The following is a 144,179-nucleotide window of genomic DNA, read 5'->3' as shown; positions in this document are numbered from 1 at the left end:
ACTTGTCATGATAGTCAAATCCACCACCATCAGGCGAATTGCATGTACAAAACCTCCAAAACACAATCTTCCTCCCTCGGACAAATCCACAACTTCTCTGATCTGCCTCCTCTCGCAAATTGTCAAACGAAGATGAGCATTCCCACAGATCCCCTTCTACTCAGAAAATTAAAAAATCATCTGAGTCCGAGCCAGGTGTTCTGCAGTCCACCTGCTCAATTGAGCACAAAGCTCTCGTGTACACCCGGCCACAAAGGCACCTCAAGCCACAGAGGCAATTCTGCCACAAAGGCAAGCTGGTCACAAAGGCGCCTCAGCCACAAAAAACTCTATAGATGGTTTCTGGCTCACCACCAACCCTCACTTTACAATGACAAAAGATGGTTTCAGGCTGACCATAAACCATTACAAAGTGGTTTTAAGATCACCACGAACTTTCAGATGCCTTTAAAAAACTTACATTTCATTCCACATTTTGGAGTTTCTGGGTACATACAATGACCATTACAACAACTGGACTTGTTTATAACATGCTAGGGAGTCTATTCCACAAACCACACTAACTCAAACAAACATCTACTTTGTTGTCCACCATAAACATTGTTGCTGCTCCTTTATCCCATCTTTTCATAGTTCACATCTTGGGCATCTTTGTCAAATAAATTCTTGGAACTCCATGCTTAACCTGTCATTCGTTAGAGTCGCGAATTCTAACAAAATGACTTCATATTGAGGTCGCGAATCTCAATATGTATACAAATTTCCAAGACTAATTTGCCTTTACACATACCCAAAAAAAAATACACTACCTCAATCAACGATTCACCATCCGCTGCAGGCTACCCGGCTGAAGCCCCTTATCAAAATCAACTGATTTGACATAATATGGCACTCCGTAGTCCTTAGTAACTTTGCGGAATTGATAAGGATGAGCCTTTTGCAGCGAGTAGAGGGGTTCTGAATAAGGCAAATAAGTAACCAAAAAACATAATCAAGATGGGTAAAATTTGCAGAACCATAGGAGGCACTGCCTCCACCAAATGCTGAAGTGTTGGTAGCACCAAATGACACACTGCGTCCACCAAATGTTGGAGCTCCATTTTCCAATAGAACCAATGACTGGTAGTTATTTGATGCACTGTTGTTCCAGACGTCCCTATTATTCCCATCCATGATCTCCAACCCGTTGTTCGAAAGCTGCAGTATGCAAGGATTGGTAGTTGTTATGGTTTCGCAGGGGGACTCCCACACGCTTTGCTGAGCCGCAGTATTGATGACGTCGATGTAACAGAAATCGGTACCCAGCCCTCCGACGGCCGCATTCGTCTGCTGTCTTATGAGCATCGCACTGAAAGTGCCGGATTGAGATGTCATTAACACCTACGTTGCTGTCAACGGTGTGCGTAAAGGACCCGCCGTGGTGGAGATGCCAACCCCTGAGTTTACAGAGGGAGTACTGAGCGCCGCTAGCACTTGGTGTATCTGGGTTCACTGAATGCTGCCCGCAGCAGCTACACCACCAAAAAAAACTAGATCCAACAATTAAATACATTGTTGACCAGAGGATCACGCTCGCAGTGGTAACAAAAATGCCATTGATCTCCCATCTACCCATCCAGAGAGATTGTTTGCTGCAAACAATGAGATCTCTTCCGTGGTAGCAGCTTATGTACCATCTTCACCAGAGATGAGTAAATAAAGCTCACCCATTTTCTTGCCAATCTTGGCATCCTTGGAAGCTTTTCAAATCACCAGAGAGCTACAGAAAACTCCAGATCTGCTGCAAGAGATCGTCAATCTACACCGATTTCGCCTTTGTTCTACGCTCAACCGTGCAAGGGAGCGCCCTTCACTTCATTATGACGATCTTCGATCTCACCACTTTTTGATCTCACGATCTTGCAGATCCCGTGATTGGTGCCACACTTCTAGACCTCCGGCTCAATGAACCTCGGAGCACCTCTGCAACCTTCGTTCTAAGTCGAGTTGTCGCCCTATCTCCACACTCATCGGCCACAACCGCGGCTCTTCCTCAGCTCCAACCATCAAAAACAGGTTAGATGCTCAGAATTTAACTAGTAAATCAGATCTCGGCCTCAACTCACAGGTCGTGCATACTTAGATCTGATGATAATAAACCCACCAAATACGTCCTCACACCAAAACACAATTCATTGCCGACTTAAGATTGCCAGCCTTATAGCCAGTGCGCACTACTCGATGTCGATAGACAATATGAACACCTTTCTATTGCCATTTTTGAACTTCTGCCACAATCAGAAATTGCACCTCCACGTCGTACGAATCATCAAGAACTTGCACAAGCATATGGTCTTTTGGCCAATCCAGATTACAGACTGCAGCAATAGATTGTTGATAAACCTCTCTTTCGTTGCACATCGGCATCTGGACAAGGACCATCGGATAAGCTGCATTGTCTCCCTGCTCCAAATCAGCTGCATCTCCCAACTCACATTTGGGAACTGGCTTGATCTTCTTCAGTTTAATCCAAAAACAACCAACGCATAACAGGGCTCGATCCGCCGACTGGATAAGGAACAATATGATGCACACATTGGCCAAATACTGAAGAGGAGGAGCTAGATAATTCGCTCGGGTATAAAGCCATCCTGAATATATAGATTGCAGAAGGCCATTTATGCTTAGAGATGGGGGAATATGCAGATTTGGCCGGCTGAAATGCCACCCCTTCCAATAAGCCAATAGCTCAAACCCTAACAAGAAAATGGAAGCTATAAGAAAACACCTGATAACTCTGTAAAGCTTGCTTTTCTGAGAAGACTTCCCTCATTCATCAGAAGGTGCAGTGAAACGTCTTCTGACTGAAGCAAAAAGTGCCCAAACTCCATTGGCAAGCCAAGCCAGGCATCTCTCTCCCGACTGGCAGACACACCACGGCTACGAGATCCATCGATATGCAGGATCCACGCACCAGCAGATCCATCAGTGCTGCCACCTCGACTATGCTACACCCCCGGAATGAAAAATGGACAAACAAATCAAACGTAAATTGAGGAACAAAAAATAATCAAACTCTTTATTTTCCCTCAGCCCAGGAGGGGCCAAGCCCAGGAGGGGCCAGGCCCTCACAGGCTCTGATACCAAGATAAAATTGCAGACACTCAAAAAAATATTCTATTATCTTCTGAATGAGAAAATTACACACATTTATACAAGCAGTAGTCTCAAGATAGGAATTCTATCTTAGATGCACAGTAGTGTGGTTGAGAGATTCTCTCAACCACACACTAAACTAGGAGAAACTAAATTCCTATTATGTAGGAACAAACTCCTGAAATGGAGAATTACCACCATAGAAAAGTAGGAATTAATTATTTCTAACTGATTGTAGGTTGTAGAAGGATCGTCAGACTTCTAGAAGTGCCTGGGGTGTGTGAAGATTGAAGACGTTGTTTTGTGCCTGCTGACAGTTAGATTGGTCTATTGTGGTGAATAACTAAAGACTGCCTCCTAGTGTTTTGCTTGTTCTAGTATTTTGTTTATTCTAGTGTTGTGTATCGAATAGCTATGAGAGAACCCACTATCTTAGTTGTTTAAGATTTGTGTGGAGATCCTGCTATGCAGAGAGCATGAGACAACGTGAAGTTTCTTGTTGTGTTGATTGTGCTCAGAGAGTGAGCTCTTATTGTTGTGGAAAAGAAGCATAATCACATTGAGCTGTGTGAAGTAGTGAGAGCTGGTTAAAGGGAGCCACGAACTCTCAACCTTAGCAGAGAGCCACTGCTATTCTCTTTACCAAGATATCGTGGAGATCTTGCAAGAGAGAGTACATGCTATTGTGTTAGGTGTTTTCCTCTTTAGAGGGTTGCAGTAGTAAAGAGAGCATGTAGTTGTGAAAAGTGTTTGGAGATGGTATGGCTTTCAGGGAGTGTGTTGCTGTTAAGGAGCCACTGCAAATATTGCAAGTGTTGTTGTGATTGTTCAGGCTTTTATTCTTCTGAAGCTCGTGTGTTTCTTCAGCGACTGGCGAGGCATGAGAAAGACCTGTCCAAAATCTTGTGAGATATCACCAGTGTCGTGAAGGATAAATCTGCAAGCGTCTTGTGTTTAGCATTCTACTAGGAGTCTGTGCTATTAGTGTGATGAAATTTTCTTGTTTGAATTGAACACTACAACCAGATCTGTAAGTGGGAGATATTGACATGCCTATTGTAAGTGGATCTGAGTGTCGATAATCACTGGGTGTTGTTTCTAGTATTTTTCATGTTGCAAGTCTATAGTGACTATCGTATGTCTTAACCCGAGCATTTAGAGGTGCCTCTAAACGAAGCATTGAGATGTGCCTCCAACTGACTAGTGCATTGGATCAAAGAATTTTTATCGAGCTTGAAAATCGTGGAAGTGATTTGAGTTAAAAGGTTTCAACATTTTCAAGTATTTTAAAACAAAGCAAATCAAAGTTTGGTTTGTTATTTTTGGAGACATAAGTTTTTTAAAATATTTGATTTTATTTTTAAGTGGTGAGAGGTTTATTAATTAAAAAAAAAAACTGTGAAGTTTATGACTCGAAAGTTTTATTTATGGAAATTGTGCTGTAAAGTTTATGTTATTCCTTAAAAAAAATATAATAGATTTGTTTACTTTGAATGCTTCATGGTTTAAAATGAGAATATGTAGGCATGATTGTTGTTCGGGCTACTAGTGCTATGTGGTGAGCTTGAATTCATTATTATGGTTGTTGAGTATGCTCACAAAGGTATAGTGGGTTTAGCTTTGGGCAGGAGTTCATTTTTTGTTGTAAATTTGGTTCTGTGATAGAGTGATGGGTCAACAAAAGAGACTCAAAAAATCACAGAGAAAATTAAAATACTTTAGGAGAAAGAATGAAATGGAAGAAGTTGCATAAGGATTTGAAATGTTTCTTGTTATTAAATTCATGCTTAATGAAGACATGAATCAACATGAAGAATTTGAAGACACCGATGAAATATTGAAATGATTAATATCAGTTTTGCCTATTTTCTCAAGTAAAAATTTTAAGCTTTGGGCAATTAAAATGGAAGGATTGTTTGGTTCAGTAGATTTACGGAAATTTGTCCAAGAAATTTCTATGAATTCTGATGATAAGTGTAGAAGTGCAGTAGCATTACTTCTCATTATATCAGCTCTAGATGAAAATATTTTGTCTAGTATTTTGCATGAATTTGGTGAAATACATAATGCAAAAATATTTTGGGATGTTCTTGAAATGAAGTACAATATGGAGGGGAGTGAGAAAGTTGAAGATGATGAAAGTGGTGTTGTTAAAAATGGTGATTGTGTTGAAAGCATCATAATTGGGATCAAGATTGAAAGTATGTCTGTAGTTGACAATAGAGTAGCATGTGATAGTGAGGAAACTCCTTGTGATGCAGAGACGTATGAAGTGAAATTTGATGAGAATTATGTATCTCATGAAGAGTGGTTCAATCTCATGCAAGAAAAGCATCTTATTGATGAGTTTTTGTTTGGTGAGAAGAGTTATCTACCTCCATACACAAATCAAATGCAAGACAACATGTTTGCAACAACAAAGTTGATTAAAGAGGTTGAAGACATGAATCAACCAACTATGTCAACAAAGAAAGATGAAAGAAGCAAAGCTCTCTTAAAAGAGCAGAATGACAATGGTTCTTTTTATGATCTTTTATATAAATCTAACATTGTTTTTAAGTGTGCAGATATTGACAGCCAAGAAGAAACAATAACTGAAGAAATTGCAAGCATTAAGGATAACTATAAGTCCCAAGAACCTGCAAAAATATTGAATACAAAGAATGTTAACCCGCAATCAAGAAAGGAGAAGCTCCATCACTATTTTATGGCAAGAAAGGTGAAGATGAAATTGCATCAACAAATGAACAAGCATGGACCCTTTAGCAAGAAGGAAAAAATGAAAGATGTGTTATAAAATTGTGTGTTATAGAAAATCCAAACTATGTTGTAAGCCTAGCTGAGACTTACACCAGCAGGCATGACTATGTTTATAGTGTCTTATGTATTGTGCTATAGTATATTTGTCATATGGTTGGAATTAAGGGGGGTGTTGGAAAACATTATTAATTCCAACCAGCGTATGCATTTAATGCACTTTCTAGTTTCTTCTCGAGAGTTTAGGAGATGGCCTCCAGTCTTTTGGAGACCTTGGATGGCATCTTGAAGAAGCCACCAACAACCAGAATCGAGAAACTTCCCCACTGTGTATAAAAATCCATGTTCTTCTCCACTGTGTATAAAAATCCATGTTTGATAATGGAATGGACAAACTGTGTGTATTTTGTGTTCAGTTCTTAGTTCTCTCATAGTTGTAACAATAACCAATAAAAATACCATAATACATAATAACAACCTTCCATTTTCTTATATTCCAATAGTTTTTTGAAAGACTAAAATCACAATTATAATTGATTTAGTAATAAATGAATATTTCACTACCTCTAAATTCAGTCTCCAATCATATATTACATAATGTTTAACTTTTTGAAATATTCATTTTCCCTACAAACCTAAAATCCCTAAAATCTTCCAATAGGATAATCACCCTAATTTACCTAAAATCTTCCAATAACATTATCACACAGATTTCTACGTGCCGTAGTGTGGCAAGATGCATGCATCAACCTATAAGGGATTGATATGTACAGCCTTTAAAGTAACTCCATGGCTGCCACTATCGCCCGGATGCGCATTTTAGTCATAGTCCTCGTTTCATGTTCAATAGATTAATCATATTCTAAATCGTTTTGAACTTTACATGTCATTTTATAACTACGTTGTGCTTTCTTTTTACTGAGTTGTTTAAAACATTTACCAACAATTTCTGAATATTTTCATTAGAAAATCCGGCTTCTACCATCGTGTCCCGCGATTTGATATTATATTGCAAATTGAAGCAGTGGTCGAAATGACCCTGCGCCGGATACGACGGCCAGAACGTGAAAATTGCGGACTCTAACGACTGGGCAAGAGATGATTCACTGAAAGGTTCTTGAACTTTAATTTATATATATTCGCTATCGAGTCGAAGCATAGCTCGATAACTTTCGTGAAGGCGGGCCGCACATTCCGCATACAACAAACACAACGCTGTAATGTGTCGCTTAAGCAGAGAGCCATCTTTATCGGCATTGTATTTTTATTTTGATGGTCCATTTTCAGAATATTTAGGAATCAAAAGAAAAGAAGTGACATAAAGTTTTAAACTCACCTGTGTCCGTCCCATTCAATAATATTCCTGCAAATCAGCAATCCAGCTAAGCTCACACAGATCCTAGTGAAATTTGAAATTGCTGAACCAGGTATGCAAAGTCTCACGTGGGCTACTCCACCCTAAGCGATTGGATAGAAATAATTTAGAGTCAAACGACAAATAATATTACGAAAGCGCTTACGTAATAGCACCATACCGCCCCAACAAAGTTTGAAACTTTTGGTCAAAGCAATCTCTATCCTGTTCATGGCATCCGAGTTCAGCTTTAAACCTTTAACTCAGCCCCTACGAGAGACAGTGGATAATGAAGATATATATGATATTCAGCACCAGTCATACTGAAGAGACAAAGATCAGGTCAATGGATTGTGCGTAAATACAAAGAAATGATTTTCTCTTTCTTAGTTCTCGAAAAGAACGTTATCAAATTCGCAACTTATTTTTAAATACTCGTAAGATTCGCTTGGGATCTCTAAGGTACAGAGTATCTTCTTGTTCAACTCAACCAAATTATTAGTAGAAGTATAGTTGTTGATTTATAGGTTAATGATATAATTTCAATGTAATTTAATTTAATTTTATATGTTTTTTAATGTGTATATTTGTTTTTTTAACAAAGTATTGAAATAATAAAATGCTAAGCTATTATAAGAAATATTCATTATGGCATCTTATTAGTAAAAATTGAATGATGAAAAAATTAAAACTTTCTTTATTTAAATTAAATAAATTTTACGATACTAAAATTAAAATTTAATTATATATTATTTAATAATAACAAAATTTATGTTAATCATTCACACTAAATCCGATTAACCACATTAAAAAATTGATTTTAAAGAATCAAAAAATCCATACAAGTAAACACTATTTTAATGTTACATAACCCTCCTACAATAATGTTGGATAAACCTCTTACTATCATCATTAACAATAATCTTCCTAAGTCATGGTAGTGCTCATTGGCAAGTGGTTGATTATTAAGCACAATAATCTTCCTAAGTCATGGTAGTGCTCATTGGCAAGTGGTTGAGACATGGGTTGCACATATAATGTGTTAGAAACCTTTATGTGGTTGCGAGAAAGATAAAGGACTACGATCGCATTAGCCTTGCATGGCTTTCTTGCTAGCTAAAGAGTAAGGTATGTAAAATAGGACTTTAACATTAACGTGGCTCTTCTCTCATAAGGGGTTGCGTTCATTAATTGAGGGCACTAAAATCTAGCTAAAGAACAAGGTAGGTAAAGTAGGAGTTTAACATTAACGTGGCTCTCCTCTTATAAGATTTACGTTTATTAATTGAAGGCACTAAAAACAAACTTTAAAAATAGGATTTGAGATTTAGAAGGTGTGATCGGTGGAATAATTAATGAAGATTTCATAACGATATTAAAAAGCAGAATAATTAACGAAGATTTGACAACGATATTAAAAAGCAGGTAAATAAAAAAGTAAAAACTTATTGGGAAAGAAAAAGGAAAATAAAATGTTAGTTTTTTTGGGTAGATAAAGATGCAAAAGAAATTTGTTATGACAAAGTCTATTTTAGGGATAAATTTATCTTAAAGTCAAAGACAAAGGCTTATATTAAATATAAACCTCTGTAAATATTGAATTATTATAATTATAATAGTACTTATAGTCCCGCCTATATGTATATGTGTGTTAGAGAGGGTGTAAGTGAGAGATACACATAATTTTAGTATCATTTTATTTGTAGATTAAGTATATTATAAAACAAAGTTTTATAATTATGTAGACTTATTTTTCATTCTTTTATTTATTTCTCAAAGTGTCTATTTTCAATTTCTAATATTTGATATCAAAGACATTGATCTTAGGGGTTCTCTCATTCAATCAAGACATATTTGAAGTTGAGCTTTCTTCATGGGAGTCTTTAAATGATGAATTTTTGAGAAAGCTAAGGAAAAATGTGGACATCCATTTGCAAAAAAAAAATTATATTCTATTCCATTACATTTTTTAGATATAGCATTTAGAAGCCAAACTTTCTCACTGGTCCCAAAATAGGTTCAAACTTTGTCACTGTCCCCAAAATAGTTTTAAATGAATGGTTTTAAAATTTTCACTTTAAGTACATTTTAAAAAAAATCCACTCTAAAACTTTAGTATTATTAGAAAATATATCAAGTAAATTTAAGAAAAATAATAAATGTTTTAAATCATTATAGTTTATGACATATAATATAGAGGTTAGAGTTTCCTAATAGTCCTAAAACTATTGTCGAAAAGTTCACCTAGCACAATTACTCTACAAAGCCTCTATGAGTATATAGAGTCTTTAGAGGAACATAGAGAAGAAAGAGAAGTCAAGCTACAAATAGAGTTAGCAGCCATGTTGGAAAATAAATTCACATCTCTTGAAGACAAGATCGAAAAACAAATAGAAAATAAACTAGAACTATTGGAGAATAAGATGCAGGGAATGGAGACTAGGTTGCAGGTTATAGAAAAGAAAAACCAAGATATGAACCAAACATCCCAGCAAGTAGATGTTGATACTTTAAAGAGTCTTAAAATGAAGGACATGATTACAGAGCTAGAAGGAAAAGTTAATAGTCACCTCACCCTAAATAGTGTGGCAAGTAAATTAGATATCAAACCAATTGAAGGTGAAATGAAAAAATTGATAGAATTAGACCATGAGTGTAACAAAAGGGCCTTGAAGGATGCTTTAGCCATAGCCCAGACAGAATTACATAACAGATTACAAATTGAAACAACGTGTCTCACAAAAGAAACAAGGTTGGGGAAACTAACTAAGAATAAAGGAAGGCTGATTCGAACAAAGGTGATCTCTATTGACCATAATTATTACATACTTAGTAAAACCTCAAGTCTAAAAAGAACAAGAATATTTATAAATGAAGATCTCATTCCAGAAGATCAAGCAGAATTGAGAAAGGAGGTTCAAAAGGTAAAGGAAGCTAGGAAGGAAGGAAAATGGGAAATAATTAGAAATCGAAAGCTGTTATTCGAGATAGAAACCAAAAAGATAATAATAAATAGCAATTAAACATGCTCCAGATTCTTTCTTGGAACAGTTGGGGCTTTCAATGGAGCAAAGGCCCTAAGCTAAGTTGGATCTCGAATGATGTTGATATTATTTTGCTTGTTGAAACTTGGGAGCACGAAGAATCTAAGGTCCCTAACATAGATGGCTTTACATTATGGTCTACCTGGAATAAGCAATCCTCCCATAGAGGCATTGGGGGTATAGCTTATTACATTAAGAAGAACATCTCTCCCCATGCTAGGATTTATAAAAATCACCCTTACGACCAATATAGTTGGATAGAAATTACTAACATTTATGATAAAAAGACCTGCATAGCAATCTGTTATTCCCCCCCATCAATTCTAACTTCTATAAGAAAAAGAATCTAGATAAAAATAGTCCTTACAATGGTTTAGGGAATGATATTTCTAGCCTAAGGAATGAAGGAAATATCCTTTTAATGGGTGACTTTAATGCTCGAACTTCAAGCAACCAATCTATTCTTCTAAGTAATCATTCGAACCCTACTCCTCTTTGGTTAGACACAAACCTTCCTTTGGCTAGCCGATACAAAAGGTGCTCTAATGACCTCGGGGAGAATTTGTTTGGGTCAGAGCTAGTCAAGCTCTGTAGTGCTTAGGATCTCATAATTTGCAATGGTCTAAAGAATTGGCCCAATTCTAGCCAGATGACCTGCATCCATGGGCTTGGTAGCAGCATGGTAGACTATTTTCTCCCCGATCTCCCTCTATACAATGAAATAACAAATTTTGACATCTTAAACAACCACGAGCCTGAATCTGATCATAGGCCTTTACATATAACTCTCAATTTTTTCATGCATAGAGATCCCATAGAAGATAATCCTTATAGTCAAAAGAAGTTAATCTTTGATAGAAATAAAAAGATCTCTTTCTAAATGAATTAAAAACTAATTTTCTTCCTTTATCTAGTATAGAAAACATAGAAGATCTATATCATAATTTTACTACAACCACCTCATATTCTATTAACAAGTTCTCAATTTAAGTTTCAAGTAATAAAAGAAATAGCAAAACCAACCCATTGTATGACAAAGATTGTAAAAGTGCGAGGAGAGCAATTAAGGAAGTTGTTGATGAATCTCTTAGAATTGGCAAGATAAAAATATACAAAGCCCTAACTAAAAGGAAAAAAAGGCAATATCTTCATAAAAGATAAGACAATCTCTTACACCTCTCTAAGGTAGCTCCTAAGAAATTCTAGAGGAAGATTCTAACTAGGAAAACTAAATTTAATAATAAAATTGCTTTACACTACTGGAATTCCTATCTTAAAAAGCTTTATGAATCTCCAAATATCATTGATAACTTTGAAACCCTGCTCACAACGAAATAAGTTTTCTCATTAGAAGACATTGATTTTGGGGTTAATTGCTTGGCTAATGGGAAAGCTAAGGACATTAAAGGTTACCAAGTGGAACTCTTAAAAATTGGAGGTCCTATCCTCATCCCCCACATTCACAAGCTTTTCAATCAAGCGATCAAGCAAGGATTCCCTAAACCATGGACTCCAAGCCTCATTATCCCTATTTTTAAAAGTGGGGATACAAATAACCCCTCTAATTATCGAACAATTATGATCAACCCTCTCCTAGCCAAGTTATATGGTATTATTTTGGAAAGGAAGTTGAGCATATGGCTAGAAAGTGAAGGTAAGCAGGCTAAAGACCAAGTGGGTTTTAGAAAGTAGCACTCAACAATAGAACACCTCGTTACGCTCAGGATCATCGTGGAGGAATGCTGCAATGATAAATCCAAACTCTTTTGTTGCTTCGTGGACTTTATAAAGGCTTTCAATACGGTTCCTAGAAACAACCTTTGGAATAGATTATAAGAGTTAAAGGTTCCTTTTGAGTTGAGAGCTACCACTATAAGGTTATACGAGAATGTAATTGCCAAGTTAAAGAGCAATGAGGGGTGGTCGAAAGATATTAAGTTTAATATCGGAGTTAAACAAGGGTGCCCCCTCTCCCCTACCCTATTTGGCATTTACATCAACAAGCTAGAAGGTTGTTTAGAGGAAGTAGGATGTGCTCACATGATCTTAGATTGGATAGTCATCATCCTTCTTCTCTATACTAGCGATATTATTCTTCTCTCTGATCTTGATAAGCAACTTATACTTCTTAAGGATTTCTGCTCTACCATGGGTATGATTGATAACACTAACAAAACAAAAGTTATTATTATCAAATCCAAGAAGGACACTTACGCTAATTTTATGTATGACAATAGTAACTTGGAGGAAGTGCCTCCCTACAAGTACCTAGGAATTGATATTCATCACAACCTCAACTAGAACTATAACATTGAGAAAAGGATTAATGGGGGATGGAAAGCTTATTTCGGTCTTGAAAATAATTGTAAAATGACAAACCTCGTAATGTGGGATAGAAAGAAGTTCCTATTTGATAGTTTAGTCACTCCGGTTTTCTTATATGGATGTGAGGTTTGGGGTTGTAGCATCTCTAGAGAGTCCTGGAGAAAGATTGAGCAAATCCAGAGGCGTTTTATAATGTATAACCTCAAAATTAAAAGAAACACACGCTATCTTATTCTCCTTATAGAAGTGGGTCTTTCCCCTATCGAGAGCCTAGATATGAGTAGGCTTCTATTGTACAAGCACAAACTCAATAACATAGGAGACCATAGACTTCCTAAGCTAGCTTTAAATTCCAGCGAAAACCACCTAAGGCTCAAACGAAGCTGGTATAAAGACACCAGGGCCTGGTTAAACCATTGGGAGATCGACGAGAATGTTGTATTGCAAAACATTAATAACATTAAAAATATTGTTACTTCTAAGTTCAAATAAAAAATGTGGTGTGAGAAAGATTTAGCAGCTAAAAGAAAATTAAGATATTATAAGGAGGTCATCAACTCCACCCTAGAAGATCAAAAGTATCTCTTTGTTTTAACTAGCTACATAAAATTAATATAGCCAATATTAGAACGAACTCTCATGAGCTCCATAGTGAAACCGGTCGTTGGGCAGTTCCTAAAACACCATGGATGGAAAGGTTCTGCCATCTCTATGAGAATATGAACATCGAGGATGAAAATAACTTCCTCTTAGAATGTCATGCGTACAACCACATTATATCTCAGTTTAAAAATCTTTGTTGCAATACTAACCTTCCTAGCCTTTTATGTTGTCAAAATTACAGTGAGCTCGGGAGGCTTCTCTCCAAGCTTTTTGAGCATAGGAATAAAATCTTAAATAAAACTAAATAATTCGTTTCTTTAGGTCTGATAGACCAAAGTTTGGTCTCAGTGGACGTTAAACAACATCATCATCATCATCATCATCATCATCATCATCATCATCATCATCATCATCATCATGTATATATGCTTTTTAAAGTTTTAATAAAAATATTAAAATAGCTATAGTATAAATTTTAGGTTTTTAAATGTTATAATTCTTAAAAAAACATATCATTGAAATTAGGATTTTTTATTATTCCAAAGGCTACTCAGAGACATATTTTAGAACTATCATATATATATATATATATATATATATATATATATATATATATATATATATATTTTTATATATATATATATATATATATATATATATATATATATATATATATATATATATATATATATATTCTTTTTAAAGTTTGAATAAAAATATTAAAATAGCTATAGAGATTTTAGGTTTTTAAACGTTATAATTCTTATAAAACCATATCATTGAAATTAGGGTTTTTTATTATTCCAAAAACTACTGAGAAACATTTGTTAGAGCTATCATATTTGAAGCTTGGATAGTCCAAATATAATTAGATAATTTCATTTGGAAGAAGGTAAATAATGTTGTTTTAAATTCAAATTTTAAAATATGTTTGAGTATTTAACACAATGAATTCTATGCGCATCCACTATGTGCAAAAAGGAAAAAATCAACAATTTCTTAGAAGTTGTCATATTTTCACTTGTAAGATCAAATTTTGGTTAGACCTATGGCATGTTAGAGAAGATATACCATATTACTATGGGAAAAAAATTCTAACTTTGAAAGATTGAAATTCAACTTTATAGCAATCTCCAAATAACTCTTTTAAATATATGTAACTTACCATGAAAGTGAATTTTGATTGAAGTATTTACTTTTTATCATTTAAAATTGTGTTAAAAGAGAAAAAAATCATAGAAGTATTATTCATTTTTTAGATGGTAACAGGTTCTACAAAATATTACTACTCTTAGTAAAATTTGAGAAAGATGAACCATGACTCAAGAAGAAAGAGAAGATATTTACCACCAAATGTCCAAATTGGAGAACCAATTTGATAAATTGGTTAATAAGTCAATAATAATTAATTATTTGAATCATAATTTGGAATACATTGAAAAGAAGATTGTTGAAGATAGGGAAAAAATGGAAAATATGATGAATGAAAATAATGAATAGATGGAAAATAAAATGGATGAAAATAAGGAACATATAGAAAATAATATGAAATAATTGGAAAATTTAATTCCTTCCATGTTCTTACACTAAATGGTAAAATCCTTAAAGTGGATATAAAAATGCAAGCAAATAATGAAAACGTGGAGGAAATAAAGATTAAGTCATAGAATCATGATCGCTCATCATCTCCACATCTACATCAATGAGAATTCCACTTAGCACGAAGGAACTACTTAATTCTAAAGATCGATATGAGGTAATTTGATGATAAAAATCCCATAACATGAATATCTTAGATTGAGAAATTCTTTGACCTACATCGAATGCCAACTTTACAAAAGGTAAGTCTTAGAGCATTGTATTTATAATATGATCAATTTGTTTGGTACCAATGTTTTGAATAAATGAGTTTTGATTGGATCATTTGTCTTTTATCATTTAAAATTTTGTTAAAAGCGAAAAAAAAAGAATATAAGTGTTGTGGTAATAGGTTCTACAAAATATCACTACTCTTGAAAAAACTTGGAAGAGGTCATCCATGACTCAAGAAGAAAGGAAGATATTTTTCACCAAATGTCCAAATTGGAGAACCAATTTGATGAATTCATTGATAATTCAATAATAACTAATGAATTTAATCATCATATGGAATAGAATGAAAAGAAAATTGATGAAAATCGGGAACAAATGCAAGAGAATATAGATGAAAATAGGAACAGGTGGAAAAGAGGATGAATGAAAATAAGGAAAAAATAGAAAAGAAAATGAATGAAAATAAGGAACATATAGAAAATAATATGGAATAATTGTAAAACCCAATATCTTCCATATTCCTACAGTAAACGACAAAATCCTTAAAGGAGATATAAGCATGCAAGAAAATCATGAAAATATGGAGGAAATAAAGATTATGTCCTAGAATCATGATCACTCATCTTTTGCACATCTACATCAATGAGGGTTCCATTTACCACTAAGGAACTACTTAATTCCCAAGATTGATATCTTAACATGGATATCTTAGATTGAGCAATTCTTTGATCTATATCAACATCAACTCTACAAAAGGTAAGTCTTAGAGCATTTATTTAGTGTTGGAGAAGGCAACTAGTTCTGGTCTTCATAATTGTCAATGTACTCAAATCATTATGTAAACTTTATGTTACAAGAAAAATATTAATATATGTTATCTTCAGCATGAGCTTAATGCTCCATTTTTATGGTCATCTAGGGTAAGCATGTTATTCATGCTTCTAGGATTTTTTTATGTAAAAAGAATATTTTTCTTGAGTCAAAAGAGTCTTTATCATTTATATAAGACCCTATCGGGAAAGATGTAACATGTAAAGGTTATTTATTTTGAGTCTAGAAAGTTCTAGAAAACTCCAAGAACAAGTCAGCCCAGGAAATGACAATTCATCCCAAAAAAGAATTTGAACCTCGTTTTGTATAAATAGAAGCAACATCAACCTAATTTAGCAACTATTCAATCTCTCTCATCAAGAAGTCTGATCTCAAGCTAACAACCTTAAGGAAGCAATGGGAAAGGTCTAGAAGGAAAGAATATCTGAAGAAGAATGAAGGAATTTTATTTTTGGGCTTTATTCTCTCACACATGTGAAGGTTAGGGTTTTTGCATCTTTAAGGGAGGCTAAAAATTGTAGGTATGAATTACATGAGTCTGAATTGCAGATACTAGTTGCAAGAGAGCCAACTACTATAATTTCATCTAGTTTAAATTTGGATAGATTGGCTTCCTTGAGGGATGTATTATGAAAGTGTGGACATGTGCCAGAATCAAGGTTTTTGTAGATACTACGTGGCCAAAGTTGTAGGTTGAAGTTGCAAGTCGAAGTTGGGGGCCAAAGTTGAAGTAGGATTGACTATTGTTATCTTGGTTTATCTTTGACCTAATTGAAAGGGTTTATTAGAGTGTTGAATTTGTGCTTGGAGGAGGACTTGGTTTAGGGTTTAGGTCTTTCTTTTCTCATTTGTAGTGGATTCTATAAGAAGAGAAGATATTTTTTGGGTTTTCCTCTTGGAGGGGCTTTTCTCTTACTTGAAGACTAATTTTTGTGTCCATTGTCTTTATTATTTTTGCACTTGATATTTTTTTTTATGAATGATATATAATAAATAAACACAATAAGATAAATAAAGTTCACAAGAAATAATTAAGGTTAAGGATAAATTGAATTAATAGCTACCCCATTGCATTCTCCAACATGGTACCAGAGCTAAGGTGAAAAAGAGAAGGTAGCTGGAAGGACACAAAGAATGGTTTTCATGTCAAAAGGAATCATTTTCATAAGGATGGAAGGAAAGAAGAATAAGACATATTGATCTAGAAGGAGGGTTTCCACATCAAGGTTTTGTTGAAGAAGGCCTCATCATCAAGCTCTCATTAAAGGAAGGAAGGACAAGTATTTGTTGAAGATTATCTAGTGTGTCATCTTAAAGAAGAGGAAGCATCAGAGGATCTTGATATCATCATTCACTGTTTGAATCTATTTGAAGACATCATTGTTGAAGGCATCCTAGAATACATCTTTATAGGACATCTTTGAAGTCTCCTTGTAGGTCTTGAAATAAATAAAGATAGTTGGAGACATCATCAAGAAGGAGCAGTCTTGATTGTAAAGTAAGTATTATATTTATTTCTATGTCTCAATATACAAATAACATGGCTACATTCTGCAAGGAAAGAAACGAACTCATTGGATTAACACGCTTCCTAGAATGGAAGAAGAGGATTGACTTAGAACTCAGAGAAAATGAATTCTTGGAATATGTCTTGGGAGACGTAGTTGTACCAGACAAAGAGAAGACTTAGGAGTTAGAAAAGTACAAGAAGGGAGAAGTAAGGGAACAAAGGATTATTTTTTAATCCATTAAATCTCATCTTATTCCCTTATTTGTTGATTTGAAGACATCAAAGGCTATGTATGAAAACTTGGTTAACTTCTATTCCATAAGTACACAAGGTCAAAAGATTTCCTTTAGGAATCAACTACATAAAATATGGGAATGAGAATATGAAGAAATGGCCACCTATATGATATCTCGCAAATAAGAGACTAGTTGAAAGGGCTCAAGGATATTGTTACAGATTATGAGATGACTAGCTATGTATTAAATGTTTTACCATGTAATTGGAGTAGTTTTGCAACCAGCATCTACTTAAAGAAATGTACTACACCATTCGATGAGTTATGGGCTCGGTGTATCTTGGAAAAATATAGGATAAAGGCAGAGGATGATACTAAATCAAATGAAATATTTCAAGCCTTCATTGCAAAAACCAAGAAATTAAGGAAAGGAAAGTTTGGAAAGGCCAAGAAGAAGACATGCATGTCCAAGCTTCAATGTTTTGGATGTAGTGAGTAGGGAAACGTTAAAAGGTATTGTCTAAAAAATAAAGTGAACAAAAAAAGTAAGGAAATAACTGAAGCTCACATAGATGAGGAAAAAGGAGAACCTGAGAAGAAGATGAAAGGAGAAGATCCCAAGGAGATTCTATTATTGACTAAAGTCTCATCTCTGTCAGGTTCTCTATGGAATTTTGTCTTTATTTTATAAAGTATAAAGTAGAGTAGCATGTATTATTACTCTAGAAAAGTCTTGGTTTTGTAAAAAGAATGGCATCATAGATAGAAGCACAGGATAGTACAAATATTAGAATCTACTTGTTTTGCTTTGGGAAAGATCATATAGTTTAAAGAGAATTAGAATTTTGGAACCATAATGCACATTATAATTCATCCAATCATTTTTTAACATCATATTGGAGGTAGTCATTTTGCAAAGAAGGATCATCAAGATCCTATAGGAATCATCATTATGGAATATTCTTGGAAGGAACATTATGATTGGTATATATTCCATCTAGTATGGAAACAATATTTCTAGAGCATTGAGGAATGCTAAATTATGGTCAAGTAGTAATATCAAAGGCATAATGAAAGTCCTTCTCTTCTTAGAAAGGAAAACTATCTTTAACAGGTATAAGAAGAAAGCTCAATGAAAGAATTTCTAGATGATTATATGAAAGAAAAGGTATGCATATTCTTCCCTAGAGCATGTTTCATATCTACAAGAATCATGAAGGAAGAGTTAGTTAGGAATGTGCTTGGTAAGTATTCCCTATGGCTGCATAATGCTTGAATAAATTTTACATACTTTGGAATGAATGGAGAACAAGACTCTCTCACAAAATTACATGGAATATAACATTGTTTATGAACATCACTTATAGTCTTCAGAAGAATGCAAGGGGTTAACAATGGCGACTATGAGGAAGATAGTGTAGCTTTGTAATCAGGTTTGATCCATGGGCACTTTGATTAAAAATAAATGAATGGAATGATTCTTATATAATGTGGATATGGATTATATAAAATCATGTTGATATCAATGAAAATATTGTGATCAAAGGGGCCATCATGATAAGGTAAGTTTGATATTTATATCTTGATATTAGTTATTTTACCACCTAGAAGGATACCACAAGAATAGATTATGAAAGTTGAGGTAAGTTCAACTGGTGGAGATGAGATTGATTTAAAGAAAATATGAATTGAGTAAATAGTTTTGGAAATCCTTGGAAATTCATGTACTTAAGGTGTTCACATCATCACCTTGAGATTGAAAGGTATCAGTGAAAGAAGATAACCTAATATAAAATCGTGTTGATATCAATGCAAATATTGTCATCAAAGGGGCCATCATTATAAGGTAAGTTTGATATTTATATCTTGATATTGGTTATCTGGATAATATAGTTATTTTACCACCTAGAAGGATACCGCAAGAATAGATGATGAAAGTTGAGGTAAGTTCAATTGGTGGAGATGAGATTGATTTAAAGAAAACATGAATTGAGTAAATAGTTTTGTAAATCCTTGGAAATTCATGTAGTTAAGGTGTTCACATCATCACCTTGAGATTGAAAGGTATCAATGAAAGAAGATAACCTAATGTTCATAAAAAAATATCACTTCAATGTTTAAGAGGGAGCTATGACTAGCTTGAAGTTTGGAAAGGCTCAATATAATGTGTTCATTAATGAATACTAGATGAAAGTGATATCAAATATTGATGGCCTATACCCTGTCACAAGATGGAAGAAAGAAGATGGCTCCATGACAACCAGGAAGGAAGGAAGCTCAATATAATGAGATACAAAGGATGGAGAGAGCCATGCAACTATCTCCGTGAAGAACCGATAGATGATACATTTATGAAGACAAGCTATATAGTTTATTGCAATGACTTCCTAAATTGGAATGAAGTCAAGAATCTCCTCTATATTTGAAAGGGAGTAAAGGGGTCTCCTAGAATAGGAGCAAGGATCTACTCCCAAATCAAGAGGGAATAGGGATGTCCTCTTTGGTTGCGAAGGAGTAATGATGGACATCACATTTGTATTTTCTTCTTCACATGTCATGCACTTGACCAGGACTAACAACCATATGTATAAGTGAAGGCCTTGGAGAGAGGATAGGGGATGGAGGATTAGATAAGAATTATTATTTCCTTGAGCATATAAAATCAAAGATAGGAAATGTATCATCATTCTTTGAGGATTCGACAAATATCCAAGACAAGAGTGATCGAAGAGGACCACTCTTCTTTAAGGATTGGGAATCGAAGATAAGAATAGTCCTAAAATGACATGCCTAATGAACATCTAAATGGGATATGTGCCTTGTAGAGGTACTTAGGTATATCGTGTAAAGCCTCATAGATTTATGATAATAAATAAGAAAGAGCTTGTCAAGTTAGGGACTTACTATGATGGCAATGTTGGTCAAGATTTTGATGCTTAAAGATGGCTTACCAATTTGAATCTTCTTATGAAAACTCTTGAGTTTGAGAATAACCTTGTACCAGGTGTACAATTACGAATACCTCCCTAGTTAAGGAGTGTTGTAAAATGTAACTAGTTTAGTTCTTCAAAATTTTCAAATTACTCAAATAATTCTGTATATTTTATGTTAGAAGAAAAAGAAGAAAGAAAAATATTATGTTGAGCATCAGTTTAACTCTCCATTTTCATGGTCATCTATGTCAAGCATGTTCTTGAGTTAAAAGAGATTATCATTATATAAGACCCTATCAGGAAATATGTAACATGTAAAATATTTTGAATTTGAGTCTAGAAAGTCCTAGAAACCTCCAAGCACAAGTCAGCCTAAAGGAAGGAATTTGAACCCCACAAATGTGGATAAATAGGAGCAACATTGACCAAGAATTTCATTTTGAAGTTGAAAAGATCAAGGAGGTAAGTGTGAAGGTCTAGAAGGTAATAATATCTCAAGAAGAATAAAGAATTTTTTTTTGGGGATTTATTCTCTCACATGTGTGAATGTCAAGGCTTCTATAGCTTCAAGACAGGCCGAAAATTGTAGGTCTGAATTGCAGGAGGCCAAATTACAGATCTGATTTGCAAGAGAGACACCTACCTTGTTTTCATCAAGTTTTATTTTGGATACCTTGGGTTATTTCAAGGAAGTCTTCTTGAAGAGGCGACACATGGTAGAATCAAGGTTTCTGTAACTACTACAGGGTCGAAGTTGCAAGTCAAAGTTGGGGGCTGATGTTGAAGGAGGATTGACTATTGTTACCTTGGTTGACCTCTGACTTAATTGAAATGGCTTCTTGGATGGTTGACTTGGTGCTTAGAGGATGACTTGGTCAAGGGTTTGGGTCTTGATTTTCTCATTTGAAGCAGATTCTATAAGAAGAAAAGAGATTTTCTCGATTTTCCCCTTAGAGGGATTTTTCCCTAGCTTAGAGCCTAATTTTTATGTCCATTGTCTTTATTGTTTTTGAACTTGATAATTGTTTGATGAAAAATATATAATAAAGAAACATAAGAAGATAAATAAATCTCACAAGTAATTATTAAGGTTAATGGAAAATTTAATTAATAGCTTCCCCATTGCATTCTCCAACATTTAGAATATGATCAATTTGTTTGGTACCAATGGATTTTGAACAGAAAAAGGACTCCACCAATAAATTCCTTAATTCCAAACTAGAAAAACTTCTTAATTGATTTATATATCCAATAGTTGACTATAAAGTAATGATTATAGATGGAGGTACCATAAATTTCTTGAGGAACTACCACATTATTAAGCTCACTATTGGAGAGAAGTTATTGGAAAATCTCATGGTTTCCATTGGAATGGGTGGCATTGATGTTATATTAGGAATTTAATCTCTATAATCATTGGGAACAAGGCTCTTAAGTTTTAATAATATTTCATGAGATTTTCCTTAGAAGTGAATGAATTGTAGCTAAGATTTTTCCAAGGGAAACATTCTAAAGTGATAAGCCCTATTAACATGAAATTACATAGAAATAGATTTCATCGTCTAATTGTCAATTTTTGTTCACTAGGTGTTAAAACATGTAGACTCTATTATATAAGGAATCTCCAAAAATATACTAAAAATAATTAAAACGTATTGGAAGGGATGCATGAGGGTCTCACACTTCTCAAGACTATGGCCATAGTATTCTTCTATAACCAGGAAATGCATCACTTGAGATTAGGTTTTACATGTATACATATGTACAAAAGAGTGAAATTGAGTGTATATTTCAAAAAATGTTAAAAGGATAGCATCATTCAACCAATCTAGTGTTCTTTCTCTACAACAGTGTTGATGGTTCAAAAGAAGGAAGGTTCATGGTGTATGTTTCTAGATTATAGAAGATTCAACAAAATCACCACAAATTACATGTATCCTATTCCATCCATTTACAAGGAAAATTTTAAGGGGTAATATTAACAGGTGGGCTAATTTTTCATGATTTTTCCAACAACGAAAAAAATCCAATTTCCTTTTTCTTATGAAAATGATTCACCCAAATTTTATAACATAAAATGATTTTAGCTCTAAAATAGAAATATTTTCTAGAGACTATATATAAAATAAATAGAAATTTAAATATTTTTACAACGATATCAACAGATATTTTATAGTTTTATATTATGGGCTAATTGGATTCACCAAGGTTTTTACAATTTAAGATAAATTGTTTAAATTTTCCCTATCCATTAATAAATTATTAGATAAATTACAACAAGAATTTTCCTTTACTGAGTTGGATATTTATTCATGATATAATTAAATGGGAAAGTGGAAAGAAGACATTATGTGACACATCATTTAGTACATATGAAGTTCATCATGAGTTTTTGGTAATGCCATTTGGCCTTACTAACCCACCTTCAACATTTGAAGACTTGCTAAATTGTATTTTCAAACTCTCCCCTAGAAACATTTTGTTATTATCTTAAGAAATGATGTATTAAACCATATACAAGCATCATGTTAACCGAAATCCCCTTAATGAGTCATATATGTGGAGATAATTCATTTCTATTGGTATATTGTTATGTAGGAAAAAAGATTTCATCATACCATTTCATTAAATTGTACCCTTTGTCTCTAATATATATACCAGAAGAATGTAGTCTTAGGATCGTTATATGTTATATTGTATTGTATTCATTGTAAAATTATATTCCATATGTAAAGTTATTGTGTTCATTGAGATCATATTTTTTATTTTATTAAAGGAATTTTCAACTAAGGCAAGCTTGTTATAATGTGACAAGATGTTGATTTTTATCATGACCATTATAGCACCTAGGTGTAACCACATTGTCCCAAGAACGACACATGCGTTTATGCTTGAGGAATTTAAATGAAGGACCTAATCACTCATGTAAATTTAAAAAGAAACCTACTACAAGTTAAATTACAGCCAAAGTACAATAATTATGAAATGGGGAATGATGAAATTATTTTTTAGAAAGGTAGGATCTATGTGCCAAACTCCTAGGGTTTGAAAAGTTTAATGTTGAATAAGATGCATAGGGTAGCTTATGCTATACATCTAGGGTACCAAATGATAATCTCAATGTAAAGAAATGATACTTTTTGTTGGGTATAACAAAAAAGTTAGTTTATTATTAGTTGTTTGGAATATCAAAAAGTTAAAGCTAAACATAAATGCCTAGTTAGATTACTATAACCAATGCCCATTCCCAAGTGGAAACTGGAAATTATTTCTATCAATTTTATTACAAATTTTCTCAAAAATATGAGAAAGCATGATTCTATCATGGTATTAGTGGAAAAACTCACTAGGGTTTCCCACTTTATTCTAATGAGGTCAACACATAAGGAAACAAAGGTTGCTGATATTTACATGAAGGAAATTTTGAGGCTACTTGTTGTGCCAAAGTCCTTATTTCAGATAAGGATCCAATGTTTACATTTAAATTTTGGACAATTTTATTCAAGGGATTTAGAACTAAGTAAAATTTTAACACAACATTCCACCTAGAGTCAGATGGTCAAACATAAGGATCCAACCAGGTTATTGAAGATATGTTGAGCATGTATGTGATAGAAAAACCGTTGAAATGGGAGGAATATTTTCTCTTGGTTTGGTTTGCCTATGACAATGGTGTTATCAGGAAAACTAGTGTCAATTCAAAGCTGTTAGTCTCACTAAGACGGGTAGCTATCTTAGAAACAAACAGATTAAAGTTACTTGTTTTTTGCTTTATGAGAAATAGATGAGAGAGAAGTAGAGAGCACCAACCTCAGCCTTTTACTAGTTTCCTTTCTTGTTTCCTCTCTCCTTTGATAGAGCTTTCGCCACTCCTTTCTCACTCGTCCCGCTTCAAAGAACACATGTAGAGTCAAGGCAGCAAAATACCATCAAAGCATAGAGATCTATAACCATAACCATATAGATGCATATATAAATACAAGATTTAGAGATATACACACATATGGAGGAAAACTCAAATAGCTTTATTGATAGAAGTAGTGGAAGAGAGGATTACAACCAGGCTTTCTGATCCAGCATCATTCTCCCAGCATGAAAGCCCTCTTCACCTCATACAAAGCAAGATCACCCAACAATGTCTTCAAAGAGAAACCAACAAAATTCCTTGTAAATTACAAAATTGCAACCCTTGGATCTCTAGGATGAGGGATCCATATATAGATGTTTATAGGAGAGTGAGTCAGCTTCTGGGATTTTGATTAGTGTCATTTCAATGATAGTCCTTGGTTCCACTTGGAGATTTCAGATCTCTTACTCATCACTGGGTGAATTCAGAGAGGCAAGTGTCATATGAGCAGTTTCTAGAAGATTCTCTAGGTTTCCACCTAGAAAACTGCTTCTGCCATTTGTCTACTCTCACTCATCGCATGCTACAAAAGGGCCTTCCAATATGCATCACACCCCCCGTGTGTAATAGGTGAGATGCATTGCACCCTATGCATGGAGCAGTCTATATGGTCCTATTTTGATTAGTTCTGAGTAGTTTTTCGTGGAGAACTTCTGGGAGATGATGTAATCAGCTGACCTTGTTCCTTTAGGGTATGAAACAACACTTTTAGGGGTTTATAAGCCCTTGGTTTATGGACATATGTGATTGGGGTTGCAGTGCCCAAATATGTCTATAACAGTTTCCCCCCTAAAGCATGAGGTTGTAAATCCTTTTGATGTCGGGTGAAATGCTTTATAATGAGGATCTGAGGTTTCTTGAACTGGAAGGTGACCTGTAATAAGATACAACACAATACATTATCTTCATAATATTTTCATGATCTAGCTGAGGTGGGCATTCCCATGCTCATCTTTACAAATTCATATTTATGTACATAAGATAGACAATCGTCTATGTGGTAGACTGATGATTCTAGTAGAGCTATCATCCTTTAGTTTGGATGATTATCTGTGCAGCAAATATATCGCAGCCCAAATGGATGAAACTAGATCCGGGGTCTTCAAACTCGCTCAATCTTCGCCCGAAGTACAAGTCAATCCATGTGAAAAGATGTTCTAATGTCGAACATGGAAAGATATCACCTGATTACCAACCAATGATGTAAGTTGTTAACAGGCACGAGAGGAATCACCGATAATGATGATGACCCTCAAGGTACTGCAGTACAATTCATGTGGTGTAAATACATGAGCTGATGTCGAACACCATGTAAAATCTTTTGGTCGAAGGCCACTGATGTAAACCTGTCGCCGGAAGTGAGAAACTTGACATTGACGCATGCAAACTTCAAAGTACTGAAAGGGTTGTCCCGAAGTCAACTTCTTGGATAATGAGCTGGTGTCGACATGTGACCTGTCGTAGGAGGGCCTTAATGAATCCCACATATACGACATGGAAGAGAGAAAATGATTTTGTGAAGGTCAAAACGATCTGATGATACAAGGTTCAGGGTGGCGGTCATGAAAAATGGAGAGTGAAGGTATTGCGGCAGATGAGACGTTAACTAGGTTGGTGAATTCTCTGAGCGACTTCTCTTGAACATATCAACAACACTGAGATGGATTGGTAGCGTTAACTCGAAGGTGGATGGTACGGTGGACCAATGGTGATGTGATCGGTGAACGGAATAACCCAACCCGACTCAATCATGGTGACGGAGTGAAAGTTTCATGTTCAAGAGCGACCTGCTACCAATGAAGCTATTAAGGTTTTCTTCCCTTTTTCCCAAATCATTGCTGACTAGTATCTCTTTATCTTTGTTAAGCTTGAGGAGGATAACATATGCTTGTTCTATAATCTGCCCTTCAGGCAAACCCATCGCTATGTTTTAACGAGCCTAGCGATAGTGAAACTCGATCTTGTCTACATGGACAAGTTTTTCACTATTGTTTTAACAAGTTTAATGACAAAGATAACTTGGACCTTTTCAATTTTAGAGAGTCTAAAAAGGGACGTAAAGGCAACTCCAGTGGTCCTTTTTCGTAATGTAATCCCTTAAGTCCGAAAAAGTGTAAAATAATATGAAAGGGATGACTTTTTGATAGTTTTAACGAACCGAACAAGACAAGCGCTCGATATTTTTGTGTAATAATCCCTTAGGTCCAAAAAAATTAAAATCTAGAGGAGGGATAACACTTCCAGTCACTTTAACGAGCTGGAGAGGCCAATTGCTCGACAATCTTTTCATATTTTACGAGTGAGATGAAAAGAGCTTAAAGGAGACTCATTTTTTGAGGAAAGAGTGATGTTTTTGGATAACAACTGGTTGTAGGTAAGGTTTGGAACCTTCCAATGACGACAGTGTAAAGGAGGTGGCTAATAGAATCACTTGTTGCAGTTGTTCCTCAAAATGGTAGACAATCAAATGGAGGTGTATGATCGGCTAAAAAAGAGTGGAGGTGATGATAAGAACATGACCAAGGTTCAAAAGCTAATAGTCATGCGATCAAAATGGTTATTTACCGCGGGTGGGGTTCATTTTTTAATGAGCTTGAACTCTATGGAAACACTTGTTCATTGCTAGGTTTATTTTTTGACAAGCTTGAACTTCGCGTAAAACTGCTCATGGCGAGGTTTATTTTTTAACGAGCTTGAACTTTGCGTAAAACTGCTCGTGCCAGTTGTAAAATAAGGATGTCTCATCGATAGGTTCATTTTTTAGGGAGCTTGCCCCATTCAAAACTTTGCTCCTGAACCTTTCGTTATGCAAGCTAGGAATGACCAACCTACGAGTCTAAAGGGTTGAGAGCCTACAAACTAAGAAAATAAATGGTCGCTTTTCACTTGCATGCAAAAAGGTTTGCATGCCCCTAGGTACAATAAAATAGAGTTTCCAGGTTACCATATGGAAGTCCTTGCATTAGAATGATTGTTTCATCCACATGTGCAAACTAAACACTTCTTTGGATCTGTCCATTGAAATGGATGAAGGTGATTCTAGTTCCAATCACCTAACCTTTGAAGAAGGAATCCTTTTCCAGACTGATCCATTATCCTAAATGGACAGGATACTTAGACTAGTCATATTCCTACACGGAAAGCTATCTTATATTTGAGGTTTTTCTGCCGAAGCAGACCAGGGCGCATGCCTCCTGGGTTTTAGTCACAATTAGCGAATCAGTTGTGATCATCAGGTGGATGGATTAGAGATTGATGAGACATTCCTTGTGCAAAAAGACCAGTTAGGGATGGAATTTGACTAATAGTTGTGTTTGAACCAGGGAATGAAAGCTGGTCAACTAGGTGGACCACTCTGCCTTCATGTGGAAAACACATCACTCAAAAGAGTGAGGAAACGATAGATCCCATGCTATAAATGTAGTCACGCCCAAGGAGTAGATGTAATCTAGAGGTACTTGGACTACCATCACGTTTAAATGAACGGTTTTCCTTCTCAAAGTTATAGGTAAATTTGGAAGGATCCCTAATGGTCAACTGGTTCCTTTGTGGAAGCCTGTTAGATTTCGAATCTCAGGCAGAAGCGATGGCACACCAAGAACTTTCCAAGTAGTTGAGGAAAGGATACTCACAGAAGCCCCTTCCTCTATAATAGTACCAACCATGATCATTCTGTAAGCTTGTACTAAGATTCGAAATGGTACATTAGATGGTAGTTGGGGTCTTCCTAGTAGATTCCAATCGAAGGAAACGACTAGGTTGCTTGGAGGTGGGACCGAATAAACTCCCGGGTAAATCTTTGACGAACTTCCATCCTACGGTAAAGGAATGGGTATATTGCCCCCATGTTCATCGGAGTCTGTGTTAACGAAGATAATTTGAACGGTGTCGTTCTCATTCTCTTCGGTGATAGTATCATCTAAAAGTGGACCCTCTAAAGGCAAGTTTGGGTCGACTGCCATCTTGACCTGTTGACTTTGGCCCGGTGTGGATTCAAAGGGTTCATCTTCAATGATAGGTGCTTTGAACAACAACAATGGTTTTTCAGTTCGATTTTCAACTAGCGATGGACTCGGAAAGAGTTTCTTGTATCCAGGAGGAAGTCGTTGTGGTGATGTAGGACAGTTATCCAAGACTCTTTTAGCTTTGTCTAGGAAGGGACAACAGTGGAGGGCATGATTGCCTTCACATAGTCTACAAGGAAATTTGGATCTTCCTTTTTTTCCATTGACTTCATTTTCACTAGTTGATGGTGTGCTCTCAACATGATCGTCACTAGTTGAAGACACTGGATTATGCAAGCGGGGAGACCGGTCCCTTAAGATCTGTGGGATGCAAGGACAATATCGATGATAGTGGTCTCCCTTGCAAATGACACATGGAGATTTAGGTTTTGAAGGTGCAATGTGTGGATTTTCACCAAATGATGCACAGTTACCCCCTTTCATGGTTGGATTCTTCTTTTTCTTCTCCTTCCCTTTCTTCTTCTTCTCAGTCACTTGGTTTTTAGCGTTACTAGCTTCACCAAGCGAAGAGGAAGAAGGAGAGGGAGAAAAAAATGAAGTAAAAAGTGGGGGAACGACTTCAAGATCATATGATTGCTCAGGAATTGCGGTGTTTTGAATGACCGACGTCGAGAAAAGCCATACGGGCAGGCCAATTATGAGTCCTAGAAGGGACAATGTGGCCATGTGTGGAGCACCAACATCCTCCCAAAAGGAGAAGGGACTAGGATTTCCCCCAAGGAGAAATCCTTGATTGGTAGACTCCATTTCTCAACCTAAATACCAACGAGGGAACAGTGACATTATTCCGATTAAAATAAATTTTATGACGCTTTGAAACAACTTGCTTTTTCAATTTTTAAGAGTCGAGAAAAAGCTAAATATGACTCTATTCACCTTTGATTTTTAATGAGCCTGAAGTGACAAGTGCTCAGATGGACCTTTTATTTTAAGGAATCTAAAAAGGAACGAAGGTGACTACTGTGGAAATCTAGATAGAGGGATTACCAAACAAATCACAAAACTGTAGAATAATTTTTATGGTACGGTAGTCAATGTTCGTGAATGTTGTGTTCAGTGCATTGTGATCAATAGGGCAGCAGACATGGCTTCCTAAGGATAAAGGATGTAGCCTATTGTGGTCTCTCAATATATACTCGACGGTGGGTGGGAGCACAAGTCCGTACTGGCACTTGTCGTCTCAAAGAGGAGGAATCACCCAACCTACGATGAAAGTGATAGTTACCAGGCTTTACGACATCAGAATACGTCTCTAGCCTAAACTTCTAAATGTTGTCCGTTAGGTTCCAAAACGTTTTTATGTTCATTGAGGTTTATTTTACAATTGATCTTTCTTAAGAATTTTTTCTTTAAGGTTCACTGCGTGATGTAGATATACAATTCCTAAATATGCGATCTAAGATGGTAAACAGTTGTTTACTTTCTTTTTGCAATGAAAATCCTAGCTACTAAGGAAAGGGAAATGAAGTTCTTTCAACATAGAGTAGAGAGCACACATTAGATGCACTTTTCCTAAATCAACTTCAGCATGCAGTCTTAATGCAAATGCACATGCATGTATTGTTTTTCAGTTTCCTTAATGTGAGAATGACAAAAAGAAAACAAAGTATAGATCTGAACTATCTTCTTTCAAAGCGACAGTACTAACAATTTTCTTTTCAAAAAACGAAAGTAAAGCCAAGACAACACTTTGCAATTTTGAATTTAAACTGCTTTTGACACTTGAAATACTAATTATTCAAATCAAATACGATAGAAAAGGGGTAATTGACTATCTAAAATAGGAATGCTTTCTAACACTCTTTTTCTTGACTGAAAATGACACTTGCGACACTTTCAAATCAAAAGACGACAGTTCGATTAAGCTACTGTTTGCACAAGAGAACTGTAAATGATGAAAAATACATAAAAGAAACATTCACAATTCCTTCTTATGGAGGCTGAATAGTGCAAAGGAAGATGGTTTCAACAGAGATATACTAATCAGAGACAGCAAAATTGTTGGCATTATGAGATAAGTGTTGTCCTTGATGGAAAACCACACTGATGACAAATCATAGTGCAGAAGGTCAGCAACAAGGAATTGATGATCAGACTATAAGAAGAAGAGAAAGTTCATACACGTAGGTTCATTAAGCCCAAGTCGCGTATACAAGCAGGTTCACTATATACCAAGTCGTGTATACGCAGGTTCGCTATATACCAAGTCGCGTGTACACGCAGGTTAGCTTCAGTAAAAGAGCGTGTATGTGGAAAACTTATCTTTGGTCCGTGGCAGTTATTCCTTGGAAGTTGTGCCTATGGTTTTGGACCATGGTGTCTCGACGGACGTGTTGATCCCTAGTTTTGAAGTTGATGGTATTTGATTTCTATGGTTTTGGCCCGTGGTATTGAGCAAGGCCTAAGGCTATATAAGGAGAAGAAGATCATTAGGCAAATGTATCTGAAAAGTCTTGAATATCTGATGAAGTATTAGATCCAGTATGCAGGTTATGGGTTGATGATGCAATTGCTTGATCTGAGCTAAGGAGAGATCTCACCGGTTGATGGAGAACAAGATCTAAGGAGAGATCGGGATCAAATGGTTTGAAATGAACTATCTTTATATGGTTGATTATGCTTATTCTAGATCTGCATACTGACGCAAATAATATTCTACAAGTGTTATAGTGTGATTGATGTCTGGTACAACTGCAAAGTTATAAGAAATAATTTTAGATCTGTACGCGGGTTGGCAGCGGAAAAAGTGCGTATACACGTAGGTTGGGTTCATCCAAGTAGCGTGTACACTGTAAAGCTTGATATTTGAAGTTGCAGATGGGTCTAATGGTTATTGCAGAGTTCTGTGTCTGCTCTTTGTTCTGGTGTCTGTGTTGTTGACAGAGTTTCAGTGTTTTAGTGTTTTAGTGATTAATGATGCAGGTTGTACTACAAGGTGATTGTCTTATGGATCCAGTATGAAAATGTATGAAACGTGGTCCCGGGTAGATCGTAGGCCGGCACCTACGTACTGGTAAACATATCAGCCAGTACAAGAGCAAGGGGAGTAAAGGTTGGAGCATTCTGTAGGTAGGCACCTACGTACTAATAAATGGATCGGCTAGTACAAGAGCTAAGAGGATTGTAGCCCTCTTCAGGTTGTAGCCTGTGTGCTGGTAAAGGACTGCACCAGTACATTGTAAAAGAAGTTTCTGATTAAAGAAGAAAGAGATGAATTGCAGCAGGTGGTTTTCACCCACATTGGGTTTCCACCTTATATCATGGTGTTCATGTGTGTGGATTTTGTGTGATGATCTGTTCTGTTATACTGCACCTGTTTACTGTTAATATGGTTAATAATGTTCTGATGCATATACTGAAGATAAGCTAACTGAATCATAAGATCTCTTGATATACGCTAGTTGCAATAAACACAGTAGCGTGTACACGCGGATTCACTTAACTGAAGTAGCGTATATGTTTCTAAGTATGAAATGAAAAAGTTTTATTGATCTGATAATACTGATTCACCCCCCCCCCCCCCCCCCCCTCTCAGTATTATTTCCAACAAAAACTATTGAATAAATCTAAATAAAATGAAGAAAAAACCAAAATCTGGAGGCAAGAACAGTCTCATCTGATCATCGCACCTGTAACACACGGAAACAAGGATGCATCTCACCTACAGCACACGGGAGGTGAGATGCATCCAGGCTGCCAAGAAGAGACAGTGCGATGGTCCAGGGATGAGACTGAGCTTGGTTTTTGCTCACATTTTGCAGCTATGTTCAGGGATTTAGGCTGAGCTAATGATTGTCAGTAAACACAAAGTATAGTGGCTGATCTAATGAGGTTATTTGAGCTACCAATAGGGCACTTAGGATGTTTGTAAGCTAGATGTTCAGTTCATAAACCAACCCGCAGATTGATTGAAGCAGCGTTGATCTACTTTGCAGTTGCATAGCAAAAGTAGTTCAAAGGCTAGCTAGCTTAACTTCAGGCTCCGTCTGTGGTTTATAAAGCAAACAACAGTAACTAAAAAAACAAACTATTCGCTCCCCAGTGGGGTCGCCATTTTGTTACCGGGAAAACTAGTGTCCATTCAGAGCTACTAGTTCCACTAAGATGGGTAGATATCTTAGAAACAAACAAATTAAAGTTATTTTTGTTTTCCTTTATGAAGATAGATGAAAGAGAAGCAGAGATCACCAACCTCAGTCTTTCGCTAGTCTCCTTGCTTGTTTCCTCTCTCCTTTGATAGATATTTCACCACTCCTTTCTCGCTTGTCCCACTTCAAAGAACACCTGTATAGTCGAAGCAGCAAAATACCATCAAAGCATAGAGATCTATAACCATAAATAATGTAGGATCAGATGTACATTAACCATATAGATGCATATACAAATACAAGATTCAGAGATATACACACATATGGAGGAAAACTCAAATAACTTTATTGATAGAAGTAGTGGAAGAGAGGATTACAACCAAGCTGTCTGATCCAACATCATCCTCCCAGCATGAAAGCCCTCTTCACCTCATACAAAGCAAGATCTCCCAACAACGTCTTCAAAGAGAAACCAACAACACTTCCTTGCAAATTACAAAATTCCAGCCGCTGGATCTCTAGGATGAGGGATCCACATATAGATGTTTACAGGAGAGTGAGTCAGCTTCTTGGATTTTGATTAGTGTCATTTCACTGATAGCCCTTGGTTCCACTTGGATATTTCAGATCTCTTACTCATCCCTGGGCGAATTTAGAGAGGCAAGTGTCATATGAGCAGTTTCTAGAATATTCTCTGGGTTTCCACCTAGAAAACTACTTCTGCCATTTGTATGCTCTCACTCATCACACCTTATAGAAGGGCCTTACAGTATGCGTTGCACCCCCCATGTGTAATAGGTGAGGTGCATTGCACCCTATGCATGGAGCAGTCTGTATGGTCCTGTTTTGACGAGTTCTTAGTATTTTTTCATGGAGAACTTTTTGGAGATGATGTAATCAGCTAACCTTGTTCCTTTAGGGTATGAAACAATACTTTTAGGGGTTTAGAAGCCCTTGGTTTATGGACATATGTGATTGGGGTAGCAGTGCCCAAATATGTCTATAACAAATGGGTTTCAATAATATTTTAAGATGAGACAAATTGAAGCTTTGTATGGAAAATAAGGAAACACACCTATGAGTTGGGAAAATCCAGTTAAGACGACCATTATTGGTCCAATCCTACTTAGGGAAATTGAAGAGAAAGTGATATAAAATAAATAGAAATTGAACGCTACCCAGTATAAAAAAAATATGCATATATGAATAGGTTAAACAGGGAATTTAAAGTCGGTGATCGTGTCTTCTTAAGAGAGAAGGAAAGGAAAGCTTCATTGAAATTGAGTATCTATTCAAATTTGGTAGCTAGATGTTATAGGCCATTTGAAATCCTAGAAGGATTGGTCTAATTGCATGTACGATTGCATTGTTAACATCCATGAATATTCATAATTTTCTTCATATTTCATCACTTAAAAATTATGTTCCTCGAGCTAACCATGTAATTGACTAAAATATGATTTAGGTGGATCCCAATATAGGCTTCACATCTTAATAGTTCAAATTTTGGACAAGAAGGTAAAAGTTCTATGGAATCAAGCTATTTTCTTAACAAACCCATTTCTTTATTAAATATGCTACGTGGGAGAATGAAGATTCAATAAGGGAAGAATACCCTCAGCCTTTTCTATAATCATGTTATATATATATATATATATATATAGATATATATATATATATATATATATATATATATATATATATATATATATATATATATATATATATAGATATATATATATATATATATAGATATATATATATATATATATATATATATATATATATATATATATATGATGCTCTTAGGACACTGCATAAATAAGGAAAAGGGGAATGTAATGTTTGTGCACTAAGATGACTATTAAAAGCAATCTTAATACCTACATTAATCATCAACCCATGGTAAGTCTGTTTATTTCAAGAGTGTTCAGCATTGTCTATGAAAGTGAATTCAGAGGTTAATTCAGAATGAAATGATTTAGAAATTTTGTAATGATTAATATCTAATTCTCGAAGTTCAATCCATACAAATGTGAAAGCAAAACCTTAAAATAGTGTCAAAACTATTTTAACCTATTGTTCAAAAAATTGAATATGAATGCAAATAAAAGGAATCACTATTAGCAGATCTAACTAGAATTAATAATAACTCATTCAATAAGAAATGAAAACTACATCAAATGAATAGCAAGTAACTATTCAAATGGTTAACTGAAAGCAACAATTGTAAGCTTAAGATTTCTAATAACACTACTTCAGAATGAACAACACTCAAATTACACTACTTCAGAATGAACAAAATCAAATACTTAACTAATTTGTTGAATTCATCAAATATTAACATGCAACTATGAACATAGAAAGATCTAGAATCTAATTTGAATGACAAAGGTAACTTGTAACAATCAATACTCACAACAATCAAAATAATGCTAATTTCATGAAATAATTGTAGTAAACAATTTTAAGAGTAAACAAAAATAAATATGACACAATTAAAGTAGTAGATCTCCTATCGAACAGGCCCAGAGTCTCTAGAAGTCACCACAGAAAGATACTCAGAATACGATTACAGGTAAAACACAGTCTTCTTCATTAAAATCAATAATAAAGTTACAACAACACCATAGTGAGAATACTCTACATCCAAAGTGAACAATTACAATCTCCAAATTTCTAGCTAGCTATTCTATTTCGCATGTCGGCTTTATATAACTTACGAAAGACAAATAGATAGAAGCGAATCCCCAAGATCAGGAGATCCTAAGGATTTCGCAACCGATAATCTGATTTCATTACAAAATAAACATGATTCTCTTGGTCTTCTGCTAGTCTTCATAATCGAGACACTGTCCTTTTTCCTTTTTTGGGTCTCTTTTGTTCCATCGTTTGAACAACAATCGCCCAATTCATTTTCCTGCATATAAAAATAGCGAAAGTTAGCTTTAACGCCTAAAATTACCCAGTTCATTAATGATCGATTTTATCCAACTTCTACAATCATTTCTTCCAAATTCTTTTCTAAAATGAATATAAAATTAATGATTCATTAAACTAAGATGGGGATAAAACATACATTTTCCACAGCCCAACATACTCCCCTACTTACCTTTTTTCATGTCCTCATGCAATCAGATGATTGAGGTGTAGTTGTGTCAAAGAATAAGTTTGCTAAACTTCTTCCTTATATAGCCTAAAACCATTTTTTTGTTTAAGTATTGAAAAATATTGGTTTACAAGGTATTCTGGGAAATCATAATCAATGTAATACCTGTCAGGGGTGTACCAGATAATAGGACATTTATAAAGGCATCCTATCTAGTCAGGACCCATGCTTAGGACCATATTGTTGTACTTGTGTGGGCGAGTAGTAGAAGCTTTAAAGTTTTTGTATCCAAATGGCTCCCTTTTCTTGACATTGTTAGTGGAAGCTTCCCATCTTTGCCTTACATCCAACAAAGGTTCCTCCTTGATTTCCTGTAAGTATTCTTTTCCTGCCTGTATGATATCTGTATGGAGTGGTCCTAATTAAGCCACGACTCCTTTTTCTTGCATGAACTATTCAGGTTGGACAGAAATATGTAAGGGTCTCTTGGGTTCTCCTCTAACCCATAAATCTATACCATATTGCCTTTTCTGAAAAGTGTTATAGGCTTTAGCCCATTTAACATGATTGGTAGCTAAGGATAGGAAAGCTTGAAATTGAATGTCCCCAATGAAGGGGCTTGGATTACTATCCAGTTCATCCTCCAAGAATAAGTTGTGCATGTATAATTCTCATAGAAGGTGTTGTACCTGCACATTTTGTTCCTTAAATCATTTGACAAAGTCTGAACTGGTCTTGAATTATGTTGACTTACCAGTCCTCACAACTTTAACTTTCAGTAAGAGGTAGCTTTCTAACAAGAATAATACATAATCAGTCGAAGGTGACCGACAAGACAAGGTATCAGAGTAAAGAGAACAAATAGTTTCAGTTTGCTCCTTGGCCTTCTAAAGCTTGGCTTGTGCCTTTTCTAACTCCTTCTACTCATATGTGAAGCTGGAAAAAGTCTCGTCTTCTGTTACAATAAGTTCCTCGAATTTCTTTCGCAACTCTTGGTGTACCTATAATGGTACTACTTCTTCCTTATGTTGAGCCAACTCCTGCTAGGTCTTGGTTAATTCATTCTGAAATTTCATGATAACAGCTTCCCTTACAAGAGGAATGTAGTGAGGTGTTTCCTTTTTCTGAGTTTCATCATCCTGTGTTATCACTGAATTAGTTTGAAAAATAGCTTCGGCCACTTCTTGGGACGTACAATAATTTGTCGAGGCATTCCCTTCAAAATTGGTTTGAACATCAATTTCAACTGTTTCATGGGACATACAGTAGTCTGCCTAGGAATTCTCCTCAGAATTGGTTTGGACAACAACATCTGTGGTGGGAAAGTCTGTTTGGGTCTCCATTGAGAAAACACAAGGACCTTCAGTTTGAGTCTCAACATTATCCAAAGGACATTGCTTTGTTTGGGTCCCTATTAAACAAACACAAGGAATTTCAGTCTGAGTCTCAATATCCTCCAAAGAACATTGTTCTGTTTAGGTCCCTATAGTTTCCAATTCCACTTTCAGTTTCCAAGCCCTAACTGCTTCATTTAACCACTCTCTCAATTGCTTCATTGTTTTCTTTGATTTCTTGTATTTCTTAATCAACATCCTCAATTTTTCCTTATATGTTTTCTTCGTCGTGGGGTTTTTGATTGGAGGTGGCACAACTGTGTTTATTTCAGGTTTAGGAGGAGTTGTGCCAATATCAGGGTTATGTTCCAATGGAACAATATCTCCCGATTGATTCTCCTCTTCCAGGTATTTTTCTACATGGGCTTCTCTCTCAAGGGACTCCAATGGAACAATATCTCTTGAGTGATTTTCATCTTTAGGGTCTTCTTCTACATGGGACTCTTCCTCTGAAGACTCCATTAAAAGAGTATCCCCTAGTTGATTTTCATCCTCCAGGGTTTCTTCTGCATGGGATTATTCTTCTGGGACTCCAATGGAACAATAAACTCTAGCTGATTTTCATCCCCAAGGGTTTCCTCTGGATGGGCCTCCTTCTCAAGGGACTCATACATAGAGGGAACTGATTCCCTCTCACCCTCCAAATTATTAGCAGATGGTAAAGTTTCAGCATGGCAAGGACTACCAGCAAAGGCAGAATGGTTAAGGGAATGATTTTTCCCTTCAAAGTTTCCAGATGGATCCCCTTCTTCACAGTATATCCCCATATTCTCCAATACTCAAGTAATTTTTTCCTCATATTCCTATAGAAAATCATCTTCAGGGTTTTGAGAGGACATATGAGATGGACCTACTTCTTCTGTTGGAATTTGGGTGCGTTGCTATGATTTTATCCTTGCAGAGTGCCTACGCTTTGTTGGGCTCGAGGCAAAAGAAGGATTCCTTTTTTTTCTTGCCCTTTTTGGACCTGTTACCTTTCCCCTCTATTGTTCAGTCTCTTTGACATACATGTTTCTATCATCTATAACTTCCTACACATTTGGGTTTTCTTCTGGTGGGGTTAAGGTAGGATTTACAAGGTTATGCCAAGTTAATTACTGTTGGGCTAATCCATGAATGAAGGTTAACTTAACCAGACCATGATGGTTGATGAAAGAATGTGGGTCCTTAGCCTTCCTAACTTGATTAGCAACGTCATGCAATAAGGAATTTAAATAAAATGGAAATTAATTGTAATTTTCTACTTCAAAATAGCTAACAGTTTGAGTTGTCGAGGTTTTACCACATCTTGACGTTCGTCACAAGTGATGTACCTCTGAACAATGGTCGCTAATTCCTGCCATGGTTTCTTTAAAGATGTGGGGTGAATACATTTTCCTTTGTGTACCAATTGTTCATCTAGGTCTTGAAATATCGCTACTACGTCCTGTAGGAGAACATGTTTACCAATCCATCTTGTGCCTTTTGGTGGAAGTCCAGAGACTTCTACTATAACTGCTTCAGAAACTATTATATTTCTGCCCTTCAACATTGTGCGTCCATTCTGTAGATTTTTCAAGAATTCAAGTGTTATTTCCTCATGGAATCCTTGTAATTTGGCCAAGTATTGAAGCCAGTCAGCGTGCTCAAGAATTTCGCGAGCCTGTTCTGATACTCAGAGTACTCTAGGTTCACTGCATATGGATATTCCTCCCATGGTTGTTGTTTCTCAGTAGTTGCTTCACTTGCACTTTTGCATGCTCTTTTCTCACAATTTCACAGTTTGGAACAACACCATAAACCGTATACAAAACGTTAAAGTTATTAACAGAGCAGTGACGTTGTTTTAGAGTTGTTATTAAAGGAAATTGTGTTGTTTGTCACTTCAACAGATTTTGGCACAACTTAGTAATTAATTTGCAAGCTATCCATAATGCTTACCTTCCCCATTCCAATCAGAAAATGGTTTAATAATGATTACGCATACTTATTCACAATGCAGTCCTTCCCCCTCCAATCAGAAAACAGTTTAATAATTATTACACACGCTATTCATAATGCATACCTTTCCCCCTCCAGTCAGAAAAGGGCGTCCATGACCATAAAGAATGGAAAAAATGGAAAGGGCATCGTGAATTCATAAATGTGGCTGGACAACAATCAAAGCAATGTAAATATGGAAAAAATGGTCATAGCAATATAGGTCACAAAGAATAAAACAGAGAATAGATCATTATGTGAAGAGATATTTCCGTAAAAGGAATAAAACAGAGAATAGATCATTATGTGAAGAGATATTTTCCTTAGGTGGAAAAATGTGACAAACGCATGACCGACAATAAGTGATAATGACTGTTGGTATCGATTGATCAGACAGTAGTGATATAAAAATATAGTTTACCATGAATGTTGGTTAATTTAGTTATAAACATTGTTCAAATGGTAAATTCACCTTTAGAAATGAATCAATAGGGAGTAATGGGATAAAGAATATTTGGCAATGTAACATAGGACTTTAATACCACAAGAAGAGCCATTACTGCTAGCAGGCATTCATAGCCTCGACAGGGTTGTTATGTAACCCAAAAATGAGCCAGAGTCCTCCATTTAGTATTTATATGATTTTCTTTTTCATTGCTATAAAGAGACCACTATGTTGGTATGGTAACCATATAATCATAGTTCCATTCACCAAGATACAACAAAGTGATTAGGTTAGCTCATGATGAGACCTCCTATCCTTCTGACAATTTTGGATATCAAGAAGTTCATTACCCAGGTGTGGTGGCCATAATGGAATTTCATTTGTTACACCCTTATGATCATGGTAGGTTGGCCTGTCATGAGACACCCTATCCTCTTTAAGAATATTTGTGTCGCATCTTCATATTTTCATATTTTTATTGTAAAGGGAGGAAGGCTCATTTACTCGTTAAGAGTTAGGGATGGTGTGAGAAGTTAAAAAGTGCCAATTAAAGCTTTGCTTTTATCCCTATATCATCATACCAAAGGGAATTATCAATTGAAACTGTGAAAGATGAACCAACATGATATTAAGATAGTGAATCATTTTATGATATGTCAAAAGAGACGATAGTCAACCAGTCATTATATAAATAAACCACGTTAGTTTCAAAATAAAGATACTGATCCGGGTGGATCTGCAGATACAATGGCATGGAAAAGCTCCAAAATCAAAGTGCTTAGAATGAAGTCAGCCTAGGACCAAAGCATAGATCTTCGTCCTGATTCCAATGGCACGAATGACACTTCAATCCGAGTCCGAATGATGAAGTTATCGCAAAAAGAAGGTTGTTATGTTCCTTAATAAAATGAGGCATTTTCCTTTAAAAAGAAATCGCATTGGAAATCATGTAGAGGGCAGACCTTAAGACCCCCGATCAGTAATTGCCGAAAAATTGGGTCAGAGGAAGGCTATATATATATATATATATATATATATATATATATATATATATATATATATATAGATATATCAATGGTATTGGAACGAAGCAGGGGTCGACTTGTAATTGCGGTCGGCGATATAAAGCGATCAGGTTGGAATCAATGATTGGCAGACTAGAACCCCGAGGCCTTATATGAGCGGGATGCCAATGCGATCGACCGATGCTGATATCGGCGATCAGCGACCGAGGGTTGCCAATCCCCGTTAACAGGATTGTTGAACCCCAATATGTCGATTGTGATATTGGGGCCGGACCCAATAAGGATATATGTCCGATTTAATATTTTTTGAAATCCGGGACTTAAGGATTTGGTTGGATTTTAGTGTATTTCAGGGGTTTTTTGATATTATCGCTTGGAATGATAAAAATATTGTGTTGGGGTTTGTTGCACCCACTGACCCTTCTACTAAAACAACCTCTATTTTATGCCAAAACAACCCCGATTTAAGCGAGATTTGTCCAAACGACTCATTATAAAAGCTCGATAGTTGGAAAAAGCAAGGGAGAGGAATTTCAACACGTTGTTCAAGGGAGGAGAGCTTTCAGGTGGCTGATAGCACATTTTGTCTTTTTTGGACAAGTTTTAGATGTTTTTCAGCCCTCTCAACACCACAAATGCATTGGTGTTGCCCACTTCTCCATCTGAATTCTTCTGTTCTCAACCATCTTTCAGAATGGAAGTGTAACCATATTTTTATGTATCAGATGATTGCATTCTCTTCTTTTTATGCCATTTAATATAAAGGCCTCCCCATTGACAGAGCAAGGCCCAGAAATCTAGTTCGAGTTGGAAGAACTATGTTATCAAGTCTTTGTGTCTTCCTTCATGCTTTTTATGTGTTTCTTCTTCTTTTCTTATGTGCACATTATAATTCTATGTTAAGTTGCAATTTTTACATGTGATTCTTTCCATACATCTATAAGCGAAAGTATCCTGGATCAAGTGGTATCAGAGCAGGGCTTTTTAGATGTGAATTGCATGTTTGTATGCTAACAAGAAATAGGCTCCAAAGAGGCGAAGGGGAACCAGAACCTTTCGATCCCGAAGTAGTGCATGCACATCAGAGGAGAAACATGGCAGAAGATGAAGCTCATCTTGAAGAGGAGTGTAATTTCAGAAATACTTTCTATTTAACGGCAAAGAATATTTGTTAGCTGGTTTTAAGGCTGGAGAAAGCAGAGGAGAGAAACCTAGAAGGACAAGGTTCAGCACATGGGAATGGTGGAGAAGAACCCCCTCCTTCTCCTTCCGGGAGTGAAGATCCTCCTTCCTCTCGCCACCATAATCGTAGAAATTCAAAGGATGCATCTAAGAAACCTTTCTTTAAATTAGATGTTAAATTTGATCTTCCTATGTTTAATGGTGAAAGAAATGCAGAAAAGCTTGATAATTGGATTAGGCAGATTGAGGTCTACTACAGGATTCAATAGATTGTGGAGGATGAGGCAAAGATTCAGTTGGCCTCTCTACGACTGAGCAACACCACACTCGTTTGGTGGGAGAGAAAGTTGAAACGCAGTAAGAATGTGGGTAACCTCTTTTCCTCATGGTCTGATTTTATTTCTGCATTAAAGGAACAATTTATACCTTAGGATACAAGTAAAAAGCATTAATGAATTGGCAGTATTTAAGGCAAGGCAAAGGTCAGGATGTTCAGAGTTTTATAGAGGAGTTTAGAAAAAAAGAACCGAATTTGGGTGTTGCACTTGATACACTTGAAGTTGTAACTAAGTATATTGGCTCATTGCATAGCTATATTAGGAATTCATTGTTGCTATTTGAACCAACCTCTATTAACTCAACTGGCGTAAAGGAAATTCATATTCAGAGCAGGGGAAAAAATGAAAGGGATGATCAGTCCAGAAAGCCACCGTTCAAACCTCCGAATGGTAAATCTAAAGCGAAATGGAAGGGAAAGGAAAATAAAACAGTAGCAGCCAAAGAAGGAGAATGGTCGTATTGCAATCACTGCAAAAAGGAAGGTCACGATGACGATCACTGTTGGAAGCAGCACCTAGAGAAGCGTCCAAAGAAGTATGGAATAAAAGGGAAGCAGAAGACAGTGGCAATGGCACAGCAAGACCTTGGACCGGATTCAAGAGATGAAGCATTGATCACAGCAACGGGAACAAAAGGTACTCTTACACCTCATGTTAATTCTAAATTGCATGAAGGCACCAGTTCTGTAAATGAGTCCCTTCCTAGTGACCGAAAGAGAATTGAACTGTTTCATATCAGAGTTGTTGTAAATCATACTAAAGTTGAAACTTTGTTTGGTACTGGGTCCCAAGCAAACTTAATTGCAGAATCCCTGATAAAGAAACTTGGCTTAGAAACAAGAACACACCCAAAACCTTACCCGCTTGGATGGATACATGATAAAGCAAAATTGAATGTAACCAAACAGTGTAAGGTCAAATTTTTAATTGCTTCTAAGCTAGTAGATGAAGTAGAACTGGATGTAATATCACTGGATATCTGTGGCATGGTGTTAGGGAGCCCATACTTGTATGATAGAAAGGCAGTCTTCTTTCGACATGAAAACAAATACCAAATCACAAAAAATGGGGTAGAATATATAGTAAGGGCTCATTAAAATAAAATCAATGAGAGCCTTGTAAGCGTTGGACAGATGAAAAGACTGGTGAATTCGTGTAAGGGTTGCATGCTTATGGTCGTAAGGGAAAAAGAGGCCAAATTCGCTAATGCTTTCCAGGGATGTGATCAAGAACATAAACAAGAATTATCTGAATTAATTTCTAATTATGATGAGTTGTTTCAAGAACGAAGGGATTACCTCTAAAGAGGGAAATCCAACATGAAATCCATTTGCAGCATGATGCTCCTTTGCCAAATATTGGCATGTACAGGATGTCGACTATTGAGATGGAGGAAGTCAAGAGACAAGTGCAAGAATTGTTGGACCAAGGGGTCATCAGGAAAGCACCTCTTCGTGTGTCTCACCGATTGTCTTAGTGCCAAAGAAAGACGGCACATGGAGAATGTGAGTAGATTACCGCATGCTCAACAAAATTACAGTGAAAAATCGCTATCCCCTTCCATGCATAGATGATTTATTAGATCAATTAAAGAGTGTTTTTTATATCACCAAGTCAGATTTGTGTAGTGGTTATCACCAGCTCCGAATCACAGAGCAGGACATATGGAAAACCGCCTTCAAGACCAAACAAGGCTTGTTCGAATGGATGGTGATGCCATTCAGACTTTGCAACACTCCAACCACTTTTATGACGATCATGAATGATCTATTTCGACCTTACATTGATCAATTTTTTCTTGTATATTTAGATGATATACTTGTCTTTAGTAAGAGCTGGGCTGAACATGTGTGTCATGTAAAGAAAGTGCTTGATGTGTTGGGAAAAGAAAAACTCTTTGTAAAATTGTCAAAGTGTGAGTTCGAGAAAACCTCCTTGGGTTACCTAGGTCATATTTTTGGTCATGGTCAGTTAAAAATTGATCCCTCTAAAGTTGAAGCAATTTCAAATTGGCCTAAGCCTACTAGTGTAACCCAGGTCCATAGCTTTTTAGGTGCAGTCCAGTATTGGAGGAGATTTATTGCTAATTTCTATATTATTGCAGCACCTTTGCACACACTGACAAGTGTGAAACAGGTCTTCCAATGGGGAGGAAGACAACAAAATTCCTTCAAAACATTGAAGGAAAAGATTAGAACTGTGTCGGTCTTAGCATTACCCAATCTCCAATAGCCATTCGAGATCGAAATCAATGCCAGCAGTTATGCCATGGGAGTTGTACTGATGCAGCAAAATAAGCCGATTTGTTACCATTTTGAGAAGTTTTCTCAAGCTATAATAAACTCTCCCACTTATGACAAGGAGCTTTATGCCTTGGTATAGAGTGTGAAAAAATGGAAACACTACCTTATCGGCAAGGAGACCATAATCCATACAAATCATCAGCCCTTGCAGTACCTTTAGTCACAAACCAAGTTGCAGCAATCTCGTCGTTTCAGGTGGATGGGTTTTCTTCAACAGTTTCATCTGGTAATAAAGTATAAGAAGGGCACTAGTAACAAGGTGGCCGGTATGCTATCTCACCCTCCTATCTCTGCTTCTGTTATTTTTCATAATGCTTCGTTATCTTTTGAAAGTTATGCTGAACAATATAATAACGATGATGACTTTAAGGAGGTTTATGCAAAACTAACCCATGGTTCACAAGTGGACAACTATCACTTGCAAGGGGAACTGTTGTATCACCTTGGAAAATTATGTATTTCCATAGGGGAAAGAGTACATGTAATTCAAAAGGCCCTCACCTCTCTTGTGTCTAGACACTTTGGTGTCGAAAAGACTTTATGTCATGTACAAATATTTTGTTTTTGGCCTCATATGAAAAGCATTGTGACTCGCTATGTAAAGGGTTGTGTGATGTGTTTTGTTTCAAAGCCCTCTAACAAAAAACTCGGGCTCTACACACCACTTCCTATTCTGAGTCATCCATCGGAAAGTGTGTCAATGGACTTTGTAGGAGGTTTTCCTTTGTCCAGAAAGAGTCAAGACTACTTGTATGTTTTCATTGAACGTTTTAGCAAGATGAGTATTCTTATGCCTTGTAAAAAGTAGATTACTACAGAGCAGACTACTTCTCTTTTCTTTCAATATGTTTGGGTCCATTTTGGATTACCCACATCTATTGTGTCAAATCAAGACTCTCACTTTCTTAGAGAGTTTCGGACTAGTTTGTGGAAGAGGATGGACACCAAATTGAAAAGAAGCAAGACATTTCATCTGCAGACTGACAGATAGATAGAGGTTGTAAACCGTACCGTGGTACATTTGTTACAAGGCTATTGTGGGAAAAATCCCAAGCTGTGGGATGAACATCTCCCCTATGTACAACATTCCTACAACCGAATAGTGCATTCATCTACGTAGCATTCACTATTTGAGACATGCTTTGGTTACCTGCCAAAGGACCCTTTTGATATGGTCTTTGGAAGGGAAGATGGCTCCATTGGATGTAATGATATGGATAAAGCTCAGAAGTTCATTCAGTGAATCCAATTGATTCACCAAGTAGCTTAAGAGCAACTAGAGAAAAGTCAAGCCCATTACAAGGCTCGACATGACAAACACCATGTCAACCACCAATTCCAAGTGGGCGACAAAATGTGGTTCCACATCAACAAGGACAAGATGAAGGGAGAAGGGAAGAAGTTGCAACCCATTTGGTATGGTCCATTCACCATATTTGAGAAGATGCGAAACAATGCCTTTCGTCTTGATTTGCCGGTGTATATGCAGATGTACTCAATAGTGAATGTAGAGAACTGTTGAGCTAATTTATGTTCCTAAACTAACACAATTATTTACTTATCAATCCGGGTTGTTTATTCTTGGAGGAAAATTCACTATTTGTGAAGATCAAATACAATCAAACTTTGAAAGATAAATGATTAAAAACTAAGAGAAAATATATCTTAAAACTCTTGATTCAATCAGCTTAAAAAGAGGGAACATTGGAAGAGTTCTTGACTCAAGAAATCTACTTCCACCTCAAGTATTACTTCAATGAATTAGAGATTACAATCAAAGACTCAAGATGCATAAATCATACATGAAAAAGGCTCTTAACTTAAGAGACACTCAAAGATTTCCATAATAACTCATTCATCTCAAGATATAAATCTAAATGAAAACAAACCACTTGCATGTAAATGAAAGAGACTACTTCTAATTCACCATTTCATAGAGAGAATGCCCAACTTGAAAATTTGTTTCCCAACTCAATTAGATGATGAATAAACCATTAACAACTGAAATCAATCACTATTCATAATCATGATGCAATCTGAAATAAAACTTTGAAAAACTAAAGCTTATTTCTTCTTGCAACTTTTCATTTGTTTTCATTAGTTTTGCATTGTCCTTTTTCTGTGCCTTGTTCTCTGATTTCAATTCCTTTTCCACAATTTTGCTTATTTCTATCTGATCTGTTAAGTCTTGGATTTTGGCCAAATGAATTTCTTTTTCAAAATCCTGAGTGGTTTTCATTAAGGATTCTCCTGCATCATTATATATGGAATCTCTTTCAAGGGGCTCCTGCTCTTCTGGTTTTCTAGGAGAATAAGCTTCTACTTCCTTTTCAAGATCAATAGAAGTTCTATTCCTATGAACAAACATAAAAGATGTTTCAGTCTCATGCATGGCCATATTCCTAGCTCTGGTCCTTGGATATAGGGGAGAATTCATCATGCTTCTACTTTCCTGTTCTACCTTTTCCTGTATATCAATAAGATGTTCTGTAAAATGATTTTTATGCATAAATTCTTCCCATTCTAGGCCCTTTGATTTTACCTGGTATTCCACTAAGATTTTAATTAGCCCCTGATGATAGATTTGTGCTGACTTTGGCCTATTTTCTTGTTTCACTGATTCAATCATTTTTACAAGACTTTTGTGCAGGAAATATGGTAAATTGATTCTTTCATCCCCTTTAATATGCTGTAGTAATCTAACATGATATAAATGAGCAATGCTATAACCACGATCACATGTTAAAAACTTCTGAACAACCAAGACTAGTTCCTTCCATGGTTCATTGAACCATTCCCTGGGTATCCCCTTAGTCCTATCAAATGTTCCTTTTCGGTTCTTTTCAAGGAAGAAAGTCCAGCCTTTCTCCTTGAAAGGTACACCTTTGTGATAATTTTCCCCTATCATCGGTAACTCTAAGGCTCTGGACAAATACTCTTGAGTTACCGGGATATTGACTTCTCCTACTTGAGTTTGGTCATGACTGAAATTATGGATGAAGTCTTTAGTTATATGATCTGAATAGCCATTAAATTTCTGTAGGAATCCTATCATTCCTGACTGATACAATTTCTCTACAGTTTCTTTGCTCCAACTCTCAATTTGAAATTTTGGTTCTACCCGGTTTGTCATGTTTTCTGTGAACCAATCAATATAATCCTCTGCTATTACTAACTTCATTTGAACAAAAATTATGGCTATTGTTTTTAAATGAAATTGTAGTAACACGGGGCTTACCTTTCTTCTCTGACCACTTTACCCTGTTTTGATGCCGACCTCCTTAACCTCTGCCCAAACTCTGTTTAGATTCCCTGTGTAAGGCAAACAATCAGCTGAATATGCTCTACTAACACATTACCCTCTGTTTTTTTCTTTGAAGAAAATATATATTTTAAGTAATAATCATGTTTCCTTGAATCAATTAACATGTATTACAAAAAAAAAATTTACTTTCTGCCTCTCAACAAATCTTCAAAAACATATCTCTGCTCTCTGCCTCTCAACAATTTTCCAAAAACATATGGACAAATGACTGTATATAATATACAAATTTCTCTCGGCCTCTCATGAAAATTTGATTATATCACAACAAAGTGTTCTGGCCTCTCACTGATTCCTCAAAAAAAAAAAAAAATGACTGTATGCAAGCAGATAGCTCTCGGCCTCACCAATTTCTCAAAATGATGACTGTATAAAAACAAGCAAATAGCTCTCGGCTTTGTGAATTCTTCAAAAATGATGACTGTATACACAAAATACTCTCGGCCTCAAACGAATTCTCAAAAGAATGATGACCATATAAACAACTAATTGTTCTCGGCCTTGTGAATTTTCATCGTTTTTTTCAAACAAAATCACTGTGTAAACAAAAAAAATGCTTGCGGCCTCAAATAAATTCTCATCGTTTTTCAAACAAATTCACTGTGTAAATGCAGGGTTATAACTTAGAGGTCTCATCACAATCGCTCACCTCATTTCCTCACTTGTTTATACCACACAAATTCTCAAACAAATAAAACACAGAGTCCATAAATCCTCGGTCTCAAGTGACAAACAATGCAAAGTCGGCTTTTAACTAGGATTTGCAGTCAATACAACACGTTTGCAGACAATCCTGGCATTTCAATGGCACAAATATATGTATATATAGGCGCACAATGAAGCATGAATGCGTTTGATTCGTTTGTCATGCACCCTTACAGCATTCCTCTGTTCTTTTTGACAGTCCTCACGGCATATACCAATGCGCACTCTGTTTATAACTCACACATATAAACAACAGTTCTTCCAATCTAATACAATGCATTCACAACACTATTTTCTGAGCAACCATGCATTTGTGTGCGCATATATGACAACCATGACCTCGGCGTTTTCTGTGACTGCCACTATGATCTATGCATACCAAACAATTGCATTTATGCCGACGGCTAAAACCTAGCGCACAGGTCGACAAGTGTAAATGCAACGAGTGCAAATGGCGGTTTCAACTAGCAACGGGTATGGCACTCTTTATTGCACTCGGCGTTCAACAACCTCCGCACTATATGCATCGAATCACTGGACTGCCACCGTGTTATGCATGCATATTAACCTTTTTAAATGCTGGCGATTTTTACCATAAATTCACACCATAATCTACGCATTACAAACTGGTCAATCCATCCATACACGCAGTAAACTTGGGTTATCCCGGATTTGAATGCTTACCTGATCCTCGACGGCCGCGTGGAATACAAACAACGTTTCAATCCCTCCTTTGTCGGTCTTTTGAACTGGTGTCACAGCGATCCAGTCCCGTGAGTTTAATGGCACTCACCTTATCTTTAGTTCCGGGCGGATTTAACTCACTCTCCCACCTTATGTCCTCACAGCACTCAGCTTCGTATTCAACGCTTCAAATCTCTTAAAACTCTCTCTCACACAGTCTTTCTTCTCCCTTTGATAACTCTCGGCCTCAACACAACTCACTGAGCGTTTTAGCAATGAAGAAATGTGGTTTGAATTCATGCCGAGAGGGTTCTTATGACCGTTTCCTTGTACCCTGCACGTTCATTACCTGATAGCTGTATTTTAATGGCCGTTCTTCCGCCGCTTCACTACCCAATGGTTCAACTCTGCCTTACCACCGTGACTGCTTCGTACCTATGTGCTGTCCCTGCATATCATATGTTATTACGTGGCTTATACATGGCTGTATGGTTATTACCATATGGTTGTGTAATAAACGCCAAACATTTTGTTATGATTTCCCATGTTGAATGTTATGGTTTCGTTGCATCATTTACCATATGTCGTGACCATCATTCCTTATCATCACGCCTTACCATTGTGCTGTATGCTTACGGTCTTCACGTATTACCTTGATTATTCTCTCTTCATAACCCGTGGCCTCATACCATATTATATGATGTTGTATGTTGATTAATGCGCATAGGTTATATGCCTTTATTCGTTTTGAACTTTTGAATAATGCGCATAGGGTATAAGTATTTGTTTGTTTCAAATCATGCGCCTTAGGTTCTAAGTATTTAGGTTATAAGATATATATCTTCTAATCTTTGTATTGCAGGTGCAATAACGTTACCATATTCGTTGATATATATATATATGCATACCGTATTTGTTTGACAATAGAATTTAGGTTATGCATAATATTTTGAGCGCTCATATAATTTGTAATGTATGAACCTTAGCGCTCTTTATAACCTTTGATATATATGCTTTAATACTTTGATATTCTTTGCGCATTTCTTTATGACATAACTTTATAATTTTAAAATGACCATTGGGGTCATGTTTAAAATTATAATCATTCTAATGCTCTGAGTTCATGTGCAGGTGAAAAGAGTGGTCCCAGTTTGATTCTTTTGCTTTTAAGGAAAATACCTAGGGAAAATTATATGAGATGAAATGAAATGGAATATGAATAGGGAATGTAGGGTATATATACTGGGAATGAATATCAATGAATATTTGCAGATACCAACTTCAAGTAGATCAAAACTAGAAGTTTCTAAAAAAAAATTGAATTTCAAGCACAAAATGGCTATGAATATACTCCCTTGTTGTTGTTTGTACAGGCGGAATGTTGAATACTGTTTGTACAGGTGGAATGTTGAATGTTATTTGTACAGGTGGAATAGATGAAAAGTAGACTTTTACTACTGCTCCTTGTTTACTATGCTCTATTTCTTGAATTGTTCAGGTCCCTTTGAATAATGTTTCTCTTTTCAGGTCCCTCTGCAATGCTTCTGATAGATTATGTCGGCTCTGTTCTGGTTCTGCTGCAACTAAGTTTGCTTCAGGTCCCACTGAATAATGTTTTCATCTCAGGTCCCTTCTGCAATACTTCTGGAATGATTTGATCTGCTGCAACTGAGTTTGCTTCAGGTCCCACTGAATAATGTTTCTTCTTAGGTCCCTTCTGGTTCTGCTGCAACAAATTTGCTTCAGGTCCAAAGTGAACAACACAATCCCTTAGCTGTAACAGCTAAAAGCTTGCTTCAAGACTCTCCCTTGTTGAATGTTTGACTTGTCCTCAAGTCAATTGTGGAAAGGTCCTGCATTGAAATGATGTGAGAATAGAAAAACAAGAATAGTGAATTCATAGAGTCCAGGTTTCCCTGGTTTTCCCCTATGAATTCGTGTTTGCTTAGTGCCAGTTGCCTGGTTTTCACCAGCAAACAATTTATTTATTTATTTATTTGTTTATTATTTATTTTTTTTTCTTTTTTTGTTTTTTTTTTTTTTTTATATATATTTTTTATTCTTTTTCTGAACTGGAAGATGGTTGAGCCATAACTTCCAGTCCTGATTCCTCTACCAGTTGTTTCATGAATATATCTTTACTAATAGGTTGATGATAAACTTTCAGCCTATGACCATTTACAACAAATGAGGTGGGGTCCTGGTCAATGGTCTTTATCTTCACTGCTCCATTATCAAAGATTTCCTCTATTTCATATGGCCCAAGCCAATGTGTGGTAAATTTTGCCTTGAAATCCTTGAACTTGGAGTCAAATAATAAGGCCCAGTCTCCCTTCTGAAATGTCTTGGTTTTAATATATCTGTCGTGCCACTTCATTATTTGCTCTTGTACCAATCTTGTATGCTCTATAGCTTGCTGACGATGCTCACCCAATTGATTCAGCTCCATGATCCTTTGTTGTTGTGCTTCTGTCAAGTCTATGCCCAATTCAGCTGCTAGCCTAAATGTTTGTATCTGGAACTCAATAGGCAATAAGGCTTCTTTCCCATAGACCAACTGATATGGACTAAACCCAGTTGTATTTTTCCATGTTATTCTGTAAGCCCATAATGCATCCTTTAACTTCTCAGACCAATCTTTCCTATTCAGCTGCACTGTCTTAGTCATGATGTTTTCTAAGACTTTGTTTGTAGATTCTACCTGACCATTTGCTTGAGGGTGATATGGAGTAGACTTTCTGTGCTTTATCTTATATTTCTCTGTCAAATCCCGCACTAACTTTGAGGTAAACTGCGTTCCTTGATCGGTCACTATTTGTCTTGGAACTCCATATCTCACAAAAATTTCTTCAAAGAGGAAGGTAACCACTGTGTCTTCTGTCGCTCTGCTCACTGCTTTGGCTTCTGCCCATTTTGTTACATAATCCGTGCATACCAGAATGTATCTTTTTCCATTTGACGGTGGATTAATGGGTCCAACAAAGTCAAGTGCCCACTGTTCAAATGGTTCAATGAGGACTTGAGGCTTGAGCGGCATTTCATCTGACATGATAGGTCTCCCTATTCTTTGGCAACTGTCACACTGTTTGACATATGCCTTAGAATCTTTGAAGACAGATGGCCAGTAATAGCCCAGTTGCAGCACTTTGTATGCTGTCCGTTTGTCTGCAAAATGACCACCACATGGTTCGTCATGACATGCCCTGAGTATATCTAGTATTTCATCTTCACGCACACACTTTCTAATCATTAGATCTGGACCAGTATAAAACAAATCACCATTCACCCAGCTATATCTAGAACTTTCTCTAACAATTTTCTTTCTTTGCTTACTTGTGAATTGAGTTGGAAATTTTCCAGATGACAAGTAATTAGCAATATCTGCAAACCAAGGTGTTTTAACTGTTATGGCAAACAGATGTTCATCAGGGAAGTTGTCTATCACAGGATTTGGGTCTTCTGGTGATTGGATACGGGAAAGAAAGTCAGCCACTTGGTTTTCTTTGCCTGGCCGGTCTTGGATTGTAATGTTAAATTCTTGCAATAACAGGAGCCATCTAGTAATTCGTCCATTAGTGATGGGTTTGTTCATCAAGTATTTTATTGCTGAGTGATCTGTGTGAATAAAAACTTGATATCCTGTAATGTAATGCCTGAATTTATTTACTGCATGTATAACGGCTAACATTTCCTTTTCGGTGACTGTATAGTTTGTTTCTGTAGGTGTCAAATTCTTACTGATAAAGTATATTGCATAGTTGAACAAATTTTCTTTCTGTCCCAAAGAGGCACCTATTGCAGTGTCTGATGCGTCAGTGGAAATATGAAAAGGCAAAGACCAATTTGGCCCTCGAAGTATGGGTGCCACTGACAGTTTATCTTTTAAAATTTGAAAAGCATTTTGACAGCTATTCGTCCATTGGAATTCAACATCTTTTGCTAAAAGTTTAAACAGGGGTTGAGCTAATTTGCTGAAGTTTTCTATGAATCTTCTGTAATAGCCCGCATAGCCCAAGAAACTTCTAACCTCCTTTTGAGTTGTAGGTGGCATTAAGTTAACTAGGACTTGAATTTTGGCTGGATCCACCTTAATTCCGGAGTCGGAAATATGGTGTCCCAGAACTATACCCTCTGTTAACATCATATAGCATTTTTCGTTACTTAATGACAGGTTTGTTTCAATACATCGCTTCAAGACTTTCTCAAGATTGTTCAAACAATCTTCATATGTGTTTCCATACACTGTGAAGTCATCCATATAAACTTCCACACATTCATGGACTAGATCAGCAAATATCGCAAGCACTGCTCTTTGAAAAGTTGCAGGTGCATTGCATAAACCAAAAGGCAAAACATTATATGCATAGGTTCCCCAAGGGCAAGTAAATGTAGTTTTGTCTTGGTCTTCTTTTGCTATTCTAATCTGATTGTACCCACTAAACCCATCCAAGAAAGAGAAGTATTTCTTTCCAGCCAAAGAATCTAGCACCTGGTCAATGAATGGTAGAGGAAAATGGTCTTTCAATGTAGCCTTGTTTAATTCTCGGTAATCTATACATACCCTCCATTTTCCGTTTTTCTTTGGTACAACAACCAGTGGTGAAACCCATTGACTATCTGAAATAGGATAGATGAATCCAACATTTAGCAGTTTTTGCAGTTCTTCTTTCACTATTTCTTTCATCATTGGATTCATTCTTCGTTGTGGTTGTCTAACAGGTTTAAGTTTATCATCTGTATAGATGTGGTGGATACATGTGTTAGGATGGATTCCTTGCATGTCAGTGTAATCCCAGGAAAATGCTTTTGAGTATTTCTGTAGTAATGCAATTACCTCTTGTTCTTGTTTTGATTGCAGCTGGTTTCCAATATTTAAATATTTTCCAGGTTGTACCTCAATTGTTTTGATTATTGGGTTGCTAATTGTGTTTACAGGAAAGATGTCTCCCAAAGAGTGCTGCAATGTTCTAATAGTACATGTTTCCTGAAAACATTGATTCAAAAGTTCATTTGCAGCTTCATATTGAACTTTCCTTAGCTGCTCTGAAATATTTGGTTCTGAGATAAAAAGATCCATCAAATCTTCATTCTCCTCTTCCTCTCTAAAATCATAGAATTGATTGATACTTAAAACTGCTTTTGTTTGTTGCTTTTCCTGGGTTTCAAGTATTGATTCTAAAGAAGTGGTTTGTGCAGGTGAATAAAGAGTGGCATGCTTCCTCTCATCTCCATGTGAAATTATCATACTTCCAGATCTGCATCCTATGAAGGCATCAGCAGTGGCTAACCATGGTCTGCCTAATATCAAAGGATGTCCTCCCAAGTTTGTCTTTGGTTGCAAGATCAAGAATTCAACAGGATACTCCCAAGAATCCAAGGAAACTATGATATCTTCTAACATTCCTTCAGGAACAACCTTAGATCTATCTGCTAATTCCAATACCGTTGAGGTTGCTCTAATGTTGTTTAATTGCAAAGTTTTCATTGTTTCCATTGTCATTACGTTGATAGATGCTCCCAAGTCTATTAATGTATTAGGTACAGAGAAATTATTTATTGATATGGTAACCATTGGGATACCAGGATCAATATATTTTTCTATTACAGTTTGAGTAGACATGAGACTTGCTAATTTACCAATGACTTGGATTGTTGCAGGATCCTTTTTCTTTCTTTCTTTCCTAAGGCACAATTCCTTTATTGTCTTTGCATATATCGGTATTTCTTTGATGGCTTTTAATAAAGGAATCTTAACATATGCATTTTTTAACTCATCTAAGATATCAAATTCAGGAAGGGTTATTTGATTTTGAATTTGTTGTTCTACCAACCTTTCAGGATAAGGTGGTGTTTGTGTAATATTTGCTCCTTTCTGATTTTGTACCTTAGTTTGTGTGGTTTCAAATGATTCCCCTTGTTCAACTGATTCTTCTATAATTGGAGGAGAATCTTTCTTAAGTACTTTTCCAGACCTTAAGTGGACATCATCAAGAGGAAGAATTGAATATGCAGGATAATACGCTGCTTCCTCTACTGTATAGGCAGATTTGTCCGCTTTGTTATTTGGATTTGCCACCGGTTGGGATGGTAATTGTGTTGGTCTGGGTTGATTTGAAGGTAACTGTAACTGTTGTGATTGTGATAGGAATGGTGGTGGATTCTGCTGCTGAAATGGATATGCAGAATTTTGTTGCGGAAATGGCATGGATGAAGGATATTGTGGGTATGAAAATGGCTGTTGGTACTGTTGCTGGTATTGCTGTTGATATTGTTGAGACTGTTGTGGCTGTTGGTTTCCATAACTATATCCCCTCCAACCTTGTGCAGGTTGTTGTGGATATTGTTGTGGAGGCCAAGCTTGCCATGGCATTGGAGGGGCCCAAGGATTATAAGATGGATAAGCATAATTTTGCTGAGGGACTTGTGGCTGATTCGGTTGTGGCATTCTAGGTGGCCATGGTCTTCTTGGTGCAACATAATAGAAGCCTTCTGCTCCTTGCATTTCTTCCATTGAATTAGTTTGCAATTCTTTTAGTGTTACACAATTTTCAGTGGAATGATTGCCTGTACAAAGACCACACACTTGAATGCTATCTAAAGGACAATCTCTCAAAGGATGTTTCTTTTTACATTTTGAACAAAATATTGCTAAGGCTTGTTCTTGTTCCTCCTTTTTCTTATTTGCCTTTAGCACATCTACTTGTGTCCCTAATGTACTCAAAAGATCTGTTTTGAAATTTTCCAATAGACTTCCTATTTCAGCCCTTGTTATCCCTCCTGCGGCTGACTTGCTGCTTTGGAACTCACTTCCCTTCTTCCGGCTTTTGATCTTCCTCTAGAATATTTCTGACATAACTCGACGATTTCATCAAATGGAAGATTTGAAATATCTCCTTTACCCATTACATTTAAAATGTCAAGGTACTCATCTCTTATGCTTTTGAGGAAGATTGTTCGAACAATTTCTTGGTTTAGGGAATGTTGTTTAGATTTCTGAAGATTATATGCAAACCGTTCTAAATATTCTTCTAGATTTTCATCTTCTTGTTGTGTCATTCTAAACACATCTTCCCTTGAATCTCTAGATCTGCAATAAGGCTGATATTTCTTAAGGAAGACAGTTCTCATATCATCCCAGGAGGCTATTGTTTGTTCCCCTAAACCCATAAACCATTTTAAGGCTGCTGCTTTTAATGTTGCAGGAAAAAGACGGAGCTTATGGACATCATCAGTATAACCATATGTTCTACATAAGATATCGAATTCAAACATGAATGAATCCGGATCTTCAATAGACATTCCATAGAAGTTTGGCAACACAGAAGGTGGAATGTTTTTCATTTTTACTTCTTCTCCTAGTATTGCACTTGTCTTTTCTTGTCATTTTCTAACTTCCTATCATTTTCATGTTTCCTTTCTTCCTCTCTCTTCCTTCTCCATTCTCTTTCTTGTCTTTCATTTTCAGCTCTTTGTTCTTCAGGAGTAAGATGAATGGATCCATGTCCCTCTTCTTCTGCCATTTGTGGAGTTGTTTCAATTTCAGGTGGAGGTTCAAGTTGCGGGAAGATAGGAGGATCGATGGGTGGAAAAACAACTTGTTTCCCTTTTTCTTTTAGTTTTCCGGAAGTGGAGAATTTTTGCTTTGTCTCCCAAGCTGACAAAGTTTGCCTTTCAATCAAGGTTAATCTTTGGCCACTTCTTTGTTTTTCTATCAGTTCTTCAATGATTGGATTACCAGTAACAGGTGTATGTGATGATCCTATCTCTACTTGTGGGGGGTTTTTGATAAATCTACCTTGAGGATCTCTAACTCTAGGCATATAGAAACATAATTAAAGAAATGAAATATAACTAATGTTTTTGTGTATTTTGGATTTTATCTCTCTATTGACTATGCTGATATTTGCCTCCCCGGCAACGGCGCCAAAATGTTGAGCTAATTTATGTTCCTAAACTAACACAATTATTTACTTATCAATCCGGGTTGTTTATTCTTGGAGGCAAATTCACTATTTGTGAAGATCAAATACAATCAAACTTTGAAAGATAAATGATTAAAAACTAAGAGAAAATATATCTTAAAACTCTTGATTCAATCAGCTTAAAAAGAGGGAACATTGGAAGAGTTCTTGACTCAAGAAATCTACTTCCACCTCAAGTATTACTTCAATGAATTAGAGATTACAATCAAAGACTCAAGATGCATAAATCATACATGAAAAAGGCTCTTAACTTAAGAGACACTCAAAGATTTCCATAATAACTCATTCATCTCAAGATATAAATCTAAATGAAAACAAACCACTTGCATGTAAATGAAAGAGACTACTTCTAATTCACCATTTCATAGAGAGAATGCCCAACTTGAACATTTGTTTCCCAACTCAATTAGATGATGAATAAACCATTAACAACTGAAATCAATCACTATTCATAATCATGATGCAATCTGAAATAAAACTTTGAAAAACTAAAGCTATCATCAACCAGATTTGCAATGAAATAAAACTAGTCTAACTTGGAAGTGTACTTAGCTTGGAGTGGGGGCCCTCCACCCTTGCCTTGCACACTTATGAAGATGATATCAGAAGCTTTAGATCAGCAAAACATCCATGTATTGATCAGCAAAATGAAAGTAACATAAGTCTCCAACTTAAGTCTTCACACCAAAAATATTACAGCATAAAAGTATCATATGTCAAGTGTTTTGAGCCATCAAAGTGTGGCTCTTAAATAAGAGGTTCATGAAACCAACTGATCTAAAATCACTCTAACAAACATATCTACTCTAATCCACCTATCCAAGTTGAATCCACCTTCCTCATCCCAAGAAATATGACTAATATCTTGGAATCCCAAAACAGCCCTATTTAGATGGGATTTCTGGATGACTAGTCATGATTGACTAGCTCCAAAAAGGCATAATAAAGCTCGATCTGGTTGAACCAAGCATAGGTGGCTTGGTCCTAGTTCCCAAGCTTTCCATTCATGCATCCCATTCGTGCTAAGGTGGCCTGCATCCATATCAACCATAAAGTGATTACGGGAATTTCTGAAATTGCCAAAATTGCACTTAAAATCAAACTTTTATAAAAACTCTAGAAATTGACAAATTAAAGTTAAATACCTGATTATACTTCAAATATTCATTAAAATGAGATGGATGAAGTGAAAATGAAGGATAAATGGATAGTTAGATAAGTTTCTCAAAGCAAAAAGAGATCAAAACTGAAGCCCAACAAGAACCTAAACCTGTATGAACCACCATTGGTCATAGACACAGATGAGGTGGGCACAATTCGTACAGTCGATGATTTTGCACCAGAATATGAGTTATGTGAGGATATCATCCTTAATAGAAGGACCAGGACTTCATAGCGAGGAGATGTGGAATACCTTCGAGTGGGTTTTAAGGGAATGCACCCCAGCAAGGCCAAATGGCTAGAGAAGGAAAAGGTGAGGGAACAATTCCCTCACTTGCCAAATGACTAATGAAAGCTTTTGGCGGTCCAAAATCTCCTCAATGGAGAGGATTGATCCAGGTGGATCTTCAGATACAATGGCATGGAAAAATTCCAAAATCAAAGTGCTCAAAATGAAGTCGACCCAGGACCAGAGCGTAGATCTTGTTGTCCTAATTCCAATGGCTTGAATGACACTTCAATCTAATTCCAGACGATGAATTTATCATGAAAAGAAGGTTGCTATGTTCCTTAAGAAAATGAGGCATTCTCCTTTTGAAAAGGAATCACATTGGAAATCATGTAGAGGGCAGAGCTTAAGACCCCCGATCAGCGATTGCCAAAAAATCGGGTCAGAGGAAGGCCATATATATATATATGGGCGGTATCAGAACCAGGCAGGAGTCGACTTGCGATTGCGATTGGCAATATAAAGCAATCAGGTCGGCATCGGTGATGAGTAGACTAGAGCCCTAGGCCTTGTATGAGTGGGATGCCGATGCGATTGTCGATCAGTGATCGACGGTAGGAAATCCCCATTAACAGGATTGTTGAACCCCAATATGCCGATTGCGATATCAGGCCCGGACTCGATAAGGTTATATGTCCGATTTAATATTTTCTGAAGTCCGGGACTTAAGGATTTGGTTGGATTTTAGTGTATTTTGGGGGTTTTGGATATTATCTCTTGGAACGATAAAAATCTTGTGTTGGGGTTTATTGCACCTGCCAACCCTTCTACTAAAATGACCTCTATTATATGCCAAAACAACCCCGATTTAAGTGAGATTTGTCCAAATGACCCATTATAAAAGTTGGATAGTTGGAAAAAGAAAGGGAGTGGAATTTCAACACGCTGTTCAAGGGAGGAGAGCTTTCAGGTGGCTGATAACACATTTTTCTATTTTGGACAAGTTTTAGATGTTTTTTAGCCCTCTCAAATCCACGTACGCATTGGTGCTGCCCACTTCTCCATCTGTATTCTTTTGTTCTCATCCATCTTTCAGAATGGAGGTGTAACCCTCTTTTGATGTATCAAATGATTTCATTCTCTTCTTTTTATGCCATTTAATATAAAGGCCTCCGTATTGACAGAGCAGGGCCTAGAGACGTATTCCGAGTTGGACAAACTCTGTTATCAAGTCTTTGTGTCTTCCTTCATGATTTTTATGTGTTTCTTCTTCTTTTCTTGTGTGCACATTATAATTCTGTGTTAAGCTGCAATTTTTACAGGTGATTCTTTCCATACATCTATAAGAGAAAGTATCCTCAATCAGATACCCATAAAAGGTTTTACAAGTCATAATGGTATTAGTATTACTATTTTTCTTTTATCTTGGGTATGAATTCCAAATCCAGAAAGATGGTTTTGATAAGGGGACATGGGAGATAAAAATGGAAATTTTATTAAAAATGAATGGCGATGGAACATAAATTATTGGTCTTAAGAAAAAGAAATCACGGTTGTTCGTTCTATCGAACAACAAATATTCAATTGATTGAACAACAAATAGATCACAAAAATCGGATTTGTTCAATTGATTGAACAACAACGGCTCAATTGATTGAACGACAAAACACACAAAAAATGAAGTCGAAGTTGTTTAATTGATTGAACACCAGTTGTTCAATTGACAGAACAACAACTATTCAATTGATTGAACAGAAAAACACACAAAAAAAAATCAGAGTTGTTCAATTGATTGAGCAATAGAACACACAAAAAAAGAAATTGCAATTGTTAAGTTAATTGAACAATAGTTGTTCAATTGACTCAACAACAGCTATTCAATTGATTGAACAGCATTTATTAAACATACCAAAGAAAAACAAGAGAAATATTCGTATTTACATAGTAATTCCTAAAATAAATTACGAACAATCGTAAGAAAAATATATACATTATTTACATCTGAAGAGAGATAAATTTTCATGAAAGTAAAGCTATCGGGTCATCACTCCCTACAGCTAAAATTTTCATAGTGGGGTCATCGTGTACCTATTGGCAAAAATACTCTTTGGTTAGTGGTTTATGATAAAGACATACCTGATGTCCATTCACCTAGAAAGAATGGCGAGACTCATCAATGGTGGTCAGAGTGAGAGTGCCATTGTTGTGCACCTCTTGAATTTCATATGGGCCAAGCCACCTCATCTGTAACTTACCTAAAAAGTCTTGAAATATGGAATTATAGAGGAGTTCCCAGTCTCCTTTCTGAAACATCTTATTTTTAATAAGATTGTCGTGCCACTTCACCCTTTGCTGCTGAGTAATCGTGATGAATTGTAGTGCAAGTAGTCGAGCCTCATCCAATTCATTTATTTACTGAAGTCATTTAGTTTGGGCCTCCATCAGATCCAATCCCACTTCATGGGTTGTTCTTAGAGTCTTTATTTCAAATTCAATAGGAAATATGGGTTCTTTGCCAAATACAGGTTGGTATGTAGAATATCCAGTAGTATTTCGCCAAGTTGTGCAATACACCCACAAGGCCTCTGGCAGTCTAGCAACCCAATCCCTTTGATGTGTCAAAACTGTCTTGGTTAAAATTGCTTCAATGACATTATTAGTGCTTTCAACCTACTTGTTCTCCTATGGGTGATACGGGAAGGTGATTCTATGTGTGATGTGGTGGTTCCATAGAGTGGTCGTAATCTTATGTCCTACAAATTGCCCCCCTCCATCTATTATCACTTCCCTAGGTAACTCGTACAACACAAATAACCTAAAAAGGAAATTAATCACGACCTCTTTCGTGTCTTTTGGCAAATCTACTGTTTCTACCCACTTTTTTACATAGTCTGTAGCAACTAGTATGTAGGCCTTTTGGTTTGATGGTGGATGAAATGGACCAACAAAATTCAATGCCCATCATTCGAAAGGTTCTATTACAAATTGGGGCTGCAACAACATTTCATCAAATTGACCAAGATGGCCCATCCTTTGGCAGCTATCACAAGCATGGGCATATTTCTTAGCATATTTGAAAATGGTGGGTCAATAATATCCCATCTGTAGAACCTTATGCCTAGTTCTACGATCTGCGAAGTGTCCTCCACAAGGCTCGTCATGGCAGGCCTTCAGGATTTCATAGATTTCATCTTCATGAATGCATCTGCATATGTACATATCAAACCCTATATGAAAAAGTTATCCACAAATCCAAGAAAATTGGGTTTTGTGCTGGGCGATTTGTTTCCTCTCCCTTGCTATCAAGTGTCTAGGCAACTTCCCCACCGCTAGAGAGTTTGATACATCTACGTACCATGGAATTTTAACTGCTATGGAAAATAAACCTGCGTGTGGAAACTGGTCATCCACTACCAACAGATCATTTACCTCTGGAACCCGACACCTAAAATCTACAATTCGGTTTTCCTTCCCTGAACTGTCTTTAATAGTGATATCAAGCTCCTACAAAAGTAACAACCATCAAGTCACTCGACCATTTGTAATTGGTTTTTTAGCTAAATATATAATAGCATAATGATTAGTATACAGAAAAACTTGATAGGCAATTATATACTGTATAAATTTGTTTATGGCATAAATGACAGCTAGAAATTCATTTTCTGTTACTGTATAATTAAGTTCAACAACCGTAATATTTTTGTTGATATAGGAAATAGCGTAAGGCTTTCTGTCCTCCTCTTGGCCTAGGACAACACCTATTTCTACATCTGCCGTGTCCATGCAGATATGAAAGGGTAGCTCCCAGTTGGGTCCACGTAATACTGGTGTCGTCGAAACTAATTTCTTTAAATATGTAAAAGGTGTGTCACATTTATCATACCATTTAAATTAACTGTTAGCTCTGCTACATACTTTGATGATTCAAGGGTCAAACATCGGTTTGGCCATGTTGGTCATGCTCACAAAGGACTCACATCAATCATTCATCTCCTACTCCTTCACACTGTTCATACCCTCATAACCCTCGCTATCTCTGTTTTCCTCCAAAACCCGAAATAAACCCATATTTCCTTAGCTCCCCGGGCACTGAGTCTAAACCGTCTTGTAACAGCGATCACATGACCACACGCTTTACACAAGCCCTTCCCCGTCACATCAGTCGAAACCCGCGCAATCAAGTTCTCGCCATCCGATCACCTATCACCCGCATCCAATGGCATCCATTCCTCCCGCACCCGTGAAGCTACCCATGCTTTAACTCGTGATAAAGGTGGTTTCTGTTGCGTCCCATCATCCACGTGTCACGTGTTGAATGGGATCACGTGCCCATGTATGATTACCGCCCGTCCTCCGATAGTGGTGCGAACAATACCGCTTACTGCTCAAGCCTGCTCTCCCCTCCCGATAAACTCCGTGCATCTGCCGTGCCTGATGACCATTAGATCTGCCCACCCAAGATCCAACGGCCTGTGATCACCCAACTCCCGCTTCCTCCCAATCCATCCTCCCAAAAGATCACCACTGTCCATCCATACGATCCAACGACTGATCTTCCTCTTCCATTCATTCACCATGCAGTCCTTGTGTCCTTGACCTATACCATGCAGCCGAAGGACAAAGGTGGCCAATGTTCAACACTCTACGCAGTTACTCCTCAACAACTGCATTCAAGAGCAGTATGACCGAGAACGAGAAGGACATGCCTCGAGCATATCACAACATTTATCAGTTATGGAACTTCTTCTATACAACACTCCATCTGCTCAAGAAGGACAACCAAATATTAAAAAAGATCAAATTCATTTATTAAAGCAAATAGTTTGCAGCAGAGACTCTTTCAGATAGTTAAAGAGGTTGGTGGTCCATTAAGACCCCTCCACACATAGAATAGCAGAACATTTTTGTAATCAAACTCTATATATACCCAGGAAACAGATGTAATCAGGGTTTATGGTTGTTGTTTTGATGCAAGGTTCAACTTCTGGAGAGTGCAACTACTTTGATACTTGCAGCGTCTTATCTGCATTTTCAGCTAATACAAGATTCTTTTGTTGTTAATTGCTCACTTTCCACCTCCTTTCTGTTCTGGGCTGTGCTTGATTTGCATTCCTTCTTGAACTCTTGATGTGTTGCATTAGAGGGGTTGTCATCCCACCTCTGTGTCATAATCTTGCAGGTATCAATGAGTGTATTAATCAGGTTTCTTTTCACTTAGTGATGGAGTGCTTTCATCCTATCCGTTCAATAGGGAATTAGATTTTCAGACCTTTTTATTGGTTGCAGCCAGCCATCACAAGGTCCTGTGCATCTGCTGGTGTGGTCAGTATTCTCCATATTCACTCAATCCTTAAGTTGTGAGTAATTGGTGGTCTAAAGCCTTGTAGTCTAGGGGTGTTCACGCATGTCTGGAGTCAAGAAAAGTAGGAGTGGTTATCTGGCTTACATATGCATCATTCCTTCCATTCATCCATTTCTAACATTTAGTTGAGTTTATGATGTCCCGAGCATCTCCGAGCTACAACCTAGGAGAGTTTCTTAGGGAGATAACATCGATCGACACGTTTGACAGGGAGAGGAGATTGAAGCTCAGCTTCCTTGGGAGAACGACACAGTTCCATGCTTTGATGATAGAAAAAGTCTGGACACATTTCTATTTGTAATCATCTATCTGGCGACTCTACTGGAGGACTTACCTGGTGGCGACTCCACGTTTCAGTTCTGGCTCAGTTTGTGAGGCACACTCGGAGAAATCCTCAGAAATCACCAGCTGACCCAGTGCCTGGCCCTGAAAATATTGCTAAGCAGAATAAAACATCACAAAAAGGAGCATCAGGATCAGGTAAGAGCAAGAAATCTTATACATCTCTGAAAGGAAATATTACAGCTGAGAATGCACAGTTTGAAGACTTAAAGCCTAGCACTGTTAGTTAAGAAATACCTTCAGAGATTCATACAGCTCCTTGTTTAGTTAGTTCTCCTTTGGATCTCAGCCCAAAGAAAGCTTCCCATACAGTCCATCAATTTCGCTCATTTCTGTCATCTATTTCATTACTTCCTACCATTCAATTTGCCAGTATCCTTCCACCTATCCCAATCATGGCAAGCCAGCAAGCTCCCATGAAGATGGAAAGAATTATAGCTACTAGGTATGGACCCCTGGTCTTGCCTGTTCCTTTGAATGCCATGCATGCAGGAGAATATCAGAAATATATGCCCAAATTCACTGGTACAGAGGGGGTAACAGCTAAAGAACACCTTGAATCTTTTTATAGTTATGCTGATAACTTAGATATCAGTGAAGATGATGTGTGGATGAGAGTGTTTGTTCAGAGCCTTGATGGAGAGGCTAGGAAATGGTTCAGAGAATTGCCCCATAGGTCCATAATAGACATCGAGGCATTGGATGATGCATTCCTAAAGCAATGGGGAGATAAAAAAGACCTGCTCTACTACCATACATAGTTTGGAAACCTAAAGACGGAGAATGGGGAATCTTTGCCTAATTTTAATAAAAAAATTAACCGTATGTATAGTAAGATACTAGTTGAAGTAAAGCCCACCCCCACCTCTGCTAAACTCACTTATGCCAATGCTTTTGACTCAGATTTTTTCCTGCGTTTGAGAGAAAGAAGATGTGCCACTCTAGCCGACATGCAGGATGTAGCACTGGAGGTGGAATCAAATATTATGGTTGCAGAAAAGATAAAAGGTCATGCTTATAGAAGAAGGCAGAGAGGAGAGGCTTCTTCTTCCTCTATTTCATCTTCAGAACCTAAGCTGGATAAAATGACTAAAATGATAGAGTCATTGGCTGCTGAGATATCTAAGCTAAACGTTGAGCAGATTTCTAGGAAAGCAAGCTTTCAAAACTCATTTGTTCCAACAAATCCAAATCCATTCAGAAGGGAAAATGAACAATTACAAGTCATTCAAAGGGGTAAAGAAGCAAATGAAGAACAGAAAGTCAAGGCCCCTTTCCAAAACGTAGTCATGGAGGAGGAGCAATTTGAAGAGGAGGATGAAATTCGTTGCATGGAAGACAAAGGCAGTGCTACCTTTTTGACATTGGCTACATATGAAGAAGCATTACTACTGGAGAAAAAGAGTCAAGAGTGGGACAGACAGGCTGTTTTACAGACTGGTGAACAACAGAGATATAATCTGAGGTCAAAAGCAAACAATGTCAAGGAGAGTCCTGCCCAAAAAGCTACTGTCCCGACAGAGTCACAGAATATCAGGCAGAAAAGACTAGCAGTTGATCCAATCATCCTCAAAGCACCATCTCAAGAGGTAAGGGGTCCTGATAAGTCCCTTCCCCTTTCAGTTTTGAATCAGAAGTCCAGAAGTTAAAAATATTTGTGCCTCTGTTAGAACTTGTAAGGAGTGAAGTGTTCAGAAAGACTATCCTTGAGGCTCTTGAGCTGAGAACCACACAAACCCCCACTAACTATGTCAATTTGCAGGATGACAAGCCTGCAATTGTGCTTAGCCCTATGATCGAACCTACTGATAATTATTCTCCATCATTTTATGTCTCTTTGACCATTCATGACAAAATCCTCCACAATTACCTGCTAGACACAGGGGCCATCCACAATTTGATGCCTAAAGCTTTCATGGAAGAGTTAGGCCTTCACATCACCAGACCATATCATGATATATTCTCATATGATTCAAGAAAGGTGAAACATCTGGGGTTAATTAAAGATCTAGCCATTACCCTAACTCAGCTGCCCATGAAGAGTATGATGATGGATATTGTGGTAGCAGATGTTCCTCCTAATTTTGGCATGCTGCTGTCTAGAGGATGGATTAAGAGACTAGGTTGGACATTACAAAATGACTTATCTTATGCCACTGTCTCAGTCTTTGGAGGAGAAAGTAGGAGAATGTACAGGGAAGCAGAGTTGGCATACATCATCAGTGATGAGAAGAACCCTACTAATCATCCCATTTATGCTATGGACACTGATTTTGGAGCATGTATCCTCCAAATTGAATAATCCCAGAAGGCCTCAATGCAGCTCAAGAAACCAGTCAATCAGACCGAGGGAGAGCAAGGAAGTCAGGTTTGGGAGATGTTCTTTGATGGAGCATGTTCCAGGGAGACTACATGAGTAGGGGTAGTGTTGATATATCCAAAACAAGAAAGCACACATCTGTCTTTTAAGATGGCTTTTCAAGTAACAAATAATATAGCAGAGTATGAGGCTCTACTATTGGGCCTTAATGCAGCTAAAGATAGAGGAATCGAGAACATAAAGGTGTTTGGGGATGATGATCTTATCATTCAGCAAGTAAACAAAACATTTCAAGCAAAGCACCCAAGGTTGAAAGCATACAGAGATGAGGTATAGAGACTCAGAGATTCTTTTGATAATTTTTGTATCTCATATATCCCTAGAGCCAAAAATCAGCTTGTTGATTCCCTTGCTGTGTCTGCTAGCATGTTTATTCCTCCCATGCCTCCCAGACTAGTTTATGAAATCCAAATGAAATATAGGCCATCCTTGCCCGATAATGTCAAGGATTGGAAAGTCTTTGAGGATGATGCTGGAGTGAATAGATTTATACAAGTCATTGAAGAATTTTATGAAATGCAAATTGACCAAGAAAATGAAGCCTTGGAAAAAAAGTCCCAAATCCCAGCATAGAAATAGAATTGGCAAAGATAGCATTGTTCAACTGCCCAGTAATCATATACCCAAGGGTCTAATTCTATTAGAAAGGCTATTTGACAAGAATGATGTGCCTTATAAAGCTACCGAAAGAGAATACCAATCTGCAGTCTGTAAGCACAATATAGGGAGTTCAGGTCAGCCAAGATATATAAATCTATCTACTCGTCTATTTGCTGCCCAAAGTGATGAATACTACAATTTAATGAAGCAATTTGCTGATGTCTTTCCCTGGAAATATAGTGACCTAAAAACTTATGATAGAAAGATCATCCAGCATAAAATCCCTTTAGAGAAAGACACCATCCATTTTAAGCAGAAGCTGAGACTGATAAATCCTTTGCTCCTTCCTTTGATTGAAAAAGAAATAGAGAAGTTACTGGCTACCAAAATCATAGTCCCTCTCAGATACTCAAAATGGGTGACCAACTTAGTGGTAGTGAGGAATAAAAGTGGAGAAATCAGACTCTGTGTTGATTTCAGAAACTTGAACAAATGCTCTAAAAAAAACAATTACCCTCTGCCCAAGATGGAGCATCTACGGCAGAAGGTCTCAGGAGCCAAAGTAATGTCTTTCCTGGATGGATTTTTAGGCTATAACCAGATTGGTGTACATCTAGATGACCAAGAGAAGACTGCATTCACCAGTGCTTGGGGCACTTTCATGTACTCTAAGATGCCTTTTGGGTTGATGAATGCTAGAGCCACCTTTCAGAGAGCTATGGATATAGAATTTGTGGGAGATAAGGATAAGTTTTTCCTTATCTACCTTGATGGTACAACAATATACTCCAGCAGCCATCAAGACCATTTGTAACATTTAAAGAAAGTGTTCCTGAAGTGCAGAAGGTTTGGAATTTCAGTCAATCCCAAAAAATCACAGTTTTCTTTAGAGGAGGGCACGCTGTTAGGGCATGTTGTTTCTGCTGCAGGTGTCAAAATTGACCCAGAAAGAGTGAAAGCAATACAGACTTTTCCTGTCGCAAGATTAGAGAAAGATATCCAGTCCTTTCTGGGAAAAATAAATTTTGTGAGGAGGTTTATCCCAAATTTTGCAAAACTTGTAAAACATATTACCTCCATGTGGAAAAAGGGGTCATAAATTAAGTGGATTGATTCAGAAAGAAAATCCTTTGAGTCCATTAAGAAAGCTATTATGGAGGCTCCCACTTTAATAAGCCCATATTACAACAAGGAGTTCCACATATTTTCTTTTTCCTTTGAAGATACCCTAGCAGTAGTTTTATTGCAAGCAAATTAAGAAGGTTCAGAGCATCTAGTGGCATTTTTTAGCAAAACCTTAAGGGATGCTTAGCTGAGGTATGATATTGTGGAGAAGCAAGCATATGCTTTTATCAAGTCTTCGAAAGATTTTAGAGTTTATATCCTGCATTCCAGATAATTACATATGTACCCTCTGCTGAAATTAAAGATGTCTTAACACAGCCTGATGCTGACGGAAGAAGGGCTAAATGGATTGCAAATTTAATTGAATTTAATATAGAATTGAAGCCCACCAAGCTGGTCAGAGGTCAGGTCCTGGCCAAATTATTAGCTCAAGGAAATTGTAGAACGTTGGATATAAATCTCATGGGCACAATTGCATAAAATGGTCAAACAGAAGAAGAAGAAATAGTTGAACCAGAAAAGAATCAGACATTGGCCGAAAATCTAGATTCTTGTGATTGGTACTTTGCAATAGCTAAATTCTTGCTGAAGCTAGAAATCCCTATGGGCTTTACTCAAATTCAAGCTAGAACTGTTAAACTTAGGGACGCAAAGTATTGCATTCATGAAAATCTTCTTTATTGGAGGGATCCTTCTAGAATCCTACTAAGGTGTCTGGATAAAGAACAATCAATGGAGGCTATGCAGCAATTTCATTCCAACATGTGTGGAGGACATCATTATTGGAAAACTACAGCCCACAAAATTCTCAGAGCTGGGTACTATTGGCCCACCTTGTTTTCTAATCTCTTTTCATTTGTTAAATCTTGTGACAGGTGCAAAATATTTGAAGGAAAGCAGCAATTGAAGTCCCTGCCCTTGAAACCAATACATGCTAATGGACCTTTTTAGCAATGGGGCTTAAACTTCATTAGAGAGACCAATCCACATTCTAGTGGCCAACACAAATGGATCTTAGTAGCCACTGATTACTTCACCAAGTGGATGGAAGCAATCCCTACCAGAAACGTTGATCATAATGTGGTCATCAATTTTTTAACAAAGAATATCTTCACCATATTTGGGTGTCCACATAAAATAATCACAGCTAATGCGACAGCCTTCAGGGCAAAAGATTTGGTGGATACGTGTGATTCAATGGGCATTAAATTGGTTCATTCCACCTCATATTACCCACAAAGAAATGGCATAAAAGAGTCTTCCAACAAAATCCTGATAAGAATAATTAAAAAGCTGCTGGAAGACAACAAAAAGAATTGGGATTATAAGCTCAAATATGCACTGTGGGCAGACAGAGTGACCATTAAGAAATCCACAGGCAATTCTCCATTCAGGCTGGTGTATGGCACTAAAGATGTATTCCTGATTCAAATAACTCTCCCTGTGGCAAAGTTCCTACAAGAAGAGTTGAATGAGGAAGAGGACATGGCAAAAAGGATAACTGATTTAGCAGAGGTACCTCAAATCAGGGAACAGTTGTTTGAAAGGTCTGCAGCACATCAAAGGAAGATCAAGGAAGCTTTTGACAGAAAGGCCAAATCAGACAACTTTCAGGTGGGAGACTTGCTTCTAAAGTGGGATGCACTGAATGACAAAAGGGGCAACCATGGGAAGTTTGATGCTTTTTGGATGGGGCCTTTTGTTATTTCACAGATCCAAGGGAACAACACCTTTATACTGTAGAGTATGGGAGGAGGAGAAGTTTTTGAGGGCCCAGTTAATGGGCATTTTCTGAAAATTTATGTTATTTAAGGTCTCTTGGCCTTAAGGTTGTAAATATGTTATTTTATCAGTTTTTAGTGTAGGTTCAGTTAGACTCCATGCCCAAAGGAACACTAGAAATTTTGTTAATTAGTTTTCACAGGAAAGGCATTGATCTGCAGGTTCTTAAGACCTCACAGGGAAGATCTCATCCCCAGAAGGAGCCAGTGTTAGCTCTGCTACATACTTTGAGGTTTCTGTTAGAAAATTATATATTACGGAGCAATGGAACACATAAAATATTGCAGAAATATAAACACAGAAAACGCACAAAACAAGAGAGACACAGATATACGTGGTTCGCCCAGTTTGGGCTACGTCCACCCCGAACAACCAGTCCTTCCTTTCTATTATCCAGCAAAATGAAGAGATACAACCTACAGCAAAACCGCTGTAATATCCTCTGTTTTCTCTCACAGTCTCACCTCTATGTTTCTCGCTCACCGAATACACACCTATCACAGCCTCAAATACAATACCCTCATATAAAGAGAGGGGTTGCCTTCTAGGGCAAAAAACCCTAAACTAAACATAAGTTCTACCGTCAGATCATCCGCCTAATGAACGGCCCAGATTGACTAGAAACTACTATACTTTTACAAGGCAATTTTACAGCTGTTTTTAGCTTCGGGGGCGCTGCCCCCGAAACCCCCCGCCAGGAGGGGGGGGCGACAGCGATCATTTTACGGGTGGCGTTGCCGCCCCATTTTGAACTGGGGTCCAATATGCCGGTACTATAGAAGATAATCAGGCTCCACACCCAACAGATTCAAGGGTCAAACACATGTATGGCCATGTTGGTTATGCTCACAAAGGACTCACATCAGTCATTCATCTCCTGCTCCTTCACACTGTTCATACCCTCATAACCCCCGCTTGCTGTGTTTTCCTCCAAAACCTGGAATAAACCCATATTTCCTTAGCTCCCTGGGCACTGAGTATAAATCATCTTGTAACCCCAATCACATGACCATGCGCTTTACACAAGCCCTTCCCTGTCACATCAGTTGAAACCCCACAATATAGTTCCTGCCATCTGATCACCTATCACCCAGATCCAACAGCATCCGCTCCTCCCGCACTCGCGAAGCTGCCCATGCTTTAACTCGCGATAAAGGTGGTTTCCGCCACGTCCCGTCATCCACATGTCACGCATTGAATGGGATCGCATGTCCGCGTACGATTACCACCCGACCTTTGATAGAGGTGCGAGCAATACCACTTACCGCTCAAGCCTGCTCTCCCCACCCGATAAACTCCGTGCATCTGCTACGCTCGACGACCGTTGGATCTACCCGCCCAAGATCCAATGGCCTGTGATCACCCAGCTTCCGCTTCCTCCTGATCCATCTCGCTGAGAGATCTTCGCCATCCATCCACGCGATCCAACGGCTGATCTTCCTCTTCCATTCATTCGCCATGCAGTTCTTGTGTCCTTGACCTATACCATGTAGCCGAAGGACGAAGGTGACCAATGTTCAGTACTCTACGCAGTTACTCCTCAACAACTACATTCAAGAGCCATATGACCGAGAATGAGAAGGATGTGCCTCGAGCAGATCACAACATTTATCAGTTATGGAACTTCTTCTATACAACACGCCATCTGCTCAAGAAGGACAACCAAATATTAGAAAAGATCAAATTGATTTATTAAAGCAAGCAGTTTGCGGCAGAGACTCTTTCAGACAGTTAAAGCGATTGGTGGTCCATTAAGACGCCTCCACGCATAGAGTAGCAGAACATTTTTGTAATAAAGCTCTAGATATAACCAGAAAACAGATGTAATCAGGGTTGATGGTTTTTGTTTTGATGCAAGGTTCAACTACTGGGGACTGCAACTACTTTGATACTTGCAGCATCTCGTCGGCATTTTCAGCTAATACAAGCTTATTTTGTTGTTAATTGCTCACTTTCCACGTCTTTTTTGTTTTGGGCTGTGCTTGATTTGCATTCCTTCTTGAACTATTGATGTGTAGCATTAGACGGGTTGTCATCCCACCTCTGTGTCATAATCTTGCAGGTATTAGTGAGTGTATTAATCAAGTTTCCTTTCACTTAGGGACAGAGAGCTGTCACCCTGTCTGTTCAGTAGGGAATTAGATATGTAGACCTTTTTATTGGTTGCAGCTGGCCATCATAGGGTCCTGTGCATCTTCTGGTGTGGTCAATATTCTCCATATTCACCCAATCCTTAAGCTGTGAGTAATTGGTGGTCTAAATCCTTGTAGTCTGGCGGTGTTCACCCATGTCTGGAGTCAAGGAAAGTAGGTGTGGTTATCTGGCTTGAATATGCATCATTCCTTCCATTCATCCATTTCTAACATTTAGTTGAGTTTTTGATGTCCCGAGCATCTCCGAGCTACAACCTATGAGAGTTTCTTGGGGAGATAACAGTAACCATTTCCTGTTAAAGCATACAAAGGCACAGAAATCTGTGATTTTTTGTCTTATGAACCTACGATAGTAACCTGCATATCGAAGGAAGCTACGTACCTTTGTCTGAGTATAGGGTGTAGGTAGTAGGAGAATTACTAGTATCTTTGTTGGATCTACCTGTATCCCAACTGCAAAAATATAGCGTCCTAGGATTACACCTTTTGTCATCATCATGTGACATTTAACATTACTTAAACATAGCCTAGTAGCCATGCATCATTCCGGAACCTTTTCTAATGTCTGTAGCGCTTGGTTGAAGTCGTCCCCATACGGGAAAAGGTCATTCATATAAACTTCAAGTCCTTCATTTATCAGATCAGTGAAAATACTGGGTATGGCCCTCTAAAATGTCATTGGGGTGTTGCATAATCCAAATGGTAACACTCTGTAAGAAAACCTACCCCATGGGTAGGTAAAGGTGATTTTTTCTTCATCTTCAGCAGTGACTTGGATCTAATTATAACCACTAAATCCATCCAGAAAGGAAAATAATTTATTTCCTGCCAATGTCTAAAGGACTTGATCAATAAATGGAAGAGGGAAGTGATCTTTCTACGTGGCTTTGTTCAATTCCTGATAATCCACATAGATACGCCACTTCCAATTTTTCCTGGGAACAACTACCAGTGAAGAGACCCACTTACTGTTTGAAATGGGATAAATAAAATTCACGTTGAACAACTTCTATAGCTCTTCTTTTACAATATCTTTGATATGCGGATTTAATATCCTTGAGTTTGCTGGATAGGACGAGCATGATTTTCGGTGTAAATATGATGTGTACATAATTGTGGGTTTATGCCCTTCATATCTGGATAATCCCAAGAAAAATCCCCCTTATGATTTTGTAGAACCTAGATGAGCTTTTGTTGTTTGTCACTATCCAAACTATCGTTGACATTTAAATCCTTGCATGGTTCAATTGCAACAGGTTTCTGTTATGAATGGCAGTTGTCGGAATATGTTGATCATCAATATATTTCAAGGGGTCTTCCAAGGATTAATTATCAAGAATAGATTTCAACATTTCACATTTCACATTATTCACACTGGGTGGCTGATTAATAAATTTATTAATGACATCATCTTTAGTCTGATTCTTGAACTCAAGTCCCTCTGCTACTGTAAGTGGGGAACAAATACTTTCTTCTAGGTATGTGGATGGTTATTTATGTATTTTCACAATGGGCGAACTTGGTTTGGTAGGAGGATATAGAACCAAATTCTTTACAACATCTCCCTTAGCAATGGTCATGCTGCCCACACAAAAACCTATGTCAGCATATGCTATTGCTAGCCAAGGTCAACCTAAAATTAAAGGGTGCCCATCTAATCAAATTTTTGGGTTGATAACTAGAAAATCCACTAGTTACTCCCATGAGTCAACGGAAACCATAATGTCTTGTAAAGTTACCTCTGGTCTTACCACCGAATGTTCAACTAGTTCTAGCGGGGTGGTGGTTGGTTCTAGAGTTGTGATACCAAGTGTCTCACAAGTTTCCGCGGTCAAGATGTTAATCACTGTGCCCAAGTCAACTAGTGTGTTTGGAAAGGAGTGGCCAAATATTTAAACTGTAATGATGGGATTCCCTGGATCTTCATATTTTATCGATGTTTCCCCACCCAAAAGTAAATCAGATAAGGTCCCTACGACATGGATAGTTGGTGGAGCTTTTATTTTCCTCATAAGATTTTTCACACATAGTGCTTTAATTGTTTTAGCATAAATAGGAATATATTGAATGGCCTGGAGGAGAGGAATTTTAATGCAAAGATTTTTTAGTTCCCCTACGAGATCAAAGTCTGGATAAATAATTGGTTTAGGTATTGTTAATCTTTCAGGAAATGGGGGAGAAGTAATTATGAGTTTTTCAAGATCTTTCTGTTCAACTGTGTCCTCTCCCTATTTTATTTATGTGTCAGTCACAATCAATGGTGTATGTACAGGTGAAGTTTCTAACTCAAATGGTGGTTGGTTTATATTCCTTAGGGGTGATAATGTGTCCTAACATCATCCTAAGTTCATTGCATTATTTTTGTTTGGTCTCAAGGTCTGACTTTTCAACAATTTGTATCAGCTGAACCGGTCTGTTATTGGGATTTGGATTTGGTTTAGCTGGTAGTTGGGGATGCAAAAATGGCCGAGGAGTTTTTCGTAATGGATATGTGGCTGATAACATAGGTTGAGGTTGAGTACCTGTCCCCATAGGTGAATTAGTTATCCCTAGAGGTCGCTGCCAATTCAGAGACCAGTTTGAATTTTTTGAAGTAGAGGTAGGCCACCAGGATGGGTATGGATTATTTTTCCAGAAAGGAGTAAAAGAAGATTTTGGCCAGCCATTACCTGGAAAGGACTAAGTTGGCCAAGTTGACATAGGAAACGGTTGGGACTGCCAATTCGAAAAAGGTGATTGACCTTGCCACACTATTCCAGAATTCTGCTGCTGATTAAAAAATGAAAAAGGAAAGAACTGAGATGTTTCTTATGACATACCTATAGGTCGGCCTTATGGCTATCCATGCTGGTTCATTAAGTATACTAGTTCTGTTTCTTCTTCTGCTTCTTTAAAGACTACTTTCAGCCCTGGAAGTGATGGACACTACTCGGTGGCATGGTCCTTGGTGCAAATAGTGCATGTCTGGACCATGTCCAATGGACACTCCCATTCACTGTGCTTCTTCCGGAAGCGTGGGCAAGAAATGACAATATTCTGTTCTACTAAGTGCTGAGTCCCAAACTTGCATCTTCCCTATACACCTTTTTCGCCTTCTTTTCCAGTTACTTGAACCACCAAGTTGTCAAACCATTACATATTAGTTTCAAAAGAGCTTATAAAATGGTTTCCTAACTGTGTCTTGTGACTGCTGTTTGATTTAGATTTTTGCTCAGTCAACTGCGGAATCTTGTCAGTTTCCACAGCCAGCTCAACTTTCCGCAGCCATTTTGTTGAAATCTATGTTACAGGTGTCCACTGGAGAATCCAGCCACATGGGCAAGCTGCAAATGATGTGTACATGGAACGTGTCCCCTTGGTTCAGCCGAATCACCCACAAAAGGCCATGGTCAAGGATAGTCAAAGCGGTGGTCAACCTAAGAGTTTTGCATTGCAAAGACTCTGTTTTTCACCACGTGAAGACTTGCGTGGAAAATTCCTCAATCTCAGGAGGTATGCTAACACCTGTAGACTTTTCAGTGAACCCAAATCCAACGGCCACCACTCCTTGGATTTAATTGTCACGACTACCATATTGCTAGATCTTCGGATGTGGTTATTCACGTGTCCGTTTAGCAGCGTAGAATTTAGGAAGTAGTTGTAGCCTCCTCAGTTATAAATAACGTGTTATCATATGCTTGTGAGTTAGCTTGATATATGCAATTTTGACTGTTTTATGAGCCCACTGTGTCGTGCTCTATCTTTATCTTATGACTGCATTTTAATATATGAGAAGACAGTGTTCTTAAGTTCAATTTGTGACTGATTGCTGATTGGCCAAGGTTGCAGAGGGCCCCTGTACACCAAGGCTCTGTAACTACTGTATAGTTTCTTGCTTTCTTCCATTATGTTACTGTTTCCATAACCGTTTGTTTGTATATATTATACTGTTTTTGATATTCATGTTAACTGTTGTCCATATTTTCTTTTATGCTTTCTCATGATTGTTAACTGATCAATGTTTTTCTTTCAGGTTCTTGTAGACAGCTCGGGCAATTTTACATAGCTTTTTAATGACTAATGACATGAAATCATCTTGTCCTTCTGCTGATTTATTTTCTGAGTTCTAATTCCAGCATTGTTATTTCTTTCAGTTTTGTTTTGTTCATTTACTTTTATGCAATTTAGAAATCAGATTACTCAATTTGTTCATGATTACCTCCTATAGCCAGAGCGAGACTACTGGTGAGGGGTCAGAATATGAGTTGATGTGATATGATTTAGTTTATTTTTCTGCAAGTTAGTGATTAGATTACTCATGTCATTTTCAGTTACCTCCTATAGCCAGAGCGAGACTACTGGTGAGGGATTGAAGTATGAATGCGTAGTTTGATCTTAGTTTCATTTTATGCAATTTCATTTTATGCAATTTAGATATCAGATTACTCAATTTGTTTATGATTACCTCCTATAGCCAGAGCGAGACTACTGGTGAGGGGTCAGAATATGAGTTGAAGTAGTATGATCTAGTTTACTTTGCTTACAGTTTTTGAATTGCTTTAAGTTCAGTTTTTTTCTCTTTTTATACAGCAGCAAGGATACTGGGCTTCATTGTCACTAGCTCACTGTTTGGTACATTTTTATTTTCTCTTAGTAATTGATTTCATCATTGCAAGTTTTGAAACCTTTTTGAGAACTTTGAAGTTTGGAAATCATTGTAGAGGTCACCATTTCCTTGAACACTTATATCCATACTTCACTTTTTAATTTGCCATCTCACATTAGGGAATCAACAAAAGTTAAAACCAAAACAAACCAAAAATCACAAACGACAAAGAACTAAGAAATCGGTTATCTTGCATACACAGTGCACTTCACTTCAGCAGTTTACGACTCCCGGATTGACAATTTATATAGCAATTTAGGACACACTAAATTGACCAAAAATTTTGGCGCCGTTGCCGGGGAAGTGAAACTAGGTAGCCAATTTCTTGAAAAAAAAAACAAGAAAATTTCAAGGAAGGTAAAAATTGATAACTTCTCGAAGTATGCTCTCCTCTTGCACCTAGTGTGATATGGAGAATCATAAAGAGATTTATTGGTTCAGTAATTCTTAAGTATGCTCTCTTCTTGCACCTAGAGTGACCTGGAAGATCATAAAGATAATTATTAGCCCGACTTGAAGAAAAATAAAAAAAATGACATGCATATAGTAAGAGATTCTAGGGGAAGGTTTATAGCTAGGGCTAAGAGTTCGATTTTTACAACTCCATCTACTTCAAGGTATAGACAAGATACACCTCCATCATCTCCAACTCACACTCCTAGCCTTAGGATTCCTGGAATTCAAGAGGCAGTAGCTAAATTAGGAGACTCTCCCACACTATCCACTTAATCTGAGTTAGGAAAAGACCCTTTCTTTACTTCTACAGGAAAACACATTGTAATTGAGGAAGTAGAATCACCTGAAGAGGAAGAGGGAGAAATTGCACCTCGTTTGCCATTAGTAGAAGAACAAGAGGATTCTGAAGTCTCTGAGGAAACTATCATGATAGAGGAAGTAGTAAACGGATTTGGAGGAGGTAGAGGTAGAGGTAGAGGAGGAGGAGGAAACAATGGAGGAGGTAGAGGTAACAATGGGGGAAATAGGGATGGAGATAACTCATTTGGATTTCCTATAGCTGATGACGAATCTTGAACAACAATGAAAAAAATCTCACCATCTGTCCTCCCAAACTTTTATGGGTTGCGAAGTGAGGATCCTAAAACATTTCTATTTGAGTTTGAAGTCGTGTGTCGAACTTATGATTATATGGAAGACTCTCAAAAACTCAAATTGTTTCCTTCAACATTGAAGGGAGCTGCTTTAAAATGGTTCATGGGATTAGTCACTCAATCTATTAGGACTTGGAATGATATGAAACAAACATTTTTGGATAGATACCTGGACTATTGTATGCCCACCAATCATAAGGATGAGGTATTCAAAATGGTGAAAAAAGAAGATGAAAACTTGGAGGATTTACTTGGAATATTTCAATACAATCTGCAAAGAACAAAAATGAATAACTTAGATGAGGAAACCTTGAAAGCCCTTCTATTAAAAGCCATTAGATATGAATGGATAGATATTTTCAACATGATGGGAAAAGGAGATATATCTCAACTTCCACTTCATGATATAGTAGAGCTATGTGTCCATCTCTCAAGGGGAAAATCTAAAACTGGGAAAGGGCGTAGAGATCCTTCTCTCATTAGAGCAAACAAATCTGCAACTGGATCAGTAAGTAGGGCTGAGATTGGCAACATTCTTGATGAGTTCAAAACCGATATTTTAGGGAGTCTTAGTGAGCAACTAGACACCCTCAAGATACAAAACAAGAAAAAAGAAGAAGCTGAAGCTTTGGCCAAATTTTGTCCAAAATATAGGAAGAAACATGCTCTAAGGGAATGTCCCTTGGATGCAAAAGTTGTAGAAACATGTGTTATTTGTTCAGAAAGCCATGAGACCAAGGATTGTCCTTCAATTCCTGGGCTCAAAGCTGTCTTTCAAGAAGATCCAAATTCAATTGAGTCTCTTTTTTTTTTCAAGGAGACCTTGGCAGGGGCAACAAAATCAAGGGTTTAACAACCCTACAAGCTTTCAACCCCCACCAAATTGGAATCCTTGGCAACAACCTTGGTCCCAACCTCAAAATCCATTTCAATCATGGGTACAAGGTATGAAAAATCCTTATGGGCGATTTGCTCAATTTTATCAATATCCTCCATCTTTTCAAAATGAACAAGCTCCACAACTTCCAAATCAAAATCCACCACTTTCATTGCCATTTCCACAACACAACAACCTTCCCAATAGAATCCAAATTCCCAACTCTTGCTTCCATTCCAACAGAAGACAAATCAACTACCTTCCCAGCCATTTCCAAACCCCAATAATAAAAACCCTCAAAATGCTTACATGGTAGAAGGACAACAATTTCCTACTTATATGATTGTTCCTCTCAATGATGTACAACTCAGATATGGTAGAGTTTTATACAAGCCTTCTATAGATGCTCAAAAGCAAAGCATTTCTGATGAAGATTCTCTTGAAGCCAATAAAAGTTCTGAAGCATCTCTTCAAAACCCAAGCACTCAAAAAGAAAAGGAAAAAGAGTCGACCACCACAACTCCTATAGTTGAGCACCCTGCATCTTCATCCACACCTCCTTTTCCTGAAAGATTACAAATTGACAAAAGGGTGGAAAAACAAATCTTGTTGCCTGACTATGATTTCCTAGATGAATTAAAGAATGTCTGTATAAAGATTCCCTTGTTACAAGCCATTAGAGAAATTCCTATTCTAGCAAAAACAATAAAGGAGTTGAGTCTCAAAAGACTAGGAAGGAAACCAAGAGATACAAGAAGAATCCACCTGGTAGGAAAAATTGCAGATATTATGATGGGAAAAATTACCATGCAGAAGTATGTATATCCCGGTAGTCCAATTGTCAAAACACATATCAATGGGGTAGAAATTCCAAATACTTTGATTGATTTAGGGGCTGCTATCAGCATTATGAGTAGATGGACTATGGAACGGCTAAAACTTCCTAATCTTCTTTTTACACCTACTTTACTGCAACTTGCAGATCGATCAATTATCAAACCAGATGGTGTATTAGAAGACATTTCGGTCTCCTTAGATTCTTGGGAATATCCATTAGATTTCATGATTTTAACTCCCAAGAGTAATCTAGGAGGGCACCCACTCATCTTAGGAAGACCTTGGCTAGCCACAACTGATGCTTTTATCAGTTGTAGATATGGGGATATGTATATTTCTAATGGTAATTCGACAAAGAAATTCGATCTGTATCCTCCAGAAAAAGCAATTACAGAAGTAGGAGATAATGAATGGGTCGATGATGAGGACACTATACAACCTGTCTTTATCATTTCTGAAATCAGTGAAGATATTCAAATTCTGAACACATTAGAAAATTTTGAAACATCTTCAGAATATGACCACACACAATTTTAGTTAGATTCTGACATTGAGTATTTATCATCTAGACAAATGTCTCTTTACTCTATGGAAGAGTTTGGTAGTTCCGCCATTGAGATCTTTCTAGGAAAAACATTGAATATCAACAAAAACTTGGAAAAATCACAATAGGGAGAGCTAACCAAAATCTTGCAAAAACATTCTACTGCATTTGCATGGGAGTATACTAATATGAAAGGTATTGACCCTAAGACTTGCATTCATCACATCTACATTGATGAAAACAGTAGACCAATCAGACAACCTCAGAGAAGGATGAATCCAAACCTTAGGGAGATAGTGAAAGAAGAGCTCCAAAAGCTACTCAATGTAAAATTCATTTATCCAATTTCAGATAGCCGGTGGGTTTCTCCTTTGGTTATAGTACCTAAAAAGAATGGTAAATGGAGGGTATGGATTGATTACAGGGAATTGAATAAAGCAACTTTGAAGGATCACTTTCCTTTACCCTTTATCGATCGGGTATTAGATACTCTAGTAAGCAAAAAGTACTTTTCATTTTTGGATGGCTTTAGTGGCTAGAATCAAATTTAGGTAGCCCCTGAAGATCAAGATAAGACCACATTTACCTGTCCATGGGGAAATTTTACTTACCGAGTGCTTCCTTTTTTATTATGTAATGCACCCGCAACATTTCAAAGTGCAGTACTAGGAATCTTTTCTTATCTAATCCATGATTGTGTAGAGGTTTATATGGATGATTTTACAATTTATGGTGATTCATTTGAAGGGGCATTAGAGAATTTGGAAAAAGTCCTTATAAGGTGTAAAGAAACAAACCTTTCATTGAGTCATGAAAAATGCTTTATGATGTTTACTGAAGGTATTGTTTTGGGACATCATATTTCAGGGGATGGGATTAAAGTTGATAGATCAAAAGTTGAAGTCATCTCCAAGTTGCCTATTCCAAATTGTCAAAAAGATGTTAGAAGTTTTCTGGGATTTACTGCGTACTATAGAAGATTTATAGAAAACTTCACCAAAATAGCATCTCCACTCTTCAAATTACTTACAAAATACTGTGAATTCAAATGGAATCATGATTTTCAATCAGCATTTGAAACTTTGAAAGCAAGAATATCTGAAGCACCCATTTTGAGATGACCAAATTGGAAACTTCCTTTTCATATTTCTACAGATGCTTCAGATACAGCTCTAGGAGTTGTGTTGGGTCAAAAGGATTTAGTTCCTTATGCCATTTACTATACCAGTAAAAATTTGACTCCGACTGAGTTGAACTATACTGTGATTAAAAAAAAATTCTTAGCTGTTGTTCATGCAATCAATAAGTTTAGACATTATATAACAGGCTATGAAACTTTTGTCCATACTGATCATTCTGCAATTAGATATCTAATGAAAAAACCTATTACTAATGGCAGAGTTACAATATGGTTCTTACTTTTACAAGAATTCAATATTACTGTGTTGGATAGACCAGGGAAACAAAATACAGTAGCTGATTTCTTGTCTAGGATCCAAAATACTAACAAAGATTCTCCTGTAGAGGATAAGTTTCTAGATGAATATTTATTTGCAGTAACTACTAAGACTCCTTGGTATGCAGATATTGCTAACTATTTGGTTACAGGGAAGCTACCTCCACATCTATTTCCTAGTGAAAAAAGAAGAATTATTCAGGAGAGTTCAAAATATTCATGGATTTCTAACGAATTGTTTAAAACTGGGCCAGATTATGTGATCAGAACATGTGTTCGGGAAGATGAAATGCCTGACCTCCTTAAGGCATGTCATGATGAACCATGTGGTGGACACTTTGCTGACAAAAGGACGGCCTATAAAATCCTTTCTTTAGGATATTATTGGCCTTCCCTCTTCAAAGATACAAAAGATATGTCAGAAGGTGTGACAGCTGCCAAAGAGTAGGGAAACCGACTATTTCAAATGAAATGCCATTAAAACCACAGGTACTCATCGAACCCTTTAAAAATGGGCTTTAGATTTCATTGGACCCATTAATCCACCATCTAAACAGAAGAAGTATATATTGGTATGCACTGATTATGTCACTAAATGGGTAGAAGCCAAAGCATTACTATCTGCTATTGAAAATTCAGTTGTTACTTTTCTTTATGAGAAAATTTTACTCGCTTTGGTGTCCCAAGAGAAATTGTGACAGATCAGGGAAGTCAATTTACATCCAAGATGATGGAGAAGCTGATGGAAGAATACAAAATTAAGCACAGAAAATCTACTCTTACCATCCACAAGCAAATAGCCAAGTGGAGTCTACAAACAAAGCTATTGAGAGCATCATCACCAAAAATGTTCATCTACATAGAAGAGATTGGGCAGAAAGGCTTCCTGAAGCCTTATGGGCCTACAGAACTACATGGAGGAATACAACGGGACATTCTCCCTATGAACTTGTTTATGGGAAAGAAGTCCTGCTCCCCTTGAGTTTCAAGTCAAAACTTTCAAGATGGCAGTTCAGTTGGGGATGGATCTATCAGAAGCCCAAAAGCATAGAATGGAGTAGCCAAATGAGCTAGATGAGATCAGACAAGAAGCAATCTTAAGAACTGATCGAGTTCAACATCAAAGAGTTAAGTGGCATTATAGATACATCAAATAGAAAATGTTTCAAGAGGTAGATTGGGCATTACTATTTGATTCCAAGTTTAAAGACTTCAAAGGTAAATTTCAGACCCATTGGCTTGGGGCATATGAGATTGACAAAGTCTTTAGCAGTGGAGCGGTAAGAATCAAGACCATTGATGAATTTCAAACTCCTCTTATTGTGAATGGCAAAAGATTGAAAATTTATCATAAGCCACTCTCAAAAGAGGAATTTTTCAAAATGTTTCAAGAAAATTCTGTAATAAGGCTGGTGAAGAAGAATCCTTCTTCCCCACCAACCTAGCTTTTGTTCCTCTCTGTTCTTAAAAAAAATAAAAATTGTATAAGCCTGAAAACCAATCACTGATTGGCAGTCTTATACAGAAAATGTAGAGTGAAAATCAGGGACACCTGACACTCTATATTTTCCAAAAAATCTCTCCTTCATTTTCCATCTTCACTTCACTTCATTGCCATTCCACTCCATCTCCATTTAATTTTCATTTCACTCCACTCCACTCCATCTCACTCCATCTCATCCATTTCATCAATAAATGTCTCTTTCATGACCATTTCCATTTAGTTAGTTATTATCTAACTATCTTCATTCAGCCAAGTGGGTGTTGTGTTAGTTTCCGCAGTTGGAATCAATTTCCGCAGCCACCACTCTGTTTTTCAAATTTACAGTCAAAATGTTAGTGCAATAATCATGAAAATGCAGGTGTGACTGAGCATATGATATGAAGACATGGAGCATCTACAAACATCAATAAGGAGCAGTTGATTAAAGGCTAATGGGCAACAAATGACAAGGATTCCAAGGTATGAGCAAAAATTTCTTTCAAATAGCAATCAAAGGCACAATTTAGCATAGTTATTAAACCTTAAATCTCCACTATGTGCAATGATTATCACGACAGCTCCATTACGTATTACCATTCCACGACATTATCCCATAAGCAATGCATTTATTCCCTAAACGGTCTCATGATTAAATTTCGGGTTTAACTCGTAGATGACTGCACTTTCATACTCCACTTGTAATCATGAGATGTGACCTATTTCATTACGACTCCTCTCCACTGCATTTTTCACAGCCATTCCATAAATGTGTAATATCTTGTACACAGCCGTTCAATTCAAAATTCCGACTTCACTCCATTACCCTGACATTCTATTAAAGCTGCCTCATTCACATATGTCTGCACTTCATTTTGTGAACTCACCTCGGCTGCTCATCCTCTATTTCTGCTTGCAGTTCCTGAACACTCCCGTTACCTGTTACCCATCTTCTAATTGCAGCCACTGCGTTTTTTCCATAAACCCTGCAACCTAGCCATCTTACCTCTACTAAACCCTCACACGCAGTTGAATTTCAGTGGAATTTCAAAACAGAGGAAGGGATGGGATGATTACTAAGGGCAGAACCGGAAGGACCTAAGTATTAGATATCATTTTGGGATTCAACTGCGTTAAGTAAGATCATTCACGTATGACCATTTCCATGAGAGGTAGTCGTAACTGACTAATTTCTCATGATTTTTGAATAGTTCACTTAGCACTCATTGCATCGGGTGATGCTCACAGGGGTGAAGAAGTGGGATTGAAACTAGTGAAATGTGGAGAACGAATCACATAGCATCAATCATCACTTCCGGGGCTTGCACCCGGTAACCAGGACTTCCCAGGAGGTCACCCATCCCAGAACTCCTTTGGCTCAAGCACGCTTAACTGTGGAGTTTTTTCCCCACAATCAAGCCCACTTAGCTTGCTACCCCATTTGCAAAACCTTAGCAAGTATTTTGCCTCATGAACCATTCAAGTAGAGATCCCTTGACTCTTTTTGAATTTAAGTATGGGGGTTTTACGCAGTGCATTATATTAGATATCATTTTGGGATTCAACTGCGTTAAGTAAGATCATTCACGTATGACCATTTCCATGAGAGGTAGTCGTAACTGACTAATTTCTCATGATTTTTGAATAGTTCACTTAGCACTCATTGCATCGGGTGATGCTCACAGGGGTGAAGAAGTGGGATTGAAACTAGTGAAATGTGGAGAACGAATCACATAGCATCAATCATCACTTCTGGGGCTTGCACCCGGTAACCAGGACTTCCCAGGAGGTCACCCATCCCAGAACTCCTCTGGCTCAAGCGCGCTTAACTGTGGAGTTTTTTCCCCACAATCAAGCGCACTTAGCTTGCTACCCCATTTGCAAAACCTTAGCAAGTATTGTGCCTCATGAACCATTCAAGTAGAGATTGTTGGCATTATGATTCAAGTGTTGTCCTTGATGGCAACTCACTCAGAGGTTGGTACAGATACTCAGAAGTTGGTACAGGTAATGGAAACTTAATCAGAAGACAGATCCTAGTACAGCTTACCAAGGAAGTTCATACACGCAGGTTTGTTAAGCCCAAGTCGCGTGTACACGCAGGTTGGCTTCAGAAAAAGCGCGTGTATGTGGAAAAGTACCTTTGGTCCATGGCGGTTAGTCCTTGGAAGTTGTGCCTATGGTTTCGGACCATTGTGTCTCGACGGGCGTGTCGATCCCTAGTTTTGAAGTTGATGGTATTGTGTTTCTATGGTTTTGGCTCTTGGTATTGAACAAGGCCTAAGGCTATATAAGAAGAAGATCACTAGGCAAAGAAAATGGTGTGGGTGTCTGACGCAGTGAGAGGATCTGGTATTACTGGTTATCTGTTCGGGACGCTTGGCAAGGGTCGGATCTGACAGCAAAGGCAGAAGTAATCATTTCTAGATCTGCACGCGGGTTGCCTTTGGAGAAAGCGCGTATACACGCGGTTTTGGTACAGTGAAGTAGCGTATGCATGATAAGGGTTGATATTTCAGGTTGTTGCTGATTCTGGTGGTTGTTGCAGAGTTCTAGATTCTGGTTTGGGTTCTGTGTTCTTGATGACAGGGTTTCAGTGATTCGGTATTGGGTTGTTTAATGAATTATGATGCAAGTATAAGTTGATGATTGTATTGCGGTAATGTTTGCTTTGTACTCTTGGATCCAGTCTGAAAATTGATGAAACGTGGTCCCTGAAGGTTGTAGGGTCAGCACCTACGTACTAGTAAATGGATCAGCTAGTACAAGAGCTGAGGGAGTTGTAGCTCCCTTCCAGAAGTAGTTGGAAAACGAAAGAGAGGGTTGTAGCCCTCTGCAGGTTGTAGCCTGCATACTGGTAAAGGACTGCACCAGTATATTGTAAAAGAAGTTTCTCATTAAAGAAGAAAGAGACGAATTGCAGCAGGTGGTTTTCACCCACATTGGGTTTCCACCTTATATCATGGTGTTCATGTGTGTGGCTCTTGTGTGATGTTCTGTTCTGTTATACTGCACCTGTTTACTGTTAAATTGCTTAAATAATGTTCTGATGCATTTACTGAAGATAAGATTAACTGAATCATAAGATATCTGCATATACGCTAGTTGCTTTAGACACAGTCGCGTGTACACGCGGATTCACTTAACTGAAGTCGCGTATATGTTTCTGAGTATGAAATTGAAAAGGTTTTATTGATCTGATAATACTGATTCACCCCCCCTCTCAGTATTATTTCCAACAATTGGTATCAGAGCAGGTCCTTCAGAGGAAGCTTGATCGCTTGAAGGAAAAGATCCATCAAAATGGCTAATCCAGAAAGAGAGGCACACATCAGGCCACCAGTCTTTGACGGGAACAATTTTACTCACTGGAAGATTAGAACCACTGCATATCTACAGTCTCTTGGAGCAGAAGTTTGGGGACTCGTAGAAGGAGGATACAAATTCCCATCAGCAACTCCTACAGATCCAGCAGAGAAAAAGCAATATGAGCTCAATGCCAAAGTAGTTAATGTCCTATTGAGTACTTTGACTCAATCAGAATTTATGAAGATCATGCATCTCAAATCAGCTAAGGAAATATGGGACAAAATCGTTACAAGCTACGAAGGAGATGATCAGGTAAAAATAGCGAAGCTTCAAACTCTCAGAATCCGGTATGAAACTCTTAAGATGCGAAGTAATGAAAGCGTAGCTAATTATTTCTTGCGTATGGATGAGATTGTGAATTGTATGAGGGATCTGGGTGAAGAATTTGAGGAAGTTGTCTTAGTTCAAAAGGTTTTGAGATCTCTGTCTACTAAATTTGATTCTAAAGTATCTGCCATAGAAGAAAAGGAGAATGTGCGGAAAATTACCATGTCACAGCTTCACGGGATCTTAACTGCTTTTGAAATGCGACAAGAGGTACCACCAGAGGCCGCATTCGAAGTGTCAGAGGAAGAAGATGAGGTAAATTTTGTCAAGAATCTTGAACGGGGAACTGGACGGTTCAAAGATAAGCTGCCTTTCAAATGTTTTCTATGTGGTAGAGTTGGTCACTATGCTGCTAGATGTCCTCATAACAAAGAAAGGATATATGAAGAAGATGGTAAAAGCTATTATTCCCATATTAAAAGTTCATTAAATGATAGTGAAGATATTAGAAGTCTCATGGCGCACAAGAAGAAGAATGCTTCATCCAATAATAGCGAGGATATTAAAAGTCTCATGGCACATGAAGAGAAGAATGCAGAAACTGAAGAAGCTGCCAAATTAAAAGAACTATTGGAAACAGAAACCAGGGTAAGGGAGAGATTGCAGGATATAGCAAAAGATCAGAGCACAACTATTCAGAGACTTGAATCAAAGATCCTCTCTCTAAAAGAAGATCTTGAAGATCAAGAACATGAAGTGATCAAACTAAAGCGACAAGTGGAAGAAGGGAGAAAAGTTGAAGAAGACCTAAGGAAGCAGTATCTGAAAAAGGAAGAACAACATCAGGTTGAGGTAAATATCTTGAAAGGTAAACTAGAAGAAAAGGATAAGCTCTTACGATTTCAAGATAGTTCTAAAGTCTTGGATGATATTCTTAATAGTCAAAGATCTCCTGCTATCAAGACTGGTCTTGGTTTTCATGAATATGGTGAAGGTGAATCTAGTTCACAAGGTGAGGCAAGAAACTCTAATGAGAAATCTGAAATGCTCAAGGAACAACCAAGGAAAGAAATTCCTCAAGGAAGATCCTTTACTCCTAACTATGGACGTGATAGACGATTATTTCCTCCGCTGAATAATGTTGAATGTTATGTATGTCATAATCTTGGACATGTTGCAGCCAGATGCAGAAGTAGAATGGTTCAAGAAAGATCATCGCATCCCAAGTATTTCAGAGGGTATTGCTTTGCCTGCAATGCATATGGACACAAAGCAATTGATTGTGATAGAAGGAACATGAAAAATATAAGGTGTTATACATGCAACAACTATGGGCATAAAGCAAGGGAATGCAGGAGCAGATTTCAAAATTCAAGACAAGGGGACCATACATCATCACAGTTGCAGGAATTGAAGAAGACAGAGACAGAAAGGTGTGGGACAACTCAGTCAGCTGACATAACAGACACAGGGGAATCTGAAAGTGATGAGATTCAGTATTCCATCCTGCATACGCTGAAATAATGAAGACATGTCGCGTATATACGCGAGTTACAGGCTGCAAAGTCGCGTATATGGAGAAAGGGCAGCAGAACAGACCCAGGTTCAGTCATGGTTGGCTCAGGCTCAGGGGGAGCAGAACAGACTCAGGAAATGGTTCAGACATGGTTGGCTCACACTCAGGGGGAGAATATTCTTCAAATAATGCATTGTTGGCATTATGGTTAGAAGTTGTTGATAAAGTCTATGAAGCTAAATGATACATCTTACTGTTTAGGAATGGGATTGCAGGCTGATGCTTATGGTACAGATCATGATGCTGTTGGTGGCTTTCATAAGTCTTGGTCTAGATATTTCGTCTCTATGTCATGTATCTCTTGTGATATCTCTTTTTATGGTGTCAAGGTCATGTAACGGCCTATGTTGGTTTCCCCACTATGCCTGGGATGAATGATGAATGTATGTTGAGTCTTTTGGTGATAGGAAGGTCTTCTATGATGTATAAGTCCTTGTTCTTCTTGAAGAACATCTTTTGCAGATCTTGCCTACAGTCAAGGGGAGCATGAACAGCACAATTCAGCAAGAGCAGGATGGATAGATTGGTACACTTTGGCATACACAAAGGGGGAGCACAGTTGGAGATTTCAGCAAGTACTCAGGGGGAGTATGGACAGCAGAAGGTATACCAAAGAAGAGAATATCTTGGTCCGCCCTTTGCCCTTGATGTCAAAGGGGGAGAGTGACTTGGTGTAGTGGTTGCCATCAAGTCCAAAGGGGGAGATTGTTGGCATTATGATTCAAGTGTTGTCCTTGATGGCAACTCACTCAGAGGTTGGTACAGATACTCAGAAGTTGGTACAGGTAATGGCAACTTAATCAGAAGACAGATCCTAGTACAGCTTACCAAGGAAGTTCATACACGCAGGTTTGTTAAGCCCAAGTCGCGTGTACACGCAGGTTGGCTTCAGAAAAAGCGCGTGTATGTGGAAAAGTACCTTTGGTCCATGGCGGTTAGTCCTTGGAAGTTGTGCCTATGGTTTCGGACCATTGTGTCTCGACGGGCGTGTCGATCCCTAGTTTTGAAGTTGATGGTATTGTGTTTCTATGGTTTTGGCTCTTGGTATTGAACAAGGCCTAAGGCTATATAAGGAGAAGATCACTAGGCAAAGAAAAGGGTGTGGGTGTCTGACGCAGTGAGAGGATCTGGTATTACTGGTTATCTGTTCGGGACGCTTGGCAAGGGTCGGATCTGACAGCAAAGGCAGAAGTAATCATTTCTAGATCTGCACGCGGGTTGCCTTTGGAGAAAGCGCGTATACACGCGGTTTTGGTACAGTGAAGTAGCGTATGCATGATAAGGGTTGATATTTCAGGTTGTTGCTGATTCTGGTGGTTGTTGCAGAGTTCTAGATTCTGGTTTGGGTTCTGTGTTCTTGATGACAGGGTTTCAGTGATTCGGTATTGGGTTGTTTAATGAATTATGATGCAAGTATAAGTTGATGATTGTATTGCGGTAATGTTTGCTTTGTACTCTTGGATCCAGTCTGAAAATTGATGAAACGTGGTCCCTGAAGGTTGTAGGGTCAGCACCTACGTACTAGTAAATGGATCAGCTAGTACAAGAGCTGAGGGAGTTGTAGCTCCCTTCCAGAAGTAGTTGGAAAACGAAAGAGAGGGTTGTAGCCCTCTGCAGGTTGTAGCCTGCATACTGGTAAAGGACTGCACCAGTATATTGTAAAAGAAGTTTCTCATTAAAGAAGAATGAGACGAATTGCAGCAGGTGGTTTTCACCCACATTGGGTTTCCACCTTATATCATGGTGTTCATGTGTGTGGCTCTTGTGTGATGTTCTGTTCTGTTATACTGCACCTGTTTACTGTTAAATTGCTTAAATAATGTTCTGATGCATTTACTGAAGATAAGATTAACTGAATCATAAGATATCTGCATATACGCTAGTTGCTTTAGACACAGTCGCGTGTACACGCGGATTCACTTAACTGAAGTCGCGTATATGTTTCTGAGTATGAAATTGAAAAGGTTTTATTGATCTGATAATACTGATTCACCCCCCCTCTCAGTATTATTTCCAACAGAGATCCCTTGACTCTTTTTGAATTGAAGTATGGGGGTTTTACGCAGTGCATTATATTAGATATCATTTTGGGATTCAACTGCGTTAAGTAAGATCATTCACGTATGACCATTTCCATGAGAGGTAGTCGTAACTGACTAATTTTTCATGATTTTTGAATAGTTCACTTAGCACTCATTGCATCGGGTGATGCTCACAGGGGTGAAGAAGTGGGATTGAAACTAGTGAAATGTGGAGAACGAATCACATAGCATCAATCATCACTTCTGGGGCTTGCACCCGGTAACCAGGACTTCCCGGTAACCATCATTTTGCTTTTTCAGATAAACACAATGATCAGAGTGACATCTAGTATAACCTTGTTCAGACATAAACTTGTCAAATTTTAGATGCCACTGCCTTGGAGCCTGTTTTAAACCATACAAGCTCTTCTTCAACCTGCACACAAGTTTCTCCTTCCCTTTCACCTCATATCCTTGTGGCTGCTGCATATATATCTCTTCCTCCAAATCCCCATGGAGAAAGGCTGTCTTTACATCTAACTGCTCAAGATGCAAATCTTCAGCTGCTACAAGACTTAAAATAGTTCTGATTGAAGTCATTTTAACAACAGGAGAAAATATTTCATCAAAATCAATACCTTTCTTCTGTGCAAACCCCTTCACCACAAGTCTAGATTTGTACCTTTGCTTTCCTCCATCTTCTTCCTTCAGCCTGTAAACCCATTTATTCTTCAATGTAGTTTTTCCTGCAGGCAACCTGACTAAATCCCAAGTCTGGTTATGCATTAAGGAGTCCATCTCTTCTTCCATGGCTACCTCCCACTTCTTCTTGCTTTCAACCTGCATTGCTTCTTCATAACATTCAGGTTCACCGGAATCAGTCAACAATAAATAATATAATGAAGGAGAGTATCGTTCAGGAGGTCTACTTGTCCTGGTAGATCTTCTAACACCACTTTCAGGTGTTTGGGGTGTATGTTGTTGTTGTGATGGTTGCTGTTGTTGTGGTTGTTGATTATTATTATTTTCAGGCACCTTTACTTTTTCAGTAATTTCATCAAGAACTGCGTATTCCTTGTTTTCTTTTTCTTGTTTCTTTTCCTGCAACTGATTCTTATACAAGACCTTTTCATTGAATATTACATCTCTCCTCCTAATGATTTTGTGATTTTCATAATCATATAAGCGATAACCAAAATCATTAACACCATATCCAATAAAGGTACATTTCTTTGACTTTGCCTCAAGCTTTGTTCTATTTTCTTTATCAATATGGACAAAGGCCTCACAACCAAAAGGATTTAAAATAGAGTAGTTTACCTTTTTCCCTGTCCATGCTTCCTCTGGAACACCACCATCCAAGGAACTTGAAGGTCCTCTGTTTATTAAATAAACAGCAGTATCTACAGCATCTGCCCAAAACTGTAAAGGCAATCCTGCATGTAATCTCATGCACCTTGCACGCTCCGTGATTGTTCTGTTCATCCTTTCTGACACACCATTTTCTTGTGGTGTTCTTGGAACTGTCTTCTCTCTGCGAATGCCATGCTCTGAACAGTACCTATCAAACTCTTTGCTGCAATATTCACCTCCATTGTCTGATCTAAGACACTTTAATTTCTTTCCTGTCTCAATCTCAACCAAAGCTTTCCATTTCTTGAAAGTATCAAATACATCAGATTTATTCTTAATACAATAAATCCAAGTTTTTCTAGTTGCATCATCAATAAATGTAACATAATAATGAGAGCCACCAAGAGATGATACCTGAGCAGGTCCCCATACGTCTGTATGCACAAGCTCTAATTTTTCGTTCTTCTTTTCTTTCCCAACTCTGAGAAATCTGAATCTCTTCTGTTTTCCATAAATGCAGTTCTCACAGAAATCCAAATCAACATTCTTCAAACCTGGCAACAAATTCCTTGAGTGAAGAATCTTCATCCCTTTTTCACTCATGTGTCCGAGCCTATGATGCCATAATGTTGCATCTGCTCCTTTAGAAGTCAAAGCATTAACAGAGTTAGAAATACCATTGCATAAATACAATGTACCAACCTTTTCACCTTTTGCTATTACCAGGGCTCCTTTTGTGACCTTCCAAGCTTTATCTGTGAAAGTTGTCACACAACCTTCACTGCCTAACTGCCCTGTTGAAATCAGATTTTTCTTTAGATCTGGAACATGCCTTACCTCCTTTAGTAGCCATTGGTTTCCATTCTGCTGTTTTACAAGAACCTTACCCATTCCAACAATTTTACAGGGTTTGTCATCACCCAGACGAACTTGTCCAAAATCTCCTTGAACATAGTCATAAAAGTATTTCTTTTCAGGTGTGGCATGGAATGAGGCCCCTGAATCTACCACCCAAGAATCAGTAATATTTTCAAAAGAAAGAATCAAAGCATCTTGTAACACCTCACCTGTCACATTCGCTTCATGATTGTTTTCTTGTTGTGCATCTCCTTCCTTTCCCTTCCGAGATCTACAGTCTTTCTTTAGGTGTCCTTTCTTTCCACATTTCCAGCACACTATACCCGATCTGGACTTGGATCTGCCTTTCCTTGATTTACTGCAATATCCTGAGCTCTTTCCTCTTTCCATTTTTCTTCCTCTAGACTCTGCACTCAAAGCATTTCCCGATGTCTCACCGGAGATTTTCCGTCACATTTCCTCGCTAAGGATAGCACCGACAACATCATCAAACTTTAAAGTACTAGATCCAGAAACAGAGTTACTGATGGCCATTACCAAACCATTCCAGCTTTCTGGTAACGAGCACAAGAATAACAGAGCTCTAACTTCATCATCAAAGTTTACCCCTACAGAACTTAACTGACTTGTAACTGTATTAAAATCATTTAAATGGTTTGCAACAGATCCACCTTCCGACATATTCATATTAAATAACCGTTTCATAAGAAATACCTTGTTTGAGGTCGAGGGTTTTTCATATAGTTTCGACAACGTCTGCATCAAACCCTCTGTCGTGGTTTCCTTCGAAATGTTGAAGGCGACTGACGCAGCAAGGCACAACCGTATTGTTCTGAGTGCCTTTCTATCGAGAAGGTTCCATTCTTCGTCTTTCATACCCGTCGGCATCTTTGTTTTTCCGCCCAATGGTAGGTATAGATCTTTTTTATACAGATAATCTTCCATCTGCATCTTCCACAGCGAGAAGTTTTGGCCGTTAAATTTTTCGACCATAAACTTACCATCTTCCGCCATTGCTCCCACTCGAACCAGGAACCCTTCTTTCCTGCGAGTTTATCAGCCAAATAGACCTTCGGCTCTGATACCAGTTGTTAGAAAATTATATATTATGGAGCAATGGAACACATAAAATATTGCAGAAATATAAACACAGAAAACGCACAAAACAAGAGAGACACAGATATACGTGGTTCACCCAGTTTGGGCTACGTCCACCCCGAACAGCCAGTCCTTCCTTTCTATTATCCAGCAAAATGAAGAGATACAACCTACAGCAAAACCGTTGTAATATCCTCTGTTTTCTCTCACAGTCTCACCTCTATATTTCTCGCTCACTGAATACACATCTATATATATAGCCTCAAATACAATTCCCTCATATAAAGAGAGTGGTTGCCTTCTAGGGCAAAAAACCCTAAACTAAACATATGTTCTACCGTCAGATCATCCGCCTAATGAATGGCCCAGATTGACTAGAAATTACTATACTTTTATAAGGCAATTTTACAGCTGTTTTTAGCTTCGGGGGCGCTGCCCCCGAAACCCCCCGCCAGGGGGGGGGGGCGGCAGCGATTATTTTACGGGCGGCGTTGCCGCCCCATTTTGAACTGGGGTCTAATATGCCGGTACTATAGAAGATAATCAGGCTCCACACCCAACAAATAATACATTTTATTTATGGTTGTTACCATTCTCTTACAACTAACATGACCTAAATAAGGTCTCTTATGAAATTCATCCATTATTAGTTTCTTCAAGTCAACTACACAAGGCACATGATTTGGCCTATCTTGGAACAACAACATATCATCATTATGACCGTGCAATCCTTGCTTATTGTTCCCTCTAGTTCTTGTTGTAAAAATTCCTTCACATGCTTGAAATTCTCATCATGCATCAACTCCCCTTTGATCCTATCTTTTGTGTCAACTTCACAAGTGCTCATAGCTGGAAAGTCAGCCACTTGTAGACTTCTACAGAGTATATATGTTACTTTGTTTTCCTTATGCTTAATATGCTTGAACTCAAAATCAAACTCAATAATAAGGGATAAGCATATGGTTTACCTTGTGCTTAAATTGATCTAACCAAATAAGTATATTTGTCCTTTATGATCTAACATCGCAAAAAAAATTCTCGTAAGCAAGTAGTTCCTCCACATCTATAGTTCCTTAATGATATCTGCTAGCTCCAAGTCACGAGTGACATAATTTTTATGGTACTCATTTAGTTTCCTTGATTCATAATAGTTTATATGTCCTTCTTGCACATGGACTCCACATATTACTTCCTTACATGCATCTACGCATACCAAGAATTTTTTTTCTTTGTTTTACTATGCTCAAAATAGGTGACATGTGAAAAACAACTTAGGCTATTGAAACCTAGCTACACATTGTCATATCCATTGAAATTTGAATCCTTTCCTTTGTAATGTTGTGATTGGATGCTCAATCTTTGAAAATATCAAATGAACCACCAGTAATATTCAACCAATCCCGCAAAGGATCTAACCTCTATGACATCTCGAGGATTTGACCACCCTATTATGGCCTTAATATTTTGCAATCCACTGCTACTCCTTCCCTTGAAACAATATGTCTCAAGTATTGAATTTGTTATTAGAGGAAAGCACATTTTTTGAGCTTGGAATACAACTTATGCTTCCTCAACAACTACAACACTTCCTTCAAAATTTCTTCATTTTCTCTAATATATTTTTAGTCAGTAGGGATTTCATCCACAAAAACCAATACAAAATTTTCTAAACATGTGCTAAGGATGTTTTTCATTAGGAACATAAGTGTGGCAAGGGAATTTGTGAGCCCAAATGGAACCACAACAAACGTATGGTGTACATATATTGTCCTTAATGCAATCTTGTGAATTTATTCATCTTTAATTTGGACTTGATGATAACCAAATCTCAAATATATTTTGGAGAACATTGCATCCCATCTTATTTGATCAAATAAGCCATCAATTTTGGCAAGTGGGTACTTGTTTTTCGTTTTAGATTTATTTAGCTTCTAGTAATCAATGAAAAGCCACAACGAGCCATCCTTCTTCCCTAGGAGCAACATTGGGGCTCCCTGGGCGAGACATTGGGTTTGATATACCTATTATCCATCATCTCTTTTAGTTGCAACTTTAATTTTACTAATTCTGATGTGGTCATACGATATGGAGCTTTTACAATTGGCACCACATAGGGAATCAACTCAATGGAGAAGACAATTTCCCTCTTGGGTGGTTATCCTAATATTTCTTCCAAAATTTGGTCACTAATCTATTCCAAAATGGGGTTATCTTCCATTCTTGACTCATTATTCTATATCATGATACTCACTTTGACCACATATAGGGAACATCCCTTCCAACTACATTTATTTACTTATTTCACTAAGATGTTCCTAACTAAGGAAAGCTTCCTTACTCCTTGAAGTACTCTTTCTTTTTCTTCATTATTTAGGCATTCTGGTGACATGTTATAGTAATCCACCTTAGTTTAATGGGTTGATATCCAGTCCATTACCATTAACACATGATATGAAGTCAACAGTAACAAAGTGAGGGTCATTGTTGTGTACATGCCACCCAGTTCTAGGTGTCTCTACTCCATCCAATATATGACTTTCATTTTTGTCTTCATGTCTAGTTGGATCAGGCACAACTTTCCGTGGTGCTTGCTTTGGAATTTGCAGATGCCTACAAGTTTTGGAATGATATAACTGAAATTTGAACATAAGTTGATTAAAATTGAAATAGATATGTTGGTGACCATACCTTCCATTTCAATCATCAACGCTTAATGATTTTCTTTTGTGTTTTCCATTGCCACATAAATATGAGGTGTGTTTTGTGTCGCATCGTTCATTGTCATTGCCTCTTGGACATTATACAACCTCTTGTTGTTTTTTTGTTGGAGAGGACAATCCTTCTTCTTATCATACTATAATGGCATTCTCTTGGGAACCTGATCCTCTTATCTCACTATTTAATAAGGTGATATCTAATAGAAATAGTGAAACCCTTACCAGGAGTGGGGAGATTAACATTTTTCCCTCCTTTCTTATGTCCTAAGGATTTTGGTCCTTCTCTTTTAAAACTAGTTTTCTCCTTCTTCTTTGAGTCTATTTCAAATACAACCATATTCTTGGATTGATTATAATAATATTTAGCCTTTCGGATGGTTTCCTTCAATGTCCTTAGCTCATCAAAATCAATGCTTTATTGGAAGGACTATGGTAACCCATTGAGTTACTTATGGATATTCACCTTCTCCAATTTAATATATGCCACATACCTCAACAACTCCAAAAATATATTGGTAGAAGCATCCAATCTAAGATTCCCTAGCTTATGTTCACGGGAATATTTAATTTTGTTGTGATAGTACCTTTCAGACAGGTAGTTATAAAAAAAAAAAATTCAAATTTTCTCCATGATAATTCATTTTCTATAATTCCCTTGACATTTCTAAGATCTTCCCACCATATATAAATTTTTTCCTTCAAGCTGAAAATGGTTACCCTAGCCTTCATGTTTTTAGATAGTGATAGACATTGAAATATTTACTTAATCACAATAGTGAGGCTTCTTCCTCTTCAACCTTCTTAATTTCTTCGTCATAGGTAGGGGGGTTTTCTTTCTTGAACTCTTTCGACATTTATCTCTTCTCACTTCTCCTTTGCTAGTTGTGTCTTTTGGTTAAAGCACTAGACAACTAGTCATAGATGCTTGACTCTTTTTGCGAAGTGCTAGGTCTGATTTCTCCACTCATTGTTGGTTTACTTACATTATTATTATTTTTTAATCCCGGATTTAATATTTTAGATGGATTTTGCTTGGATTTATGTTTTCCTATATAGCTGCCACCAAGCTTATGTTTCTTTTTCATTTGTAGATGTGATAAGGTATGAATTCATATATGATTTCCTTCCTTACACTTTAATGACATTTTCATTATTAGCCTTATAAATTCTCAATTTAGCTCTCAAATTCTTGAGGGTATTAGTTGGGGCTATGGAATAAAATTTGAAAATTTCTTAAATTTTACCTATATATAAGGATTTAACGCACTACAAGATAAGATGGAATATTATATGGGATAGGTAGACACTATGTAGGAGGAATACCATGCAGACAAATTAGAGTCCCATCTATAGAAGAATGTGTGTAGAATCAAATCACGAAAGTTAGGATCTAAAGGTGTTATGAAAAAGTGGAAAGAATCTCCATGATGAGGCATTGTTGGAAGATATTTACTGAAATAGGAAAGATGGTGGGTGGAGAAGACACTATTAGAAAATATTTTGAATATGGACCAAATGTTGAATAGGGCATGTGGGATAGCTAGACTATCCTATTAGGGACCATCACGGTGGTTAGGTTAACATAGGATATCGGTTGAGCTGGAGAAAATTTGGATGAATGATGATGAGGATGATGGCATGGATATATAAAACGATGAGACTTATTAATCTCATGGGTTAGCCCTCATTTATTTCAGCCAGTCAGCTAGTCACTTAGTGGAGAATATTTTGGTCAGCTAGTTGTTGCAGATTGTTGCCATTTGACCAAGTCCCTTTGATAGTTTTGTGTCTAAATTTTTTTGCTCAAGTCTCCAAGTTGGTATTGTGACTGAATGTTTAACATGAAAAAATATAGTTGATACTCTATTGTGTTAAAGTTTGTAATTTTCTTTACTAGCATGGATGTTAGGATGCTGAGGCACTTTATGGAGTATGTCTTTGTAGCACAAAGCACATCCTTTTTATGAAGTAATGGAAGTTATGATTGGGTTGTTCTCTATATTTGTTTATGGTTTTACTAGATCCATAAGTATGATTTATGCATGCTCTTTCTAATTTCTTCTCTCTATAATGAATTTTGTTGGATTTATGCTTTCATAGAGTGTTGCATAGCATTGAAGTAAGTGCACTTTTCAGAACGTTGTCATGTGTATTTTAGGAGTTTAGAGAACTAGATTATAAGTCTCAGAATGTATGTGTAGAGATCCCATTTGATTGCAAAAACTTAGTTCTAGCAATCCTCCATAAACACCTTGGGTGAGAGTTCATCCACTTCGTGCGTGACGCTGAAAGGACCGGTGCTAGAGAAGGTTTTGTTGGGCAATACTACATGCCAAATCAGGCCTGACTAACCTCCTGCCAACAATTGTTTCCATTGTCGAGACCAAGATCATTGTATGATGGGATTACCACGTAATAAGGATGTTGGAGCCATGGAATCCAAAGAAGGAATAAATCATGGTGGTTTAAGTAAAAGCAACATAAGTTCAGGGTGAGTGAGATAAAGGACCAAAAAATCAACATAGAAGATTGGTTGTAGAAATACATGATCATTGAGTTCCATGAGATATTTTTGCAAAATTTATGATAATATTGAAAGAGTGGATTCAATCGCTACTAGATAAGAATCAAACCTACCAATATGCTGGGCTATGACAGTGGACTCCAACAACGGTGAGCGAATTGAAAGTGTTAAGAAACAAGATTTCTCATGATGTGGATTTTTGGTTTGAAAGTGTACTCGAAGGATACATTTTTGAGTTTGTAATCGAGTCAATAGTATCACACAACATAACATAGATAAAATTCTTGCAGGGCCCCTGAGGAAGATATACATGGTCGATACCTCTATCCTTGAAAATATTATTTTTTTATCACGAAAATTTGTTGATGATATCTAATGTCTTGGATGGCTAAGTTGTTTGCATGTTATGGTAAAGTTGGGGGAGAAACGGGAGGTGGTCTAAGGTGAGGATACCTTGGATGGAAGTAGAAAGAGGGGAAAGGATTGAGAAGTTATCGGAAGATTGTGTTGGAAGTAGAAGGTCTGTGGAGGAGTTGAAAATGGAAGGAACCATCAAGATACAATGGAGGTAGAGGAAATGGATAGTGGCATGCTAAGAACTCGATGTGGGTTTTGGATAAGTGATGTGGAAGGAATCTAGTTAACACTAATGCCTTCCACAAGGAGAAGTCTAAGGAGAGGGGCAAGAAAAAACCACTAGAGGATGACAAGTGGTGCAAGTGACCAAAGCCCTAAAGGAACGTAGTTCATCACACTTTGCATTGAATCATAGGAGGGATAATACCAACACCTTAGCCCGAGGAGTATAAAGTTCATGCATCCTAGTCAATCTAGTCAAGCCATGCCTTGTGTCGATCCCATGACCTTGTTCGCTTTTATGAATATTGAGGTAAGTGCTTAACATAATATCATGAATATTGTAGTAGGTAATCAAAGTCAAGGAGGCACAGGTAGTAGTAGTACTGGAGTTCGAAGGACATCAAGAGGACTGTCACAAAGCATTCCAGTATAGTTTTCTACATAGAATAGCATGCATTTGTCTGAAGGTGTATCAAGTATAGGAGGAAACCCGTTTTTTGGAATCACTTCACAGAGCACAATGGCAGGATTAAATTTTAGGATGCCTATGTTCCGTGGTGCTAGGAAGGAGGAACCAAAACAAGAATTGTTTTTTCTGTGAAGTTGTTTCAATTGTAAAGAGAGTTGAAGACAAGGAAACTAGGATCATGCAACTAGAGATTACATTTAGGGACCGTGTGTTAACTCGGTCAATGAAGTATAAAAGAACGACTCTATATGGGAATACTAGGTCATTGGATGATATCAAGAAGGATCTTATCAAGGAATTTTAGAAGTAGAAGTCAAAATATCAATATATTATGGAGATGAAAGAGATTAACTAGGATCTAGATGAGTCTTTTTGGGATTTCAACCAGAGATTCCAAATTTTGAAGGATAGGTTAACCTTTGAAATCCCAGGTGTGTAGCACAAGGAGTGGTTCATTTTCAGACTACCCCCACACATTAGAATTCACTTCACAGTAACAGATTATTTCATAATCAAAGGAAATCGAAATTGTGCTAAAGCTAGAGACCTCTCCAGTAAGAGCTGGGGAAAGTAGCAAAACAGTGTAAGTTCAAACTCAACTTGTTGTGCTAAATCTTCAGTTGCAATATTTGACCAAAGGGAAGGATAATCACGAGAAGGTATGGTGTATTATATACAAAATGGAAGGAAACCATAGAAATGAGTGTAAGCCACTAACAAATTACATGGAAATGAGTGCATCTAACTTGCATTTACAAGGAAGAGGCCTTTGGTGTGAGGTCTTCAATTTTAGGGTCACACCCCACAGAAATTTCCTATGATGTAGAAGTATGAATCTTTAATGTGCAATTATTATTATTATTATTATTATTATTGCATGTCTATTGGACATGATGCACACCATTTCCATTAACTAGAGCCAATGCACGAGTGTAATTTTGACTCATTTTCAGTGTAAGGACAAAAGGGAAATGAACCATTGACAACAAGCTACAACCAACAATGACATAGTCAAGTTGGATAGTATAACCAGTCAAGTTGAGGACAAGGAATGACCACTAATGGTCTCGAATGACCAACAAGAGTGAGAGAATGATTTCGAAGGGGTCAAGGTCCCATTGTATGTTACAATTGTGGTCAATAGGGGCATCTTGCACACGAAATTCCTAACCTATTTCGAACATGCACCTATTAAAGGTGTTGGATCATGCAACAAAAAAATGCAGCTACTTTCTTACAAAGTGGCGAAAAAAGAAGGGGCCAAATGTTCATATGATCGTTATTGAATCGTCGATAAATCAACCATAGGTAGGAGTCGTAATGCAAGATGGTACCAGCATAGGGGATGATGCTACAAAGAAGGGGACCCATTAGACACAGTCGGTAAGGAAGGTTGTTGAACCTCCTCTGAATTTTTATCCAGTCAAGGAGAAGGTGAAGTTCAAAGAAGGGTGAAGAGAAATTTTCAGAATAGGATAAGCAGGAGAAGATTCAGGAGCATGTTATTCCTTTTGCATATCAAAAATCTACTCATAGAGAACCAGAGGCAAAGATTGTATGAAGAAGGTTTTTTATTTAATTTTTAATTATCCATTTATAGAGAGGTAGATCACTTGTTTCAAAGAAATTCAATTTTATAGCCTAACAACTATGTCAATGAAAATTTCCACATACACGAACTAACTAGCTATTTTATGTATTGTATATTCTATAGCCTAATAAAAAAACTCCAAAAGATAAATGATCACTTATGTTTGACCAAAAACAATACCTCTATCTCCAAGCAATTTGATTTAGTGAAACTATATACACATCGAAATATTGGAGAAATAAATAAAAGGAAAAATAGAACAATTTAAACTAAAATGGTTCATAAAAAATGTCATTTTAAGAAAATTACATTTAACTCATAAAAACATAATAAAATGATAAAATATTAGAATTATTAAATTTCATAATACTTCAGAATTAAAGAGAAAACAAGTTTTTTCCATTTAATTAATATCAAACCTCAAACTATATAAATTATTAAAATAACTTAATGAAAATACTAGAGTGACACAAAATTAAAACCACTAAATTTCATAATGTTTCATTAAGGAAGGAAGCTTTTTTCATTTAATTAGTGTCAAAGATCAAAGTATTGAAATACCAAGACTAACAACTCCATGTCTCACTTAAAAAAAAAAGTGAGATTTTGCCAATTTTACAATCCAATCCTTGCCATTAAATGATGCTAAATTATTATATTATTTTATTTAAGCACATATTCTGAAAACAATTATTCTTTTTTACAATTTTAATTAAAATAGTTAGTATTTTTTTATAATTTTAATTAACATGTATAAATGTAATATAAATGGTTACACTTTTCTAAACTTTGTGTCCAGAAACTTTCGGTGAAATATGCTTGTTTGTAAAATTAAAAATACTCATTTTGTTTCTTTAGAAAAATGGGACAACTATCTTAAGAAGTTGTATGACTCTCCCCACACCATGGGCATCATCTTAAACACTCTTACTAAGGAATTTTTTTTTTTCTAGAAGACATTGATTATGGGATTAATAAGCTTGCTAATGGGAAAGCTAAAGATATTGAAGGATATCAAGCTGAGATCTTTAAAATGGGAATATCTATCTTCATTCCTCACATCCAGAAGCTTCTCAATTTGGCTGCACATCGTGGCTTCCCTGAGCTTTGGATGAAAACTCTTATTGTGCCTATCTTTAAGAATGGGGACAAAAATGTTCCCTCTCACTACATGACCATTGTGATTAGCCACATCTTAGCCAAACTATATGAGCTCATTTTGGAAAAGAAGCTTAACCTTTGGCTTGAAAAGCATGGTAAAAGAGCTAAAGAGAAAGTTGGTTTTAGGAGACATCACTGAATTATTGACCATCTTGTCACTCTCATGATAATCGCAGAGGAATGTCACAATAGTAAAGAAAATCTCTTATGTTGTTTTATGGACTTTAGAAAATCTTTCAACACTGTTCCTCAAGATAAGCTTTGAGAGAGACTTGAAGAGATCATGGTTCCTCCTAAACTTCGGATTGTTGTGATCCGCCTCTACGAGACTGTCATTGCCAAGCTTAGGACCAACGAAGGGTGATCTAAAGATATTAAATGCAAGATTAGGGTTAAGAAAGGGTGTCCCCTATCTCCTACCCTTTTTTGCATTTACATCGATAAGATTGAAGAGTGTCCAGAAACTGTAGGATGCAAGGGCACCGAGCTCGTTGGTATAATCATTACTCTTCTCCTTTATGTTGATGATATCGTTCTTCTTGCAAAAATCCATGATGACCTAGACAAGCAGCTTAAGACTCTTCATATGACAGTTAATAACGACAAGACTAAAGTCATGATCATTAAATCAAAAAAGATCAGTCATGGTAATTTCGTATATGATAACCATTGTTTAGAGAAGATTTATTCTTACAAATATTTTGATGTTGACTTTCCTCACCAGCTCCATTGGAATTATAGCATCAAGAAAATGATTATTGGAGGTTGGAAAGCCTATTACAAGCTTGAAAACAATTATAAGTTGGCCGATCTTTGCATTTGGAGTAAAAAAGCTTCCTCTTTGAGACTCTTGTCACCCCTATTGTCTTATATGGATGTGAAGTTTGGGGTTGCAGTATATTCATAGAGTCGTGGAGAAAGATTGAGATGATTCAAAAACAATTCTTGACCTACAACCTAAAGATCGAGAGAAATACTCCCTATCCTATCCTCTTCATCAAAGTTGGCCTGTCTGCCATTGAAAGTACGACTATGTTTAGATATCTTATGTATAAGAAGAAGCTTTACAACATGGAATCCAAGAGGCTCCCAAAAATTGCTTCTAGCTTTAGTCAAAATCCCCACCTTCACCTCAAGTGCGAGTGGAATAAGGATGCCAAACCTTTGCTCAACCATTGGGGGATTAAGGAGGAGATCATCATGGGAATGAAGGATAGCATCAAATATATTATTACCTCTAATTTTAAGGACAAGCTGTGGGATCATAAGGAGGTGGAGGGTAAAGGGAAGCTCAAATACTCTAAGGAGGTGATCAACCCCACCCTTGATAACCAAACCAACACTAAGAAAAAAATGAACCTTGCTAGGATAAGAACTAATTCTCATGAGCTTCGAAGTGAAAGAGAGGGGTGGTCTACTCCCAAGACTCCCTTGGATGATAGAATCTCTCATATTTGAGATACTAAGAAGGTCGAAGATGAAAAACACTTCCTTTTAGATTGCATGACTATTACTCACATCCACTAAGATCTGCCACACTTCCAATCTTCTCGAATTATTAAGCCATCCCTACTAGAGCTTCTTTCTCTTCTTTTTTATCACAGAAACAAGATTTTGAAGAATTACACTTAAACTGTTTTTCTTTTCTTGAAGTCCTCATTAATCTTAGTGGACGCATTATCATCATCATATAATATTAATCAATCATGATATCCATCATAAAATTATGATAAAAATTAGTTATAAATTAAAAATAAACATATAAAAATAGTGTAATAATATAATTTTCCTTTCATCCTGCACCCATCATAATTTAATAATTTTAATGCATATTAGAATATAACAATTTATATCACTGTAGTTGTATGATTATATCAAAAACCATAGATCGGCCATTCTATCATTAATTAAAATGTATATGGAAAACGCATTGACCTCAATGAAAATGGGTTTTTTAGATTTTCACTTGGAGTACAAAACGCAAACCAAAATCCGTTTTTCGCGATTGCCTTCACTGATAAAGAGGTGCAAATAAATAAAAAACGAGGAAGTGAAATTAATGTAAAAGTTGCTCCCTCAGTTACTATGCGCATATCCACCTTCTTTTCCTTAAGGCAAGGCAGCGACTCGCTGAATTACAGTGCCCTCAATTCATCCAGGAATCCATGAACACATCAACCGGATGACAATGACGATGATGATGCTCTACCAACAATATCTTTAACAAATTCTTCAATATTTCCATTGGAAGTTCCGCCTTCTCCCATTGCATCCCTTGATAATTTCTTCCACCGTAAAGCGTTCTCCCTGAGCTCAGCACCCAGTTCGCCTTCCATAACCATCCTTATACAGTTTTCCAGAGCCTCCTTCCTTATGAGTCCGTCTACTGATCGTTTATCTAATCTCAATCCTATATTCCATTCCTCCCCAATGTACCGTGAATTTGTTGTCTAATCGGTCCATTGAGGCATAGCCAAAAGGGGTACCCCCCTAGTGAGGCTTTCCAGCATCGAGTTCCACCCACAATGCGTCATAAATGCACCAAGAGACGCATGAGAAAGCACTTGCATCTGTGGACACCACGGAACAACCAACCCTTGCCAGGAGATTTCGGCCAGGAAACCCTCCGGCAAGTTTTCTTCACTGTTAATCTCCCCATTCGAAGAAGATGGGCGAATGACCCATATGAAGGAATATCCACTGGCCTTCAGCCCAAGAGCTATCTCTTCAGTTTGTTCTACCGAAAGAATAGCAACGCTTTCCGGTTCCTTCGTATTCAGCCAATCCATGTAGTTTGTGGTTTTCCACATATCTGCGCTGAATTCTATATCGTCGTCATTCTGTACATCCAAGAAAGCCAAGGTTATGAGAGGGCCAACGGTGTGAATTGGAGCTATCGATTTCATCGAGTTAATTTCTTCGTACTCAAGTCCCTCAAACGAATTTCCCAGTATCCACGTTGCTTCAGATAAAGTATTAAACTGATCAAGAAAAATCCGCGAGAGAAACCCATGGGAGTTAGAGGGTTGCAGAAATGACGACAAGTCTGATACTTTCAGCAGGGGCAAGCTGGGAATTTTTATCAGGTCCGTCGGCTTCTCTGTTCCGTCTCCCGTGATTGCTGAAAAGAAGAAATAAGATTAAATCAACCCAAAATTCAATAAGAACAGCTACAAATAACTGGTCTGCCATTGGAAAGTTAATGTGTGGGGTTGTTGTATATAGATTATGCATATTTACCAGGCTATAGGTCTAGACACCAAGGCTATATATTTTTGGATAATGTATTTGCTTAAATCCAAAAGTAAACATATACCGCCAGGCTCATTAATATGATGATGATGATGATAGTGGTTAACGTCCAGTGAGACCAAATTGGTCTATCGGACCTATAATTTTCTTAGCTTTTAATCATCTGGCTCCTCGTTTTTCTTGGCGAGATTGATGCTGTAGATTTCGTTTTTTACTCTACGGTCTTCCAAATTCCTATATCTTGCATCTCCTTCATCTCTTCTGGTTCTTGGGACATTCGTGTCTTAGCTTCGCGATCTATTGTGTTCGTCCTCTTGAAGATAGACAGAGAAGAAGTTTGGTCTAAGACATCTGCTTTGCTGTTAAATGAAGATTTATTTTGTGCGGCATTTGAATCCTCATAACTGTTGATGCTTGAGGGGTTGTCGAGTTCACTTTTTTGTTGCTGAGTGGGGCTTTCTCCTTGCTTGTCTTGAGAGTTGTTTCTTTCTTGCCCGATTTCTTGCGATTCAGAGTTTTCTCTAGAGTATTCTTCTTTGATAACAGTGTAGTGTTCTTTTCGCGCTCTTTCCCACCAAGTAGATCTGTGGTGGTTTTTTCTAGTAGAATTTTCCTGGAAGGCTTTTGGGCAAGTTTTGGCTAGATGGCCCGTCTCAAAGCAGGATCAACATCTGAAGGGGACACTTTCATAATCGAGTTTCTGGTTCCACACATAGTCTTTACTTGTTAGGTTTATCTCCGCTGGGAATCCAGCGCTGAAGTCCATTTCCACACAGATGCGTGCATAGGTGGTTCTGGCATATTCTTCTGTTTCTGGGCACCTGCAGTAAAATTTCCCAATTGCATTTCCAATGGCTTTTAGCAAGGAGAGATTCCAGAGATGCAAGGGTAGGCTTGGCAATCTCACCCAAACTGGTGCTGAGGTTATGAATGCTGTTGAGGGATCGAATGATGGGTTCCATGGCTTCATAAATAGGCCTGAGTTTTCCCAAAACCAAAGGCTAGAATCTAGAATACATTGTTTGCTTTCAGGATTTTCAAAATCTACTATAAAAAAACCCGTAGCATACGGGTAGATATTAATTTCATCAGAAATGATAGGCTTCCATACTTCCGAGATCCAATTGTGGAGAGCTGTCAGCCGCGGCCAAAAACCATTGAACCGGCAGATTAGGGCACTTTCGGAAAACTTCAAAGCCTATAAATATTGATTACCCTCATTGTTAGACTTACCTAAATCCTAAAGTGTGCATATGCAACGCCGTCCAGTAAAAGTTAATGTACATACCTAAATTCAAAGATGAATCTATATAACACAGAACATTTACTACCAACCGTTATTTTTTGCTGTAAAAGATATTGGAGTTGTTTATAGTGTGATTTTTTGGATTTTTTTGTGGGATTTTGTGGTAAATTTTGATGTGAAATTTTGATTTGTGTTATTTAAATGGGTTTTTGACTATATATATGGATTCAACACTCTGAAAAATCCCTAAGGTATTTATATTGTGCAAAATTACCCATCAAACATGTGATTTCAATAAATTCCAACAAGATTTCAGAAAAATTAAACAAAAAAACTTCAAAAAATCACACTAAAATCAACTCGAACTCCAAAGATATTGACATAATTTAAAGCATACCTAGTCCTCTATTGAAATGGTAATAGATGGAGTACACTGCACAGGATTGCGTCCAGAAAAAAGCGAGGGGAATATTAAATTTCTTTGCAATTTCAGGAACCCGAGAAAGGAGGACGTCATATACGATGCAACAGATATTGCCACCTTTAGCGTTTAGCCTCTCTATGAGATTTGCTAACGTAAGTCCTCCCATTCTGCACAGCATGTCGAACGTCATCTGGCGGTCTGTTGAAATTATACTTTCAACTGCCGTGCAGCAGCATTAAAACAACCGTGAAACTACTCTAGAAAACCGCCAACCTCCATCGGACCGCTTTTGCTAAAGGACTAGTATTTCCTCAAACGCCCCCGATGCAATTAAAATTTGACGCGCGTCCACTGTACCTTTTACAAAACCACTTTCTATCGGGACGTAACATTCATTCTGTTTGGGCGAGCGATGATCGTTGGATTAGTGTGAAGATTGTTCGTCGTCGGATTGAAGTCAAAGTTTGAAGTACAACCTGCACCTTATTGCGATTGCGTGGAGTAAAAATTTTCGTTTGACCACCGGCTTGTCAGGAAAGCAATTTAATGAATTTAACATGGTCGTAGATTGTTGGTAAAACGTTTTAATTTTATTATTTTTTTTACCACGGAAGTATGGGCAAAGAAAAAAAATATATGTAATTTTTTTTGTGGTTGCATATGTATCGTAAGTATTATGTTTTTTTTGGTTGTTGAACATTCTGTAATGCAACGGTGGAACACACAGTAGTGCGAAGACGAAGACGAAGTGAAACTAGAATAGGGCATGTAATGTCTTTAGTGCTGGAAGTTTTTTTTTGTAATACGCAGGAGCGTATGATGAATTTTTTTTTGAAGGATACGTGAAGTGAGTGAAACGCGCAGCAGCATATGTAAAAGTTTTTTTTACAACAGTGAATGTAAAAGAGATTTTTACACATAGCAGTGTAAAATCTCAAGAGGAGACAAAGTAATGTTTTTTGTTGTTGAAATGTTTTTTTTTGTTGAATCCCTCTGAGAGAAAGAGGATGAATTTTGTATCAGGCATTTTATTTTAATGAATAAAAAGCTTTTGTGGGTGTATGTAATACTTTGTTCTCAGAAATCAGTTATAGCTTCCCTGTGCTAAGATCCTAGAGATAAACAGAGCATTGTATCTGTGTTCAGTTAATTTGTTTTTGGAATTTTACCAGAAAAATTTCCAACAATGGTATTAGAGCTTGTCCAGGCTCTTTGAAGGTGTCAAAGAAGCTGAAGGAAGGATTCTTGCTGCAGCAACTTCTTCAGCAGAGTGAAGTCTCAGGAAAAAAGATCCAAGGTATTTCTCAAAGTTTTTTTTGTGTTGCTGTTGAAGAAACATCCAGTGATTTTTTTTTTTTAAAACACAGTCAAATATTAAAAGCATAGCTGAGAATGCAAGGAATGGCCAGCACCAGCACTAGCATGGGTATGTTTAATACTCAGCTCCCACAGTTTAATGGGAAAAACTACGACTATTGGGCAATAACCATGAGAGCCCTGTGTTCTTCTCAAGATTTATGGGAATTAGTTGAGGATGGTTTTGAAGAACCAACATACGAAAATGAGTCTAATAGATTAACTCAGGCAGAGAAGGATCTGTTGAAGAGTAACAGGAAGAAAGATTCAAAAGCCCTTGTGTTTTTGTATCAAGCAGTGGACCAGAGTGTGTTTCCAAGGATAGCAGTAGCAAAGACATCCAAATAAGCATGGAAAACTCTCAAGACAACCTATCAAGGCATGGAGAAAGTGAAAACAACAAAACTACAATTGCTGAGGAAAGATTTTGAGAATCTGTGCATGAAGGAGTCAGACAATATTGACTCATTATTCACACATGTGATTGGTCTGGTGACACAGATAAGGACTTATGGAGAAGTTCTTGAAGAAAGGAGGATTGTGGAGAAACTATTGAGGGTCCTACCGTCAAAGTTTCATGTGATTGTCACCACCATAGAAGAGACAAAGGATCTCTCAAACTTTTCAGTTGATGAACTTCAAGCATCACTGATAACACATGAGCAGAGGTTGAGTAGAAATGAAAACTCATCTCTAGAGCAAGCCTTCAAGACCCAGATGTCCTTTGGAAGAGGAAGAGGTCAAGGCAGAGGAAACAAGAGAGGAAGAGGTAGAAGCCAAAACAGAGATGGAAGGAACAGTCCAACAAATTCTCAAGGAAGAGACAACAATACAAATCAGAACCAAGGCCAAGGAAGCAACCAACAAAGTGGACAACATCATGCTCAAGGACAAAGGTATGAAAAATCCAATGTCCAATGTTATTATTGTAAAAAATATGGGCATTATGCAAATGAATGTAGGAAGAAGCAGTATGATATGACTAATAGATCAAGTGCAAATATCACTAGAGAAAATATCAGCCAAGATAATGTTCTTTTAGCTTGTAACATGGTTGAAACAAACATCGATGATATATGGTTTCTAGATTCCGGTTGTAGCAACCATATGACAGGAAACATAGCCCTGTTTTCTGCTTTAGATCAGAGTGTGAAGTCACAAGTCACACTTGGGACTGATAGTAAAATTTCTGTTATGGGAAAAGGAGAAGTAAAAATATTTACAAAGAAAGGTGAAAAGAAAACCATAGTAGATTTCTATTATGTTCCTCGAATGAAGTGTAACCTCTTAAGTATTGGACAACTTGTTCAAAAGAGTTACAATGTTTTCTTTGAGAATGATGTATGCACCACCATGGATAGAAAACCCAGCAAAAGATGTATTCCTGAAGTGAAGATGACGAGGAACAGGATGTTCCCTCTCAGAATAAGGGCAGATTTGAAAAACAAAGAAGTAATTGCATCAGTTACCCAAGAGGCTTTCCAAAGCGTACCAAAGGATAAAAATTGGTTGTGGCACTTGAGATTTGGACATCTCAACTTTGGAGGTCTTAACTTGTTGAGTAGAAAAGGAATGGTAAGAGGATTACCATTGATAGAGAAACCGAACAACCTTTGTGAAGGTTGTATCTTGGGGAAACAACACAGAGAAAGTTTTCCATCAGGCAAAAGCATAAGGGCAAAAGAACCATTAGAGATTGTCCACTCAGACTTATGTGGACCAATGCAAACTCCATCACTAGCAGGCGGCCAATATTTTCTAACATTCATTGATGATTTTACAAGAAAAACTTGGGTCTATTTCCTTAAGAACAAAAGTGAAGTGTTTGAAAAATTTCTAAATTTCAAAGCACTTGTGGAAAACCAAAGCGGGCTGCATATCAAAGTTCTAATAACTGACAGAGTAGGTGAATGTATCTCCAAGGAATTCCTACGGTTTTGTAGAGAAAATGGAATTCATAAGAAATTTACAGCTAGGTACACCCCGCAGCAAAATGGTGTTGCTGAAAGGAATAATAGGACCATCATGGATATGGAGAGGAGTATGTTAAAGGCAAAGCATTTGCCAAATGATTATTGGGCTGAAGCTATACACTGTGCAGTATATATATTGAATAGATGCCCAACAAGAGCAGTGATGAACAAAGTGCCGGAAGTAGCATGGAGTGGGAGAAAGAAAGGAGTCACCCACATGAAAGTTTTTGGATGTGTGGCTTATGCACACATTCCAGATCAGCTAACGAGGAAGTTGGACAGCAAATGGGAGAAATGTATTTTCATTGGATATAGTGAGGAATCCAAAGCTTATAGGTTGTATATCCCATCCACCAAGAAGTTTTTTGTGAGCAGAGATATTCAGTTCATTGATGAGGAAGCTTGGGATGGAAGCATAGAGAAAACAGTTAATGTTAAAAACTGTTTGCCTCATGATGAAGATGATGAGGAGATGGCTGAAATACATCCCCAAGCAACAGCGCCAACACAAGGGTAGCAAGGGACACCCTTGAGGAGAAATGAAAGTGCTTTTCCAAGCACACCACAAGGAGGAAATTCAAGTGCGTCTTCAAGCACTTATACACCAAATGAAAGAGGTAAGAAGTTCAGAAATTTAAGTGACATTTATGATGAAGGAATAAATTCCTTGTTTTCTTTGTATTTTCATGTTGATGACCCTATTCATTTCGAAGATGCAATTAAAGATAAGAAATGGATAGAAGCTATGGGTGAGGAGATGAATTCCATAAAAAGAAACAAGACATGGGATTTAGTTGAGCTACCAAAAGGTAAAGAAGTCATTGGAGTTAAATGGGTCTACAAGACCAAAAGTAATTCTAAAGGCAAGATAGAAAGGCACAAGGCAAGACTGGTTGTCAAGGGATACAAGCAGCAATATGGGAGAGACTATGAGGAAACTTTCGCATCGGTTGCAAGAATGGAAACCGTGAGAGCAGTGTTGTCCATAGCAGCGCAATACAAGTGGAAAGTTTACCAAATGGACGTGAAGTCAGCATTCTTGAATGGAGTGTTAAAGGAAGAGGTTTACATTGAACAACCTCCAGGCTATGAAAAGAAAGGCCAAGAGCACAAAGTGTGCAGATTGAAGAAAGCTCTTTATGGGCTGAAGCAAGCACCAAGAGCGTGGTACAGTAGGATAGATTCCTATCTATTGGAAAATGGATTTGACAAATGTGAGGGAGAACCCACCGTCTACATCAAAGAAAAGGATGGTAAAATTTTAATTGTTGTGTTATATGTTGATGATGTTATTTTTACAGGTAATGATAATTACCTTATTGAAAATTTCAAATCAGTCATGAAAGAAGAATTTGAAATGATTGACATGGGTTTGCTGAGATACTTCTTAAGAATAGAAGTAGATCAAAATGAAAATGGAATTTTTATCTCACAAGCAAAATATATAAATGAAGTATTGCTAAGATTTAACATGCAGGACAACAAGGCAGCAATCATTCTCATAGTGATGGGATTAAAGCTCAGCAAAGAGGACAACAGCAAGGATTTTGATCCTAGCTTGTATAAGAGCATAGTTGGCATCTTAATGTATTTGACTGCAACTAGGCCAGATATAATGTTTTCTGTTAGTTTAATTTCCAGATTCATGGAGAGGCCGAAAGAAGCACATTGGCAGGAAGCAAAAAGAATTCTAAGGTATGTTAAAGGTATTAAAAGGTTTGGCATTTTATATACTGTCTCAGAATGTTCAGATTTAGTTGGATACACTGATAGTGATTGGGCTGGAAGTGTAGATGATCGGAAAAGCACATCCGGTTATGTTTTTCATATGGGTTCAGGAGCTATTTCATGGGCTTCTAAGAAACAGCCTATTGTAGCGTTGTCTACAGGAGAGGCTGAATATGTGGTAGCTACAGCAGCAGCATGTCAAGCAGTTTGGATGAGAAGAATGTTAAGGAGCTTAGGCCAAGAGCAGGCAAAAGGCACTGTGATTTTTTGTGACAATAGCTCAGCTATTGCATTATCCAAGAATTCGGTGTTTCATAAGAGAACGAAACACATTGACACAAGGTTTCGTTACATCAGGGAATTGGTAAGCAATGGGGAAATTGTTTTACAACATTACAGGACTGAGGAATAGGTTGCAGACATTTTGACAAAGCCATTGGACCAGAAAAGCTTTGAAGTTTTGAGGAAGTGTTTGGGTATCACTGAACACCCAGCAGTTGAAATTAAAGGAGAGTGTTGAAATTATACTTTCAACTGCCGTGCAACAACATTAAAACAACAACCGTGAAACTACTCTAGAAAACCGCCAACCTCCATCGGATCGCTTTTGCTAAAGGACTGGTGTTTCCTCAAACGCCCCCGATTCAATTAAAATTTGACGCGCGTCCAATGTATCTTTTACAAAACCACTTTCTATCGGGACGTAACATCCATTCTGTTTGGGCGAGCGATGATCGTTGGATTAGTGTGAAGATTGTTCGTCGTGGGATTGAAGTCAAAGTTTGAAGTACAACATGCACCTTATTGCGATTGTGTGGAGTAAAAATTTTCGTTTGACCACCGGCTTGTCAGGAAAGCAATTTAATGAATTTAACATGGTCGTAGATTGTTGGTAAAACGTTTTAATTTTTTTTTTTTTTACCACGGAAGTATGGGCAAAGAAAAAAAATATATGTAATTTTTTTTGTGGTTGCATATGTATCGTAAGTATTATGTTTTTTTGGTTGTTGACCATTCTGTAATGCAACGGTGGAACGCACAGCAGTGCGAAGATGAAGACGAAGTGAAACTAGAACAGGGCATGTAATGTCTTTAGTGCTGGAATTTTTTTTTTGTAATACGCAGGAGCGTATAATGAAATTTTTTTTGAAGAATATGTGAAGTGAGTGAAACGCGCAGCAACATATGTAAAAGTTTTTTTTTTATAGCAGTGAATGTAAAAGAGATTTTTACACATAGCAGTGTAAAATCTCAGGAGGAGACAGAGTAATGTTTTTTGTTGTTGAAATGTTTTTTTGGTGAATCCCTCTGAGAGAAAGAGGATGAATTTTGTATCAGGCATTTTATTTTAATGAATACAAAGCTTTTGTGGGTGTATGTAATACTCTGTTCTCAGAAATCAGTTATAGCTTCCCTGTGCTAAGATCCTGGAGATAAACAGAGCATTGTCTCTGTGTTCAGTTAATTTGCTTTTGGAATTTTACGAGAAAAATTTCCAACACGGTCCTTGGACCGATTGAAATCCAGCAGAAGTCCATCCGAGATTGTTTCAAACTGAAGATTCACAGAGTTGTTTGGTGCCCTGGCACTGCATCTTGCGCCTGTAACATGCGCTCTCGGTTCTCTTTGGTCGTCACAAATGTGACCTGCAAATTTTTAGATGCGAGCCGCTTGGCAAACTGCAGCATTAGATTGATATGACCCTGCGTCGGATAGGGCACCACCAAAACGCGAAGATTGCTGTACAGGAGCCCCCCTGAAGATTCCATTCTCCTAAGTGATTACCACAGAAAGTCACTAGTATAATGATAGATGTAGGAACCGCTAGAGGCTTCCATATTTAAATGATATATTTTCGCAGTATTGGAGGAGTCATATGGCAACCGCAACAATAATGTCTTATCACAAGAAGGTCTCAGTGCCCTGCCAAAGAGATCACAATCACGTAGTCTAACAAGGCCGAGGAGTTGCCCGAAAAGTTATGGAAATTCCGGTGATATTTTGAGAGAGAAAATCTAGCAAGGATTTTTATAAATCCATTTATAATGGTTAAACTTTAAAATTTTAGGTGTTTTAAATGTTTTTTTCTCGGTAAAAAACTAATTCTATTAAGAAAACATATGGTACAATGCGGGATTACAACCAGGAGAAACAAGAACATAGGCAGCCGGAAAGGATTGGTTGTCCACCTCGGCTCCTAAGAGAGAAAGAGTAGAGAACAATGCTGAACAAGAAGAAACAGAAGGAACAGAGGAGCAGGAACAGAGCAGAGGAATCTACCCATCATGTGCGGAATCCACTATTCTGCATTTTTTCCCTTTCTTTGTGCCAACTTTGACCCACGCAGGGGGGTTTTGCTGAGCTGGCGTGATTTGCAAGCTGAGATGCGCCGACGGAGATGTCTCCTTGTCCGAGTCCGAGGATGAGGTTTCATGGTTCCTTTTCTGAGAGGCTGGTGTGACGGACGCAACTGTTGGATCTGCCAAGGACGGATCCGGTTCCGGCGCTGCTGCCTCACCTTCCTTGATCTCTTCCTCCTCATCTGAGCTGGAATCAAAATCATCCATGGGAGGAGGATCATGAGGCTTCCAGCTTTTGGATTTCTGCTTAGTGTTGGCTTTCTTCTTTTGGGCTGGCATCGTGGGACAAGAACTCTGAAGGTGGCCTGTAAGATGGCAGTTGCGGCATCGGAAGGCTGTGTTCTCGTAGTCCAAAGTCTGAGTCCAGTGGAAATCTCCTATTTTGAGATTGATCTGGTCCGGGAGACCTTTGCTGATGTCTATTTCTACACATATCCTAGGTGTTTTAAATGTTATTGATGGTGCTGAATCTATTTCTACTAAACACGATTCAAACACTGTCTCTACAATTTTTTTTGAAATTTTTTAAGCCAGATTCCAGCCAGTTTTGACTGTCGAATTCCTGTGTCAGACGACTCCCATCACAATGGCTCGTAGTGGAATATGATGGTGACGAAGGAAGGATACCTTAATGGAATTGTTCCCAAGGAATAAAACGACAAAATTTATTACAAAAGCGCTTGCGTAATATTTTGTTGCAATGCTACCCAACTCTAGAAAATTAAAAAGTCTTCGAGAAGGATAAGTGACGGTCGAGATAAGATTCCGCGTGCATCGCACCGAACGTTGATCATGTGAGACAAATAATTGAGGTGGGTTACTCCGTGTGAACAGAGCGTTATAAAGGTTTAAAACGGTAAGTCAAATTGAAAAAAAAATGATAAATATTTATTTGGGCAATTCATCATAATTCAAGGCAAATGGGTAAGTTTAGATAGAGTTTGAAGTTTTTCAAAGTTATATTTTTAAGTTTTTCAGTATTTTTTTTTTTTTTAACAAAGTATCTATGAAATGAAAAGTATCTATGAAAGCAGTGAACGTGTTAGTCTGGATTTCATCGGAAGAGTAATGGCTTCGCGTTGCCTTTGTGTGTTTCGAGGTGGTACTCCTGTGTCTCAATTATCACTAGGCTACACATGCACAGGACGAACCTAAATGTGATTATATACACTATCACCATGATAAACTAGGGACTTCTTAGAAGTTTTGTTTTCTTTAGGTATTCTTTTGGATTAATATTTTAATTATTTAAATATAATTTAAGTGATCAAGTATATTGTATTTATTTATATTTGAAAATATGTAATCATGATTCTTATGAGTCTTATATTGATGTTGAGTTTTGATTAATAGGAAATAGAAATTATATTTATGTATCTCTTAAGATGATTGAAAATCAAAATTATAAATAATTTTCATTTTCTATCTTATACTCACATTCGATTTAATTATCAAAATGTTTTTTACAATGTCAACTTTCTTGTTCTAAAAATATAGAAATAATAGACAAAAAAATGTTAAAGCATTTAATAAACCATATAAATATTATAAAACAATTATTTTTTCATAACCTTGTGAGGACATCTTTCATCTTTAAACTTGTGACTTCACATTAAGGAGTGCCTTAATAAAACACCTTATCATGGTCTATCCAAAACGTCGTAGACATTATAAAATAAATTATACATATATAATCCAATTTTAAGGTCACGGCCAAGTGAGACACCGAATTGGTGTAGAAATCATTTTGTTTGTGGGACAAGAGACCCACCTCCACGCAACAATTTGACTGCTAAGTCTACAAAGGCATGCATACTCTTCCCCTTTTGGTTTTGAATATATATATATATAATTCTTTTTGTAAGGTAAATTTTTCATTAATTTGTAAAAGTTGAGGATTGTATATCAGATTACATAATAGCACTCAAAATCTTGCAAGGGAGACCAGAACAAAGTTAAAATTGGACTATCCTTAAAGAAATAAGAACCAAATGGAATGTGGCAACAAAACTAGAACAAATACTCCTAATTTGCAAGTCAAGTTGGCCAAGTACAAAAGAGACGCCAAACATAGAAAACATAGCTTTTAGGCCACAAATTTTGAATTTGATCCTTGTACCAAGACATGGGCTATATGATTGGCTAAAGTCTGATCAACTATAGGGGGAGGCCAAGTTGACTCTCAAGTGACTCCATTTTTCTATCCAGCTTGCACAAATCGTTATGGATATGCTTGAGAGGGTTGAGAATATCTAACTATGACTCTTGAGAAAACACAGCTTTTAGGCCACAAGTTCTGAATTTGATCCTTGTACCAGGATGGGGGCTCTCGGATCGGCTAAAGTCTAATCAGCTATACGGGTAGGCCAAGTTGACTCTCAAGTTAAAATTAAGCAAAGTAGTGAACGTGTTAGTCTGGATTTCATCGGAAGAGTAATGGCTTCGCGTTGCCTTTGTGTGTTTCGAGGTGGTACTCCTGTGTCTCAATTATCACTAGGCTACACATGCACGAGGACGAACCTAAATGTGATTATATACACTTTCACCATGATAAAATAGGGACTTCTTAGAAGTTTTGTTTTCTTTAGGTATTCTTTTGGATTAATATTTTAATTATTTAAATATAATTTAAGTGATAAGTATATTGTATTTATTTATATTTGAAAATATGTAATCATGATTCTTATGAGTTTTATATTGATGTTGAGTTTTGATTCATAGGAATATAAAAATTATATTTATGTATATATTAAGATGATTGAAAATGAAAATTATAAATAATTTTTATTTTCTATTTTATACTCACATTCGATTTAACTATCAAAATATTTTTTACAATGTCAACTTTCTTGTTCTAAAAATATAGAAATAATAGATAAAAAAATGTTAAAGCATTTAATAAACCATATAAATATTATAAAACAATTTTTTTTTCATAACCTTGTGAGGACTACATCTTTCATCTTTAAACTTGTGACTTCACATTAAGGAGTGCCTTAATAAAACACATTATCATGGTCTATCCAAAACATCGTAGACATTATAAAATAAATTATACATATATAATCCAATTTTAAGGTCACGGCTAAGTGAGACACCAAATTGGTGTAGAAATCATTTTGTTTGTGGGACAAGAGACCCACCTCCACGCAACAATTTGACTGCTAAGTCTACAAAGGCATGCATACTCTTCCCCTTCTGGTTTTGAATATATATATATATATATATATATATAATTCTTTTTGCAAGGTAAATTTTTCATTAATTTGTAAAAGTTGAGGATTGTATATCAGATTACATAATATCAAATTGTAAATGTTATTATATACACTTTCACCATGATAAAATAAGGACTTCTTAGAAGTTTTGTTTTCTTCTGTTATTCTTTTGGATTAATATTTTAATTATTTAAATATAATTTAAGTGATCAAGTATATTGTATTTATTTATATTGAAAGTATATAATCATGATTCATATGAATTTTATAGTGAAGTTGAGCTTTGAATACTAAGAATATAAAAATTATATTTATGTATATTTTAAGAGGATTGAAAATGAAAATCATATTATCCTATATTTTCTATCGTATACTCATATTAGATTTAATTATCAAAATATTTTTCACATTGTCAACTTTCTTGTTCTAAAAATATAGAAATAATAGACAAAAAAATGTTAAAGCATTTAATAAACCATATAAATATTATAAAACATTTTTTCTTTCATAAGCTTGTGAGGACTACATCTTTCATCTTTAAACTCGTGACTTCACATTAAGGAGTGCCTTAATAAAACACCTTATCACGATCTATCCAAAACCACGTAGAGATTATAAAATAAATTATATATATATATATATATATATATATATATATATATATATATATATATATATATATAATCCAATATTAAGGTCACGGCCAAGCCAGAATTTGGTGTAGAAATCTTTTTGTTTGTGGGACAAGAGACCCACCTCCACGCAACGATTTGACTGCTAGGTCTACAAAGGCATACATACACTTCCCCTTCTGGTTTTGAATATATATATATATATATATATATATAATTCTTTTTGTAAGGTAAATTTTTCATTAATTTGTAAAAGTTGAGGATTGCATATGAGATTACATAATACCACTCAAACTCTTCCAAGGGAGACCAAAAAAAAGTTAAAATTGGACTATCCTTAAATAAATAAGAACCAAATGGAACGTGAAAAAAAAAACTAGAACAAATACTACTAATTTGCAAGTCAAGTTGGCCAAGTACAAAAGAGATGCCAAGCATAGAAAACATAGCTTTTAGGCCACAAATTCCGAATTTGATCCTTGTACCAAGACATAGGCTATAGGATTAGCTAAAGTCTAATCAACTATAGGGGGAGGCCAGCACTGACTGACCTCGTGTTCATTGGGTAGTTGAAATCTGAAATTGGTCGACCGTCACAGCTTAAGCTCATGACGGACATTTGTGATCTCAAAGATCAAACACAAAGTAGTTAGTCACCATGTTCATTTCTATTTTTGTTTTATTTTGCATAATTTGAGGAAGGTCGTTTAAACCTCCTCAACTATTTTTGTAATAATTTATTTTTAGTTTTATAGTTTAGTATTTAAACCCCTCTCATGCATTTAGAGAGAGGTCCAAAAATTTTATCAGAAACAATCTTCAAAACATGCACTTATGTCCTTTTGAGGAAGTTCTGGTGAAATGAATGGAACATGATTTATTTTTATCTTATCTGGCATCTTCTACTGAAATTGCAATTTTGTACTCTTAGATGGTGTTGGATTGATTGGAAGTAGATCAATATTGTTGAATCAAATGAGCAGGACTTATTACAAATGGTACTTTTATCTCATAATTTTGTTTTATTTATGTATTAAGCTATAACTTCTCTTCAAGTTGTTTTTGTATGAAACTTTGAATCTTGGTTAGCATTATTGCACTTTTGTATGGTGATGGCCTAAATTTTATTCTGAATACATGAATAATTTCTTATGCGATATATTCACAATCGTTTCGGCTAACTATTTATCCGAAATGATTCTTGTTCAAACAATTTCATTTCTTATTGCAGTTGATGATCTTTATTACCAATTGCTTTAAGACATTATTGTAGATCGCATACTTCAAAGTTTTTTCCTGGGTATAGTCATAACTAGATAGTCTTTAAATTAGGATATCCACATGTGATTATTAGTTTAGATTAGATTACTTTTAGATTAAACATTACTCCAAAATATCACATATCACCCCATCAACACTATCATAAATTAGATTGGGAAATTAGTCCCATTATCCCCAGTCAGAGCCACTACACCAAACGGAAAAAGAACCTACAACCAAGGTCTAGACTGGGTGGTTTTCCCTCATGTTGTAAGAAACGATTTTCGAGGCTTCAACGGGATCCTAGGTAAGATGATTTCTCAGCCAAATTTTATCAACACTTATGGGATCTGATATGTAAATATTTGTGTATAATGATTGGATATTCACTCAAGTTCCTCTAATTGGGAGGGGGTACAATTTCCTATTTTTTGGGTTTGATCCCCAAATAATCAAACCCCTCCTCCTTCTCCAGGTTCTACCTAATATCTCTTTGCAATGTACCATACAACATTATTTTGGAATTGCTGGCCTCTAGACGTAATAAAACTCTCCTGCTTCTGATCTCGAGACACTAAGGTGGATTAGTTCCAAGAAGACAAATCTTCGACAACATAATTTTAATCTAGGAGGTAGTGGAATATAGTTGGAAGTGAGGGAACCAAGGTATAATCGTCAAGCTTGATATGGAAAATTCTTTTTATAGGGTGAGGCATGAATTCCTTTTTAAAGTAATGCAGAAAATGGGGTTTGATGCAATTTTCATTCAATGGATAAGATTATGCATTTTGTCTCCTTGGATAACCCCACTTGTTATGGGAGGGTAGTGAGCTTATTTAAGGCCAACGACAATTGAGACATGGATTCCCCATTTCCTCCTTCATTTACATCATTATGGAAGACTCGCTAATTCAAAGGCTTGAATTCGAGAGGAAATCCTCTACCCAACCAAGTGTTAGGCAGACTAATCCTTCATGCAGACAAGAAGGATCTTCGTAGATTTGAAACAAAACCTAGTATCAAACATAAAAATAATTGCTACCTTTCCTTATCTTATGACTGAAACATGAAAGATGTAGTATGTGAAGAATCACTTACCTATTAGTGAAGTGCTTGTTGACATCCTTTCAATGCTTTCCACATCGAACTTTTCTTTAATGTCTTAGAGGCTTTCCCAATGCTTTCCACAACTTCTCCATGATGCTCCAAAAGATATCTGCATAGAAAAAAATGTTCAAATGAATCAAGGCATATTGCATATAAAACCAAAGGTAAATGAATCAATAATCAGTTATAAACCATGTGAGTGATCAAGGAATCTCACAAATAACATCAAAATAGACACAGTTAGGAAAGAACAATTGTTTTGTATTGAAATCAAAGGAGAACAAGCTTACAACCTGGTTTCATTGGTGCCACAAGCCTATTCCCATGATCTCTAATCTTCTCCTCGGATGACAAGCCTTCTAGCCCCATTTCAGCAACAAAAGTCTACCTTCAGTGGTCCTCCCCAACCCTCTAGTCTATGTTTGATTTATAGGCCAAGAGGAGGACAGTTGAGATCCTCTTCCTAAGAGCTTAGATCCTCAAAATGTGGGATTAGGAATCCACAAAGAGAGGGAATTAGCTCCATGAGCAGAGGGATCAAGCTTGAGTAAGCATGAACTTGAAGTTTTTAGTTGGGAAAGATTCACCCAACAAAGCTTCTAGAATTTACTTTTTTATTTTTACCTCTGTTGAGTCATGTGCGAAGTCCACAGTGGAAGACAGAGCACACTTTTGCACTAACTGTAATGGTCAAGTCTATGTATGCGTAGAAACTAGTTATGGAACCAACGCAGGTACTGAAAAATAGGTTTTTGGACCATGTAATCTATAATTCTCATTCTTTTTGGGATTGTTTAGCTTCTAGCCTTGCAGGGGAATGCTTTGGAACACTTTGATGGATAACGAAAGATCCATATTCATGGTCATTTTCATAATGGTGAAAAAATGACGTGTAACACCAGGCATTAGGTTTAAAGTAGGGATAATGAGCATAAACCATGGGAAATTTAGGGATGATACCATATTTCTTGGAGGAGATTCAGTGTTAATAGCAAAAAGATTCAAATTCAATCTACAGAAGTTATAGATGACCTCTAGGGGATCAACAAATGATAATAAAATCCAAATCCTCACCTAGAATACATTTGCTCAAAAAGAAAATAAGATCGAAGAAGCTCTAGGGTTCAAGGTTGTTTGAGACTAAAAATAAATCAAATATTTAAGAATTCTAATTTATCTAAGGAAAAATTACCCCAAATCATGGAAGAGCATCTTGGAGAAGATCAAAATAAAATTAGTGAAATGGGGATTGACTTGCGGGTAGAGCTATCCTAGTAAAAGTTGTCTTATCATCCATCCCCTTATGTCAGTTCTCTACCTTATTGGCCCCAAAGTATGTCATGCAACAACTAGGAGCTTACGTAAGAAAGTTTTTGTGTGAAGGAGGGAAGAAGGAGAACAAAAAATACCACCTAGAAAATTAAAATACTATTAGAGCACCAAAGCAGCATGGTGGACTTGGTATTCAGGATCCCTCTCTAGTATATAGAAATATGGGTACAAAGATATATTTGAAGATAAAGTAAAAACTATACCAATAGTGATTGCAAGTTTCAAGGGAAAAATATATGAAAGAGAATAGTGGTGGAGAAAGCTTGAGTGTACCAATCCAAGGCTCTCCCATATGAAGGTTGATCCAATCCTCCTCCCCCTCATCACAGACAACCTACGTAGAATCTCGGGCAAAGGAACTACTATCAGCATCTAGTCAAACTCAATTTTGGGTCGCATACCTTTGGGGTTGTACCCCTCTATCATTCCTACGAAGGACCATTTATTACATGTGAGAATAGTTTCCCTACACCATATTTCAAGTTGGGACAAACAAAGTAGCTAGATTGATTGCAAATTTGAAAATATTCCCACCCACTTGGCTTTGGCCTTGAATTCTCAAAAACGCAAGTTGAGTGGGTGTGCCCCTCTTAATAAGTTTGTATTATATCAATGGGGTTGGAAGAGCTCATCCTATTCAGTCAAAGAAGGGTACAACCTCCTCCTTTTTCAATCCCATATACCAATGAAATCCTTTGCCTCTAACAAGTTGTGGAAACCTAATGCAATAGCCAAGGTTAGTATTTTATGTAGGTTATTGATTCACAAAAGAATCCTCACATATGTGAATCTTAAAAGGAGGTCTATAGTAGCCCCTTCTATATGCCCCCTCAATGAAAAGTATGAAGAAAATATTTCTCACCTCTTCCTTTCCCACCCCTACTCTTATGCAGTCTCGTCCACTTCTATGGGTCCCCTCTTCTATTGAACCCAATGGCCTTCTGATATTCAATATTTATTTCCTCTTGACATAAGCATTATATGTGCTTCCTTTATGCCAAAATTTTTCTCAAGGAATATTGGATTGCTCTTCCTAAGTGTGTTTGTTGGAAAATATGCTTGTCAAGAAATAACACTATTTTTAAATCCATCTGGACTATTGCCAATAATGTTTCCCTTAAGGCACTTTCCTTTTTCTTTAAGTTTAATTTCCCCACATTGGACCCATCTCTAGACATAGATGAAATTAGATGGCTCGAACAAGGGAATTTGCCTCATTCGATCCGTCCTCCCTATGGTCAGTAAAAGCCTCGCCTTAATTGGCTCCTCCATTTGCCTCTTGACAACTTTGCTTAATGGAAAAAGAGATCTCATTCCTTGATTCTCCAATTCGACGAGGCATCAAAATGAAAACAAGGGGTGGCAAGAGGGGGAGGTATTATTTGCAATCTATAAGGAATAATAGTTGAAAAGTATGCTTGGAGCTTTGGACATAAATCCAATAATCGCATAGAGGTGTATGGTCTCTATATGGGGATTCTATTAGCTTGACAACAGAAAGTTAGAGTTATTTTAATATCAGAAGACTATTTTCTTGTCATATGAAATTTGATAACAAGATCCATCACCAAGGAAAACACACTAACTCTAATGCTTCAACAAGTCCAAAGTATCCTCTCTTTTATTGCTAGCTCATATTCCTTTCATATCCTAAGGAACCTTAATTCAGAGGCTAATAGAATGGCCAACAAGGCTTGCCAGACGAATGAAGGAAGGATTGAAATCAATGGTGTCGAAGGCTACTCCCCTATCCCTTGATGGTAAATATCAGTATGGTCCTTTTTCATAATCCCTCCCTATGCCCCAAACCTAAATTGAAGCCTAAGGAATCACCCCACTATTCCCTCAAAAATCCCCTAATGCCCCACCATCCCTCAACATCTCAATTCCCTGAAGGTTACGCATGGTACATCATCCCTTCATTTCATGATCATCTACTCTATTATCATGATGATGCAAGGATTCATTCGCTAACTTATCACTATAGTTAGCTAGCCTGAACTGCATGCAAGCATCAGGATATTATGTTGTTCCTCCTAGGACAAGGATCACACCAGGCAACATCAAATGTTTTTCACACAAATTCCCTCAACGAGCGAGTCACATTTACTCCCATCGGTAAATATTAGACTGCTTAAACATTTTAGGATCAAGCCAAGCTTGGAAGGATTCCTTTCAATCACCAAGCTAATGATGGAACTGTCTTGGGATCCTTGTGGCTCGGGCACAATAATTCAACTCTCCATGTGTCATCTAAGTGGTAAACTCTATAAATTAGCTTGGGCCCGATTATTTTTCTTCATTCTACAGGTTATTGGAATGTCTGGCCTTGAGTTAGTGATAATATGGTTTGCTAGAATTTTTTTGTGAAGAATGTTGAAACATCTGAGCCTAGGAGGGCTCTCCATCATTTTCTCTATCATGCCCCTTTTTCCAGATGTATTGGCCATGCTAGGAGAATTAAGGTGTATATAATCTTGTTTTGGGAACTTGAGTATGATTTAAGACCATTCAAATATCTCTACCTCTCCCCTTACATTTCTATCTCTTCTCCTAGGTGTGCTTCCTCCATCATGACATTCGAATCCTGGGGTCGACAAAAAGTATGTTCGGGTTAGGTGCTGAGAAGCAACTTTAAGAAATTTTCTATTAAAGGTAACTCTCCAACTTATGTAATGTTTGCCCCCTCTTTCTACGAGAAATTTGATAAAGATCATGTTGAATTTAAAGTAGATATATATGACTTGCAGGTAATGTTGAAACATCAAAGCAAACTGAAGCATGAAAATATCAGCAACATGGAAAAAACAAAGCTAGAAAATTGCAGACATGGAGGATGAGGTAGAGGATCTAAGAAGCATGATAAGGGACCTTCAGCTGCAGATGGACATTCCTAACACCCCTTCAGAAGAAACGAGCTTGGGCTTTGACTTGAATCGACCATATGATCCCGGTAACTAATAGTATAATGTCAAGATTGGTTTTTATTGTATAATTCTCCTATCACAATTTTGCCATGTATAAACTAGTAGAAAAATATGAGTGTTTCTACTTTATAGAGTTAGTGATGAAAATCGAGCATGGTTAGATAGTTTGCAAGTGTCAAATTTGATGCCCAAAGCTACATCTACAATGTAAATTCTCCCAGGTCCTTGTCACAACCAGGCGTGGGTTTATTAGAAAAAAGTATTCACTTTTGTTTAAGAAAATATAAAAATAAGTGAACAAAGGTCTGAGTTTTATAAATGTAATTAACGAATTTCAATAGTAAAGGACAATTAAATAACATTAAAAATTGAAATAAATTTATTAATTAAAAGAAGAAAAGTGAAGAATGGAAAATAAAATGTTAGTTTCAAGGTTTTTATTTGATTTTAATTGATGTAAGAGTGTAAAGGAAATTTTCTTATTTAAGCATTAGAAAAAGCCCCATGTGTGCATAAATTCTATCATAAAATCTAAATATTAATTCATTACATTTCTATTATTATAATATTGTTGTAGTCTAGACCTTTTAATTATAATATAAATTTTCATCCCCTAAACATATAAATATATATACTAGTGAGAATTAATCTTCCTATCATCTAATCTTATACATTTACTCTACTGTAAAAGGACGTTTGAGAGGCTTTCTTCTCAAAAAGTCTTATTTTTCATTATTTATTATTCATTCTCATATCTATTCCTCAAGTTGTGGAGCTACTCCTTTGTCTATTTTCAGGTTATTTTACTGCCTTTTGTCTAACACTTGTTATTAGAGATTATGATCCTAAATAATTTTCTTGTTAAATCAAGCCATTTTTAAACATTACCTATAAATTCTTACTCGAAAGCTTCAAATAATGAAATTTTGAAAAAACTGATGAAAATTACTAACCAAATTTCATGTTCTATTTATTTATATCTATTTAGATATAGCATGTGGAAGTTATACTTAATGAGTAGTCTATAAATTAGTTTTAAATTAATCATTTTGGAATTTTCTCTTGGTTATTATTTTTTCTTTTCTTTTCCTTTTTCTTTTTCTAAGTTTTAGACTCTAACTATTTTAGTATAATAAGGAGATATATCAAGCACCTTCAAGCATCCAAAGATGAACATACAAAATCATACAATGAGACTATCATAGCCTGAGATTTAAATATGTAAAACAATTATACGTATCTGAATATATTGTAATGTTAGACAAATGGAGGAGGGACTTCCATTTTCCATTGAACCATAGGCTAGCTACACTGCAACTTTCTTGCAATTGACCGCCCTTGAGACAAAACAAAACTATAAGGGGATGCTTGCTTAGGGAAATTAACACAAAGCTCAGTACAAACCAACAATTTAGAGTCCATTGTACTCGTCATTGAACAACTACCCTCTATTAGTAAGCACCAAAGTGGTTCACGTATTTCTCTTAGCTCAATAAGAGTGATTCACCTAAGGTCCATTTTCGCTATTACTCGGTCTAATAGATTGAGTCCATTGTTCACGTGGTTTAACAGTTGGATTTTCGTAGAAATCACCACAGCGTTCTAAATTCCATTATGTAGGTGGTTTAATAGCTCTCCAACATGCACCAAAGTGGCTCATATTTCCCTTTCAAAGTGGTTTAACAAATATATAGTGAGAACCACAGTGATTTTGTCATCCACTAGGCTTCCCAATAACCATTCAAGCTTAGAGATAGTCTAGTAGCCTTAAGTACAATAAAACAATGGATAACAAATTAGCATAGGACTTAGTCACAAACTCTACCTCTACTCCATGGGCTCCATGCCTAGCCTCCAAGGAATTCTTTCCGACTACCCATTTTTTTGTTGCTTGTCTAATCTCTGGTGTTGCTCATTGTGTTTTTTTCCTCTATTGTATATTATGTTTTTATCATCTATGTTCTTCCTCCACATTAATTCTTTTCCTTTTTCCAAACTTAGTGGTTTCCTTGTCCTCACTCCATGAGGGAGATCAAAATGGCAACAATTATCTACCATTCCCATCAATTTCCATGTCTCCAATTTGATGTCAATGTAGTTTATGGAAGGTTGGAAAGTAGTGTTTGGAATTTAATGTAGCTACGAATGTGGCTTCCAAAATCAAAGCGTTTAGCTATGGGCTCACTCAAGGAATTTAACAGGCCCCCCCCTCATAGTTTTGTATCCATGATGTCCTCTCCTCAAATCAGCCACACATTACAACTCACATTTAACTTTTTAAGTCTTTCCAAGTTCTATTTCATCAAGTCATGAATCTCATTATGGTGACACATAGTCATGTTTAAAAATTTGCGGTTCAAGGTAAAAGGGTTGCTATAGACACCATCTTCTTAAGACAACATCATCATTTCTATTCTATAAATAAAGAACAAAAATAAATAATAATATTTATTCTTATAACTCTTACATATGTTTATACATTAAACAAAAATAGGTACATAACCCTCATTTTGTTAGGGTCCAACCCTAACCCCTTTATTTATGTAATAGTGTCGAGTCATAGTTCTAGTTAGTTAAAGAGTCAATAAAGATTATATTAATAATTGTAAGTGGTTGACCCACACTAAGAAAGGGACCACAGTTAGTTGCAAAAGGGCCATGGTATTAGATAGTTGTTATTGAGAGAACCTTGGTAATGACCCATGGTATTGTATGTATGAATCCTATATAAAGGATAGAGACTCCCCATTGAGAAACAATGAGTCTTATTTTGTAATCAAGCTCTACTCTGTTGGAGGTTCCCCCCTCGAAGAGCCAAGTGAACATTGCTTTCATCTCTAAATAATAAAATACATGATGTTTTTCTCATTTTGTTTTGTGTTATGGATTGTATTTCTTCGCATATTTGGTATTCTAGAATTTCTTGCAGGTCACGAACATAACAAGTGGTACCAAAGCACTTTCCAAGGCTGGTGGTACCTCCATTTTTGGCAAAAAAAAAAATTAGGCTAGAGACGTGTTCCGACATCTTTAAACCATGGGATCTACCATTGAGTGCATAAACTTGGAGATTTGGGGAGGCACGCATGCAGGAAATACAAGAGGTGGTCATGCTTGTTGGACTCCCTTGTAACCCCTGTGGGTACCCCTTCGAGTAGTAGTGCATTAGACAGAACCATGCACAGATTGCCTTCCACGTACCCTTTGGGTATAGCGGAAGCCCCATAGTCTCACCTGAAACCTCTCCTTAGATAAACCGTCGACTGTCTTGCTACTATAGTACATGTGGAGTACCAAAAAGGTATGCTTTTGATGATCATTTCAATAGCTTTTCAGTAGAAATTGTAAACCTTTTTTCATCATGAATCTAGAAAACAATAAAGAATTATAACATAACATGTGAATTAATATGCAAGACTTAATCACTGATAACTGTTATTCTTCTGTGCAGGAAAGGGTGAAATCGAAGAGTTGTCGTTCCAAAGGAAAAGATAAAGACGAGATAACTATTGTCCCTTTGAAGGGAAACCAAATGCAAACAAGGCTAAGCAGATCAAAGCAAATCAGCCCAGAAAAGGAGGAGAAGACACCAGCTTGGCGGAGAAGAAAAGAAAAGATTAAGGATTGATAGTTTGGCGAATCCCTCAGGATCTTTGATCCTGAGGGATCGCTGCTTTATTTATCTTGCTACTTAGACATCTCCGCTGTCACCTTTATATAAAGAGACAACACTGTTAACCTAGGGGATATATACTTTTATGTAATTTTCTGTAAAGGATCAACTTTGATCATCGAGTCTCGTTGAGAACTGGTTCATTGTACTTCTGTCTTATGTGTTAATATAAACTTGGTGATTACCGTATCTCTGCATCTGGATTAACTCAAAGCGGTGTACCCTTGAGGCTAAGGGCCTGGCCCCGGAGGACACTTGCTTCTATACCACTACAATTTGATTTTTGCGTGGTTTGCTTATCGTTGTTATCTGGTAATCTGATATGCTTTATGAATCACCATTACATGCTCTGTTAAGATTAATCCATTAAGGTTTTTACAGATAGAATTGTGTATTGACTCTGCATTATATTACTGATCCTTTTAGAGTTGATTGAATGATTATTAGTCTTGGCCGAATATTATTACTGTCTCGTTACAGAGCTCTTGTACTGAACATTTACGTCATAGATTCATTCGAAGTTGTATTCAGAAATAATGTTGTTAAATTAAGATTGATCAGATTACTATTCCAGCGTGTTACGTGTGTATGATCTATTGGTGTTGTTCCATAATTTATCAATAGTTAGTGCTGTTCCATTAGTGAGTTCTGCTTGATTTGCCTTAAGAGTGAGAGATTGATATTTGATTGTGAAGAGTGCATTTGGGTTAATAGATTAAGTTTGGTTATGACTCGCGAGACTTAGTTGTTTATTTGCTGTTCCATTTTATTATTGTTGTTCCATTCCAGATTTGCCGTTCAATTCTTTATTTGTTGTTCCATTTTGCTATTTGTCGTTCCATTTACTTTCATTTGTTATTTTGGTGTGAGAGATGATCCAAGGCTGTAGTGAGCCTTGGCATTCACTGCCTCGCTCCCAGACCCGTAATCCATGCTCTAATTTCCTTTCCATCAGTTTCCAAAGGGATGGGCTATTGCTGCCGAACCCTTGACTAACAAGTTGCCTGGTTTTCTGAATCTGTGATTTTCCTTGCTTTTATTTCCTTTCCGTCAGTTTCCAAAGGGATGGGTTATCGTCACCAAACCCTTGAATGATCAGTTGCCTAGTTTTAAGAGTGAGTGCTTTAGTCATTTGAAGTAACTTAGTTATAGGCAAGCATCCATTTACTCTTGTATTTTTGTAAGAACGCTGTACTACTAGCATTACTATGACAAATAGCCTCGGATTGAGTCACTCTTTGTAATAACCAAACGCTCCCACATTGACATATTAATGTGAGATAATTAGAGGTGAAAGAGACCCTTTTTATAGCTCTACATTTTGGCGTCGTTGCCAGGGAAAGAGTGCAGCCATTTGTTTTTTTCAGAGTAGTGTACGAACTTGCTAGGGAAGAGTTGGATCTTAAAAACGGAAGGTAAGAACCTGCGTGCGGAGCATGTAAAAGCCCTGCTCCACTGTCTGCTTTCCTAACAGATTTGTTTTTGCTTTGTTTGAATAGTAATTCATTTGAGTGCATGACTAAGCAGAAAAAAATAGAAAATAATATCAAACCTCCATCCAAACCCGAAAAAGCTAAGGGGCTGGTGACCCTTGGCCGAACGACCTTCATAGACGAAATCTATAAGAAAACAGAATCTCAGCCATCAGTAGGCCCTAGGAAAATCATTTCTAAACAGCCTACTAGCTCCCTTCAGGCCACAGGATCACCATTTGTAGCCTTTGCTGAGGCGCATAGTCAAACTGAAGAGCAGGACTTTCAAGAAATTGAAAATTCTACTCCAGAACTATTGCAGGAAGGGAATTTCAACAACTTTTGTGAAGGAGAAGGAGAAACAGGGGAAACCGAGGAACGAAAATCTCCTATTGAAACAAATCAGCCATTAAATAGCCTGGATAAGCGGAGTGCTGCAAAAATCATTGCTGAAGGAATCCAATCTCCTCAGACATCAGGTATTCTCATTATCCCAGATAAACGAAGTGCTATTAAAACTACCCCTGTCAAAACCGTTCCCTCTCAACCTAGGAATACCCTCCTAGATATCCCAGAAGTTTATTGGCATATATTCGATACTATGCCTCAGAACCAGCCAAATGCTCAAACCTCTACATTACAATATCCTATAGTGGATTCTGCAGCAAATGCGCCCATGAAAGCTATCCCTCTTCAGCATATCCCTACCTTTCACGGTCTCACATCAGAAGATCCGGATGCATTTTTATTCGAATTCGATGTGTTATGCAGGGGATATGATTACACCACCAATCCCCAGAAATTGAAACTATTTCCCTCTACATTAAAAGGGGTTGCTTTAAAATGGTTCATGGGACTAGGTGGTGGGGTTATCAACAATTGGGATCAAATGAAAGAATCCTTCCTAAAGAAATATCAGGATTATTGTAGGTCCAGAGAATTAAAAGACGAAATATTTCAAATGACAGCCAAACCGAATGAGACATTAGAGGAATATGTGGAACGCTTTCAGTACAATCTACAAAGATCCCCTTATGCATCACTACCTTTACCTGATAATGTATTAAAAACTGCATTGATAAGGGGCATGAAGGAACAATGGATAGAAACATTAAACATCATGGGAAAAGGGGATATTTATCAAGAGAATTTTGCTGACATCATTGACTTATGTATCAGGAGTTCGAGAGGCAGCACAAGAATAAAACCGGCAGAATACGATCGGTTTGCAAGAGATAACAAAGTATCAACAGAAGGAGTAACACGTGTAGAAATTGGAAATTTATTAGAAAATCTTAAAACTGATATTATGGGGACACTAACTACACAACTTGATATTGTGTAGGCTAGACAAAAGCAGATGGAGGCAAAACAGAATTTGGCGATCTTCTGTCCCCGATGCAGGAAAAAACATAGCCACAAAGAATGTACGTTGGATACAGTTCAAACATGCGCCATCTGTACAAAATATCACCTTACAGAGAGGTGCCCCTCACTTCCTGGATTGAAAGCGATATATAAGGAAGCAGAAGAAGAACCATAATCGGTGTACTTGATCAACCAGCGTCCCCAGTGGCAGCCGAGACAATCTGGTATGTTTCCAGACCCAACCTCTTCTTTTCAGCCTCCACAGTATAATGCTCAAAAATACGGTATGTGGAAAAATCAATCTCAACCCCCATTTTCAAACTGGTCACCACAATCGTTTCCTTCTTCAAACCCATGGCTGAATCAGACAAGCCAATTTGGTTGGCCGAATTTTCCTTACACTTCACCATATTGGCAAAATGGCCCATATCCTCCACAATGGACTCCCCCTACTTCAGAAAGTTCACCCTGGCAGACAAACTGGAAAAGACCGATGCACCAGCCAGTAGGAACTATTCCGCTCCCTCAACCTACTCTGCCAGCCTTACAACAAAATCCCCAGTCTAATCTGAGACCCCAACTCCCAGCTCAACCTAATCCCGATCCAAATAACAGACCGGTCCAATCTCTCCAAGTCATCGAATCACCAGAAATAGGACCCGACCTGAGGGAGTGCAATGATCTTCAGTTAAGATCTGGATGTATAATTGGAACTGAGGGAGATAAAACAGTTCATATTGAAGATCAGTTACCTAGAGAACAACAGTCACAACAAGAGGATGTAAACAAGCAGCAGACTTATAATCAAGCAACCACATCCTCTCCTCCATTCCCAGAACGATTGGTCATACCTCGACCCATACAATATCCCGACTTTGACATTCTGGGAGAATTACAAAATCTGTACATAAAAATCCCATTCCTCCAAGCCATTCAAGACATTCCTATATATGCAAAAACTATCAAAGAATTGTGCATCAAGAAACCGAGGAGGAATACAACAACTAATCCAAGGGTCCAAGTAGTCGGTACTTTATCTGATTTACTGTCCGGGAAAGAAACACCCATTAAATATGAAGACCCAGGAAATCCAATTGTAACTGTTCAAATTTATGGTCAGACTCTGTCTAATGCCTTAGTTGATCTAGGAGCTGCAATTAATATTTTAACAACCGCTACTTGCCAAAAGCTTGGCATTACATCTATAGAACCCACTTCTACTTTGTTAGAATTAGCTGACCAATCTGTTGTGAGACCAAAGGGTACTCTACATGATGTCATGGTCTCTGTAGACTCCTGGGAATATCCAACCGATTTCCTGATAATCAATCCAAAAACCCGACTTGATGGACACCCGCTAATTCTAGGTAGACCTTGGCTCGCCACTGCCGATGCTTACATTGGCTGCCGGCAGGGAAATATGACTATAACCAGAGGACCGAATATCAAAAATTTAGTTTTATATCCTCCAGCGCAGCCAAGTGTCACAATAATCAAAACTAATAAACATCCTGTATCATACCTTACTGATAACATTAGATCTCCATTGACTATACAAGAGGCACTTGATTTTAAAGATCAAACAGAAGATGATGCCATTAATAATTTCATCAGTCAAACTGAATCTAGATCCCGCGCATAGTGTCACATGATAGAAGCAGCATTTGATAATGAATTAGAAGAAGATCCTCTGAAAGATACACATGACCAAACGATACCCGTTACTTCTGTTACAAATAGTAAAATGGTGGAAATTGAACCGGGAAAAACTTTAAACATCAATGCCAATCTCACACCTGAACAAGAAACGAAGCTCATCCATCTGTTAACAAAATATCAAGAAGCATTTGCATGGGATTACCCTGATATGAAAGGAATTGATCCCCAATTATGTACACACCACATTTATATAGAAAAAGATGCCAGACTTGTTCGTCAGCCGCAAAGAAGACTTAATCCTCATCTAAAGGATGTGGTAAAAGCTGAACTTCAGAAACTTTTAGATGTCAATTTTATCTATCCTATTTCTGATAGTAAATGGGTCTCTCCGCTTATGGTGGTACCAAAAAAGAATGGAAAATGGAGAATTTGTGTGAATTACAGGGAACTAAATAAAGCAACACAAAAAGATCATTTTCCTCTCCCATTCATAGATCAAGTATTAGATACTTTAGCAGGAAAGAAATTCTTTTCTTTCCTGGATGGCTTCAGTGGATACAATCAGATTCAGATTGCCCCTGAAGACCAGGACAAAACTAATTTTAGTTGTCCTTGGGGAACATTTGCCTATCGAGTTCTACCCTTTGGCCTATGTAATGCTCCTGCCACATTCCAAAGGGCTATCCTTAGCATTTTTGCAGATTTAATAAATGATGGACTTGAAGTATATATGGATGATTTTACACCATATGGAGATGATTTTGATCCAGCACTATACACCCTAGAAAAAGTCCTACATCGCTGCATTGCTACCAGGCTTTGCTTAAGCCACGAAAAATGCTACATCATGATGACCGAAGGCCTTATCCTAGGACACTATGTTTCAGCAGCCGACATTCAGGTAGACCCGGCCAAAATTCAAATACTTTTGCTTATTCCCACTCCTACTACTCAAACAGAGGTACGCAGCTTTCTTGGATTTTTTGGTTATTATAGACGATTTATAGAACATTATTTGCACATTGCGAGACCTTTATATGCACTAACTGGTAACGTTGATTTTCTTTGGACAGAAAAATGTGACCGTGATTTCGAGGATCTAAAGAAGCTCGTATCTACAGCCCCAGTCCTTCGAGGACCAAACTGGGATTTACCATTCCAGATATCATCTAATGCCTCAGATACAGCCATTGGCGCAGTCCTTGGGAAAGAAGAGGATAAAAAACCATATGCCATCTATTACATCAGAAAAAATTTATCCCCTGCTGAATTAAATTGCACTATTACTGAAAAATAATTCCTAGCTGTGATACATGCTGTCAATAAGTTTAGACATTATATTACAGGCTATCCTGTTATTTTATATACAGATCATTCTGCCATTAAATATTTAGCAAATAAGCCTGTCACAAATGCCAGAGTAACTAGATGGTTGATTTTATTGCAGGAATTCGACATCACAATCAAGGATCGGCCTGGCAAAGAAAACCCTGTAGCTGATTTCCTCTCAAGAATACCAAAGCCAATCGATGCAGCAGCAGTTGAAGATCAATTTCCAGATGAGCACCTGTTTGCTGTTGCTGTTCAAACACCCTGGTATGCTGATGTTGCCAATTACCTTGCAGTAGGTAAGCTACCAAAACACTTAACCCCTAATGAGCGCAAGCAGATTGTTCAGAAGAGTGCTCGATTTTCGTGGATTGGGGGCTATTTGTTTCACACAGGGGCAGACATGCATATCAGGAGATGTGTTCGAGAAGATGAAATCTTTGACATCCTAAAATCCTGTCATGATGGACCGTGTGGTGGACACTTCGTTGAGCGTAGAACTGGACATAAAGTATTGCAGACAGGATACTACTGGCCCACGATTTTCAAAGATGCAAAGAAATTTGTCCAAGCCTGTGACAGCTGCCAGCGAGCAGGACGACCTGGTCAAGCCGACGAGATGCCTCTGAAGCCACAATTAGTCATTGAACCATTCGAGCGATGGGCTCTTGATTTCGTTGGCCCCATCAACCCATCATCAAATCAGAAAACATATATCTTGGTGGCAACAAAATATGTCACCAAATGGGTTGAGGCAGAAGCATTGCCAAGAGCCACAGAGGACTCTGTAATACAGTTCCTGTTCCATCTATTTGTACGTTATGGCCTTTCAAGGGAAATAATTACAGATGGAGGACCACAATTTGTTGGAAATAAATTAGCTGCAACACTCAACAATTATCACGTCCAGCATAAAATTACTACTCCATATCACCCACAAGCGAATGGGCAGGTAGAAAGCAACAATAAGATAATAGAATCAATCCTAACGAAAACCATTGCGTCACATAGGTGTGATTGGGCTGCTAGACTACCTGAGGCACTGTGGGCTTACAGAACAACATGGAGAAGCACCACTGGTTACTCACCTTATCAATTAGTGTTTGGAAAAAAAACCTATTTTTCCCATAGAATTTAAAATCCAAACCTTACGAACCGCACAGGAAGTTGGCCTAGATCTAAGCGAGGCACAAATCAATCGACTACAGCAGATCAACGAATTGGATGAAATTAGGCTCTCTGCACTACAAAATACAGCACTGATTCAATAGCAGCGGGCTAAATGGCATGATGCGCTCATAAAAAACAAAGCCTTCCACGAGGGAGACTGGGCTCTGTTATACGACTCTCGATTTCACGACTTCCCTGGGAAATTCCAGACTCGTTGGTTGGGATCATATGAAATCCAGAAGGTGCATGACAATGGGACCATCACGTTAATCACCATTGACGGTTCTGGATACGCCTTCAAAGTGAACGGTCACCGAGTTTGTCTCTATCGCAAACCACTTACTCGGGAGTCCTTCTGCCAGCAGCTACGTCGAGACACTGATATGGAGATTTTAGGAGAGGAAGAGAAATCTTCCTCACATGTAATTCATTAAGGAATTCATTCCTTTCTTTACAGTCTGTACATAAGTTTTTTTTCAAGACGTTCTTGTATATATGTTTGAACTCAATGTTCTTTTTGCTTTCTCAAAATTTTGATTTTTGCCATTCCGTTTCTAAAAGAACGACATTTGCGTGTTTTGCTGTTCCTTTTCAAAAGGAATAGCATTCTGGATTTTCTGCTGTTCCTTTTCAAAAGGAACAACATTCTTGATTTTCTGATTTCTGCTGTTCCTTTTCAAAAGGAACAGCACTTTCGATTTTTGTTGTTCCTTTTTCAAAGGAACAACATCTTTGATTTTCTGCTGTTCCTTTTCCAAAGGAACAACATCTTTGATTTTTGTTGTTCCTTTTCAAAAGGAACAACACTTTCGATTTTTGTTGTTCCTTTTTCAAAGGAATAGCATCTTTGATTTTCTGCTGTTCCTTTTCCAAAGGAACAACATCTTTGATTTTCTGCTGTTCCTTTTCCAAAAGGAACGGCTTTGCTTGTTTTGCTGTTCCTTTTTCAAAAGGAACGGCACTGCGGTGTGTTTGCTGTCCCTTTTCCAAAGGCACAACATATTTTGATTTATGTTGTTCCTTTTCCAAGGGAACGACATTTTTGCCTCTTTTGTTGTTCCTTTTTTGAAGGAACAACACTTTTGATTGCTGTTGTTCCTTTTTCAAAGGAACAACATTTTTGGTTGCTGCTGTTCCTTTTTCAAAGGAACGGCATTTTTTATTTTTGTTGTTCCTTTTTCAAAAGGAACGGCATTTGCATTTGCATTCTTTGTCTTTTTCCAAGAGGAACACCACTAGCATACTTTTGCTGATCTCAATAAGAGGATGTTTCTTGCCCATATTGTTTCAAGTCTTTAAAATACAGCTATGCACTTATGCAATGAATATAAAATCACAACATACCGAAATCCGCAAATTCTAAATCGCTATATTTATAAGGCTCTGCATTGGTAAGAGGACAAAAGGAACGATATACTTATTTTTTATCTTTTGTTGTCATTGTTTTACTAATTTTTCTCTGATTGGTTATTTTTATCATGCTGATCCCTTTAACCCTCTTTGAATATTATTTAGGAATAAGAGCAAAGGGCTTATATCTTCCTATTGAGATGATAAGACTTCTTCCACCATTCCTACTCTTAAGGAGTGTTGAACCACCCTTTGTGTATAAATAAGAAAAAGACTCTATGAAAAAGAAAAATGTGTGTGAACATGAGATGTCAAATGCAGGATAGGGGGTCTCATCAAGAGCCAGTCTACCATGATCATGAGGATGAAAGTGAAGTGGCATTCCCACTATGGCCACCACACTAGGGATATGGTCCAAAAGGTATATCAAAAAACCGAACCTTGGAATAGGAGGTCTCATCACGAGTCGGCCTGCCCATGTTTCACTCCTTCCTCGTGAATGGCATTATTGTTAACTGGTCATCAAGCCAGCATAATGGCCTACACTTTGACCTAAAAACATTACTAAGTATACACAAAGGATCATGGTTCCAGGGGTGAAAAAAACAACTCTGCCAAGGTTATGGACACCTGTCGGCAACAGAGCACTGTTAATGGTATTGAAGTCACATTAGTTATTCCAATGGGTAAAGATACTAATACTCTTTTGTTTCTTATATCCTAAGGAACTAATCATATATTATTTCCTTATTTATACATCTCATGAACATTTATTAGCACCAATCATGGCAAAGGAAGTGACAATGACCACTCGAGATTTGGCAAGTACGACAGACGTCCTATCCCCCAGCCTCATATCATATCACAGCAGCCTCTTACGTAATATGTGATCAACTCTCCGCCTCGATTTCGGTAATTCGTTGTCCTTCTAAACATGGCATAATTTCATACGCTATTCCTTTATGACTTGGTTGCAAATCGGGTGCTGCTCATTTATTTGATGGTTGGGATAGCCTATCACATTGCGGGGGGGAGGTTAACCTCATTATTCCCTAAACTACATGTCAGCTCACTATTCGGGAAAGATAGCGTATGACGATATGGCATGGCTTAACGGCATGAAATTTCTATTTTTAGGCAAGTTGTTGTTCATAGTCCATTTTTGTTGCATACTCTATGTTTTTTTTTCCAAAGCTTACGATTAGCACCCTCTCTGTGTTTCAAACAACACAAGCAGTTGTTGTTCCATTGAGGATCCAAAGTGAAACCATGGGAGGAAGGGCAATTAGAAATGAACCTCAGAAGTTGACACTCTCCGCTGCTGCCCGGGAGATCCTGGAAAGAGCAGGGTGGCTGAATTATCTCAGTCGCCTGCAGGAGTCTAATGAAACAGTAGCGATGGAATTTTTGCAGAACCTGCAGGAGAACCACTCCACAGTAAGGGGGAAGTGGATAGCGGTCACCGACGATATAATTGTAGAAGTCTCGGGACTACCAGCCACCGGACCAGTATGGACACTAAAGAAGGAAAGATTACAGAAGATCATGGAAATTTTCCAGGACGAAGGCCAGAGCTTGACAATTAAGGGGAAGGGAGTTCTGCCAGCAACCCTTGGAGAACCCTGGATCGAATTAGCAAGAACAGTTCAGAGTTACATTACCTGCGAGGGGAGGAAAGACGTGGTAAGGCCACAACATCTTAAACTCTTAGCTGTTTTAAAGCAAAAATGCTCTGTAAATCTACCTGCACTTCTGAATTCATTACTGCATGATGCTGCACGAAGCCTAAAAAAGGCACAGCATGTAGAGTCAGTTGTCAGTCACCATGGATTAATTCGATTAGTAGTTAGTCATAGTCTTACCCAGCAGCAAAGCAACTGGGATGAACTGATTGCAATGATTGAAGGGGGAGTGACAGCACTATCCCCAAAACGAAAGCATTCTACAAGCACACCAGAACGTCCGAAAAAATGCAGAGAATTGGTAAAACAAAAACATGTTGCTAGTGCTTCTAAACAACCAGAAATACACCAGGAATTGGCAAAGCGTAAGCATGCCACCGATACACCCGAACAGCCAGAGAGGCCCAGAAAATCAGCCTGGTTAGCTCGAATAAGAGGAAGGCTGGAAAAGCTCCAGGAGAGCACCAGCCAGCCAGTGGTAATCGAGGACGAGCAACCCTCATGACTAGAAGTAGAGATAGAACAATCTGAAAAGGAGGCCGAGAAATCTGAAGAGAGGGCTGAGCAATCCGAAGAGGAAAATGAGGAAGCAGCTGAGCATTCCGAAACAGAAACAGAAGCTGAGCATTCCGAGATAGAGACTGAGCAATCTAAGCAGGAGGAGGAAATAGGACAGCAGGAAGGTAGCCCACCACAAGATCCAGTGGGAGAAGACGAATTGGCCGCAGTTTTGGCCAATATGGGTGAGTATGGCCAACCTTCCAGTCCAGCAGACCTCCACGGCAAACCCCAAGAAGAAAATGCATCTGAAAAATCACATGCAGTAGAGGCAGAAGAAGGAAAATTGCCTGTTCATGATGAAGCGGAGATAAGAGATACTGAACGGGAACACTCTGTCCCCAAGTCACCAGAGGAAATTCCGGAGGGAGTAGGAGCAGAACAAGCAGAGACGGAACCAGCTAAGGTTCCTACCCCAGAACAGCCAGAGCAGAACAGCGAAGAAGCACCCCAGGAGAAAGATTCAGAGACTAGTCCAGACCGCAGTAGACAGCCTGCTGCCCCTTCTAACGAAACGCTGGAAATTAAGAAATTGCGAAAGGAACGGTAGAAATTATTGAATACAATACCCCAGCTCCGACAACAAATTAGAATTCTGAAAGCAAACCAGAAGGTAAGGAAGACCGCAGGGAAGAAAGAGAGGGCCACTGCAGTAAAATCCCGCAAGGCAAAAAGGCAAAGGACCAACGATCGCCCTGTTGTTCCAAACCCTACTGAAAAACAGACTGCTGCTCCAAATGATGCTGAAGATCAGACGGTTGTTCCAAATGATGCGGAGGAATAGACTGTTGTTCGATTTGAAAAGGAACAGTAGCAAGCTGATATTCGTGTTAAAAAAGAAAAGGAGAACAAGGAAATCTAGACAGAGGCACCACCCTTAGGGGTAATAAGGGTTCTGAACTCCAAATAGCGTAATAAGAAAGTTCAAGTAAAACTCCCGACCTCCACTGACCTATGGAAAAGAGATCCGAAGACAAGAACCTTGCATAAGATGATGAAGCAAGCCCAGCAAGAAGCTGAACAACTTAGAGAGCAAACGGTCCCCCGTGAGAAATATGAAGAGTTACAGCAGCAACTAAGGAACGTCAATCAATCCGAAAGCCAGGCCTTTGAAGGGTGGTGAAAGGAACAAGAGAAAGCTGCAAAGGTAACCCGTAGGCTAGATACTGTTATCAAGCAGATGGATACCTTGTGTTCTTTATACAATGACGTTTTAGCATGTAGGGCCCCTGCCAAAAACTATGCTTTGTTTTTACTAGAACGATATTTACAATTAAAAATAAAAGCTGTTAAAGCAGGCGCCCCTATACAAATCAACACTGTCAATGACTTTATAGACTGTTGTAAACATTATGGGGTGAAGGTCCAGAGATTGCTGTGTGAATTTTATTTGCATAACCTCGTGCTAGATCAGGAGACTGAATTGAACCCTGGTCCTTTTGTTGGGGACATTCAGTTGCAAGCATTCATCTCATTCGGGGTTAATCAGATTAAATGGCTCAAAGCCTATAACACTTTCCAGAGGCAGGAAAATGGCCTAGACTTGTGGGTAAGGGATGAACCTAGGGACCCAGTGTGGTTATGGAAAGCACATAGAAACCTTATGAGAACTCCAGGTGTCATTGAAACGTTAGGACCTATGCATGAGGCACTCATTCGACAAAGTTTAGAGTATTTTCTTTCCATCAAAGACCTCGCCATTGATGCAGCCAAATTTCGATACCGAATCTCTAATCCAAACATCCAGCTCAGGGAACCGTTTAAGTATGAGAATTTTGAATTAGCTGCCAACTGTTTGAACCTCTATGGCGAGAGCATTTTGAAAGCAGGGCCATCCTGGTTAGGATATAGATTTTGCAGTCCAATTATTTGGCACCCTGCACCCGGATATCAAGCGCTGTATGAGATGACTGAGGGTCAAACAGGTCAGTTCTTTGACTATCTAGTCACTCATCATGGTTGTAGGCCTCCGCATGAGATTCCTTCTCCAGCCTATTCTCTCACTACCTTGCATGTCAACTACAATGTTTTCATGAGGGCATGAAACAGGGTAAGCAGTGGGGTGTGTGGAGTACCAAAAAGGTATGGTTTTGATGATCATTTCAATAGCTTTTCAGTAGAATTTGTAAACCTTTTTGCATCATGAATCTGGAAAACAATAAAGAACTATAACAAAACATGTGAATTAATATGCAATACTTAATCACTGATAATTGTTATTCTTCTGTGCAGGAAAGGGTGAAAACGAAGAGTTGCCGTTCCAAAGGAAAAGATAAAGATGAGATAATTGTTGTCCCTTTGAAGGGAAACCAAATGCAAACAAGGTTAAGCAGATCAAAGAAAATTGGCCCGGAAAAGGAGGAGAAGACACGAGCTCGATGGAGAAGAAAAGAAAAGATTAAGGATTGATAGTTTGGCGAATCCCTCAGGATCTTTGATCCTGAGGGATCGCTGCTTTATTTATCTTCTTACTTAGACATCTTCGCCGTCACCTTTATATAAAGAGACAACACTGTTAACCTAGGGGATATATATTTTTATGTAATTTTCTGTAAAAGATCAACTTTGATCATCGAGTCTCGTTGAGAACTGGTTCATTGTACTTTTGTCTTATGTGTTAATATAAACTTGGTGATTACCGTATCTCTGCATCTGGATTAACTCAAAGCGGTGTACCCTTGAGGCTAAGGGCCCGGCCCCAGAGGACACTTGCTTCTGTACCACTACAATTTGATTTCTGCGTGGTTTGCTTATCGTTGTTATCTGGTAATCTGATATGCTTTATGAATCACCATTACATGCTCTGTTAAGATTAATCCATTAAGGTTTTTACAGATAGAATTGTGTATTGACTCTGCATTATATTACTGATCCTTTTAGAGTTGATTGAATGATTATTAGTCTTGGCCGAATATTATTACTGTCTCATTATAGAGCTCTTGTACTGAACATTTACGTCATATATTCATTCGAAGTTGTATTCAAAAATAATGTTGTTAAATTAAGATTGATCAGATTACTATTCCAGCATGTTACGTGTATGATCTATTGGTGCTGTTCCATAATTTATCAATAGTTAGTGCTGTTCCATTAGTGAGTTCTGCTTGATTTGCCTTAAGAGTGAGAGATTGATATTTGATTGTGAAGAGTGCATTTGGGTTAATAGATTAAGTTTGGTTATGACTCGCGAGACTTAGTTGTTTATTTGCTGTTCCATTTTATTATTGCTGTTCCATTCCAGATTTGTCGTTCAATTCTTTATTTGTTGTTCCATTTTGCTATTTGTCGTTCCATTTACTTGCATTTGTTATTTTGGTGTGAGAGACGATCCAAGGCTGTAGTGAGCCTCGGCATTCACTGCCTCGCTCCCAGACCCGTGATCCATGCTCTAATTTCCTTTCCATCAGTTTCCAAAGGGATGGGCTATTGCTGCCGAACCCTTGACTGGTAAGTTGCCTGGTTTTTTGAATGTGTGATTTTCCTTGCTTTTATTTCCTTTCCGTCAGTTTCCAAAGGGATGGGTTATCGTCACCAAACCCTTGATTGATCAGTTGCCTAGTTTTAAGAGTGAGTCTTTAGTCATTTGAAGTAACTTAGTTATAGGCAAGCATCCATTTACTCTTGTATTTTGTTAAGAACGTTGTACTACTAGCATTACTCTGACAAATAGCCTCGGATTGAGTCACTCTTTGTAATAACCAAACGCTCCCAGATTGGCATATTAATGTGAGATAATTAGAGGTGAAAGAGACCCTTTTTATAGCTCTACAGTACACTAAGAACAACACTAAGGGAGATTACTCACACGCACAATAGTGTAGTCAAGTAGTACAACTAAGAGTATGGTTGATCCTCCTTAGTTAGTGCCCTGAAAGATTGGGCCAAGTATTATTGTTGGACCCGTATGTATCTTGCGATTTGTAGCACCTAACACTCCTTTGAAACCATAGTTCCCTCGACTCTCTGAAGATCGTCCATTATCTGATTTTCCATATTAGACCTAGCAGTTGGGGTTCTACCACTGTCACAACAATCAAATCCACCAGTTGAGGTTCGACCGCCATAGTACCATTCAAATCTAGAAGTTGGGGTTCTTTCACTGCCGCAGTCCAACTCACATTCAGTCGTTAGGGTTTTGCAGGCAGATCTGATAATCTGTGCAATGAGGCTTGTGGCTCCTCTTGTTTGGGCCCTATTTTCGTAGGACATTGGGAAAGATCAAGTTTTTTTAAAATTTGGCCATTGCAGTATTCATCAGCGTGGAGTAAAACACCGTTCAATGTAAAAAAGAAAAAAAATTAAAAGAAAAAAAGTCTGAGGCCTTCCCGGGATGCTTACAAGTGACTTAGCCCATAAAATTCAAGACGAGGAGCAAATCATAGTGGTACCATTCACTTGTCAGCTTCAATTTTTAGGTGGTCCCATTTTTTT

Source organism: Pinus tabuliformis, chromosome 2_2 (genome assembly GCF_031772625.1).
Source record: "Pinus tabuliformis cultivar Carrire ecotype Pingquan chromosome 2_2, CPIR1, whole genome shotgun sequence".
Lineage (NCBI taxonomy): Eukaryota > Viridiplantae > Streptophyta > Pinopsida > Pinales > Pinaceae > Pinus > Pinus tabuliformis.
The sequence above is the reverse complement of the archived record's forward strand: the minus strand, read 5'-3'. Positions refer to the sequence as shown.